The sequence below is a fragment of the Bos grunniens genome, chromosome 21, assembly GCF_055505025.1.
Source record: "Bos grunniens cultivar Pamir isolate PY7600 chromosome 21, Bosgru_T2T1.0, whole genome shotgun sequence".
Taxonomy (NCBI): Eukaryota; Metazoa; Chordata; class Mammalia; order Artiodactyla; family Bovidae; genus Bos; species Bos grunniens.
This window is the reverse complement of record NC_141185.1, coordinates 2,650,442-2,793,078: the sequence shown is the minus strand read 5'-3', so window position 1 is coordinate 2,793,078 and position 142,637 is coordinate 2,650,442. Positions and strand designations below refer to the sequence as shown.

General features: G+C 49.4%; 2 protein-coding genes, 2 long non-coding RNA genes, 1 other non-coding gene and 2 pseudogenes across 6 annotated transcripts; 3 read left to right on the top strand and 4 right to left on the bottom strand.

The window, feature by feature from the left end:
* The first annotated feature begins 38,510 nt into the window (after positions 1-38,510).
* On the top strand, positions 38,511-42,502 carry LOC147348902 (uncharacterized). Its single transcript, XR_015149380.1, has 2 exons — positions 38,511-39,340; positions 40,580-42,502. It is a non-coding gene; the product is annotated as an uncharacterized LOC147348902 (long non-coding RNA).
* A 3,804-nt stretch (positions 42,503-46,306) lies between these two features.
* LOC147348901 (ras-related protein Rap-2c-like) lies at positions 46,307-47,588 on the bottom strand. The gene has a single exon (XM_086362800.1). The coding sequence runs from the start codon at positions 47,551-47,553 to the stop codon at positions 46,951-46,953; it is 603 nt and encodes a 200-aa protein (XP_086218926.1). The 5' UTR covers positions 47,554-47,588; the 3' UTR covers positions 46,307-46,950.
* A 4,296-nt stretch (positions 47,589-51,884) lies between these two features.
* Positions 51,885-54,409, top strand: LOC147348900 (uncharacterized). The gene is made up of 3 exons (XR_015149381.1): positions 51,885-52,679; positions 52,806-52,911; positions 53,395-54,409. It is a non-coding gene; the product is annotated as an uncharacterized LOC147348900 (long non-coding RNA).
* An 11,562-nt stretch (positions 54,410-65,971) lies between these two features.
* On the bottom strand, positions 65,972-86,588 carry LOC147348899 (uncharacterized). Its single transcript, XM_086365449.1, has 17 exons — positions 86,531-86,588; positions 86,149-86,209; positions 78,483-78,565; positions 77,992-78,071; positions 75,977-76,734; positions 75,825-75,912; positions 75,460-75,699; positions 73,733-73,825; positions 72,477-72,577; positions 70,881-70,976; positions 70,326-70,449; positions 68,640-68,904; positions 68,236-68,459; positions 67,795-67,922; positions 67,425-67,586; positions 67,137-67,259; positions 65,972-66,768 (listed from the first exon to the last, which is right to left on the bottom strand). Exons 1-16 carry the CDS (start codon positions 86,586-86,588, stop codon positions 67,178-67,180), a joined length of 2,643 nt encoding a protein of 880 aa, XP_086221575.1. The 3' UTR covers positions 65,972-66,768; positions 67,137-67,177.
* Positions 86,589-87,290: 702 nt separating this feature from the next.
* Positions 87,291-107,939, bottom strand: LOC147348898 (uncharacterized; annotated as a pseudogene). The gene is made up of 8 exons (XR_015150645.1): positions 104,829-107,939; positions 102,796-103,039; positions 101,906-102,035; positions 93,968-94,103; positions 93,336-93,434; positions 93,078-93,168; positions 91,565-91,588; positions 87,291-87,412 (listed from the first exon to the last, which is right to left on the bottom strand). The product of XR_015150645.1 is annotated as an uncharacterized LOC147348898 (transcript).
* A 28,500-nt stretch (positions 107,940-136,439) lies between these two features.
* Positions 136,440-137,647, top strand: LOC147348897 (heterogeneous nuclear ribonucleoproteins A2/B1 pseudogene; annotated as a pseudogene).
* A 3,729-nt stretch (positions 137,648-141,376) lies between these two features.
* On the bottom strand, positions 141,377-141,447 carry TRNAF-GAA (transfer RNA phenylalanine (anticodon GAA)). Its single transcript has one exon. It is a non-coding gene; the product is annotated as a tRNA-Phe (tRNA).
* Between the last annotated feature and the right edge of the window lie 1,190 nt (positions 141,448-142,637).

Sequence of the window (142,637 nt, the reverse complement as noted above, 5' to 3'; positions counted from 1 at the left end):
CGGCGCTCAGCCTTCTTCACAGTCCAACTCTCACATCCATACGTGACCACTGGAAAAACCATAGCCTTGACTAGATGAACCTTTGTTGGCAAAGTAATGTCTCTGCTTTTGATTATGCTATCTAGGTTGGTCATAACTTTTCTTCCAAGGAGTAAGAGTCTTTTAATTTCAGGGCTGCAGTCACCATCTGCAGTGATTTTGGAACCCCAAAAATAAAGTCTGACACTGTTTTCCCATCTATTTGCCATGAAGTGATGGGACCAGATGCCATGATCTTGGTTTTCTGAATGTTGAGCTTTAAGCCAACTCTTTCACTCTCCTCTTTCACTTTCATCAAGAGGCTTTTTAGTTCCTCTTCACTTTCTGCCATAAGGGTGGTGTCATCTGCATATCTGAGGTTATTGATATTTCTCCTGGCAATCTTGATTCCAGCTTGTGCTTCATCCAGCCCAGCGTTGCTCATGATGTACTCTGCATATAACTTAAATAAGCAGGGTGACAATATACAGCCTTGATGTACTCCTTTTCCTATTTGGAACCAGTCTGTTGTTCCATGTCCAGTTCTAACTGTTGCTTCCTGACCTGCATATAGGTTTCTCAAGAGGCAGGTCAGGTGGTCTGGTATTCCCATCTCTTTCAGAATTTTCCACAGTTTATTGTGATCCACACAGTCAAAGGCTTTGGCATAGTCAATAAAGCAGAAATAGATGTTATGCATATATTACCACAATTTAAAAAAGAATTTCTTCTGCAAAAAGTAAGCTAAGCATAGATTAAAATAGAAAAATTTTGTGTTTTTGTGTGACTGTATTTTAAAAAGTCAGTGTGTTAAGACCTTGATACTCGTAGAGTGGCCAAAAGATTAGCAGCATGGCATTCCCCTGAACATTTTTAGAAATGCAGAATGCCTGCTTTAGACTTTCTGGATTAGAATTCATAAAGGAAGAATTCCTAGGTGACTCATATGCAAATTAAATATTTTCCTCAGCTTTTAAGAAAGCACCGGTTACAAATAATAAGGGAGGTAGTAGAGATCTCTGTGGGATATATTGTGGCAGAGAGCAGAAGAATTTCCATAGTTAAGAGGGAACATTGTTAAGGTATACTGTTGGCCCTGCCAGGTAAAAGCCAACTCTTTCTGATGGTCCTTGATGATTAGTACAAAGAAGACAATAACGAGTCTAATAGTCACATGCCTAGTGCCAGGGCCATTTTGATTTGCCCCAGTAAACCTACTACATCTGGGACAGCAGATACAAGTGCAGTCACCGCCTGATTCCATTTATCACAGTTCGGAGTCCTTCTCCAAGATCCATTCAACATCTGCACAGGCTAAGCTGGCTAGTTCGGAGTGCGGGAATGAAATATGCATTCCCATTCCTGCTTCTTTCAAGTCTCCAGTTGTGGCAGTAATCTTTGCAATTGCCCAGGGACACAATGAGGGGTAGGACTGGGATCAAACAGGGAAGCACCAGGGCACAAAATTTAAAGAGCTGCTCATCTCAGGATCATGCAAACACTAAGCCAGTACATAAAGCTGGTGTCCTGGGTGCCTCACTCCTAAGATCACACTCACTCCCAGGGCTATGTGAGAGAAGTGTTGGGAATGAAGACATGCACCCACCATTGGTGTGACTGTAACTTAGCACAAAATTTCTCAAGGACATTGAAATACTTATTTTTAAAAATGTAGTTCCAAGGTTTCAAAATTATCTTGTAACTTCCTCACCAAATTTGTTCTGTCCGGTGAAATTTTTAAGTTTCGATTTATATTTTTACCAGGTCAGCAATGCAACTATTGTTCAAAAAAACCAAATAACTGTTCTAAGCTTACAATTAAAATGTCAGTTCTCCACCCCCTGCCACCCCTACTGCCGCAGGCAGCCCCTTTCACTCTAGCGGTGAATTCTGGTCCTCCTCCTTGATTTTTAGTTTTAAGTGTTCTCTACTGAGTTGCTACCATATAGGTCTTAAACAATTCTTTTCAAACTTGTTACTAGGCTTTTCATGGTTTTAGCCAATACTGTGAAGCAGACCGTTTCGTATAAAAATTATTTTATAAGGTCCTGGGCAAAAAGTGTTAACCTAATGAGTTTTGTACAGACATTTGTTTTCTAATCAGTGAACTTAACAGATTGTATTACTTGTTCTAAAGGGCTTTTAGTTGCTTTGATTTTCTGAGTGAACAATACTGTCATTTGGGGACATTATACATGTATATGTGCATTGTGTAACCGCTATACAAAATACACCTTGGAGAAGATTCTGGGAAGATGATAGAATAAGAAGAACAAGAACTCTGTCTCCCCACCTAGACAACAATCACACGGACAGAGTCTTTCTGATGCAATTATTTTGGAACTCTGGAGTCTGTTGAAGGTATCCAAGTTCTCGGGGAATATTTGGATGATAAATTTTGGTTGGTGATTAGTTTGGGGCAATCTCAGCTCTTAGCACAGTAGCGGCTACCCATCCTCCTCTCCCAGCCATTCGGCAGCTAGCTATTTACATGTTCTTGGAGCAGCCTGCACATAGCATGTGGGAGCTTAGGTGGGCAAAAAGGACTCTGCCCTCCAAACACTGGGAACCTGCGCTCTCGTCGCTGATGCTGTCTGATCACAGAGGTGCACAAAGAGGCGGCTGCGTCGTTTTGCGCCTCCCTCTCCATTGCTGCAAGACCTGCCCCGCTAGCTGCGGTGCCTTGCAGAGGACTCAAAGAGCCCTTGCCCTTCCCACCTTCACTTTGTGCTTTTTCCCCTTTTAGGAGCCTGAACTGCATAGTTGGGGGAAATTCGGAAGTGACAGCACATACCCAGGAAAGACTCAGAAAGATGTCATATCCACACCTCGGGCTAATCCTCTGCACAGAGACAGCCTGCAAGAATAAAAATAAAAACAATAACAAAACCCAGCACACCCTGGGGAAGGAGGAAAATCTGATTTCCAGAGTTCCTACATTATGAAATGGAAATGCCCACTGTACAACCAAAGTATCACGAGACACAGAAAGAAACAGGAACAAATAGCCTGTTCACAGGAGGAAGGGAAACCAGCAGAAACCACCCTGGAGAAGACCCGATAGCAGATAGAGTACACCAAGACTTTAAAACAATTATCTTAAAGAAGCTCAAAGAAAGGAAGATGTGAAGAAAGTCAGGAAAACAATGTGGGAACAAAACGAAAACATCAGTAAAGAGAAAACCTAAAAAGAACTCCCTCCTCCCCAAAATTCTGGAGCCGAAAAGTACAGTTTATTGTTGTTCAGCGGCTGAGTCATGTCCACCTCTTTGCAACCCCATGAACGACAGCAGGCCAGGCTTCCCTTCCTTCACTATCTCCCAGAGTTTGCTCAGATTCATGTCCGATGAGTCAGTGATGTCATCCAGCCATCTCATCCTGCGTTCCCTTCTCCTCCTGCCTTCAATCTTTCCCAGCAGCAGGGTCTTTTCCAGCGAGTTGGCTCTTCACACCAGGTGGTCGAAGTGTTGGAGCTTCAGCTTCAGCATCAGTCCTGCCAATGAATATTCAGGGTTGATTTCCTTAGGAGTGACTGGTTTGATCTTGCTGTCCAAGGGACTCTCAAGAGTCTTCTCTAGCACCACAATTTAAAAACGTCAATTCTTTAGCACTCAACCTTCTTTATGGTCCACTTCTCACATCTGTGCATGACTATTGGAAAACCATAGCTTTAACTATACAGACCTTGTCTGCACACTGACGTCTCTGCTTTTTAATACACTGTCTAGGTTTGCACAGCTTTCCTTCCAAGGAGCAAGTGTCTTTTAATTTCATGGCTGCAGTCACTATCTGCAGGGATTTTGGAGCCCAATAAAAGAAAATCTGTCACTGCTTCCACTTTTTCCCCTTCTATTAGCCATGAAGTGATGGGACCAGATGCCATGATGTTTTGTTTTTCCATGTTGAGTTTCAAGCCAGCTTTTTCACTCTCCTGAAAAGAGCAAGAGAGAAGTGAATCATCACATCATCACATACAAGGGATTTTCAATAAGATCATCAGCAGATTTCTTATCAGAAGTTTCGGAGGCCATGGGACTTCCCTGGTGGCCCTGTGACTAAGACTGCGTTCCCAATGCAGGGGTCTCAGGTTCCATCCGTAGTCAGGGAACTAGATCCCACATGCCACAGCTAAAGGTCCTACATGTTGCAACTAAGGCCTGGCACAGCCAAACATATATATAAAGTTTTGTAAGCCAGAAGACAGTGGGCCAATATATGCAACTGCTAAAATTTAAACACTTGTCAACCAAGAATCGTATACCCAGCAAAACTGTCCTTCAAAAGAGAGAGAAATGAACATGTGGGTGTGTGCTAAGTTGCTTTAGTTGTGTCGGACTCTTTGTGACTCCATGGACTGTAGCTCAGCAGACTCCTCTGTCCACGGGATTATTCAGGCAAGAATACTGGAGTGGGTTGTCATGGCCTCCTCCAAGAGATCTTCTTGACCCAGCGATCAAACCTGCTTCTTTTACGTCTCCTGCATTGGCAGGCAGATTCTTTACCAGTAGCACCCCCTGGGAAGACCTGCAATGATCATATTCCCTAATAAACGAAATTGAAAGACTCCATGACCACGAGACCTGACCTGCATGAAATGCTCAAAGAAGTCATCCAAGATGAAGTGAGAGGGCTTTAGACATAACCTGAAGCCACATGGGAAAATTCAGATCTCAATAAAGGTAAATACATGAGCAATTATACAAGCCAGTATTATTGTAAGAATGGTTTGTGCCTGTACCTTTGCTTGTTTTCTACCTAATTAAGTGATGGATACACTAAAAACAAACAAACAGTTTCTAGCATAAAGCTAGTATTACTGTAACTTTGGTTTGGAACTCCAAATCTTGTTTTCCATGAAATTTAGGAGAATAATGCATTTAAAAGAATTAATGGTTTATATTACTGGAATGGGTGAATTTAACTCAGATGACCATTATATCCACTACTGTGGGCAGGAATCTTTCAGAAGAAATAGAGTAGCCATCATGGTCAACAAAAGAGTCCGAAATGCAATACTTGGATGCAATCTCAAAAACGACAGAATGATCTCTGTTCGTTTCCAAGGCAAACCATTCAATATCACGGTAATCCAAGTCTAAGCCCCAACCAGTAATGCTGAAGAAGCTGAAGTTGAACGGTTCTATGAAGACCTACAAGACCTTTTAGAACTAACACCAAAAAAAGATGTCCTTTTCATTATAGGGGACTAGAATGCAAAAGTAGGAAGTCAAGAAACACCTGAAGTAACAGGCAAATTTGGCCTTGGAATACAGAATGAAGCAGGGCAAAGACTAATAGTTTTGCCAAGAAAATGCACTGGTCATAGCAAACACCCTCTTTCAAAAACTCAAGAGAAGACTCTACACATGGACATCACCAGATGGTCAACACCGAAATCTGATTGACTATATTCTTTGCAGCCAGAGATGGAGAAGCCCTATACAGTCAGCAAAAACAAGACCAGGAGCTGACTGTGGCTCAGATCATGAACACCTTACTGCCAAATTCAGACTGAAATTGAAGAAAGTAGGGAAAACCACTAGACCATCAGGTATGACCTAAATCAAATCCCTTATGATTATACAGTGGAAGTGAGAAATAGATTTAAGGGACTAGATCTGATAGAGTGCCTGATGAACTATGGACTGAGGTTTGTGACATTGTACAGGAGACAGGGATCAAGACCATCCCCATGGAAAAGAAATGCAAAAAAGCAAAATGGCTGTCTGGGGAGGCCTTACAAATAGTTGTGAAAGGAAGAGAAGCGAAAAGCAAAGGAGAAAAGGAAAGATATACGCATCTGAATGCAGAGTTCCAAAGAATAACAAGAAGAGATAAGAAAGCCTTCCTCAGCGATCAATGCAAAGAAATAGAGGAAAACAACAGAATGGGAAAGACTAGAGATCTCTGCAAGAAAATTAGAGATACCAAGGGAACATTTCATGCAAAGATGGGCTCAATAAAGGACAGAAATGGTATGGACCTAACAGAAGCAGAAGATATTAAGAAGAGGTGGCAAGAATACACAGAAGAACTGTACAAAAAAGATCTTCAAGACACAGATAATCATGATGGTGTGATCACTCACCTAGAACCAGACATCCTGGAATGTGAAGTCAAGTGGGCCTTAGAAAGCATCACCATGAACAAAGCTAGTGGAGGGGATGGAATTCCAGTTGAGCTATTTCAAATCCTGGAAGATGATGCTGTGAAAGTGCTGCACTCAATATGCCAGCAAATGTGGAAAACTCAGCAGTGGCCACAGGACTGGAAAAGGTCAGTTTTCATTCCAATCCCAAAGAGAGGCAATGCCAAAGAATGCTCAAACTACCACACAATTGCACTCATCTCACACGCTAGTAAAGTAATGCTCAAAATTCTCCAAGCCAGGCTTCAGCAATACATGAACCGTGAACTTCCAGACGTTCAAGCTTGTTTTAGAAAAGGCAGAGGAGCCAGAGATCAAATTGCCAACATCTGCTGGATCATGGAAAAAGCAAGAGAGTTCCAGAAAAACATCTATTTCTGCTTTATTAACTATGCCAAAGCCTTTGACTGTGTGGATCACAATAAACTGTGGAAAATTCTGAAAGAGATGGGAATACCAGACCACCTGACCTGCCTTTTGAGAAACCTATATGCAGGTCAGGAAGCAACAGTTAGAACTGGACATGGAACAACGGACTGGTTCCAAATAGGAAAAGGAGTACGTCAAGGCTGTATATTGTCACCCTGCTTACTTAACTTACATGCAGAGTACATCATGAGCAACGCTGGGCTGGAAGAAGCACAAGCTGGAATCAAGATTGCCAGGAGAAATATCAATAACCTCAGATATGCAGATGACACCACCCTTATGGCAGAAAGTGAAGAGGAACTAAAAAGCCTCTTGATGAAAGCGAAAGAGGAGAGTGAAAAAGTTGGCTTAAAGCTCAACATTCAGAAAACCAAGATCATGGCATCTGGTCCCATCACTTCATGGCAAATAGATGGGGAAACAGTGGAAAAAGTGTCAGATTTTATTTTGGGGGGCTCCAAAATCACTGTAGATGGTGACTGCAGCCCTGAAATTAAAAGACTCTTACTCCTTGGAAGAAAAGTTATGACCAACCTAGATAGCATATTCAAAAGCAGAGACATTAACTTTGCCAACAAAGGTCCGTCTAGTCAAGGCTATGGTTTTTCCAGTGGTCATGTATGGATGTGAGAGTTGGACTGTGAAGAAAGCTGAGCGCCGAAGAATTGATGCTTTTGAAGTGTGGTGTTGGAGAAGACTCTTGAGAGTCCCTTGGACTGCAAGGAGATCCAACCAGTCCATTCTGAAGGAGATCAGCCCTGGGTGTTCTTTGGAAGGACTGATGTTAAAGCTGAAACTCCAAACTTTGGCCACCTCATGTGAAGAGTTGACTCATTGGAAAAGACTCTGATGCTGGGAGGGATTGGGGGCAGGAGGAGAAGGGGACGACAGAGGATGAGATGGCTGGATGGCATCACCGACTCAATCGATGGACGTGACTCTGGGTGAACTCCAGGAGTTGGTGATGGACAGGGAGGCCTGGTGTGCTGCAATTCATGGGGTCGCAAAGAGTCAGACACGACTGAGTGACTGAACTGAACTGAACTGAACTGATTTTGGGGAAGACAAGTGTAGTGTAAGTACGTAACATTAAGCTTTTGATTGCAATGTAAGTGCTGAGGCATCCGTTTCGGAAGACACCCATTTTAAGTGAACATATCACCAGCTGTGTGAGACAGCTACTATCAAAACAACGAGCTGAGGCCCTAGCCTCCCACACTCAGGAATTTCCCCTTTCGGAGCCCTGTGGGAAACCTAGGAAACCAACAACTTGGAAGAAAGCTAAACCCTAACTCCTGCTCTCCTGTTTCAGTGACGAGTGAGCCATACAACCCCAGACACCATCTCCGGACCACAACAAGGGCAGGGCCCCACGTTCGCTGTCTCTCTTTCGCTCCCACAACCTGTGTGGTCCTCGGTGTGCTATGCACCCTCCAGGACCTGTGAGTAATAAAGCTTGTTCCTCAAAGTTCCCTGGTGGGTTTTTGCTGAAGTGTGTCCTGCAATTGTAACAAGAAACACAAGGCCAGCCCAGTCACAACACTGGTCCTGGTGGCAGAAGGCCTGTGGTGTTCACTGTAACACAGCCCCCAGCCAGTGCCCCAGATACTCCTGGCCAAGAGGATTAACAGCCTGGGACAGAGACAACAACGTTTAATGATGTAGTTTTGTGATACTGACCATGAAAAAGAGCTATAAGGGAGCAGAGCTCCGTATGTTATTAAAGTTAAGCTGGTATAAATTTAAACTTGGGTGTTATAACTTTAGGATGTTAAATGTAACCGCCATGGTAACCACAAAGAAACCAGCTATATAATATATGCAAAAGGAAATGAGAAAAGAATGTAAACATTTCATTATTTAAAAAAAAAAAATCAACCAATCACAAAAGACAGTAGTGCAGGAAATGAGGGACAGACGAGCTATGAGACATCTAGAAAGTTCTTAAGCATTTACCTAACCTAGGAGGTGTACAGTGAAACAACAAAACACCGTCAAAAGAAATGAAAGAAGAAACAAATAAATGGCAACACATCCCGTGTTCATGGATTGGAAAACTTAACATTGTTAAGATACGAATACTATCCAAAGTGATCTACAGAGCCAATGCTATCCCTATCAAAATCTCAAATTCTTCAAACTAATGACACTTGTAGAATATGCAGAAATAGAAAACCCCGTTCTAAAAATCGCACGAACTCTCAAGGGACCCCAAATGGCCAAAATAATCTTGAAAAAGAACAAAACCGAGAACTCACACATCCTGATTTCAAACTTTCCTACAAAGCTATAGTAATAGCCGTGGCTCTGGCATAAAGACAGACATAGGTCAGTGGAATAAAATGGAGAGTGCGGATAGAAGCCCTTTGTGGGGAAATTAAGACGATGCTGCCAGTCATGCTCTCTCACCCACGCTCTCACACCCTCTGTAAACAGTGACTTTGCATGGTTATGTAACAGCCAAGCTCACTCGCAGCCCTATGCACGCGCGTCATGAGGTACTCACTTGCTCACAGGCTGCTTTGTGTGGTTCGCCTGTATGAGTTTCACCATGAAAGCCCGGGCTGCTGCTGCTGCACTGGGGCTACACCGGAGCGACCTGTGTCGTGGCTACCTTATTGCTACATTATGGTTAAGCTATGGCTGCTGCTACCGCTGCTGCATCAGCCAGGAGAGAGGCTGCATTACGGCCGCCGTGCCAGCCAGGGGAGAATACACATTCCTATGGTTCCTCCAGCCTCCTTCCAGTCTCTGAGTTTGAGCCTGGCCTACGCTGGGTTCGGCGAACAGTGCAGACAGTGTGAACAGCAAAACAACTGGCATCATGAAAAGGATCAGTGATACATCCTCATATATCAAATGATTTTTGCCGAGCGTGCCAAGACCATTCAGCAGGGAAAGGACGGTCTTTTCAACAAATGATGCTCAGAAAACTGGATACCCACATGCAACAGAATGAAATTATACCCTTCAGTTCAGTTCAGTCACTCACTTACCTAACACTATTTACAAAAATTAGCTAAAAATAGATCAAGACCTAAATGATGGACCTTAAACTGTACATCTGTTAGAAGGAAGCACAGGTCAAAAGCTTCATGGTACTGGATTTGGCGATGATTTCTTGGCATATTACCAAAGGCATAGGTAATGAAATTAGAAAGAGACAAGTTGGACTTCATTAAAATTTTAAAATTTGTCTTTCTTCAAAGGACACTATCTACAGAGTAAAAATACTACCATAGAATAGGAGAGACTATTTGGAAACCATATATCTGGTGAAAAAGTGAAAGTGTTAGCCACTCAGTCGTGTCCAACTCTTTGCCACCCCATGGACTATAGCCTGCCAGGCTCCTCTGTCCACAGAATTCTCCAGGCAAGAATACTGAAGTGGGTAGCCATTCCCTTCTCCAGGGGATCTTCCCCACCCAGGGACTGAACTTGGGTGTTCTGCATTGCAAGGGATTAATATCCAGGATACGTCAAGAACTTCTAAAACTCAACAATAACAGAAATAACCCCCCTACACACACTAGCTGGTTCAAAAGTGGGCAAACGACTTAAACAGACATCTCTCCAAAGAAGATACATAAATAGCCAATAAGCACATGAAAAGACGCTCAATATCACTAATCCTTAGTAATAATGCAAATCAGAGCTACAATGAGATATCAACCTCATACCCACCAGGATGGCTACTATCAAAAAATCAAAAAACAGCTGGTGAGGATGTAGAGAAATTGGATCCCTTGGGCACTGTGGGTGGGAATGTAAGCGTACTGGGGGAACATATGGTGGTCCTTAAATTTTTTTAAAGACTACCCTGTGCTCCGTTATTCTACTTCTGGGTACATGCTCTGAAGTGAGAGGAGGGGCTCAGAGAGACTTTCTCACACTCACGTTCACAGGAGCAGCATTCACAGTAGCTAAAGCATGGAAGCAACCCCAGCCCCACTGATGGACGGACGGATAAGCACAGCGCAGCACACCCACACAGCGGAATTAAAACTGAATTCAAAGGGGTTCCATTGAACTAAAGCAAAACTAATTATTCAGTCTTAAAAAAGAAGGAAATTCCGACACATGCTACAACATAGATGAACCTTGAGGATATCATGCTGAGTGAGAGAAGCCAGTCACAAAAAGACGAATATTGTGTGATTCCACTTAGATGAAGTACTTAGAGTATTTGAAAGAGTCAGGAAGAATAATGGTGGTTGCCATGGGCTAGGGGTTGAGGGAGAGAATGGGGAGTTATTGTTTAGTATAAAGTACCCGTTTTACAAGACGAGAAGAGTTACAGGAATGGATGGTGACGATGCTTGCGCAGCAATGTGAGTGTCTGTATGTAATACCACAGTAACCTTAAAATGGTTAAGATGGTAAGTTTGATGTTATGTGCATTTCCCACATACATGAAATACACACACGCCTTGTAGGATGCATGCATGGCATGTGTATACCCTGCTGGCACACAACCTCATTGTTGGGGGTGACCTGCCTGGGCTCAACCTGAGTCTGGCAGGCAGGTGAAGATCAGAACATCCTCATGACTACTGAAAAAGCTGGTGGGGAGGATGTGGCTTTCAGTTCAGGCTGTGGGCTGTACAACACTGACCACCACTTCTGGACACACAGAGCCCCTTGGACATGGACAGCGGTGCTTCCCCCCAGGCAGATTCCCCGCTTGGAGACAGAAGGAGACAGTGGAACAAAATTAATAAACAAGAGAGAGAAAGAGGCTTAATACCACTACCCAACTGCCAGCCAGGTAAGTGCTTCCTCTTTTTCCAGAGGCAAGGGACAGGGGAGGGTGAGAGGCGAGGTCAGGGACGTAGCTCTCATGATGGTCCACAAAGAATGAAGAGGCATGCAGGCCACCCACCGCTCTGCACACACACTTTCCCCTTTATGTCATATCTGGGGATAATTTCTGCACCAGAACTAATAAAGCTTCCTCATTCTCTTTCACGGCTGCATATTATTCCATTGTTTGAGTCACTGGATTATTTCCCTGGTGTCTACTGCTGGACATTTAGGGAGTTTCCAGTGTTTTGCTACTACAATTGAAGAGACTATCCTGGCACCTGTGTCGTTTTCGATGGATATTAGAGTGCTCATAAGATTGATTCCTAGAATGGCTCATTTAGTTGTGCATGTGTTACCTTGACTGATATTGTCAAAGGGCCCTCCACAGAGGGTGTGAAATTACACTGCCAGAGCAGGAGGGGAAGCTCCTGGTTGCTGTCAGCCTCACTGCTGGGAAATGGTAGCTGATCTTGCGAAGAAGGAATCTGTCCTCGCCCAGGGGTGGTGAGCAGGGTGGGCGAGGAGAGCGATTACAAAGGGCATGAAGAAGCTTTTAGTGGTGCTGGATGTGTTATCTTTATTGCCATGACAGTTTCATGAGGATACATACATATGAAAGGTTACTAAACTGTGAACTCCAAATATGTGCAGTTTGTTGCATGTCAGTTACATCTCAATAAAGCCCCCTTTTAAAAAGCACGGAAACATGCGCATTTGGTGTGTTTGTGTCCCATCAGATTGTCCAAAAATAAACTAGATAATTGCCTCCAGTTCCAGCAAAATTGTGAGGAAACTGGCTCCCTATTGGTGGAAGAATGAATTGGCCTTAGTCTTTTTGGAGTTAATTACTGCAGTATCCACTAAAAAGCTTTTCTATTCTTTGATGAAGAGAAATCGTGTGCGCTCCTTATTCAGCTATTATTAATTAAGATCTTATTCATTTATTTCTCTTTTTGGCTCAGTAAAATGGAGCTCCACACATCTGATTTTTGCTTCCCAAAGGCCGACTAGTTAATTTCCAGAGCCTGGCCTGAAAAACGAAAGCGTATATAGTCAACAAAAGGAAGCTGAGAAAGAGTTAAAGATGTCTTCTTTCCCCCGGAATCATGAAGGAAAAGATATAATTCTGAATTTTAAAACTTAATGGAAGACTTCCATTTGATAAAGTGTTGAATTCAGACCTCTTACACATGTGTAAGTCTTGATTTCTGGTATAAAATGGGACTTGTCTGAACATTTATACTGTTACCAGCTTCTCATATCTCAGTTACAATGAATCTGTTATTTAAACAGAAGGATCTTAGAATGTTTCTAAGACCTTAGAATTTGTTGCCATGACTCATGAGAACAACTTTCCGTAGAAAACTGAAGGCTGCTTGCTGATCTTAGCTGGTAACTGTGTGTAATCACATTTCTGGATTCCGAAACAGTGTTAAGTACTTAAGAGATTTCTCAGACAAACAGTAGACTGTTTGCCTCTGCTAGATTTCTTATCTTAATAAAGAGATTAAGACTCTTATCTTACCTTCAACAGGATCTTTGAGGTAAGGATTCTACTTCTGGAAAATCTATGTATCAGAAATAATATGCACAAGGATTCTTGCTGCAGGATAAACTGGAAAATCTCAAAATATCCAGCAAGAGAGAAAGAGGAAAATAATCACATGACAGTGTGGCCATTTCGTAGAAAATGAGCCGCGGCCTAGTGGGTAGGACTCCGCGCTTCCACCGCTCAGGGCCTGGGTTCGATCCCTGACCAGGAAACCAAGATCCTGCAAGCCGCAGAATGAGCCAGGTCCACTTCCACTCGTCGAAGAAAACATCCCTAACCTGACCTTAAGTGACAAATGTTTCTTTGCAGCACAGTATCTACGGCAGGAGTGCCGCCTGGGGAGGGGTTAGAGGAGCAGACGGGCTGAGCGGGGAGTGGGTGCTGTCCAGTGTGTCCTTCACATAATCCTTTATTTTTTTTATTATAGAGTCTTCATTGCCGCGTGGAAGCTTTTCTCTATTGTGGCGAGCTAGTTACTCTCTGCTTGCGGTGCATGGGCTGCTCATTGCACTGACTTCCCTTGCTGCAGAGCACAGGCTCTAGGCTGGCGGGCTTCAGGAGTTGTGGTGTACTGGCTTAGCTGCCCCACAGCACGTGAGATCCTCCCAGACCAGGAATCCAAACCATGTTTCCCATTGGCAAATTAAAAAAAAAAAAAGTATTTTGTACAAACATAGCTGGGATAGGAGTTTGTTTAGCACGTACCCAGGACTTCCCTGGTGGCTCAGATGATAAAGAATCTGCCTGCAATGTGGGAGACCTGGGTTCGAACCCTGGATTGGGAATACTCCAGTATTCTTACCTGGAGAATTCCATGGACAGGGGAGCCTGGTGGGCTACGGTCCGTGGGGTCGCAGAGAGTCGGACAAAACTGAGCGACTTTCATATATATGTGTCACGTCTGCAGTGCCTGATTCTGCTGGTATTATGTGTGATTTTAAATTCCTTATTTGCTATTTTAACTTGAACATTTTCTACAGTGAAATACTTTTGAAACTAGAAAATGGGTTTTTTTTTTCCTTCTGGAGTAGGAAATGGCAACCCATTCCCGTATTGCCTGGAAAACCCCAGGGACAGAGGAGACTGGCAGGCTACCGCCCACAGGGTCACAGAGTCAGACATGACTGAGAGACTAACACTTTCCCTTTCAAGTCTGCATAATAGAGGAAAGGATGCCTGAGGTTTTACTTAAAAACGAGACTGGTCCCACTGGCGTGTTGTGTGAGGGCCCAAGGCTGGGGCCGGAACTCCCCCCGCCGAGTGACTGGCCAATGCCTCCTCCAGTTATTCCATGAGAGTGGATCCAGGTGGAGGACTGAGGGGCTGGGAAGCCCAGGCGGGGGGACGGGGGGCCAGGGCCCCCCTAGAGCTTGGCCGGACCCCAGGGCTGCAGCTTCCCAAAGTGCAGCCAGGAGCAGTGGGAGGGGACCCGGTTTGGGCCCCCAGAACAGACAGGAATCTCACCCCTCTGCACCAGGCCTGGGCCCTGGGCTGGGGGTGGGGGGTTAAGAGCAGATCCCTGAAGGAGGAGCCAGGCGAGGGGCTGCCATGCTCCCCCGGGGTGTGGGGCAGGGGGAGTGTTTGCCAGGAAGCTGTCCTTGGGGTCACAGGGTGAAAGGACGGTGGGGTCAGGCTTGCTCAGCAGAGGGGCTCCTGGACCGGGAGGGCAGCTGCTTCTCATCCCCGGGGGAGGGTGTCTGTCACTGCTTCTGCCCCTCAAGCCTTTCCCCGAGGGCAGTGAGCACCCCCGTCCACACCACTCTACCAACAAACGGAATCAGGGAGGACGGGAACTCTGATTTTTTTCCAGAGTGATCCAAGGACTCCTCCCGAATGTTTAGCAAGGGCTGAGAGGGACTTACGGAGGACACAGGGCACTCCGAGCTGGGGGGAGGCGAGCCAGGTGGGCTGCGGGTGTCTGCAGAGGGCGGGGGCTGCCAGGCCCAGGCCAGGCCCTCCCCTTCACATTGTGAGGAGGGGGCATCAGCGGGCAGGGCCATCCCTGGGACACCGTGGACAGAGGACCGGGTGGGGGGCTCGCTGGGCCCCGCTTCGTTGTTCCCCCCACGTGCCTTCCCCACTGCCCAGCGCGCCCCCTACTGGCCAGTGGCAACAACACCCTGTCAGTCCCCGGCTGTCGTTACTCTGAGCCCCCTCCAGAAGCCAGCGCGGTGACATCTGGTGACACTGGTCCACCCTATGCCCACTCTGCTCCCATGACCCACCCCTCAGATCCCTGGCCCTGGGGACGAGGGCACACAGTTCATGCTGCCCAGCCTTTCCTGGGTGCTGTGTGCGGCCCAGGGGCGGCCGGCAGCCCTGGCTGCTCTGAAGTCCCATGACCCCAGTGATGTCCGGGAAAAGGTGGGCCAGCCTCGGGGCCAGAGAGCTGCAGGGAGGGGGACCAGCAGGCAGTGGCCCCTGGGACTACCCGGGACGGCGGGACTCTCAGCTTCACAGGCTGGGTGCCTCTGGAGGCCATATGTCAGTCAACAGGGACCAGGACTGGAGAGAAGGCCCTGGGGCATGGGTGGGGGACCCCTAGAGCAGAAGCGCCTTGGTGAGCAGGGCCCCCTGAGGGAGAGGACAGCAGCCCGCTTGGGCTTCACAGGAGGCTCCCTGGGATTGCGGACTCCAGCCGGGAGCCAGGATCTGGAAGCTCCTGTTCCAGCGAGCTGGCTGTGCCCCCTCCTGGTGGCAGCTAGGGATGGACTGCTCCTGGGCGCATGCCTGCTCAGGCCCTCCATGGCCACCTGAGTTACTTCTTTTCTCTCTTTTTTAATTTTTAATTGGAGGATAATTGCTTTACAAGGTTGTGTTGGTTTCTGCTCTACAACAATGTGAATCAGCTACAGGTATACACATATCCCTTGATATCTCTAATTTTCTTGAAGAGATCTCTAGTCTTTCCCATTCTGTTGTTTTCCTCTATGTCTTTGCACTGATCACTGAGGAAGGCTTTCTTATCTCTCCTTGCTATTCTTTGGAACTCTGCATTCAAATGGGTGTATCTTTCCTTTGCTCCTTTGCTCTTCACTTCCCTTCTTTTCACAGCTATTTGTAAGGCCTCCTCAGACAGCCATTTTGCTTTTTTGCACTTCTTTTTCTTGAGAATGGTCTTGATTCCTGTCTCCTGTACAATGTCAAGGACCTCCATCCATAGTTCATCAGGCACTCTATCAGATCTAGGCCCTTAAATCTATTTCTAACTTCCACTGTATAGTCATAAGGGATTCGATTTAGGTCATACCTGAATGGTCTAGTGGTTTTCTCCACTTTCTTCAGTTTCAGTCTGAATTTGGCAATAAGGAGTTCATGATCCGAGACACAGTCAGCTCCTGGTCTTGTTTTTGCTGACTGCAAAGAACATAATCAATCTGATTTTTATGTCAACCATCTGGTGATGTCCATGTGTAGAGTCTTCTCTTGTGTTGTTGGAAGAGGGTGTTTGCTATGACCAGTGCGTTCTCTTGGCAAAACTCTATGAGCCTTTGCCCTGCTTCATTCTGTATTCCAAGGCCAAATTTGCCTGTTACTCCAGGTGTTTCTTGACTTTCTACTTTTGCATTCCAGTCCCCTATAATGAAAAGGACATCTTTTTTGGGTGTTAGTTCTAAAAGGTCTTGTAGGTCTTCATAGAACCATTCAACTTCAGCTTCTTCAGTGTTACTGGTCAGGGCATAGACTTGGATTACCGTGATATTGAATGATTTGCCTTGGAAATGAACAGAGATCATTCTGTCGTTTTTGAGATTGCATTCAAGTACTGCATTTGGGACTCTTTTGTTGACCATGATGGCTACTCCATTTCTTCTAAGGGATTCCTGCCCACAGTAGTAGATATAATGGTCATCTGAGTTAAATTCACCCATTCCAGTCCGTTTTAGTTCGCTGATTCCTAGAATGTCGACATTCACTCTTGTCATCTCCTGTTTGACCACTTCCAGTTTGCCTTGATTCATGGACCTGACATTCCAGGTTCCTATGCAATATTGCTCTTTACAGCATTGAACCCTGCTTCCATCACCAGTCCCATTCACAGCTGGGTGTTGTTTTTGCTTTGGCTCCATCCCTTCATTCTTTCTGGAGTTATTTCTCCACTGATCTCCAGTAGTATATTCAGAAAACTAAGATCATGGCATCTGATCCCATCACTTCATGGGAAATAGATGGGGAAACAATGGAAACAGTGGCTGACTTTATTTTTCTGGGCTCCGAAATCACTGCAGATAGGTGACTGCAGCCATGAAATTAAAAGACACTTACTCCTTGGAATGAAAGTTGTGATCAACCTAGACAGCATATTAAAAAGCAGAGACATTACTTTGCCAACAAAGGTCCGTCTAGTCAAGGCTATGGTTTTTCCAGTGGTCATGTATGGATGTGAGAGTTGGACTATAAAGGAAGCTGAGCTCTGAAGATGCTTTTGAACTGTGGTGTTGGAGAAGACTCTTGAGAGTCCCTTGGATTGCAAGGAGATCCAACCAGTCCTAAAGGAGATCAGTCCTAGATGTTCATTGGAGGGACTGATGCTAAAGCTGAAACTCCAATACTTTGGCCACCTGATGCTAAGACTCATTGGAAAAGACCCTGATGCTGGGAAAGATGGGGGGCAGGAGGAGAAGGGGACGACAGAAGATGAGTTGGTTGGATGGCATCACCGACTCGATGGACATGGGTTTGGGTAGAAATCCCGGAGTTGATGATGGACAGGGAGGTCTGGCGTGCTGCAGTTCATGGGGTCTCAAAGAGCTGGCCACACTGAGCTTGACAATCCCCTTCCTGTCCCCATGTGTAGGAGCGTCTCGTGGTAAAGAGGCTCTGGTACTTTTTGAATTTGGTCCAATGGCATGGGGAGCTCAGTGATAATTTGCGGAAACTTAATCAGTGATAATTCATAGCCAAGTGGGAACTGGCAAAACCTGCCTGTGTCCCAGGTTTCAGTGTTCTCTCCTGGGAGAGATCCCGGGCAACTCTAACTTGACAGAGCTTTAGGGACAAGGTACATCCATTCTGCAAGAGGGTCATTGGCCCAAGGCCATCATTTTTTGCCATTTGGTCATCAAGAGTTCCCCAGAGGCCTTGGGTGGAGAGAGAAGAGGTGGTGGATCTGTGGTGGAATTTACTCCTGTCCTCTGCACTGGCTTGCTAAGTCACTTCAGTCGTGTCCAACTCTGTGTGACCTTATGGACTAAAGCCCACCAGGCTCCTCTGTCCATGGGATTCTCCAGGCAAGAATACTGGAGTGAGTTGCCATGCCCTCCTAAGGGCATCTTCCCAACCCAGGGATTGAACCCGTGTCTTTTATGTCTCTTGGATTGGCAGGCAGGTTCTTTACCACCAGCACCATCTGGGAAGCCCCTGGCTTGAAGCTGATTCAAAAGTAGCACTTTCATTACATGACAGATGGCTCTTGGGCCTGCCTCCCGTGACTCTCTTATGACTCAGTGGGTCAGATAACAGTTCATGACAGGGAGCTCTTCTGCCCAGTCCTTGTGGACATATCCCTCCACTGTCAGCGCTGACAGTTTCCAGAAGCTGTTGTGTAAGTGCTGGGAAGGCGTGGACCCCCCAACCCCCATGCTCTGAGGGGGCTTTGCCGCGACTCTTACCAGAGAATCCAAGTAGCATTCAAGTCCAATCCTGATGCTTTTATTTCCACTGGATGTCCTGGGTCTTGTGGCTCAAAAAGCATCCTGAATGTGCCGCAAAGCCTGCTTTGGCTCTGGGTCCTAGTCAAAGCCGGAAGTCTATGGCCATAGCACCCTGAATGCGCCGATCTCCTCTAGTCAAAGCTGGAAGTCTCTGGACCACTCAGTGAGTGGCTGCAGTATCTGTAGCCTCCGAAATACAAAGAGCCCCTGACCCAGCTGTACTTCTTCCTCCGCGGTGGAGACACAAGAGGCAGCAGGCTTTCCTCCCCTTCTCTTCCCTGAGAGGGTGTTTCAGTATGCTCAGCCTGGACCTGACCAACTTGGCTCATGTGCTGAGTAGTAGTCTTTATGTCCCCTTATCTGGCTCACAGATGACCCACTGGAACACTCACAGTACCTGCCTCTTCCTGTGTAAGAGATCCAATTAGCATGGTGTTGTCAACACACTAGTGAATTAGCTTATGCGTACATGTTCAGTCGCTAAGTTGTGTCCGACTCTTTGTGACCGCATGGACTGTAGCCTGCCAGGCTCCTCTGTCCATGGGATTTTCCAGGCAAGAATACTGGAATGGGTTGCCATTTCCTTCTCCAGGAACCACTGTGACATCATGCAAAATATCAAGAGGATTAGAGCTCTCCTGACCGTGGAACAGAGGGCAGCAGAGTTATTAATAACATGGAGCTGAGGCGAGATGAGGAGGGGTATTGATTTCCTTGGCGCATAGAGTTGAACTGCTTTTGCTTTTCTGTCTTCATAAGTATTGAGACTAAACCACTCACTGAATCAATAGCTGTGTGTCACGTTCCAGAGGGTTGGTCAGTCTGCTTCAGCTGAGAACTACCCACGCCCAGCACGTCAGCTGTTACAGGAACTGCACCTGTCTGAGCTCACGTCAGCCCATCAGCATCTGCCGAGATTCATCTAGGCTACGTGTGCTGTAGATGCCAGAAACGTGAATCGAATGAATGTTCTGAAGAGACCACCATCCATGCATCTTTTAGGTGTTTGGTGGTGGTGATTTTACTTGACTCTTCCGACCATATTGGCCTATAAACCATCAGTTCAGTCGCTCAGTCGTGTCCGACTCTTTGCAACCCCATGGACTACAGCACGCCAGGCTTCCCTGTCCATCACCAACTCCCGGAGGTCACTCAAACTCACGTCTGTGGAGTCGGTGATGCCATCCAGCCATCTCATCCTCTTGTCCCCTTCTCCTCCTGCCTTCAATCTTTCCCAGCATCAGGGTCTTTTCCAGTGAGTCAGTTCTTCACATCAGGGGCCAAATTACTGGAGTTTCAGTTTCAGCAACCTATACACCATAGGTACAAAATTATTAAAAAGTTAAATCACAACAAGCAAGGAGTGTTCAAGCCTCGATTGGTGTTGGCTAATATCAACTTGGCCAAAGCAAGCCACATGCCCAGGCTGAAATCAAGGAGCAGAGAGATGTGCTTTTTGAAAAGAGGAGCATGAAAGACTTTGTGGTCATTAAAAAAAAAAAAAAAAAAAACCTCAACAGCAGCTACTCCAGGACCTCCCTGGTGCTCCAGGTGGCTGGGACTCTGTACTTCCTGTGCAGGGGGCACAGATTTGATCCCTGGTTGGGGAACTAAGACCACACATGCCGCAGAGCATGGCCAAAAATAAAATAAAGTACTTTTTAAAAAGTCTTCCCCACTAGCTCAGTAGTAAAGAATCCACCTGCAAGGCAGGAGCCACAGGAGATGTAGGTTCTCTCCCTGGGTCGGGAAGATCCCCTGGAGAAGGGCATGGAAGCCCACTCCATATTCTTACCTGGAGAATTCCATGGACATAGGAGCCTGGAGGGCTACAGTTCAGGGGATTGCAGAGAGTCAGATACAACTGAAGCGACTTAGCACCCACAGCCTTGCTATAAGAAGTGGATAAGTTGCATGGTACCTGGGATGCTATCAACCTGAGCTTGCATGGAACTGCCTGTTACACTTCCAGCTGAGACAGAGGGGGCTGATGGTGTGGGACACAGGGCATCAGAGGTGTCAGCTACGTACAGTCAGCCTCTTGCACCACTCAGACCCTCTCATGCCACATTTGAAGTCTGATTTTTCAGTTTCTTTCAATCTTCACAAAGGCTAACTGCATAAAAATTAGGGGATGAAGGCCGAGTCACTGGTGCAACTGGACTAGAGATGCAATTGAAAGTCATCTTCCTCCTCCACCACTCACACATGATTTTCCTCACCTTCAACAATCATTTATATTGGCTCAGGTCGCTCTCTTCGTAGGGTGACCAAGACTTTCAGACTTGAGGAGTCGTAGTCACCTTTCTCTTGTCAAAATATGGTTGCTACAGTTAGCCATTCTCCATTTTCCCTTAGGATATAAGCACCCAGAGATACCCCAGAGAATGCCCTGAGTTCAGATATGCTCCTCTCTGTCTTCATTGAATAGCAGCACTGTAACTTCTCAGGATAACCAGGGTCAACTACCCCCACCAAGAAAGTATCTCCTTTCTTTGCTGGTCCATCAGAATACAGAGCTCAAAGTGACCAGACGATGTTCACAGGTTTAGTTCAGAGGAACACTGTTCCTGGGGGAAGACTTCATCCCCTGGATAACAGTGTAGTGGGACCTAAACGTTCGGGGACCAGAAGTAAAATTGCTTCCCTTGGGTTTCCAGGAGTGATGAGAGCGGCTGTTCCCACCTCCGCACAGTGCCTCTAGCTGCTTGGCTGTAGTATCATGTATGGGTCATCGGTTCAGGGCTTACCCCACACACTGGGGACAGAGCCTCAACCCTGCCCCACGTCCTAGCTGAAGGTAATCCTGATCTCTCTGACCGGCTGCTTCAGCGATATGATCTGTATCAGAACAGAAGAGCCTGCAGTCACTCGCCAATGTCACAGCTCTTCTGACTCTGAGGTGATGTTACGAAAGGTCAATCAGACGTCAGGTAACCTGGCAGAGCAACTGTGGGCACAGAAAAAATCTATATCCAGAGTAGGCATTGCTTCTGTTGAGGAAGCATTTCTCCATCTCCTGCTTGGAAGAGGTCTGATGTAATAAACTGGCCAAGTGAGTGACTTGTCTTCTCAAGGGACAGTGTCACACTGAGGGCCAGCAGCTCTTATGATGACATGTTGGCCTTTGGAGGGGTCATCGGTGAGCTAAGTCTCAGGGAGAAGAAGCCCCCACCCAGCCTCCAGCCTGGCCGCCATTGTCCCTGGTCATGGCCCCCTGTGTAAACCCTGGTGTGGCTGAGGAAGGAGGCCCCTGACATCTACTGGACAAGCCATCTTGTCTACCACGTGGTCAAGTACTTCCTTAAAAGAGGGGAAGGGGTCTCCGGCAGGCTCCGGCGGCACAGAGATCTGCCTGCTTTCCACCCAGCCCCCTCACACTCGTATGCCTCTTCCCCAGACCTCCTCATTACTAGTCTTCCAGTCTTGCCCCTTTCTTATATCAAACCAACAGCCAGCCCAGGAATCAGTATATCCTTACCGCAGACCTCGCCCTCTCCCCTCCAGCCCTGCTGGGAGAACTTCACCTCACCACTAACTGTCCCCTGGGGACAGTCCTGAGTACAATGATCTACCAAAGATGTGACGAACGCTAAAACCAGTAGGTGAAACTGCTGAGGAACAGAATCTTGGCCAGTGCGATGTTTGCGGGCTTCCCTGGTGGCAGCTCGTCCCCGCACGGATGGCTCCCTGGTCCCCGGGAGCCGAGCCTGGATGGCTGCCCACTCCCTGCCCTGGCAGGTGGCCGAGATAACCTGAGCGTCTTCCTCAACTTGAATAACCTTCAGACATTTCAAGGGGGCAGAGAAAGGGTGTACAATGACAAGACTTCCAGAGCAAATACTCTAAGGAAAGGGAGGTCACAGGTCTCTCTACAGGCCTGACCCTGTCATGCCTCGTTACCTCCAAGCGGATCAACCGGACTAACCTAGGGTACGCGTGCGCATGCGCAGACGTGTCCGACTCTGTTCGACCTCGTGGACTGTAGCTCGCCAGGCCCCTCTGCCCATGGAATCCTCCAGGCAAGAACACTGGAGCGGGTCACCATGCTCCACTGGAGCGGGTCTCCGGGGGATCTTCCCGACCCAGGGATCGAACCTGCGTCTCCTGCCCTGGAGGCAGGTTCTTTACCATCTGAGCCACCAGGGAAGCCCAGACAAACAGGATCGGCTTTGAAAGCAGCCCAGCAGGGAAGCATCATCTCTGAGAGCAAACTGCTTCCTGACCAAAGGGGCCGAGGCACCCTAACTGCAGAAAGAGGACTCTGGGAGCGCAGCTTGAGAGTAGTGAGACTCTCAGGGGGAGGGGCAGGGGACATTTACAGATGGATAGACATGAGTGACCCACACGGAGTCACTCACCCGGGACTCAGTTCAGTGCCCGGCAAGGACACAGTCAACATTCACTGCTGGGAGGGCGGCTTGAAGCCTGTGACAGCAGCCTTCAGTAAGGAGGTGGAGACGCCGGGGCCTCCTTGGCAGAGGACTAAGTGAGGGGTGCTGAAGGCCCTGCGGGATGGGCTACAAGGTGAGGCTGGAGAGCTTCCACCAGACCCGGCGTCCTGGAGAAGGCTCCGCATCAGGCATTGAACTGGACGGGCTTCGGCACCCATTAGACGGCTGTCGTCTGCAGACCGCGCTTGGCAAGAGAGGCTGCCCTGGGTTCACCATCGGAGACAGGATGGACACGATTACTGAGATGAAGAGCAGGCCATGGCGGCGGTCAGGGCGCGGCGGGGCCCCTAGTGATGTCCAGGAGAGTGTCGTGCCCTCGATGAGGTAGCATTTTGGACAGTAACAGCTTTTGGAGCCGGCAAGCAGAAGGCTGATGGTAACTGGCTTGTCCGTGGAAAAATCATGGTTCCTCGCAAGCTCTGGATGTAGGACAGTTCTCAGGTCCGAAGGCAGCAGGTAGACGCATATCTGGGGCCCTTGACCAGGGGCCCTAGGGCTCCCTGCCCAGCGTCCTCCAAAGGGCTGGGGGAGGGGGCAGGTCCAGACTTTGAGGACGGGGCATCCAGAGCTTGTCCTGATGCTCAGTTCTGGAGGAAATGCCACCACAACTCCAGCTCCAGGGGGCTCTGGAGCACGGGCCGCACAGGCTCCTGAGAGGGTGCGGGCCATTTCCCCGGTGCCGGACGCACACTTGCCCTGGGCCCGTCGTGACCAGAGCAGTAGGAGCCCCTAGGGCTTGTCAACTAAGAAACACACAGCTTGAAAGTTGCGAGTGAAGTTTTACCTGGGGCACAATGAGGACTGCAGCCTGGGAGCCAGCACCTCAGAGAGCTCTGAGAGACTGCTCCAAGGAGAAAGGGGGAAGGTCAGGATGCATGTGATTCTGCTGAAGGGGGATATGCACCACGGCGCACGTATGTTCCCAGAAAGTCTCTACAGGTCTCGTGAAGCCTTGCGCGTCACACGGAACAGTGGTCACCATGGAGGACTTCAGTGCTTTTCCACATACGGGGAGATATAAGAACTGGGCTTGTAAAATCGGCTCCGGAAAATATCTAACTATGTGAAGACCTGTCCTGGCAGTTTCCCCCACCGCAGCAGAGGGTGCCACATTTCCGCTCTGCATCCTAAACTCCTTCAGTGGGTGTTGAAGGTCAGCAGGTTCAGCAGGGCATGACTTAATCCTTGGAGAGGCAGACAGTGGTGGTTTAGTTGCCAAGTTGCGTCCAACTCTTTGTGACCCCACGGACTGTAGCCCGCCAGGATCCTCTGTCCGTGGGGTTCTCCAGGCAAGAATACTGGAGTCGGTTCTTTACTTCCCCGGGGCATCTTCCTGACCCAGGGATCGAACCCGGCTCTGCTGCACTGCAGGTGGATTCTCTGCCCTCTGAACCACCTTGGCAAATGCCAGTTTGTAGTTGACAGGCTGGAGCTGTCAAGAGGGAGGTTTGAACGTGCCCCTTTCCCTGCTCAAGGCAGAAAATGGACACCTTCCCAGATATCAAAGGGAATAGGTGTCATTTTAAAAGCTTCTTTAGAGGTGCCAACAGCACCCAGTGCTGGAGCTCTGTGTCACCCAGGCTGACTACTGCCTCAAGATCATGGGTCAGTCCTTGTGCCTTATTTATGCTGGGAAAACTGTATCTTGTTTACACACAGAATTCTGGTCACCGTGGTGCTGAGGGTAGCATCATAGTGTGTGTTTACTAGTTACTCAGAATTCCCTGGACCGCCAGGGAAGTCCCAGAAGCATGACTTTCATTACCAAATATTTGAGGATTGTTTTTGTCCAGAGATCTTCCTGTTATTGCTTATTAATTTAATTCCACTGTGGTTAGAAAACATACTTTGTGTGACTTAAGTATTTGTAGTACTTTAAAATTTTTTGACACTTGTTTTACGGCCCAGAATATGGTCTCTCTTGGCAAATGTTCTGTGTGCCTTTGCCAATAAGGTGTATTTTGCTGTTGTTGGTTATAATGTTCTATAAATGTCAAATTTGTTGATCGTGTTAGTCATGTCTTCTATTTCCTTCCTGAATTTCGGTGTCCTTGTATTGAAAGAGGGGTGCTGGGATGTCCTGCTGTAAGTGTGAATTCATCTCTTTCTCTCAGTAGCTCCATCAGTTTTGGCTTCATTATGCCATATTTTGCAGCTTGCTGGCAGGTATGTTCAGAATTGTCATGTTCTCTAATAGACTCCTTTGTCCTCTGTCTCTGATAATATTCTTTCCTCTGAAATCTATCCTGTCCGATGTCGTAGGAGTCACAGCGGTTTTCTTTTGATTTGATGTGGCTTATCTTTCTCCCTCCTATTATCTTTAAGCTGCTGTGCCTTTACATTTAAAGTGGGTTTCTTATAGGTAGCATACTATTGGGTCTTGTGTTTTGAAACCAATTCCACAATTTCTACCTTTTATACAGGCGTGTAGACCATTGGGGGGTTTTTCAAAGAGTGTGTAGCTGCTTGACACTGCTGTCTCAATGTCTCCTGTACGGCAAAGTGAATCAGCCACAGACACACAACAATTCCCTCTGTTTTGGATTCCCTCCCCTTCTCGGTCATCAGTGAGCACTGAATAGAGTTCCCTGTGCTTTACAGTAGGCTCTCATTGTTATCAACTTTTGGGGTTTTTTAATGTTTAAATTTTTTCATTAGTTATTTAATTTTGTTGGTGTTCGGTCACTAAGTCGTGTTCAACTCTTTGGGACCCCATGGACCGCAGCACGCCAGGCTTCCCTGTTCTTCAGTATCTCCCAGAGCTTTCTCAAACTCATGTCCATGGAGTCAGTGCTGCCATCCAACCATGTCATCCTCTGGCGTCCCCTTCTGCTCCTGCTCCCACTTCCTGAGTGTTGTAAATAGTGCTGCAGTGAACACTGGGTGTGTGTATGGGGGGGCATATACCTTTGACAATTGAGTTTTATGTGACAACATCCTTATCCACTAATTCCTTCAGCTGTATTATTTATGGGTCTAGATGGCTGTTTTTTCTCCTCCTTATGGTTCTATTTTCCTATTTCTTGCATGCCTGATACTTTCTGATGGGAAATCAGACCATATGAAGTTTATCTTTTGGTGCTGGATATTTCTGCATCCTGCAAACATTCTTGGTATTTGTTCTGTTTGCAGTTGAGTTACTTGGAAACAGTCTGATCCTTTTGGGATTTGCATTTAAGCTCTGTTAGGTGGGGTCCAGGGCTTCCCTGGTGGCTCAGATGATAAAGAATCCACCTGCAATGCAGGAGACACCGATTCGATCCTTGGGTCAGGAAGATCCCCTGGAGAAGGGAATGGCAACCTACTCCAGTATTCTTGCCTGGGAAATCCCATGGACAGAGGAGCCTGGCAGGCTACAGGCCAGGGGCCGCAAAGACTCGGACCCGACTGAATGACTAACATTTTCACTTTTCACAGGTGGGGTCCAAGAAGCATTTGGTCTGGGGTGATTTCCCTGCTCCTGAGCTGAGACATGCCTACTCTGGCTGACGGTACAAACGATTACTCCCCACCTTGTGTGAGCGCCAGCTGCTGCTGTTTCCAACCCTCTGGTGGTTCTTTCCCAGCCTCGGGTGCCTCACCGGCCCCCCACCCCCTGTCCTGACCCGGCCTGTGCTCACTGGTGCTCAGCCGACACTGCAGGGCGGCCCTGCAGGCCTCCAGAACTCTCTGTGTGTCTCTCTCCTCTTCAGCACTCGGCCCTGTGGGCTCCGCTCAGGAGACGCCCGGTCCCGTCCTTGCCTCTTGTCCTGGAAATACTCCAGCTGGCGCTGGTTCACACAGCAGAGGGCGCACCTCCCTCGTTTTCTGTTGTCCTTCACGGCGTGGTGCCCAGTGTCTTAAAAGCTGTTGTCTGCTAGCTTTGCTGAGGTTTTCGGTTGTTTAGGTCACAGCATAAACCTGGTCCTTGCTCTTCCATCTTAAATAAGATCAGATGTCCTCTTGCCTGTTTTTTTCTGAAAGAGTTCTTTACTGGTTTTACTGATTTTTACTTTTTGGCAGCTCTGGATCTTCGTTGCTGGGCGTGCTTTCTCTAGTTGGAGCGCGCGGCGGCTCCTCTCCAGTTGCAGTGCTCAGGCTTCTCGTCGCAGTGACTTCTCTTGTTGCAGAGCAGGGACTCTAGGCACTCGGGCTTCAGTGGCTGTGGGATCAGTAGTGATGCTTGTGGATTCTAGAGAGTGGGCTCAGGAGTTGTGGTGCACGGGCTTAGTTGCTCCGAGGCGTGGATGATCTTCCCAGAACAAGGATGGAATCCGTGTGGCCCACATGGGCAGGTGAATTCTTAACTACTGCATCACCAGAGAAGCCAGCCTGTTTTTAAACAGAGTCTGGGAGCCTATCTTCTTCTTTTTTAAAAAAAATTCTAGTTCACTTACAACGTTGTGTTAATTTCTGCTGTACAGCAAAGTGATTCAGATACACACACACACACACACACACACACACGTGTGTGTGTGTAGGAGAAAACTCTTGAGAGTCCCTTGGACAGTAAGGAGATCAATCCAGTCAATCCTAAAGGAAATCAGCCCTGAATATTCACTGGAAGGACTGATGCTAAAGCTGAGGCTCCAATATTTTGGCCACCCAGTTTCAGTCTGTCTGCCCTCTGATGCCCTCTCTCAGTGCCTACCGTCTTAAAACTGACCTTTTCCAGTCCTGTGGCCACTGCTGAGTTTTTGTACAAGGATTCCCTTTTCTCCACCCTTTTTTCTCTACCATCTGTTATTCGTAGACTTTTTAATGGTGGCCAATTTAACTGGCATGAGAAGCTATTTCACTGTAGTTTTGATTTGCTTTTCTCTAATAACTAGCAATGTTGAACATCTGTATGTCTTCTTTAGGGAAATGTTTATTTCATTCTGCCCATTTTTCAATTGAGTTGTCTGGCTTCTGTCATTGTTGAGTTGTATGAGCTGTTTATGTATTTTGGAAACTAAGCCCTTGCTGGTTGTGTCATTTTCAAAAATTTTCTCCCAGTCTGTAGATTGCCTTTTTGTTTTGTTTATGGTTTCCTTTGCTGTGCAAAAGCTTGCAATTTCTTAGGTTCCATTTGTTTATTTTTGCTTTTCTTTCTATTGGCTTCAAGACTGACCTAAGAAAACATTTTACAATTTATGTCAGAGAATGTTTTGCCTATGTTGTTTTCTAGGACTGTTATGGTGTCTTGTCTCATGTTTAAGTCTTTAAGCCATTTTGAGTTTATTTTTTTGTATAATATGAGGGAGTATTCTAACTTCATTGGTTTATATGCAACTGTCCAACTTTCCCAGAACCACTTGCTAAAGGGACAGTCTTTCTCCATCGTATATTTTTGCCTCCTTAGCTGAAGATCAATTGATCAGAGGTGTCTGGATTTATTTCTGGCCTCTATATTCTCTTCCATTTATCCTCATGTCTGTTTTTGTACCAATACCATGCCATTTTGATTACTGTAGCTTTGCAGTATCGTCTGAAGTCTGGAAGAGTTATGCCTCCTACTTTGTTCTTTCTCATCAGGATTGCTTTGGCAATTCTGGGTCTTTTATGATTCCATATAAATTGTAGGATTATTTGTTCTAGTTCTGTAAAAAATGTCATGGGTAACTTCATAAGAATCACAATAAATCTATAGATTGTTTTGGGTAGCATGGCCATTTTAACTATATTAATTCTTCCAATCCAAGAGCATGGGATATCTTTCCATTCTTTGAATCATCTTCAGTTTCCTTTATTAATATTTTAGAGTTCTCAGCATATAAGTCTTTCACCTCCTTGGTCAGGTTTATTCCTAAGCTTTTTGTCTTTGGTGCAATTTTTAAAGGTGTTGGGAACCTATCTTTTAAAATTTGAATGGATTCTGTTCAACTCTTAACTGGCAGAAATTACTGATGACTTCTGCTTCAAAAGGAAGATGAGACAGTGAAAAGTTTTCTTTCTAACTAACCAGTTGTTCAAGTTTTGAGAGCTAAACAAACAAACAAACAAACAAAAAAAAAAAACAGACACTAAGAGGTGGAACTCTGCAGTTCACCAGCAACTGAATTCCTCCACTTGGCAACGGCACAGGTGTGTGGCCACTGCCTGGAGATTTGCGAAGACAGCTTTACCTAAAGTCAGGCCCTCTCCTTTCCCCCTCGGTGCCAGGAGTATGGGGGACCTGAAGAAATGACTCAGTGCTTTTGTGTTCACCCTCAGTCCCTGGAAACACCCCGGGGCTGCTCGTTGCTGCGGGGGCCCAGTGCTGGGCTGTGCTCCAGAACCCCAGGGGCTCCTCCAGGACCCAGAACTAGGCCCAGGCAGCCACTGAATCAGAACAGCCTGCAGGTGAGGCTGGGCCGATTTGCACCCTGGCCCTGCCCACGGGGATTCTGATGACTCACGTGGCCTAGGAGGATAAGTCCCTGATGCCAGGTCACAAAACAGGCCTCCTCACAGGCTGCTCCCTTGGACCTGCCTCCTGCACTGCTGTGAGCTTCTCCAGCTACAGCTTTGTCCAAAGACCTTGTTGACTCATGAGTTCCCAAGGCCTGAAACCTGGGCTCCTGGCTTGCTGGGGAATTGTTGGGGAGGGTCCCCAGGTCTCATCCAGCTGGGGTTGTGCTAGTGCAACCAGCGGACAAGTCTTTAAGTGCATTTGTGCAACTCTGCAGACGCACAAGCAGTGGAGCGTGGACAGTGGAGCTGCTGGCGTTTGCAGAGAGAAAGGGCACGTTTGGGGCTGGGGGGCTCGGTTACCATGCATAGGGGGACTCCCCCCACCCCCAGGCTCCTCTGCCAAAGGGCCCCCATCCAGACACAGCATACAGGCACCACTGCAAGACCTGTGCCACATGCCATCCCAGAAGCCAGGGATGTTGGGGTCCCTAAGAAGTTTCCTGAGGGAAACATTAAGAACTTTTGGATGAACTATAACAAAAGTCCTTTAATCCTTAATCGGGATCCTAGCGAAGAGAAAAGTCCATTGGCCAAAAATGAAAGACTCTGACAACCAGCGTGCTGGGTAGCACTGATGCCACGGCCCTGGGGCTGCTCGTTTGTCCGGGGCACCAAGAGCTTTCCATTGCAACAGCCACGAGAGATGGGAGAGCAGGCCGGGACCTGGGCAAGGTTAGCACTGAGACTCCAAGACCAGGAAGGACTGGACTCTCGGTGGGAGGGTGGGCTGAGGCGGGGAACTCCATCTAAGAGTGACATGGAAGACATTTGTCCTGGCCCGAGCTCTGAATACTTAGAAAGTCTCTGTAACTTGGACCCGGGGCCAGCCTTCAAGTCAGCTCGCAATTCAAGGTGAAGCCACGTGCCTTGTCACAGAAGCTCAAGCTGAGGATCCAGCAGAGTTGTGAGCAGTCCCGACATGGATTTCTGGGGTCCTGATTACAGGAGGAGCTGACTTTATAAAAACGTTTCCAGCTGGACATTTAAGATTTCGATATATCTTACATATGTATCGTGCTTCCGCTTACTAATAAAATCTTACTTTAACATCTGTAGGGTCTAGCTTTCCTTACAAACTGTCCCATCCTTGGATGCTATTAAGGACTGAAGCACAGGTTGTTCAGCTGAAGACCCTGTTTCCTCTGGGATAGCCTCCAGCACGTGAGACCCGGCAGCAGGAATTGCTAAGTCAGCTTGGGGCTGACAACAGGGAGAAAAACGCCAGCCACCACCAACAGCTGGGGCGTCTCCTCTTTTAAAAGCTCCCATCACCCCCACCTTGCTTCGTGGGAACATCTGGTCCAGATCCTAAAAGTCAACTCAGAACTGTTATTAATCAAATCACTGGAAAACAAGCGTTCAGTCAGCCTTGGTCTACCTGTTGAGTTCTTTTTTTTTAATTAACAAAATCGTTTTTAATTGAAGTATGGTTCATTTACAAAGTTGTGTTAGTTTCCGGTATACAGCAGTGATTCAGATATGTAGATATTTAGATGTGTATATTTAGTATATATTTAGATTCGTTTCCATTATAGGTTATTGCAAAATGTTGAATATAGTTCCCTGAGCTATATGGTAGGACCTTGTTGTTGATCTATTTTATACATACAATAGTGTGTATCTGCTAATCTTAAGCTCCTAATTTATCCCTGCCTTCCACCTTTCCCCTTTGGTAACCATAAGTTTGTTTTCTATGTGTGTGGGTCTATTTATGTTTTGTAAATAAGTTCATTTGTATCACTTTTTTTTTTTAGATTCCAAAGAAGATATGAGATATATATATATATATATCACACATATCACATCTTCTTTGAGGAATTAGTCCTTGGAATGCTCATGGACTCCGGGTAAAAACACAACGGTTATTTTAAACTGCTAAAAAGGCAAAATATTGGAAACCACTTAGATGCGGAATTCATAAAATGACTAAACAACTATTACATTCTCAAGTAGAGTGAAATAAGTTTAAAATGATGCTATAGAAAATATTTCTCCAACTCTGGGGAGGACCAGGTAACCTAAGAGAACACAGCCATGGGCTACAGCTCCATGTTACCAGCGATCCAGGCAATTCCGAGGCACCGGACCTTTGAGACCACTCCCGAAGCCGGCCAGGGGTCTGGGAGAGAGCGTGGAAGCTCATGTCTTTCCCCCATATCTTTGTTGCTATTGTTCAGTCGCTAAGTCGTGCCCAACTCTTTGTGACCTCATGGTCTGCAGCACGCCAGGCTTCCCTGTCCTTCACCATCTCCCAGAGTTTGCTCAAACTCATGTCCATTGACTCCATGATGCCATCCAACCATCTCATCCTCTGTGGTCCCCTTCTCCTCCTGCCTTCATCTTTCCCAACATCAGGGTCTTTTCCAATGAGTCAGCTCCTCACATCAGGTAGCCATAGTATTGGGGCTTCAGCTTCATCATCAGTCCTTCCAATGTATATTCAGGACTGATTTCCTTTAGGATCTCCTTGCAGTCCAACAGACGCTCAAGAGTCTTCTCCAACATCACAGATCAAAAGCATCAATTCTTCAGTGCTCAGCCTTCTTTATGGTCCAACTCTTACATGCATACATGACCACTGGAAAAACCATAGCTTTGACTAGACAGACCTTTGTAAGGTCTCTGCTTTTTAAAATGCTGTCTACGTTTGTCATAGCTTTTCTTCTAAGGAGCAAGTGTCTTTTAATTTCATGACTGCAGTCACCATCTGCAGTGATTCAGCCCTTGGAGAGCCTTTCATTTTCCTGTTCCACTTGAGGCTGTGTCTTCTCTAGGCCCGCTGCTTCGCTGCCATCTTGGGGTTTCTCTTCATTCTTTATGGGAATTCTTTCTGTGCCTCTCCTCTGTTGAATGGGAATTCCGGGACCCCATGTCTTATGTTAGGAGGAAAAGGGGACGACAGAGGATGAGATGGCTGGATGGCATCACTGACTCGATGGACGTGGGTTTGGGTGAATTCTGGGAGTTGGTGATGGACAGGGAGGCCTGGCGTGCTGCAATTCATGGGGTCGCAAAGAGTCGGACACGACTGAGCAACTGAACTGAACTGAACTGAACTGAATGTCTTATGTTCTGGTGGCTTCCCTGGAAAGAGTCCATCAGAGAGAAATTTTCTGGAGAACTAAACTATCTGAAGATGCCTTTTCTTCCTTTGTATTTGAATGGCAGTTTACCTGCCTATTGAATTCTAGGTTAAAAGTCATTTTCCCGCAGAACTTTGAAGGCCTGACTCAGATGTCTGCTGGCTCTTGTTACAAGGGGAGGCCTGAGACCGTTGTGATCCCCACGCCTTGGTGAGATTTGTTCATCCCTAGTGTTCCTTGGGGGTCTTTCTGAGGGGGTGGGCCACTTAGGTCCTTCAGCTCTCCAAAACTTTCCTGTATTATTTCTTTATGAGCTCTGATTTCTTCATTCTAGCCTTTTTGATTGCCTGTTATTCACATGTTGAGATCCAACATGTTTTCTGGAGTTTTCTGTTAATTTCCTTTCTCCTACTTTTTTCTAGCTGTTGACCTTTTATCCTTCTTTTTCTGGGAGAGAGCTTCGACTTTATCTTCTAGTCCTTACATTGCAGTTTTATTTCTGCCATCATCATATCTTTCATTTCTAAGTGTTTTTGTCCCTAGTATTCCTTTTTTATAACATCTTGTTTTTGTTTCATGAAGGCAATCATTTTAAAAACCATTTCTCTTTGTTGTTGTTCAGTCACTAAGTGGTGTCCAACTCTTTGCAACCCCATGGACTGCAGCATGCCAGCTTCCCTGTCCTTCACTGTCTCCCAGAGTTTGCTCAGACTCATGTCCACTGAGTCAGTGATGCCATCCAAACTTCTCATCTTCTATTGCCCCCTTATCCTCTTCTCAATCTTTCCTAGCATCAGGGTATTTTCCAAAGAGTCAACTGGAAAAGGTGGCCAAAGTATTGGAGCTTGCATCAGGTGGCCAAAGTATTTGGAGCTTCAGCTTCAGCATCAGTCCTTCCAGAGAATATTCAGGGTTGATTTCCTGTAGGATCGATTGACTGGTTTGATCTCCTTGCTGTCGAAGGGACTCTCAAGAGTCTTCTCCAGCACCACAGTTCAGAAGCAGCAATTCTTCAGCACTCAGCTTTCTTTATTGTCCAACTCTCACATCCATACGTGACTACTGGAAAAACATAGCTGTGACTAGATGGACCTTTGTCGGGAAAGTGATGTCTCTGCTTTTTAATGTACTGTCTAGGTTTGTCATAGCTTTTCTTACAAGGAGCAAGCGTCTTCATTTCATGGCTGTAGTTACAGTCTGCAGTGATTTTGGAGCCCAAGAAAACAAAGTCTGCCACTGTTTCCATTATCTATTTGCTATGAAGTGATAGGACCGGATGCTGTGATCTTAGTTTTTTGAATGTTGAGTTTTAAGCCAGCTTTTTCACTCTCCTCTTTCACCCGAATCAAGAGGCTCTTCAGTTCCTTTTCACTTTCTGCAGTTGGGGTGGTGTCATCTGCACATGCTGTTGTCTATTAGGTTGAAATAATGAGGTCATCCAGACTCATTCCTTCACCAACTTCTCTGAGTCTCGCCTCATCTGTTTTGTTCATCATTCTTTTTAAATCTTCATTCCGGGTCCAGTTTCTTTTTCCTGAAGTGCATGCTTCAATCACAGTCTGTTACTAACACTTTCAATTTTTGTTTCTCTGAAAATATTTTCATTTTATTCTCATTTTTGAATGGTAGTTTAACAGAGTATAGAATTCCATGAGCCCTTCATGCCTTGGAAGGCCAGTGGACCTTGGCAAGCACAGTGGGCGATAGCGGAGGCCTCAGCAGGGGAGTTGAGGGGCTGACTGCAGGGCACACACTGGTCTGCCAGGGGCACTGCTGAGGCCTGGAGGTCACAGCAGAGAGCGAGGCCCAGGTGGACCAGTTGTGTGCTCAGATCCTGCCAGAGGCGGAGACTAGCCTGTACTGGAAGCTGCGGTGAGATCCTGTGTCACCACTTGAATGACCCCAGATGGAGGCCTTGGTACTGGCTGGGTACAGTACTGGCCTGTGCCAATGCCCTGGGCTCCAAGGTCATGGGCAGAGAACAGGGTGCTCATTTGTTCCCACCAGTGTGAAATCTGGTCCCTATCAATCGGCCCGTTAGCTTTCTAAGATTTTCACAATGGCCCAAACTCAAGGGATAGTGTTTAAAAATATAAATGATTTTCTTAATCACATTCTATATTTGTAATGAGTAAATTTTTGAGCTCAGAATCACCAGATTAATGCCTTTAACCTAGTGGCTCAGATGGTAAAGACTCTACCTGCAATACCGGAGACCCGGGTTTGATCCCTGGGTTGGGAAGATCCCCTGGAGAAGAGAATGACAACCTGCTCCAGTATTCTTGCCTGGAGAATCCCATGGACAGAGAAGCCTGGCGGGCTACTGTCCATGGTGTTGCAGAGAGCTGGACACGACTGAGTGACTAACACAGAAAGTAAAAAGGGACACTGATTGAGCCTCCAACTAGTGGTTGCTTCTCTGAAATTTCCTCCCTGTCCGGCATACTCATGCTTTCACACTTTGCTTCCTGGTGGGGGAGGCACAGTAGGACACGGCTGCAGAGATGAGATAATATGCAGATCATGCTCTGAGAGTTGTTTTCACTGAAGTTCCACATATTTGAAAGCTTGTTTGCAGCCCTGAACTGCAGCTGTGGCCCTTTCTGTATCTCTCCAAATATAGTTAGGATCTCCGTAGGAATGTCTGGAGAAGGCTCCTGCGTTGCTTGGGTATTAATTGTGTACCCAGACCCAAGAACTGAGCTCTGTCTGCCAGTTTTGTAATTTTTAGTCTCAGGAGACACCTGCATCAGTAAACTGAGCACAAATAAAGTATTTTACATTTGTCTGAATGAATTTTATTTTAAGGCTGTGTTAACAAATTGTTAGCACGTTTACTTTTTAACTTCTCTCCCAAGAATTCTGCGCAGAGGAAGGGCAAAATCTATGTACTGAGAAACTGCTAGGGAAATTTAAATGGAGGTGAGTCTCGTTTAGGCTTCAGAAGCAGGACAGGAACTCCCCTCGTGGTCCGGTGGCTAAGACTCTGCGCTCCCAATGCCTGGGAGGTTGCCAGATTGCCTGGGTTCAATCCCTGGTCAGGGAACCAGACCCCACATGCTGCAACTAAGACTCGGTAAAGCAAAATAAATTAAAAAATAAGAATAAACAAATAAATATATTAAAAAAAAAGATGTAGGGAAGCAGGCCTCTGACCCACTTCAGACCTTGCCTGGACCCTGCCCGGACTACATGTCTGCCTGCAAGCACACCACTTGTTACCAGCAAGTCAAGCGGCACTTTAGATAAGAAAGGAAGTGGGTCTTGGAGTCTCTTAAGTTCCTGAGGGCCTGGCCAGCCCCCAGGGTCTAAGAGGTCCTATGACTCACTAGGGAAAACAAACAGCATGGTACAAGTTAAAGAAAAAAACCAGAGCTGCATTTTTGTCCTGCAAACTGATGATGATATCCATCTGTGGCCTGAGAATATAAGCAGGAGCCCCCAAAATGGCGACTGGAAGTTGCTCCTGTGGGGTGGACATGCCACTCAGGATCCTTTTCCAGTTGGGACTACAGATTGCTGTTCAGGAGGGACTTCCCAGTGCTGTGAAGTCTGGATGTAGGTTGTCGGCCCAGTTTGGCAACGTAGATGCTGTTACTTCTACTGTTTCTATTTCTTTTCCTTTAATGGCTGTATATTGAGATTCAATCAAATATCTTCCGTAAAAAATGTGGTTTCTTTTGTTATCGAACCCTTCAAACCCAAAATGAAGTAATAACTTTTGGCAAAACATAAACAAAACCAAAATTTTCAAAGATATTTTAAAAGGTATTAGCTGATCCCTCTATTCAATCTGAGCTCTTGAATATCTTAAAAGTAGCATCAGCTCTGGAACAGAAAACCTATCAAACTTCAGTCCTTTTTTAGATCCTGGTTTTTCATAGTGGTATATGGGGAACTCTTTTCTCAAAGTTTTTACCTTTTGCAGTTTTAGGGAGGATTTCTTTTTAGCTTGTTTTAAAAAGTTGCCTTTTGTGCTAATTTGTGGCTTCTCTACTTCATCAGCTGTAGGGACCACAGGCTTCCAAATAAAATAGATCAGATCAGATCAGTTGCTCAGTCATGTCCGACTCTTTGCAACCCCATGAATCACAGCACGCCAGGCCTCCCTGTCCATCACCAACTCCTGGAGTTCACTCAGACTCACGTCCATCGAGTCAATGATGCCATCCAGCCATCTCATCCTCTGTCGTCCCCTTCTCCTCCTGCCCCCAATCCCTCCCAGCATCAGTCTTTTCCAATGAGTCAACTCTTCGCATGAGGTGGCCAAAGTACTGGAGCTTCAGCTTTAGCATCATTCCTTCCAAAGAAATCCCAGGGCTGATCTCCTTCAGAATGGACTGGTTGGATCTCCTTGCAGTCCAAGGGACTCTCAAGAGTCTTCTCCAACACCACAGTTCAAAAGCATCGATTCTTCGGTGCTCAGCCTTCTTCACAGTCCAACTGTCACATCCATACATGACCACTGGAAAAACCATAGCCTTGACTAGACAAACCTTTGTTGGCAAAGTAATGTCTCTGCTTTTGAATATGCTATCTAGGTTGGTCATAAATTTTCTTCCAAGGAGTAAGCGTCTTTTAATTTCATGGCTGCAGTCACCATCTGCAGTGATTTTGGAGCCCAGAAAAATAAAGTCTGACACTGTTTCCACTGTTTCCCCATCTATTTGCCATGAAGTGATGGGATCGGATGCCATGATCTTCGTTTTCTGAATGTTGAGCTTTAAGCCAACTTTTTCACTCTCCTCTTTCACTTTCATCAACAGGCTTTTTAGTTCCTCTTCACTTTCTGCCATAAGGGTGGTGTCATCTGCATATCTGAGGTTATTGATATTTCTCCCGGCAATCTTGATTCCAGCTTGTGTTTCTTCCAGCCCAGAGTTTCTCATGATGTACTCTGCATATAAGTTAAATAAGCAGGGTGACAATATACAGCCTTGACGTACTCCTTTTCCTATTTGGAACCAGTCTGTTGTTCCCCACACAAATCTCACAACAGTAGTTTGATCTGTAACAATTATATAACTTTGTTAAGAACATTTCTATTTAAAGTGATCATGGCTTTATTCTTTTTAAATATATTTATTTACTTATTTGGCTGCACCCCTCTTAGGTTCAGGGGCTCTTTAGTTGCAGCATGTGGGATCTAGTACCCCGCCCAGGAGCGGAATCCAGGTTTCCAGCATTGGGAGCAGCTGAGTCTTAGCCACTGGACCACCAGGGAAGTCCCTCACGTAAGTAAGATGATGGTTTTTATCTCACTGCCTGCCTCAAAAACAGGACAGAAGAACTCCGTTCTCAACCCCAAGCAGGGAGGGCTCTGAGGTTCCTTGGTGTCCTCTGCCTCGCTGAGGTTGGACTCTGTTTTGAAGCCTTGGAAACCAAAAGGCTCACTGCCCTCCTCCCACGTGAGTGTGTGGGCCTCCGTCCCCACTTCCCGGCGGCGTCACCTTACACCTAGAGTAAGCACGTCCTCCAGCGGACACACCCCTCCGTCCAAGTCAACCGAGACGCACCGAAGTCGCTGCCCTTAGATGCTGCCACCCACGTGCATCTTCGTCCCAGAGCTGTCCCCTCCGCCGCCGCAGCACAAACGCCCGGCGGGGATCAGTGTCCAGGGGCCCCTAGTGACCCGCGGGCCCTCTGCCTCCCGGCCCACGGCCGCCGGGTCTTCCTGCGTCCCGGCCTCCCAGCACAGCAGACCACGATCCAGGAACAGGCACCAAGTTTCCAAATAAGTGGATTTTGCTCAGCCCCTCCCGGTCCGGCGTAGGCGGGTCAGCGGAAGGGCGGAAGGCGTGGCCACCCGGGCGGGGCGGGGTTACCAACGGGAAGTGGTCACCCCGAAAGGAGGCGTGGTTATTGATGGGGCGTGGTCAAACCGGAGGGAGCCGTGGCTGCTGATAGGGCGTGGTCACCCAGCGGGAGGCGTGGTTGTTGGTGGGCGTGGTCGTCCAGGAGGGAGGCGTGGTCAGCCCTCAGCGCCGCGGGGCCCGCCTCCGCCCGCAGGAATGCGCCGCCCCGCCCGCCCCGCCCCCGGCCGCCAACCCTTGCTCCAGGTCTCGCAGTCCGGCTCCGTGGCGTCCTCCCCCGCGGTCTGCGGCAGTCCCTGGAATGCAGGCGGGCCTCACTAACCAGCCGAGTGTGACTTCACAACGCGCACGTGTAACAGGACCTCGGGGAGGCCGCGCTCTGGTGTCCGCGCCCCAGGAAGCCCGACCTCCTGGGTTGAAGTTCCAGGAAGGCGCCAGAAGCCCGTCCGGGAGGCCGGGAGTTCACTCACCCAGGCCGGGGATGGGATCTGAAGGGATCGCCCCCCACCCCCCGCCATGGGCTTCCTCAGCGCGCCAGTGCCGTCCCTCCCCGAGATGCCCTCCGACGACTCGGGGGCCTTTATGCCTTTGGGGCTGAGCATCTGCTCGCATCTCACCAGAGGCCATCTGACAAGGAGCCCCCACACTGCCCGCCCGGCCCCCCACCCCCGATAGATCAGGGCGGGCCCCCCTTTCCCAGGGAGCCCCAGGAACCCTCTGAACCCTAGAGACCCAGACCACAGGGTGGTTCCGGATCCTCCCCGCGCCAGTCAGTAGTGGGGACCCTGTGGAGCTGAACACAAAAGTATGGTTTTCTTTGAGAGAGGGAAAAAAGAGAAATCTGGAAGTGGGCCGCACACAGCTGCTTGAGGCCACGTTGGGGGAGTCGCTGCGGCTGCCTGTCTCCACTTCCTCCCTCCCAGGTCTGCTTGGAAATTGGAGTCAGCCAACTGCCTGATCATCCAGGAGGTTTGGAGGGGGAAAGGGGGCGGAGGCCATGTCCTTGCTGCTCTCTGCTCTTTTCTGCTGACAAGCAAGATGGAGAAGGGGTGAACAGGTTCTGATGCCTCCTCCCAGCTGCCTGAGTGCTGGCAGGCAGGGACGGCAGTGACAGCAGCTGCAGGAGCATCTATTTTGGCTGCCACAGCCTAGGATGGCGGCTCTGGATGTTTGGCAGACTCCTGACTCTGGAGGCAGAGCCAGAGGGTGGAACCTCACCCCCACCTCTGGAAGTCGTTCTCAGAGGCCCAGTCCAGAGCCTTGTGTCTAGTGTCAGCCTTGCTTAGATTATCTGCAGTGGTTCTGCTCCCTGCACCCTGATGGCCACATGTTTGGCTGCCACAAATGATGTGGCCTTATCGGCACTGGTGCGGGTGGTGTGGTGATGGGTGGTGTGGCTGCCCTCCAGCTAAAGACCACAGGAGCACACCTATCACCGAACAAGTTGGCCTTACTCTGGGCACTCCCCTGGCAGACCAGAGGTTAGAACTCCTCACTTCCCCTTCAGGGTCAATCCCTGGTCTGGGAACTAATAATAAGATCCGACATGCTGTGAGGCACAACCAAAAAAGAAAAGTTGACTTTTCTCTGCAGTTACAATAAGGGGAACACACACCCAGGAGCCATGAAGTTTCTCAGTTGGTTATGGCCTTGCACGAGGCGATTCTGTTGTTGTTGTTCAGTCGCTCAGTCATGTCAGGCTCTTTGCAACCCCATGGACTGCAGCACACCAGGCTTCCCTGTCCTTCTCTATCTCCCGGAGTTTGCTCAAACTCATGTCCATTGAGTCAATGTGAATGAGTGTGAATCCACTGAGTGATGTCATCCAACCATCTCATCCTCTGTCATCCCCTTATCCTGTCTTCAATCTTTCCCAGCATCAGGGTGTTTTCCAATGAGTCCATTCTTCACATCAGGTGGCCAAAGTGTTGGAGCTTCAGCTTCAGCACAGAGCTGGTTATGGGCTTGTATGAGGTGGTTTTGGTGAAGGTTGAATCGGAAGCAGGGCTTTGCTCTGGATTAGATGCTGTGGGGAAGTGGGGGAAATTACATGCTTGAATATCGTAACAACTCATCTCTGAGGAGGGAAGCCTGCACTTGGTAAAGAAGCATTCATCACTCATAGTAGCTAAGAGTGGAGAGTGTTTGATCATTTTTTGTGGATTTGAAAGCATTCACACTTTTGTCTGTGTTTGGACCTGATTACAGAGCGCTCTTGTTTTTGTCTTGATCCACACCGATCACGTCCTGTGAACTTGTTTCTGCTCAGCGGGAGGCCACCGCGGTGTCACTGCGAGGGCAGGCCGGCACGCAGGCAGGCAGTGTGCATCTCTGTGGGCTGGGAGGCTGGTGACCCTGTGCTACGACCGCCGGACGTTTGGTGAACTCGTGTTCCTCGGTGCCTTTGAAGGTAGACCACGTGCCTCAGGAGTCTGTCAACATCTGCTCGTAGGCTGTCTCTCTTACCTCCTCCGCCTGCCCGGTCTCCCACCCACAGTCCAGACCTGTGGCCTCACGGGGAGGGCCTTATGACTAGTTGATTGAGGAGGAAAAACCTCGCTCCTGCTTTACGGATGGTCCAGAAGTGGATGGCTGCAGCCCTACAGTCCCACCTAGAGGTGGCCCTAAAGGAGAGCGATGAAAGAGAAGTCTCCCTGTGGTCTTCACTTCAAGCATTCAAGTGCTGGGTTGCTGACCACTTTGCCTGGACTGCAAGGTGGTGAGAAGTATGGCTCTACATTTGATTAATGGGCAGTTGCTACTGGGTTGGGCTGGGCCATCAGAGAGTTGGAAAAAGCAAGACTGGAAGACTGGTAATGGGGTGACCTGGGGAAGAGACAGGAGGCTGGACCTCCTTCAGCTGTGAAGGGACTTTACCACATGTGAATACCCACCCTCAGGCACCTCTGCAGAGGAGGATCTCAAGAATCAGCTGGGCAAGACAGTCCGTCCTGTGCCATTCAGCCACTTTAGCCATGCCCCCAGGTGCTTGTCCAGTGGGCCCATGCTCGAAACAACCAAGGCTGCAGGGATGGAGGCTACGAATGGGCCCCGCATCACGGACTTTGCCTCAAAACATCTGACCCGGCTTCATCACCATCGAGGATCTAACCTGCCCGCAGCAGAGACCAACACTGAGCCCCTATTATGGTGTCATCTTCCAAGGGAACACTAGTCACTTGGTGAAAAGTCAGTGACATTAGATTTCTTCCCCTGGGGAAGGAGCAGCTGCTTGCCGTCCCTGGGGCGGACGTTTATTCTGGATATGGCTTTGCCTTCCTGCCTCTGATGCTTCTGCCAGCACCACCATCGCAGATTTGCAGGATGCCTTGTAGACCTTCCTGGTACCCAGCAGACTATTTCTGTGACCAAAAGATTGATTTTACAGCAGAAGAAACGAAGTAATAGGCGATGCCCATGGAAGGCAATGGCCCTGTTTCTATGTGCTCACCGGAAGTAGCTGCCTGATGGGAAGGCGAGGTGGCCTCTGAAGACAAGGCAGCGCCAGCTGGGAGGCTGCACTCGGAGAGGACGGGGCTCCATCTTATGGCTTCTGACATGATCTTTAATCAGGGGCTAATATTTGGTGCTGTATTCCCCACAGTCAGAATACAGGAGTTTGGGAGCTGAGGGGTGGTGGAGGAACTCTAACCGTTGTACCCAGAGACCGAGTGGGTTCTTTGAGATGCCTCTTGGTATTTCCATTCCAATAGTAAAAGGTTATCACAAAGCGGTATCAACCAAAAAGTGGCAGAAACCTACCCAGGACTCGTATCCTTTGGGAATGTATGCCTGGGTCTTTCTACTGGGTCAAGAACTCTAATCAGCCGAGGTCCGGGCTGAGAGGAAAGAAAACATGGAGTGGATAGGGAACAGAGGATAAAACTCATACTCAAAGTTGCTGGGAGAGTAGATCTTTAATGTTCTTATCACAACAACAACACAAATGATAATCATGGGAGGTGAAGGATGTGTATTCTAACCGAACTGTGTTAATCATTTTGTACTGATAACATACATGTGTATCAAACCGTCACTCTGTGCACCGTTAATGTGTACACAGCGTGACAGTGTACATTACACAGTGTTCTGTGTCAGATATATCTCAGTAAAACTGGGGGAGAAAATCAACTATGTTGTCAATGAAATACTAGCAAAGAGAATTTAACAACACATAAAAAGGAGGAATTTATTCCTGGAATGCATGAGGGGTTCAACACACAAAAATTAATCCATGTGGGACTTCCCTGGTGGTCTAGTGGTTAAGACTCTGCCCTTCTAACATAGGGGGTGTGGGTTCATTCCTGGTTGGGGAACTAAGATCCCATATGCCCAGGGGAACAAAGACCCAGTGTAGACAAAATTTAAAAACAAAAAAATCAATGTATATACCATATTTAATTGATGCCCAAAAAATAATTTGACAAAATTCAAACCCTTTCACGAAAAAAACACTCAACAAACTAGAAATAGAAGGAAATTACCTAAATGTAATAGAAACTGAATACATAAAAGCCTGCAGTGAACATTATACTCAGAGATGAAAGGCTGAAAACTCTTCCTCTAAGATCAGGAGCAGGAACAGGGCAGAGATGTCTGCTTGCACCACTTCTATTCAACATTGTACCGGAATCTTAGCCAGAGTAATTAGGGCAAGTAAAACAAATAAAAGGCACCCAAATTGGAAAGGAAGAGGTTGAAGTATCTCTGCTCACATGATCTTATGTGGAGAAACCAGTAAAGATTCCACGAAAGAGAAACAACTCAAAACTGTTCAGTTCAGTTCAGTTCAATTGCTCAGTTGTGTCCGACTCTTTGCGGTGGTAAATTCAACAAAGCAGCAAGATACAAAGTCAACAGACAGAAATCAGTTGCATTTCTATACACTAACAATGAACAATCCAAAAAGGAAATTAAGTAAACAATTCCGTTTACAATACCATCAGAAAGAGTAAAGTACTAGAAATAAACTTAACCAAAGAGGTGGAGAGACTTGTACAATGAAGATGACAATCCATTGCTAAAAAATTAAAAGACACAAATAAATGGATTCCATGTTTATGACTGGAAGACCTCATCTCATTAACATATCAATACTACACAAAGCAACCCATAGATTCAATGCAATCCCTATAAAAATTCCAATGAGATCTTTTCAGAAATAGAAAAACTTATTGTAAAATTCATATGGCGTGCCAAGGGATCCCAAACAGCCAAAGCAACCTGGAAAAAGAATAAAGCTGGAAGACATACTTCCTGGTTTCAAAACTGCTACAATACTTTAGTAACCAGAACAGTACAGTACCCGCATAGAAGACAAAATATAGGCCAAAGGTATAGAATAGTCCTAAACCTATGTTTTCATATGTCCAAACTTGGAAACTTTGAATTTGGCAGTGATTTATTTGAAACGATGCCAAAGGCACAGACAACAAAAGAAAAGCTGGACAATTGGATTTCATGAAAAAATTTGAATTTTGTGCACCAAAATACATTATCAACAGAGCAAAAGGGCAACCCACAGAATGGGAAATAATATTTGCAAATCACATACCTGATACAAAATTAACTTCCAGAATATATAGAGACCTCCTAAAATTTAACAATGGAAAAATAACCTGATTCAAAAATGGGCAAAGAGGGACTTCCCTGGTAGTCTAGTGGCTAAGACTCCAGACTCCCAATGCAGGGGGCAAGGGTTTGATCCCTGGTTGGGAACTCAGATCCCGAATGCTACATGGCATGGCTGAAATATATATTAAAAAAAAAATCTCCGAAAGAATTCTCAGCATCACCAGTTCCCTGGTGGTCCAGTGGTTAGGACTTGGCGCTTTCACTGCTGAGGGCCCAAGTTTGATCCCTGGTTAGGGAAGTGAGATCCTGCAAAAAAACAAAAAACAAAAAAACTTACATCACCCACAATCTGAATAACACAAACTGAAACCATAACACATTGCCAAGAAAAAGATCTGTCCATGCCGAGTGGTGGGGCACTTGGAGACTCGGAAGCACTCACCCTGCTTGTGGGTGACTGTTCCATCCTCTTTGGAAACCAGCTTCGCATTCCCCAGTTATACCAGGCGCCGGGCACACAGTCTACAACCCTGTCTTATGTGAAGGGCTGGAGATCTGAGCACCCCTTCCCAGCTGGCAAGTCAGGCTGCCACAGTTTCACTGCCCCTCACCCGGGCACAGTGCTTCCAGTACCACGGCACCCTGACGAGGGGTCCTGTCAGCCACTTGCTAACTCACCAAGGCCAGAGGGATGCAGGCAACTTGTAAGGAACGTAAATAAATTAGAAACTAGAAATGCGGGAAGAGAAAGAAAATCAGGGTGTGGGTCTTTAATTGTGTGTGCGCGCGTGCATATATACCCAGAAAGCTGCTTCATGCATAGTCCTGTGGTCACAGGAGCTCATCACATGGGCCCAGTCATTCGTGTTGACTGGTCATGACCGGTCAGTTAGGAACGCCCCTGGCCTCCAAGCCGGACACCTGGATCTGAGTGGTAGTCTGAGACGAGTCTAGTAATTTAAAGAAAGAAATGGCTGTATGTGAATTTTTTCCCTGAATCAGGCCTGATATCCAGAGGGCCTGAGATCCAGGGACACAAAACCTCCCCAGAGCCACAGCATAAGCAAGTGGAGTAAGGCAGGGCGAAGGGGTCACCCACTTCCAGTCCTGGGGACCCAGCTCTCAGGGCTGGGAGGGGACTGCTGTTCACCTTCCCACTCCCACGGCTCCCCCAGCCACCCCGGGCTTTCTCTGTGCAGCCCACATCTGGTCAGGGAAGGGTCTTGGGTTTTTACCTCCGCTTCAGCAGGAGGAGGGGGCAGTGTGGGAACAAGATGAGGCCAGGAGAGGCTTCCTGACTGCCCACCCCTCCCCCCTCCCTGTGTCTGAACCATCCCCTTGGAGGAATGATGATTCCGGAAGGGGGTGTGAGGTAACACTGCCAGGAGCAGTGACCCCAGGAGAGAGGGTCAGAGGAGAGCCGTAGGCTAGCTGGGTTTCAAGGCTCGAAAGGAAGCAGCCAGCCACCCCATCCCCAACGTCCAGGGGAAAGAGAAAGCAGTAAGAGACAGGGGAGGTCCCAGCCTAGCCCCCTCCTTGGGGTAAACTAGTTCTCAGGCACTGTGAGGTTCTAAAATATTTTTGTGTGTGTTAAAATCCATTCTTCTAGTCAAACATGATATGTAAATATAACACCCAGAGCCTAGTATAACCGCCACTCTATAACTTTCCTTTAATGGAATTATTTTAGATCTCAGGCAGAGCTTTGTTGTTATATTTTTTTCTTAGAAAGATGTTCAAATGGCTATGGGCTTCCCTGGTGGCTCAACTGGTAAAGAATCCGCCTGCAATGTGGGAGACCTGGGCTCAATCCCTAAGTTGGGAAGATCCCCTGGAGAAGGGAACAGTTAGCCACTCCAGTATCCTGGCCAGGAGAACTCCATGGACTATATAGCCCATGGGATCGCAAAGAGTCGGACTCAACTGAGAGACTTTCACTTCAAATGGCTAAGCTAGTTCCTAAATTTTAAAAATTGGTTGCAGTGGGGGAGGTAAAATTGCTAACTTGTGCAAATAAACACAAGCAACTCATATCAAAGACTAATTTTTTAAATTAAGCCAGTGCAAGAAAGATGTCTACTATCATTACGTGAAAACTATACAAAAAGATTCATGTTTTGTTTCTATTTCAGTACTGGTGTTAAACTAGGCAGGTATTCAGACAACATATCTGACTCTGGCAAGAGACAAGTAAAAAAAAAACGTGCAATCGAAAGCACTTCTGCAGAAACAAAGATGCGGGGCCATTTTCACTCTAGTAACTAACTTGTCCTGGAAAATAACTGAAAAGCAAAGATATGGTGTACAGAAACCTTAGGAACTGGAGCTTAAGTTTTAGAAAGACAAATATCAAAAACTATGGACTTCTAAAGTCATTTTATTTTCACTTAATCGACAGATCGACAGAGGCAGAAATCGACTAGATGTCAATTACAAAACTGAAGGCAGATCTGAGCTGTCTCTGCCCGAGTACACAGTTGATCTCTCCCCTCCCAGAGTATACAGTATCCCTTTCAAACCATGGCTATGTATGTCATAACTATATTTAGAAGTACGCAGAGAGGAAAATACTACTGCAATTCAAGGCTGTAAATGAAAGGGAAACACATCAGAGCCTCATGGAATGGAAAGCTGAAACGTCAGTTCGTGTTCCTCAATCAATATCAAACGTCAGATGACACTGGAAGGTGTTAATTATGACCAAAAAAAAAAAAAAAATCCTGTAACAAATTCCACTGAAGAAAAGGGTAGGCTTTCTTCATACAGGAGGTAAAAAATTGATTTTTGGTTTCTCCTCCCAGCACTGTCAGAAGTAAACACAGTTGCAAAGTTCTCAACAAATATTTAAGAAGCTCTGTGGACAGTCTGAGGCACGGATTTGAGTCAATATATAGAAGTAACCACTTGTTTACAGCGGAATAACTTTCTTTAAAAACGCAGAGGAGCAAAGGGAGCTTCAGAAATCACGAAAAGCGACGAATACAGGCAAGAGGAACCGCCGCGCGTCAGCCGATGAATCTTTCGGACGGCCACGTCTCCTGCGCGTTGGTGGGGACCGCCGGAACCACTTCCTCGGGCGGGGCCAGGGCCTCCATCTCGCGCACCACCTGCGTGAACACCTGGTCCACCATCAGTTTGCTCTTGGCCGTGACCTCCAGGAACGGGCACCGCCACTCGCGGGCCAGCGCGCGGCCCTGCGCCGTCAGCACCTGGCGCTGGGCGTCCAGGTCGGCCTTGGTGCCCACGAGCACCAGCGGCACGGCCTTGGGCCCCCGCAGCCGGCCCATGCGCTCGCGCAGCGGCCGCACCGCCTCGAACGAGGCCTCGCTGCACACGCTGTAGAGCACCACGAAGCCGTCGCTGTTCTTGATGTACAGGTCCTTGAGAGTGACCAGGTGCTCGGCGCCCACCGTGTCCACGATCTCCAGAAGGGCGGGCGCCGCGTTCACCTCGATCACCTTGCTGAAGAGCTCCTCCACCGACGGCTCGCACTGCTCGGGGAAGCTGCCGCAGGCGAACTGCGTGGCGAGCGCCGTCTTACCCACCGCCACGCTGCCCAGCAGCACCACCCGGTAGCCCTTGGCCGGTCGCAGTCCCAGGCCCGCCATGGCCGAAGAGCGCGGCTGGCGGGACGCGCGGCGGCAGGAATGGCGCGCGGAGGCGGGGGCCTGGCGGGGGCCGCGCGGGGCGGGGGGCGGGGAGGGAGGGGCGAGGGGAGGGGCGGGACCCGGGGGCCGGGGCGCGGGCTCCGGGCCGGGGCGCAGGCTCCAACCCGGGCACGGGTAAGCTAACCCCTCTGCGCCCAAGCCCGCCCTGCCCGGCCCGGCTCTGCCCCCTGCGGCTCAGAGGCCACCCTCCCCAGACCCTGGGCCCCGCGCGCGCCTCCGCCGGCCCCAGTTCCCTCGCCCCGCGCAGCGTCTGCCCCGCCCCCGGCCCGAGCGGCCCGGCGCCGGCCTCGCCCACCGGCCGCGCCGCCCTGGCCTCTGCCTCGGCTCGGTCCGAGCTGCCCGGCCCCGCTCCGCCTTCCCCAGGACCCCGCGGGCGGGCCGGCGGGGACCCCGCCCTCAGCCCCGGCTCCCTGCCCTCCCTCCGAGGAGAACCCCTTCCGTCCCGGAGCAGATGGTAACCGGATACCTTCCACGTCAACCGGGAAATAGCCGCATTTCTTCACATTTCAGATCCAGTCTCGTGGCCCGAAGCCAGACTGGCCTCACTCAAGGTCAGGCCTGGGGAGCCGTGCCGCCGCGGCCCCTCTCCAGGCCTGGGGACCCCAGGGAAGAGGTAGCGTGTGAAGGAGCTTCAGGCCGAGGGTCCCTCGTCACTCCCTCCTGGCACCTATTCCATGGCCTGGGCCCCTCATGCCCCTCCCTGCCTTCCCTCGGGCCCTGCCAGCCCCCTCATGTCACTGAGCGGAGTCCAGAGTCCAACTTTTATAAAGTCCAGAACTCTATAAAACGTTGATCACATTTCACTCCCCTACTTAAACCCTCCTGGCTTTCTGTTGCGCCCTCCTAACCTTAGAGTAGAGATCACGTAACTCCATCCCAACCCAGACAATGGAAGCGTGTACCCATTCATCCAGCAGCAGGCAGCCAGGGAAAGCCCTGGGCATCCGCGCTTTGGGGTCATCTAAAGGGGCTCCCCAAGTCTGACTCCCCTGCCCCAGTCATTTTCGAGCTTCTACATCGGCCACACAACCGTCTTGCTGTTCCTTGATGTCAGAGGAGAAAGGCTGTGCGGGGATAGAGGGGAAGGGCACGCAGTCCTGGGATTGCACACCTGAGTAAGCCCCGCCCACTGTCCGCTGCAGGCACTCACAGATGCCCGAGGGCTTCAGGAGACCTGCAGGCCTGGGCTGGAAGTGGAGATGAGATAGCCCTCCCCTAGGCTTGGGGTACCGATGAATCTCCCTCGTTCCAGTGCAGCCTGAGGGGCAGCACCCCAAGACCGACGGAGCTGAGGTTTTCTGCCTCCCTGGCAGCACAGACTCAACGTTTAAGTGACAGTAAGACATCCTGCACTTAACTGTCTGTGGTCAGTGACAGAATGTGCTTTTCTATAAATAGCACAGAACATCTTCAGTGTATAATATGAAACATATACTTATTACAACAGACAACTTGGTTTCTAAACAGATATTGCAAGACTTATTCTCTGACTGCAGGATAACAAAACTAAAAAAATGTTTAAAAGATAAGCTGTAAATATTCTCTGGAGAAATGCAAGTTCCACACAGGTTTCAACAACTCCCCTTGGATAACTTTTGAGGGAACTTAGGCAACTCAGGGTCAAAACAAGTCACAAAACACAGGAGGAAAACTTCACTCTGAGTGCCAGCCGATGGAAACACCAGACAATAAAATCACATCCAGAAACCTGCGGATATTAGTATTATTAGACATACAAAATAATTATGTTATATGTGTTTAAAGATTTAAAAGAAAAGCTTAAAAATATGAGCAAGGAATAAGAGACTATAAACTATGGTCAAATAATTTGAAAGAAATTCTACCCTTACCCCGCCCCCCCCCCCAAAAAAAAAGTACCTTTGGCCACCTGATGCAAAGACCTGACTCATTAGAAAAGGCCCTGATGCTGGGAAAGATTGAAGGCAAAAGGAGAAAAGGGCGGCAGAGGATGAGATGGCTAGATAGCATCGCCAGTTCAATGGACTTGAATCTGAGCAAACTCCAGGAGATGGTGAAGGACAGAGAAGCCTGCTGTGCTGCAGTCCATGGGGTCCCGAAGAGTTGGATGTAAGTTAACGACCAAACAACAACAAACCTTCTAGAAATGGAAAATATAATAATTTATTATTTTACTTAACACAAAACACCCATTGATAGGTTACATAGAAGTTTAAACATGGTTGAAGAGAGAAATAGAACCAACATTATTCAGCGATGTGAATAGCCCTGGACCGGTTTCCACGGTACAGTGCCCTGCGCCTGCAGCAGGCAAGGGTTTCTTCAGGCTGCCGTGAGACTAACGGACATTCGCAGAGTGCCTTAAGTTGACAGTTGGCTGGTTTGAGCCTGTCATTATTATCTGAGGCTTTTAAAACCCTTAACAAAGTCAGCCAGCCCCGTAGTCTATCTTATTACCGTTGCCTCAATGCAGTTAAAGTTCCGCTGCTAGCATGGAGGCCCATGCTTCCCCTGCCGCCCGAATCACATCCTAATCCAGCCCTAGCAAGTCATCAGAACTGTGCCACAGGCCAGAGCTCATCACCGGCTCACTCAGCACCAGCAGTAAGGGCCCTACCATGGGTCTGAAGCGTGTGTGATGCATCTTAGAATTCTACCCCTAAGTTTTGCTTTCTACAGCCTCTTCTGGTACTAACTCTCTTAATTCAGATTCCCTCCCAAAGCAGAATCTATGACATGGGACTTGGTCTAGTGGGCGAATAGTTTATTTTTGGAAGTGATCACTGGGATCCAGAATGGAGGCGCTGGAAGAGAGAAACAGGGAAGGTGCGGGGAATCCCACACCACGTGTATTCTTGAGTTATCGCTGTGCAGTACTTGAGAAAACGTGTAGGATGTCAGAATTGTCCACTGATGCACAGAAGCCCAGGAGGCATGTATCCACTGGCACCCATTCCTCACGGCTCCAGGGTTGCCCTGCGAACTCCCTCTTCCAAGGTGCACATGTGCCCAGGAGGTTGAGTGAACTCCAGAAGCATCCAAGCAGCAGCAGTGGAGACCCAGGGGTGTGCAGTGCAGCTGAGGCAAGTGGCAGCCAGGCTCCACCCGCACAGCCAGATGGCTGCTGCAGCCATGACTAGGGCAAGAAAGTGGACCCAGGGGACATGAGACTCAAGCATAAGAGACGACCGACTCAGCTCTATTTACTTCTAAATTGAAGTACAGTTGCTTTACGATGTTGTGCCAATGTCTGCTGTATAGCAAAGGACTCAGTTATACACATATATGTTCTTTTAAAAATTATTTCCCATTATGATTCAGCCCAGGAGATTGGATATAGTTTCCTGTGGTATATAATAGGACCTTGCTGTTTTATGGTTGTTGTTTATCCATCCTAAATGTAATAATTTGCATCTACCAACCCCAAACTCCCGGTTTATCCCTCTCCCTCCTCCCCTCCCCCTTCACAGCTGTAAGTCTGATCTCTGTATATGTGTGGTTCAGTTCTAATTGCTGAAAATACCTCATTGTGGGGGTGTGTGTATAGGAACATATTATCTGCAAAGGAGGAGAATATTACTTATTTCCTCTTCTTTTATTGCTTTAGCAAATATAACAATATTGAACCAAAATAACAATATTGAACCAAAGAGGTAATTGCTGGCATCCCTCCACATTTCTGAACAACAGAAGTGTCTTTACATTGTGTGAGTAATATGCTGTATGCTTGTGTACTCCGATACTTTTTATCATAAGAGAAGGTTATTGTCTACTTATACCTTAGCATTTTTACTGGGAACAACAGCAGTTTTTTGTTTGTTTTGGTTTTGGTTTTTTGGACTCTGAAAGATTCATAAGGTTTTTCTTCTTTAATTTTGAGAATTCAATAATTGTAAGTTGATGGATTTCCTGTTGATGAATCATTCTGTTTCTCACCTCCTCTCTTACCACCCTTCTCACTGCCTTCTAGACACAACGCCCTGTTCCTCTGGCAGGACAATCTCTTTTCCCATCACAGAATTCTCATATTCGCTCTTCTCTCCCCCTAGAATTCTCCTCAGATGTCTGCATGGCTCACTCCCTCATTTTTAAAAACATTTATTTGGATGCACCAGGTCTTAGCTGCGGCGTGCAGGCTCTTCTTTGTGGCATGCGGGATCTAGCTCCTTGTTGTTGGTCAGTCACTCAGCCATGTCCAGCGCTTTGCAACCCCATAGACTGCAGCATGCCAGGCTTCACTGTCCTTCACCGTCTCCCAGAGTTTGATCAAACCCATGTCCACTGAGTTCAGTGATGCCGTCCACCATCTCATCCTCTGCAACCCTCTTCTCCTCCTGCCCTCAATCTTTCCCGGCATCAGGGTCTTTTCCAATGAGTTGGCTCTTCACATTAAGTGGCCAAAATAGTGGAGCTTCGGATTCAGCATCAGTTCTTCCGTGAATATTCAGGACTTATTTCCTTTAGGATTGACTGGTTTGATCTCCTTGCAGTCCAGGGGACTCTCAAGAGTCTTCTCTAGCTCCACAGCTCAAAAGCATCAATTCTTCGTCCCTGACCAGGGATTGAACCTGAGCCCCCTGCATTGGCCGCATGTAGTCTGAACCACTAGACCACCAGGGAGGTCCTTTACTCCATCCATTTTATTTAAGTCTCTTGCTCAAATATCACTTACTGAAAGGGGTCTTCCCTTATCCCTTTAGTAAGTTACAGGTGGAATTGTATCCCCCCAAATCCATGCATTGAAGTTTTAGCCTTCAATACTTCCGAATGTGACTTTATTTGGAAATAGGGTTTTTTCAGATATACTCAGTTAAGATGAGGTGCTACTGGAGCAGGGTGAGCCCCACTCTAGGATGACTGGTGCCTCATGAAAGGGGACATGTGGGCACAGACACAGACAGGAAGAGCAGCACGTGGAGAGGAGGGCAGACTGGGGTGGCGTTTCTGCAGCCGAGGACGCCAAAGGTTGCTAGAAAATCACTAAAGATTGAGGGAAAGGCATGGCACGAGCTCTTCCTCACAGCCCACGGAAGGAATGAAGCCGCCAACACCTGATCTGAGGGTTCTGGCCTCCGGACTGTGAGACGGTAAGTTTCTGTGTGAGTCACCCAGTTAACAGCAGCCCAAGGAACTAACACCTCAACCTGTAAGAGGGCTAGGGCTTCAGCCCAGGAATCTGGGGGGATACAACTCCACCTGCCATGAACCCACAGCTCACTGCCCTGCTGAGCTCCTTTGGGCTGCTGTGACAGAACCCCGGAGACTGGTTTCTGGAGACTGGGAAATCTAAGGCCGAGGCACCAGCAGACTCGGCATCTGGTGAGAGACGCTTCCTGGCTCATTCGTAACTGTCTTCTTGCGGAGTCCTCCTGTGGTGGAAGGGCAAGGGAGCTTGGGCAGGGGTGGGAGGGGTCCATTTTATAGAAACACTAATTCCGTCCAGGAGGCTCCTCTCTCAGGACCTAATCACCCCCAAAGGCCCCACCTCCAAACACCATCACCGTGGGGGTTAGGTGTCAACGTGTGAACTTGGGGGGAAGGTGGTATGCAAATTATATGAAATGAAATTGATTATTTGTTTATTGTTTCCCTCATTACAATATCTCCCATGAGGGCAGAAACACTATACTGCTGAACCTACTGTGCGTCGGGCAGTGCCTCCCACACAGTAGGTGCTCCACAACTACAGTCCTGCTCTGATGCTTGCTTTGAAAACGTGAATCTGTTCCAACACCATTTAACAATTAGGAAACAGTTCGAGCATAATGTGAATTTTGCGTTTTGTGTGATTTTGTTTACAAGAAACCCTACGTGAACACCGAAAACTCCACCAGCTGAACTGAGGTGTGTAGGAGAACACACTCAACACTTCAGATGTCTCCCAGTTTCCTTCTAACCCTCGTCCACACTGGAGTTATGACTTTCCAACCACCTCACCAATACCTCAGAAGCTGCAATTCTTCTGACGCCTACTTCCAGCTTCAAGCTTCAGATAAAGAATCAAGCTTCAGATGAAGAATCATATCTTTTGCAGTGAAAAAAAAAAAGTGAAAGTGTTAGTTGCTCACTCGTGTCCCATTCTTTTCAACTCCATGGACTGTAGCCCACCCGGCTCCTCTGTCCATGGGACTCTCCAGGCCAGAATACTGGAGTGGTTGCCATTTCCTTCTTCAGGAGATTGAACCCAGGTCTCCTGCATGCAAGAGGATTCTTTATCATCTGAGCCACTAGGGAAGCCCCCTAGTATTTATGTCTTTTTTAAAAACAATTTAACTTGTGCAACTGTGTTAACCTTTTTTTTACTAGGTTCCCATCTTTATTCATTTTTGGCTGTGCTGGGTCTCCACTGCTGAATGCAGGCTTTCTCTGGTTGCAGCGCGTGGGCTTCTCGTTGCAGTGGCGTCTCTTGTTGCGGAGTATGGGCTCAGTAGGGGTTGGGTGTGGGCTTAGTTGCCTCACAGCAGGTGGAATCTCCCCCGACCAGGGATTGAGCCTGTGTCCCCTACACTGGCAGACAATTTCTTAACCACTGGGCCGCCAGGGAAGTCCCATGCTCCCATCTTTTTAAAACTGTATCATTGATGAAGTATTTTGAGTATCCTGCCCTAACCTCATTTCCCCCATAAGTCCTGTATTTTTTATTATGCAATTTTGTATGACACCCTGAATTTTAAGAATGCTTCTGATACATCTTAGCTAAACTGACCATATTTGTTGAATAGCTGGATAAATGCTTGCCTTTCTGAATGAAACCCCAATTTATCCTGGTATTTCTTTTCAGTATACTAATGAAATAAATTTGCTAATTGCTTGTTGAGGCTGTTTGCATGCAAAAGACTGTGTAGAACCATACAGGATAAAAGAAAGAAAAGAAAGTCGCTCAGTCGTGTCCGACTCTTTGCGACCCCATGGACAGGGTAGCCTACCGGGCTCCTCTGTCCATGGGGTTTTCCAGGCAAAAATACTGGAGTGGGTTGCCATTCCCTTCTCCAGGAGATCTTCCTGACCCAGGGATTGAACCCGGGTCTCCCACATTGTAGGCAGATGCTTTACCATCTGAGCCACCAGGGAAGTCTAAGGATAAGGCAGTGGTTAATGCAGAGGTGTGAAAGAACCCAGAAAGTGACACCTCATTACTCTTGCCCAAGACCCAAACGCTCAATAGACAGGACAACAGAGACTCAAGAACATGTATATAAAACTGTACCTTATTACAGATGATGTCTGGGTCGGAACAGATGGCTGGCTTTAGCAGACTGAATTAAATCACCTTCCTAACCCTAAACTGGGGCTTCCCAGGTAGCTCAGTGGTAAAGACTCCACCTGCAATGCAGGAGGCGTGGGTTCCATCCTTGGGTTGGGAAGACTCCCGGAAGAAGAAAGGGCAACCCACTCCAGTATTCTTGCTTAGGAAATCCCATGGACAGAGGAGCCTGGCAGGACATGGGGTTGCCCAGAGTTGGACACGACTTAGCGACTAAACAACAACCCTAAATTTGAGTGCCACGTTTGGACTCACCCGCCCAAGATTGGGCAGTCCCGCAAACCTACCGGTCACCCCAGTGGAAGCGGCCCCTTGAAATTCATGGCGGGAGATGGCCGTATTCCATGTGCCGGCTCCCCAAACTCCTGGCCTGATTTTATTATCTAGGCGTTATTGCTCCTGGGGGCCTTTTAACGTCTCTGAGCCTTTGGTCCTAGGCCTGAGAGAATCCCTCTGACCCCCAAGTCTGGACCCAACCGGAGGAGCCGTGGTCTCAGCACCTCTAGGCACAGAGAAGGACAGCGTCCCCGGAGCGAAGCAGCCGCAGCCGTCGACGGCCTCTGCGGAGAACAACTGCACGCCCCTCCCGGGAGCAGGAAACAAAGGCGCCCTCTGGCGCCCGCTGGAACCAGGGCAGCCGTGCTGGGCCGCCTCTGCTGGTGGGTCTGTTGGTGGGTCTGCTGGTGGGTCGGCTAGCGAAGACAAACGCGGACGCAGCCGCTGCAAAGCAGAAGTGGTTACTCCCTTTTGGGCAATTAAGTAGTTTAGGTGACTGGAAAAAAATCTGCTGAGACTAGGGATTCTGAATGAGCTATTACAAAATCCTTCCTTGCACAGCTGCAGTGGTGGGGAAGAGAAAATGACCCAAACAAAGAAGCTCTGAAGCTGCGGGTGGGGGAAGCCATATTTTCAATCTTGGTAACCAAGAGCTTCGGGTGTCATGGAGAAGAGAGACAAGACTGTGAGCTTTTTGAAAGCTGCCACTTAGAACCGAGACTCCCACACAAAGTCTTCGTCCTAGAAGGTCCAGATCCTCAGTGAATGAATGAATTCAAATATTTTCAAACTATCAGCAAAAGGAGATGAGAAAGAAAATTTCTTATCCTGGGCCCTTCCTAGGACAAAAAATAAAAGATCTTCCCTAAAATTTGTAGGGAGAAGGCGATGGCACCCCACTCCAGTACTCTTGCCTGGAAACTCCCATGGACGGAGGAGCCTGGTGGGCTGCAGTCCATGGGGTTGCGAAGAGTCGGACATGACTGAGCAACTTCACTTTCACTTTTCCCTTTTCCCTTTCATGCATTGGAGAAGGAAACGGCAACCCACTCCAGTGTTCTTGCCTGGAGAATCCCAGGGACGGGGGTGCCTCATGGGCTGCCTTCGATGGGGTCGCACAGAGTCGGATACAACTGAGGCGACTTAGCAGCAGCAGTAGCAGCAAAATTTGTAATGAGAGCTCAGGCCTGGGGACGGGGGTATGGGTGGGATTTAAACAGAGCATCCCTTTGAGGTCCTGGAAACAGCCAGCTGAGAAATGAACACAAAGGAGCCCAGGCTGGCAGTTCTTTCAAAAGCTCAGAAGCAATATAAGCCTGCCTGTCTGGAGAGACACACCTTCAGTGAAGATCTCTCCTGATCTTCTCAGATAAAGCTCATGGTCCCAAGTTCCAGAACAGACGAGGAAACAAGTCACCACAGGCAAGAGCCAGTAAAAACGGTCTAATGTTCAGGCAGTAGGATTACCAGGTCAAAGGCATATGATAAATATGTTTTAAAAACAAAAACAGATCAGAGATACGAGAAAAATTGATACTGAGGCAGGAGGTTGATCCCTCCCACCACCAGAATAAAGCGATAGGAGAGTCACTCCCTGTGGACAAAAACTCCAAGCAGGACAGTTAAGAAAGGAGGCTGGGCCCTGCACAGACCATGCATTTCTCTTTCTTGGTCAGGAGACCTCCCCAACTAGACATGTGCAGAAAGGCTCTGTGGAGTTCAAAGGGGTGTGATGCTAAGTGTTGCTGACTACCCACAGGCGTCTTCCGTGAACTCCATCTTGGCTGAGAGCTGTACGTGCTCGTGTGGGAGGATCCTACGGCATACCAAATGTGGACTCTGAACCAGGCAAATTCAGAGATTGGCCAGGGCTTCCCCGGGGGCTCAGTTTTAAAGAATCCGCCTGCCAATGCAGGAGACTTGGGTTAGATCCCTGATCCGGGAAGATCTCACATGCTGCGGAGCAACTAAGCCTGAGCGTGTGTGTAAGTCGCTTCTGTCATGCCCAGCTCTGCAACCCTTCAGTCATGTTCGACTCTGCAGCCCACCAGTCTCCTCTATCCATGGGATTCTCCAGGCAAGGATACTGGAGTGGCTTGCACTGCCCTTCTCCAGGGGCTCTTCCCAACTAAGGATCGAACCCACGTCTCTTACCTCTCCTGCATTGGTAGGCAAGTTCTTTACCATTAGAGCCACCTGGGAAGCCCTAACTAAGCCTGTGGGCCACAACTACTGAGCCTGTGCTCTAGAGCCCGGGCTCCAATACAGAAGAAGCCACAGCAACGAGAAGCCACCGCTCGCTGCAGCTAGAGAAAGCCCGTACACAGCAACAAAGACCCAGTGCAGCCAAAATAATAAATAATTTAAAAAATGATTGGCCCAAGGAAAACGGGAAGAAATGCCCCATAAAAGTGATTCAATCTGCCACAGGGGCTTGACTCAAGGGCTCTCTTGAGTCTATCCACATATACTCTACTCTTTTTCCTCCTAATAAATGCTGGTTTCACTAATTCCCATCTTTGTGCAAGTTTTTTTTCTGCCAAGTCAAAGAGTCAGGCCCTTGTCACTGACCACTGGTCTAGTGGCTAGGATTCGGTGCCCTTACCGCCTAGACCTGACCTCAGTCTCCGGCCAGGAGCCGAAGCCCCGCTTCAAGCCACTGCAGGCTGAGACCGTTCCAGATCAACACTAAGTAAAAACACTGGCTTTCGCAGAATACAGTTACCCAGGTAAGCGGCATCAAGAACTGACCTCACTGTCTCAGCCTGCGTTCATGGGACTCCAGCTCCCACTCAGAAGGCTGCAGGCCACTCCTGTCCTTCCGTTCCTGCCCTGTGGACTCGAAGCACCAGCATCAGTCCCGGAGACCCCCACAAGAGCCCCCACTACGGCTATCTTGCCTGAGTTCTCCTCTTCAGACAAGACCTGGACACGCAGCTGCCTGGCCCTGACAGGGGCCCTGGCTGGAATAAGGAGCAGGTCTCTTCCTGGTGCTCTGTCCTTCCCTCCAAGGTTGCTGCCCGGCAGTCTGGCCCCTCTCGACAGTCAGGTTAGGAAATCATCATCGCAGCCACTGAACACTATATATGTATTCAGAACATGTCAACTAGAGCCAAGACATCCAGTTTCTAACCAAGTTTGCTCTTAAATAAACGTGCCTGAGAGAAAACAGACAGAAGTGCTACTTGGGTTTGCAGTGATTTGCTTAAAGGAAGCTTTGTCTATTCTAAAGCAAACTGTGAATTGCCTTTCCTTTGTCTCCCTGGAAACTGTGACCAAGGAGCACTGGACCTGGGCCAACTGCCAGGGGAGCCCTTCTCTGAAAGGAGGGCGTGCCTGGCGAGAGGACAGGAGGGCAGGGGACCCCGGTGTCCCCAGCGCTTTCTCGGGGAGGTAGGTTTCAGGAAAGAGCTCATATGGGAGCCCAGAAACTGGCAGTGGGTTCCTTTAGAGCTGCAGGTCCCTGCCAGTCCTTGAAAAGTTCTGGTGCTCCTCAGAATGCTGGAGAAGACGTGTGCTAGCGTGGGGCGTGGGAGGACAGACATTCCTGAGTCGAAATCCAGGTTCCCAGTGGAAGAGACGGAAATGATTCCAAAGGCTTCCTCGATTCAACCTAATCGGGGCCTCTGGCGGTGCAGTTTCAGAGCCAGAGGCCAGGACACCCACGGCCGCCTTTTGCTCTTTCGGGCTGTTCTGGGACATCCAGGCTGGAGGGGGACTCGCCAGGGGTCGCCAGCCCGCCTCCAGCTCCTCCAGCAACCCCTCGTGGAGTCCGCCGGGGGTGAGGGAGAGGGGTCTCCCTGAGGCCCTCTCCCGCCACTCCCTACAGCGTCTCCTTTCTCTCCGCTCCAGGATCACCCTTCTCGGCAGCCTTCTCCCACCCCACTACCCGCCTGGCGGTCCACGGCCCGCGGTCTGAGGCTCGGGAGGACGGACTTGGCATTTCGAGGCCGGGGGACGGGCCGGGGAGCGCGCGGCCGCGGGCGGAGCTGGGCCCGCGTTGGGGGCGGGGCGGGCTCCTGGGGCCCCTGAGACCCCCGGGCCCCCCAACCCCGGCCCCCTCTCTTCCTGCCCGAGCAGAACCGCGCTTCCTCCTCGCCCCCGGAAGGGAGGTGCCCCGCCACGTCCCCGCGAGCCCCTCCCCGCGTGGCCCGCGCGCCCCCCCGCGGCTCTGATGGGCCGCTTGGGGGCGCCGGTGAGGAGCGCGCGCGCGCGCGTAGTCCCGCAGGACGCGTGGGCGCCACTCGCTGGGGCTCGTCCTCCGGGGAGTCCAGCTCTGGACGAGGGGCCGCCGGAGGCGGCGGGCCGGCCTGTCCCTGCGCCCGCCCACCGCCTCGGCTGCCCCTTCGAGGCCCCCGATGCTCCAGCAGGGTTCCTAGGAGCCCCGGTGCCCACTCTCCCCAGCGGGCGGGGGGCACGAGGTGATCAGGGAGGAGGACCGGGATGCGGAGAGGGGGAAGGGGACAAGCCGCTTCTTTCCTCAGCAGGAGGTACGGGTCTGGGCTCCCGGTGTCTGCCCACGGCCTCCCACAGCCACACACGCTTCTTCTAGAGCAGGGCTCAGAAGGCAAAAGGAAGCGGCAGGGGTTCCCTTCGCACCTTGTGAGGAGGACCGGCCGCCACACAGGCCGGATGGCCCGGCCCTCCCCAGCCTCTGAGCCGGACTCCCCAGGCTAGACCAGCTGTCTGGACGGGTGTGTGTGTGTGTGTGCGCGCGCGCGCATGTGTGCTCAATCTGACGTGTGTCTGTGTGTCCAGCTGTTTGTGTGTGCGTGTGTCCAGCTGTCTGGACGGGATGTGTGTGTGTGTGCTCAGTCCGAGGTGTGTGTGTGTGTCCAGTTGTGTTTGTGTGTGTGTCTACGCGTGCTCAGTCCGATTCTTTGCGACCCCACGGACTGCAGCTCGCCAGGCTCTTCTGTCCAAGAATTCTGGAGTGGGTTGCCATTTCGTCCTCCAGGGGGTCTTCCCCACCTGGGGATCGAATCCACCTCTCTTGCATCTCCTGCGTTGCCCGGCGGGGTTTTTTTTTTTTTTTTTTTACCACTCGCTTCAACGGGGAAGCGGTCCCAGAGAACTCCTGGGACGCTCAGGGATGGGCCAGGGCGCCCTCTGCTGGCCAGTGAGGCCAAGGTTGGAAAAAAGCTGGGTGATAGAGGAGACTGGGTTCCTGTGTATTGGGCCCCCACAGTGATGCCCTCCCCACCCTGCTGAGGGTCTTTCTGGGGGAAGGACACAGACTGACCCTGAGCATAGTCCCAGGGAGGGACCAGGCCGTTGTCTATAGGCAAAGCCTGCTGGGAAGGGGGCACTAGGGTTACAGGCTGATGGGGGAAGGGGGTGGTGGTGATCTGGCACATTCCACCAGTCTCAGGGCTCCCAGAGATCTTCCGTGTCAGTGCAGCTGGGGCCCCAGGCCCAGGACGGTTCCATGGGGACAGGGGGATGATGTGAAGGCCAGGCTTGTCCTTCCAGCCCGAGATGGAGGAGGGCCAGGGCTGGCACAGAGCTGCCGGGGCCATACTCTCACAACCCTTCCTAGGGAACCTCTGTGAGCATCTTGACATACTTCCCTCCCCCAAACTATTATACGTTCCAAGAAATAAAACCATATAGACAACATTCTGTGATAACGCATAGTAAAACCAAAAGATAAAAACAAATCAGAAAACAAAAAGAACCTCCCCCCTGGAAATTTAAATTTAAAAACTCTTTGAGGACTTCCCTGGTGGTCCATGGTTAAGAGTCCATTTGTTAATGCAGGAGACACAGGTTTGATCCTTGGTCTGGGATGATCCCTCATGCCGCGGGGCAACTAAGCCCGTATGCCCCTACTGAAGCCTGAGCTCTCTGGAGCCTGTGCTCCTAAACCAGAGAAGCCACCGCAACGAAACGCCCGCGTGCCTTAACACGACAGTAGACCCTGATCATCAAAATAGAGAAAGTCCATGTCCAGCAATGAAGACCCGGCCCAACCGAAAACAAAAACAAAAAGTAAAGTAAAAACACTTGGACATCTCTAGGGTCAAAAAGGAATCATAGTCCTGAACCGTAAATTTCTTTTAAAATATACGAAAATACTATATAGCTGAGCCTATGGGACCAGCTAAAACAGTGTTTAAATTCTTAAACCAATTCTAGGTCTCAGCCCAAAACATGGCTGTATGAGAGTTACTCTTTTATTTCCTAGAAGGAGAAGGAAAAGGAGATAAAAAAAAAAATGACTTGACTGCAGGCAGCTTCTGCTCATGCTTTTTTAAAATTAACTGGAAGGGGATTTCCCTGGTGATCCAGGGGTTAAGACTCTGTGCTTTCCCTTCAGGGGGCAAGGGTTCGACCCCTGATCAGGGAACTAAGATTCCACATGCTGCAATGTGTAGCCAAAATAAGAAATAGGTTAAAAAATTTTTTTTTGAATTAACTGAATCGTTATTCCCAATAGCCAAGAGCTCAGTTCAGTTCGGTCACTCAGTCACGTCTCTTTGCGACCCCATGGAGTACAGCACGCCAGGCTTCCCTGTCCATCACCAACACATATGACACTATGACCAGCCTAAACAGCATATTAAAAATCAGAGACATCACTGCCAGCAAAGGTCCTTCTAGTCAAAGCCATGGTTTTTCCAGTAGTCATGTATGGATGTGAGAGTTGGACCATAAAGAAAGCTGAGCACCGAAGAATTGATGCTTTTGAACTGTGGTGTTGGAGAAGACTCTTGAGAGTCCCTTGGGTTACAAGGAGATCAAACCAATTGATCCTAAAGGAAATATTCATTGGAATATTCATTGGAAAGACTGATGCTGAAGCTGAAACTCCAATACTTTGGCCACCTGATACAAAGAGTGGACTCATTAGAAAAGACCCTGATGCTGGAAAAGATTGAGGGCAGGAAGAGAAGGGGACTACAGAGGATGAGATGGTTGGATGGCATCACCGACTCGATGGACATGAGTTTGAGCAAGCTCTGTGAGATGATGAAGGACAGGGAAGCCTGGCATGCTGCAGTCCCTGGGGTTGCAGAGTCGGACGCAACTGATTGACTGAACAATGACAGCATGGTGTCCACTGAGAAAAAGTCTGAGTTCTGATGTAGTCAAATTTGTTGCTTTTTATCATACTGATTATGCTTTTGTCCAGATGTTAGAAAGATTCTTCTGCATTTCCTTCTAACTTCATATTTTTACCTTTCTTCTCTCTCAAGTCCCTCTGTGTATGTGGGGTTAAGTAAGGACCATTTGTATTTTCTGCTGATGGTGGGGACCCCGGTTATGCGGCAAAGGCCTCCCCCTACTGCTCCCCCGCTCCTCTCTGACTGTGACTTTGCCTTTGTCTTCCCATCAGATATCCTCGAGTTTTACACCGATTTGGCCATTTGGTGATGTAGTCCATCCCTTTTTAAAAATTATGTATTTATTTTATGTTATCGGTCACTCTGTGCCGCTTGTGGGATCTTAGCTCCCTGTCCTGGGACTGGACTCGTGCCTGGCAGTGGAAGCGCTGAGTCTGTGCCCCTGGCCCGCCAGGGGAGTCCCTGCCTCCTCACTTTTCCACTCAGTAAACCTCGGTGTGTTTCCTGAGCTCCCGAGGATCTCCATGGCGTTTGATGGGGTGACTTTGGGTTTGTAGCTTACATGGGTGATATTGTCATGATTCTGTCAAACCATCCGAGGCGGGTGACACCCCTGTCACCCAGATCCCCTCAGTGGGGTGAGCCGCCAGGACGGCAAGTTGGTGTGTGTGTGCGGGGTGCTCTCTCTGGGTGAGGACCTGCGTCCTCCGGTGCTCTGGGGTACAGCTGACTAGCTGGGGGTCCTGGGGTTGGTTGATGGCGGGACCAGTGGAGCCAGGCTCCGGGTCTTCCCTCCACGCATCTCTCACCTTTGCCCTCATGGTGAAAGGATGTTGACCAACCCCTCCGTGGTCCTGCAACTGCATCCAGGGCAGGAAGCACACGTGCCTTCTGGGGACCCTGTCAAGTAGCGCCCAGAGGTCCCCACCTCCCCTTCGGGGACATCCTTCTGTCTCTTTCTCTGGCCTGAGTCTGTCACCTCCTGGCCGCCCATCTGGGCCCGGGGAGGCCCCAAGGAAGGGGGAGGCTGCCCAGGCTGGCCGTCCTGTCCCGCCCTCGTCTTCTCCCCACAAGCCCGGCTCACTGTGAGGTGCGTGCGGCAGTGGGCTGCGGCCGGCTCTGCACCATTTCCCCGGCTGGAGGGAGGGAGGAACTTGGGGGGGCTAGTCCCAGGCCTAGCGTTGGAGCTGAGTGTTCTTGTCACAATCCACCCAGGGGATGGGCGTGGGGACAGGCGGAAATTCCTCCGGAGAGGTCTCTGTCGGGGGGAACCCTGGTTCAGACCACAGTGGTCCGTGCAGGGGCTCCCTGAAGACCCAGGGCCCTCCAGGAGCTTGAAGAGTTTGCCAAATGTTTAAGGACAGTGAAGGACCCCCAGAGCTCCTTCATTGTCACCTCGGGTTCTCACACTGCCCCCTCCTGTGACCAAGCTCTCGTCCCCGCTATTGTCTGAGGCTGACAGGGTACCCCTCATGCCCACCTCCCGGGACCTGAGCACTGCAGCTCTCTCCAAGCCTGGAGCCTGAGGAAGGCCTGGGAGTAGGGGCTGCCTCTAGGACCCTTGGTCACCAGGGGATGGGTTGCCCACAAAGGCTGGGCTTTGGCGCCCTCTGGTGGGCACTGGTACCATCTGCGGGGACTGGTACCATCCGAGGACCACTCTCAAGGACTGAGGGGTGGGCAGTCCTGGGTTTGTCCCCACACCCACAATGAGGAGCAGGCTGGCCCTGAACAAGTTGCACTCCACTCTGAGCTTCGATCTTCTCATCTGTAAAATCAGTAGCAGTCGGGTCTATGTCAAAATGTTGTCAGAGATGAGGCAGTGCAGACAAGACGGTGCAAGTGACCCACAAGATGACCCACAGCAGAATATACGGTATATTCAAGATGGTGAAAGTGACCCACAGCGCCCAGTCCTCCTCCCCTCCTGGGGGGACAGAGGCACTGAGCCCCGCGAACAGAGGGTCACGGCATCTTGCCCAGCCCCCCATCCTCTGCCAGCAGCTGCAGGGCCAATAGGCCACACGGGGTCACCCCTTGATGGAAGCCCTTCAGCTACTGCTGCCCGCAGTCCTGAGCATGCTGGCCTGGCACAAGGGCTCCCGGGTCGCCTGCCTGCCCCCATTTCCGGCTGCCCCTGCACCTGCCTCAGCTGTGCACCCACCCAGCTCCCGCCCGTCTGTCTCTCCTCGCCCACCTTCCCCGTGTGCACTCATAAACTCCTACCTGCCTTCTAACCCTGGTGGGGGGGCGGCATCCCAGCTTGCTCCCTGCAGTCCAGCCCACCCAGTGCCCTGCTGCAAACCAGCGCCCCCTGCGGGCTCAGCCCTCCTCCCTTGAGGCGCGGGTCCTGTGCCGTCTCACTCCCGCACTCTCTCCATTTGTGTGTCTCCCCTACAGTCAGGCCTCCTGATCAAGATCCTCCAGGTCTCGGTTTTCGCGGGGCCGAGGGAGCCTGCACACAGGTGCTGCAACCTCCGCCCACCTGGGGCAGCGCATCGGCAGTGGAGCAGGGTCACCTGCAGGCAGTCCCCTCAGCAGCCCCCACCCTGCCCCCACCAAGAGCGGGCCTATTTCTGGGTGGCCAGTGTCCATCCCATTGAAGCCATGGGTTGGGGTGGGGGGAGTCTCATAAGGGACTTGAATCTAGAATATATATATTTTTAAAAAACTCTTATAGCTCAATAACAAAAGCCCGAATAACCTAACTTATAATCAGTAGTTTCTGAATAGATATTTATCAAAGAAAATATACATATGGCCCATAAGCACACGAAAAGATGCTCAACATTGTTATTCATCAGAGAAGATGCAAATCAAAACCACAGTGAGGAGCTTCCCTGGTGACTCGGTGGTAAAGAATCCATCTGCCAACGCAGGGGATACAGGTTCCAACCCTGATCTGGGAAGACCCCACGCGCCGTGGAGCAACTAAGCCCCAGGGCCACAGCTCTTGAGCCCCAACTACTGAGCCCACACACTGCAACTACGGAGTGAACCCACGGGCCCGGAGCCAGGGCTCCTCAAGAGAGGCCACGGCGAGGAGAGGCCGGAGCAGCGCCACCAGAGAGGGGCCCTGCTCTCCGCAACTGCAGCCAAGGCTGCTCAGCAAAAAAGACCCAGGGCAGACAAAAATTAAACTGAAGAAGTAAATAAGTAAATAAAACCACTTCACACCCGCGAGGGTGGGTATCATCACAAAGTCTGACATAAGGAATGTTGATGAGGGTATGGAGACGCTGGGCCCCTCATACCTCGCTGGTATGCTTCGGAGAAATACTCCACAGTTTCTCAAAAAGTTAAACGCGGAGTCACCATTTGACCCAGGAATTGCACTCCTCGGTGGAACACAGGAGGACTAAAAACACATGTCCACACAAAATGTTGTGCACATGTGTTCATAGCAGCATTATTCACAGCAGCCCCAAACTGGAAACAACTCGAATGCCCATCAACGAATGTCTGACTAAACCGAGTATAAAACCGAGTATCACTCAGCTATAAAAATGAACGGGGAAGTAACTTCCTTGGTGGGCCAACGGCTACGACTCCACGCTCCCAGTGCAGGGGGCCTGGGTTCGATGCCTGGTCAGGGAACTAGATCCTACATTTTGCAACTGAGAGTTCGAGTGGCAAACGGAAAAGATGCCACAACTAAGACCCAGCACAGCCACACAGGGAAGGGAAAAACGTAAAAAACGGGCGGAGATGGATGCGAGTCACACCGATGAACCCTGAAGCATAACGACGAGCGAAAGAAGCTGGTCACAAAAGGTGACGCCTCATGTAATTCACTTCATGAGACGCGCCCGGAACAGACACATATACGTGGCCAGAAAGCAGAGCAGGGCCTGCCCAGGGCGGGGGGCACGGCGGGAAGAGGGGCTTGGGGTCATGCCGACAAGGTTACAGGTCCTTTCTAGGGATGAAGATGTCCCAACATGGCCTGCGGTGATGGCTGTACAGCTGTGAACATGCTAAAAACCACTGAATGGTACGTGCAACTTCAGTGGGTGAACCGCACGGCATGTGAATTGCATGTCAGTGAAGCTGTGGTCCGCACAGGAGAGGGCCCGCGGCCAGGCTGGTGGGACGCTCCCGTGCCTGCCCTCTGCCCGCCCCGCCCCCGGCCTCCGCCGCTTCTGGTGGACTGTGGAGGAGGCTGGCCTTTCATAGCCTGGTGTCTGACTCAGGATCCTCTGGTGGAGGAGTCCGGGCTCGAGAAGGACGGCTTCCTTCTGGATTTCAGACTGCCGCCTGTGAAGGGGTCAGGGGCACTCACATCCTTCGCCTTAACCGGGTCCCAGAGCCACACCACGTCCAGAGCCCCAGGGGGAGAGGCTCCTTGAAACGAGAGCTCACTTCCATTTCCTCTTGGGGCAGCCAGTGGGCGCCGAGGAGATGAGGACAAACGTCTGTCTGGTCCCCCAGACATGAGGCTGGTCCTCCGCCGTGAAGACTTTTGCCAGGCAACAGACAGGACAGATCTCAGCCAAGACAATGGTGACAGCCATCTCCGGACAGGAAGTGAATAAAACAGACTGGTGGGGGGTTGTCTGGGAGCCAGACCTAGAGGGAGGAGAATTTCAGCAGGTGGGAAGGGCATTCCAGTGAATTTCTATTATTTTTTTCCAAACACCTTATATAAATGAATTAATATTTCTCAGTTTTAATTTCAAATAATGGAACTATCAATCGATATAACCACATAAGCTACAGTTCTTCAGTTCAATAATTGTTCACAGTAAAGGAGTCTTGCAGCCAAAATATTCAAGAACCACTGGCTCAGGGCCTGGGGAGCTGCCTGCAGGCGGGCGGTGCAGTGTCCGCTTCAAGCCACTGGGCCCTCCCTCCAGCCCAGCCCCTCAGCCTGGTTTCCCCCGAGACCCCCAAGCCCATGCCCCAGCCACTCTGCCCAAGGCTGGATCCTGACCTACCAGCGTCCCTGGAGACGGCCCTGGAGCCCTCACACCCTCGGTCACCTTGTGAAAGTCGTGAGGAAGCCCCAGTAGCAAGGGCAGCAGCTCCTGAGCGCAGGCTCCTCGGGCTGGCCCTGTGTGCTGAGCAACAGGAAGAGGGCTCTCTGTACCCGTGGGCACGCAAACGAAGACGACAGTGGAGTCTAGAGCAACGTCTTCCGGGGCAGCTGGGACCGCAGGCGGTTCCCCAAGTCCCCAAACCCCGGCCACCACCAACCACGACCCCAGGACGCTTAGACAGCCTACCGGGGAGCCCTGGACACCAGGAAGGGATCTGGACCGGGCCACTCCGAGGGTCCAGCTGGGTGGATCTCAGCGTCAGGAGGCGGAGAGACCAGGGAGGGGCCTGCACCGGCCTGCGGGGGACCCTGGGCAAGTCCTTGCCCTTCTCTGGCCTTGGATTCCCTCCTGAGGACAGGAGGCGCTGAGATGTGCGCTTTGGCACAAGGCTCCAGTCTCTGCCAGCAACTCACCCTTCACACCCTTCATGCCCTTCATGCCCTTCCTACTCACCCTTCACATGCCGGCACCCTTAGCTCAGTCCCGCCTCCGCCCAGGCCCGGGCTGAGCCCCCTGCAGGCTCCCCCCCTCTACTTGCCCCCCTTCTGTCTCTCACCTCACATAGTCTGGGAACCTGTCCCTGAAGGAGGCCAGCCATTCATCCAGAAACGCGCTGCCCTGCTCCCCGCTGAGCTGGAAGACCTCCACGAAGGCCTCCAGGCCAGGGGCTCCATCACCGAGGCCCTGCGGAGAGGAGCTCCCAGCCTCACCCAGGGCAGGCCTAACCCGGGGTCACCGCACAGGCCCCGGGCCGGCCCTGCTGGGGAGAGCAGGGTCCTACATGCCCGTGTCACCTCCTAGGCCCCCCAGGCTTCCCCCCCAGGTCCTGCCTCCCCTCTGTCCAGGGCTCCCAGGGCCGCCCTGAGAGACCGGCCTGGCACAGACAGGCCCGGCGGGGCAGGAGGGACGGCCGGCTCCAGGCCGGTCAGGGGAGAAGAGAGACTCACCGGGAAGGGGAAGGCGGCCCCTCGGAAGCCCCCGAGGGTCCCGGGCTCACCTCCTGCCTCCCGAAAGCCTCACGCAGCTCCCGGACGTCCGTTTCCACCTGACCCCGGTGGTCTTCCCACTTCCGGGGCTTCAGCCTCTTGAGATGGGTGACCAAGGCCTGGAGGTACTCAGTGAATACCGCTTTGTACAGACTTTGCACAAGGCTCTGCCCCCACAAAAGAAAGAGAATGCAGAAGGCCGGAGAGAAGCTGTCCCAGGACAAGGTCTCGTGGCCTCAGGGGCTCAGCCTAGGGGTGGGGGCAGCAGAGTGGTCCACAAAGCCCCTCTAGCTGGGTCTGTGGGGCCTGGCCCCCAACTCTGCAGGCCTAACCCCTGACCACTGGGCTTCCACAACAAAGCCACTCCTTCCCGGGGTGACCGCCAGCTGGCCCCTCACCTCCCCGGGAGATCAAGAGCTGGACTGACGACCAGGGCCATGCAGCCCTGCCTGCCTCTGGCCCTGGGCCGCCCTGTTGGCAGGACGGTGCCCACAGCCCGGGGGAGGGGGGACGCCAGCAGCCACACAGAGCTGACCCCCTGGGAGCCCCCTTCTGCTCCTTCCTACCTTGTTCGTGGGAGGAGGAAGCAGACCGGCATAGCGCTCCAGGCCCCGCCGGAGGGATCGCAGAGCGTGAGCCAGCTCCTTGTCTTCCCTCCCGAAGTGATGCCGCAGTAGGCTCTGAGCACAGGAGTGTCACGGTCACTGAGGCCTGAGCCCAGCCTGTCTCCTGTCCTTGCCCTTTCTCTCTTCCAGCCCTGCAGGCCCCACCTCCCCAGCCCTGCTCCCCGCTAGGGGCACAGCCCTGGACCAGAAGGGCCCGCATCCCAGGAGCCAGAGGCTCGCCCACTGTCTGCCCCCAAGCTCGGTCCACCTTCTCCTGCTGACTCCTGGAAGCCTCCCAGAGTCCATCTGCAACCCTTGATGCCGCATCCTCCCCAGAGCCCTCCCGAGTCTTCCTGGAGCCCCTCACTCTCTTCTGGGTCCCCAGCAAACCACAGCATGGCACGAGGTCTCAGGGAGGCCTCCCCCCCTAGTCTCAGCTCCAGAGACCTGTGGCAGGGGTCACAGCTAGACCCACCCTGCGGGCAGCCCTGGCCACTCATGTCTCAGGGGAACACCAGACCAGATGTGCAGCCGGGGTACCTCCAACACCCCATCTGCACAATGCAGCCTCTTCAGCATCGTCTGTAAAACTCAGAGCCAAGTCCCGCCAATTGGCTGGGACTGCCAGGAGCTCTGACCAGACAGTGGGGCTCCATCTGCCCCCAGAGCAGCAGAACGTGGGGCTTGATTAGCAAGGTCTGCCACAGCTCGGGGCGAGGCCCTGGCAGTGTTCTCGTCAGCCTTGGCACCCTGGGAGGTGACCTGTCGGGGTCACTCCAGCTCTGGATCTTTCTGTGTCTCGCTGAGCCAGGTGCTCATATCTCTGGAAAATCCAATGGCAACCGCCTCAGAAGGCCCTGGACCCCGTGGTTTCCACATCTGGGAGGCCGCCATGCCCTCTCAAGGCTTCAGCTCCTGGGCCCGGCCCTTGGCATCTCCTGGGACCCCTGGGCTCTGGGCAAGGCCCTACCCTGGAGGCAGCCAGTGCTTAGGGGGAGGCACGGAGACCCTGGGAACACCGTAGAGGGGGCTTCACCTGCCTGGGAGGCACGTGGGGCAGAGTGGGATGGGGCAGGGGGCAGGGCGTCAGGCCTCCACTGGCCTGGCAGGACAGGTGGCTCCACAGGTAGACAGAGCCAAGAGCGGGTCTGCCCGTGGACAGGAGACTGCAAACGTGGACACTGCCCAGGCAGGTGCCCTCTGTGAGGGTGGAGCCGAGCCTCCTGAGTGGAGGCAAGGCCAGCCCCAGCCCCATCAGCTGGGTGGGGCCCCTCTCTGGCCGACAGGAAGCTGAGCCGTCCTTCTCCCACTTCAGACCAAGGCCCGGGCAGGGCGGAGGCTGGACGCAGGCAACTCAAAGCTAGCTGTGCCTGGGCTTTGCTGTATCCCCGTCATTGCCCTGGGCTGGAGAGAGCCCGGGAGACAGAGGCACCCTCTGGCCACACCACTGGGAGCAGCAGAGGCCCCTGCAAGGGCTGGAGTTGGGGGTACGTCACCTGGCACAGGCTTCTGACCCCGGACACAAGGTCGTCCTGGCTCTGGTCCTCGATGGCGCTGATGGTGCTCAGCACCAAGTCCGCCAGGGGAGTGTGGGCCTGGCCCAGATCCTGCCACACTTTCCTGTTAGAGGAAACCCAAAGGGCCTGTGGGGCCTGGCCGGGAGCCCTGCGGGCCCAGCTGCAGCCCTGAGCCGTGCGCACCCCCTCGCCGCTGACCCTCTATGTGCCCTCGGGCAGACAGACTCACTTCTGCGCCTGGTTGTCTACTTCATCCCCACTCTTTTTTATTTACGGAATAAGTGTTACATTTCCGTAGCATGAAATGCAAAAGGTACAAGAGAAAAACTCCTTCCAGCGCAGCCAGTGTTCCTGGCATCTGGCGTTTCCTGTATGAAATCCCGCAACTGTGTATCCAGGTTGGGGCGGGGCGGGGCGGGGGGCGGTGTCATCCCCCGCTTCTCACACAGGCACTCAGTCTACCGTCCATACAGAGCGGCCCACCGGGTCGGAGGCTGCCCACCCCGCCCGCGCCCGGGTCACACCGGGACCCACCTGAGGACGCAGCAGTTCTGCAGCGCGTGCAGCTGGGGGGAGGGTCCGGCCCCGGCCTGCTGCTGGAGGAAGTGGGCGGCACCCTCAGCCCGGTACCTGCGTGTGAAGGCGGAGATGCAGGCGCCGCCCGGTGAGTCAGCCCCACCCAGCAGTGCGGGCTGTCCCTCTTCTCAGCCTAACTGCTGCTTCTTCCATGAAACAGCAGGTGTGGGTGGTCGTGGTCAACATGTGGACCACTGGGGCTGGCTCTGTGCCAGGCGCTGGAGCGGACGCTTCCCAAGAATCTGTTCCTGTAATGCTGTCCCCGGCCCTGTGCGGTAAACGCTTCTAGAACCGGACGGCACTGGGTTTCTCCTGTGGTCTGGAATCACAGCTAACGCGCACTCAGGTCAAGGAAGAGGGAGGAAACAAGGCCTCTGGGAGTGTCTGGAGTGCCCACAGGGAGGGGAGGGGGCACCCCACACCCTGCCTGGGCCATTGCAACCCCCCCCAGCAGAGTGGGGAGAGAGGAGTCAGGAGAGGCAGGTATACCCCTGCTCCTCAAAGGCAGGAAAGAAGGGGCGCCTTTAAATTCCTAGAACACAAATCAATCACGATCTCAAACTAGTCACCCTGTGGTGGTTGGTTAAACATTTAAAACCTGGCTGATTTCATCTAAAAATTCACATCTCTGGCCTCTCATGAGTAACCTGCCTGGCGCCAGGCCCTTCAGAGACCCTTTGAAGGTGAACACAGCCACACTGGAAATCCCGGAAAAGGGGGCCCGGTGATGCTCTGGTACACAGCGCTGTGCCCCAAACTTCCTTCTGACTAAGTCTGGGCAACCCTGGCTACAGCTGCCCTCCCCTGAGCCCCCTGGGAGAGAGGGAGACCCCCCCAAATCCAGGGCCAGGGCAGAGCTGGGTGTGGACCGAGGAGACTGATAGCAAGTCCTGCTGGGAAAACCAGAGCAGGGAGTGAGGCTCTCAGCTCAGCCGCAAGGTTTAAAGGAGCGCCCTGAAATCCAGTAACCGAGAGATATGGTACTTCATCGCAGTTTTTAAAGCTCGATGGCAATTCCCTGGCGGTCTGGTGGTTGGGATTCTGCGATTCTACTGTTCTAATTATAATCCCTGGTTGGGGAACAACATCCCACAAGCCGTATTTGGCCAAAAAAGAAGATGAAACAAACAAAAATACCCTCAAAAGCAGTGTAACAAAATCCAGGATGCACAAATTTTAAAGGAAACTGGGTTCCTCCTAAGCTCGCCCTGCTGTGCAACAGAGCCACGAGCCCCATGCCCCCCATGCTGTTCAAACATCAGTTAATTAAAATGAAATACAATTTAAACCTCATGCCCCCTTAGAACTAGCTGGACAGCTGCCGGGCCAGGGCCTCCAGGCTGGACGTTTCCGCGGTCACACAGGACTGCCTCCAGAGCCAGGGCGAGATGTGGAGCGGGCAGGACGGGGGGCACCTGGAGCCAACCAGCCCTCCCCCTGCATTTTGTGAACTGGCCCGGGCCTGGCGGCTGGTGGCAAGGTGAGCGCTCTGACATGGATTAGCTGAACCCAGGCCAGGCCTCCCTACCTGGGCAGGGCTGCCTTTTCACTTACCTTTTCAGAAACTCTGAGAACGTATTCAGAACCATGGCTTGAACCCGGCTGGTAATGGGAGGCCCGATGTCTTGCACCGAATCTATGGTTCCTTTCAACAGCTGTCGGTCAAAGCAAATGGACTCTCGGGGGACAGGGACAGACCGCTGGGAGGATGCGACTCCCCGACTCTGCGCCTTTCCCAGCTGCCCCCACACCTTGCCCCCTTCCAAGCCTGCAGATGGCAAGGGGCAGACCCCTCCCACCAGGCTCCCCCTGTGTCCTCAGGCCTCCCCACTCGCATCCAGACTGGGTCCTGCCCTCAGCCTCACACACCCGGAGTTTCTCCCATTTGACACACACCCTGAGGCTGCACCAGCCTCCTCAGCAGGAGCTGCCAGCTCTCCCCCAGCCCATGCCCCAGCCCAACTCCCTCCCGATGCTCTCAGCAGGGCGTCTCTGCGTAAAGGCATTGAGGATGCTGTGTCTCATTGTGGTCTCTCTTTCTAGCCCCAGCAGTCAAAAGAATCAACAGAAACACCAACTCACCCCTGAGAAGGCGGCCAAACACATGCACACGCACACATACAAACATGTGCTTACGTATATACACACAGGCACACATACAGAGGCACACACATATGCTTACAGACACGCGTATGCACACACACATGCTCACACACGCATATACATGTGCACACATGTATACACACGTGCTTATACATCCACGCTCCTATACAGGCACACACGCATATACATACGTACACACGTGTGCACACATTCATATACATGCACGCACATGTTCACACTCATGCTCACAGACCAAACATTTTACACCAGGTAGACTGCACAATGTCTCCTGGAGCCTCAGGGCCCTCCCCACTGAAGCCCCACCCTCCCCAGACACCCATCTCCCAGGTCCTAAGTGAGACCCAGGAGTGGGTCCTCATGAGATGAGAGGTTCCCCGCAGAGGCTCCTCCCCAAAAGATACACCCTGCACCCCAGCACCGGGACCCCACCATCCAAGAGACAGGCCTCGGCTGAGTGCTGCCTTCTCCGCTCCTCGCCTAGCCTCAGGCACCACGCACCCCCCAGCACCTCCCCGCCCAGCCCTGCTCCAGTGCCCAGCAGCGCAGCCTCCCCCTCTCCCTCCTCCACTCAGCCCCTCCTGTCCGCACCACACCCCCGCCCCTCCCAGCACCCCAGTCCTTCCAGGCCCCTCCTCCTCCAGGCCGGCCACCCAGGAAGGTGCCAGGGGCCCTCATGGTGGGCATACCTGGAAGATTTTGAGGAACGCCTGGCAGGGAGAGGTGGCCCACTCTTTCTGATCACATGTCAGGACATTTTCTAGTTGCTTTTCCAACTCTTTCTGCTCAGAACACAATAAAAGCAACTTCCATCCCTGTGTTCTCGCTGGGGCACAGCCAGGTCCAGCCCCCCCTACAGCTGAGCCTGGGGACAGGAGTGAGGGGCAAGTCTTCAACCAGCCCAGGGATCCCCACCAACCAGCAGCCTGAAATGCCCCCACCTGGGGGACCCAGTTTCCCAGGTAAAGCCCTTCTTCCACAGCCCACATCCATCAACCCGTCACGGGAGGCCTGACACCTTCCGGATCCGCCCCACCCCTAAGTCCAGAGAAGACAACCGCTCTGTCATCACCACTCAGTCGGGGGCGGGGGGATGAACAGCTACCCTCGTTGGGGACCAGGGTCCCTGCAGTGACCAGGTCAGACGGGGTGCCCAGATACCAACAGACTGGGGGTCAAGAGGACATGGGACGCCAGGCCTGACAAGGCCTGGGCCACAGCTCGGAGGCTACCACAGCCTGTGGAGACCTGTCTGGGCTGGGGATCCCCAGGCCACTGGTGCCCTGCTGAAAATCTTGGGGTGACCCCTCAGGCAGGCTCAAGGCGAGGACAAAGGCTCAGGAGGAAGCCCCTTCCCACACCGCCAGCCAGAGCACCGCCAGGGAGCTGCAGTCGGAGGGGCCGTGTGCTTCCTCACGACCTACCACGTGCCTGCGGGCGCCCAGGTGGGGGCCGGCTTACCGGGGGCCCCGGGCCGAGGACACTTTCCTCCACGCCTGCTCAGCACTCAGTTCTCCACTCTTAGCCCTGCCCCCTCTCACGCCCCCACGCCCCCATGTCCCTAAAGCAGCAGGAACCTTATAGGGCTGGTGGTGTAGGGCAGGGAGAGGGCGCCCCACCCCTTGGCACTCGTCTCCGGGGGAGGGTGGCTGGAGTGGGGGGCAGCGTGGGGACCCAGCAGCGGGACCCTTTACTCCTGCCTGGGGGTCTGAACTGACACCTGGCAGCTCTGCTCAGCTCAGCTCAGTGGACGAGTGTGGAAGGCAGAGAACGACAAGGCCCGGATTCTCAGGCAGAGACTCCAAGAGCAGGAGGCTCTGACCCGGGTGCTTCAAGGGGACAGAGCCTTGAGTTAGGCCAGCACGGCTGTGCGCGCCGAGGAGAAGGCCGGGCATGTGTATCAGTGACAGGAAAACCGCAGTTTCAATGTACACATGTCCTGTGCTCGCTTGTGACAGCGAATCACGTTTTTAAAAAATGGTAGCGGTAGAAAAATTGTGATGACACTTTAAGTGCTCACCGTGTTGAATGAGAGGAGGAGGAAATGGCAACCTACTCCAGTATCCTTGTCCGGAAAACTCCATGGACAGAGGAGCCCGCTGGGCTACAGCCTCACGGTGTCTGCCATGGATTAACTGCCTGCGCCCTCCAGGGACAATCGACTCCCCATCTAAGCCTCCCAGTCTCTGGGGTCGCTCACTGGGGCCTGGAGAGCCAGACTGCACTGCTGGTCAAGGCTGCGACGGGGCCCGGCGTGGAGTCCCCACGGGCCGTTTTGTAACATGTCCTGTGACGCAGACCTACGGGGCAGTGGTCGAGGGCCCGGATCCGTCCTAGGGGTGAACTTGGGGTCCTGCTCAACCCCCAGATGCAGGACAAGGAGGCTGGGCGGCGGACGCTCCTGGAAGCCAGTTACCTGGGTCAGCTCCACCAGCCGGCTCTGCACCTGGGACATCCAGGTGGCAAACATCAGCGGGTCCAGGAGTTTCCTGGCGGCGGCGGGCCTTGACGTCGTCCTGCTGGATTGGAAGCAGCCGTGAGGGGCACAGGCCCGGCTGCGGAGCGGGGAGGGCTGGCTCAGAGCTGAGGGTGGTGCACTCCGGGCCGGTCCCCACCCCTGCTCAGGGAGAGGACAGCTGGGGGCCACGCACGGGAACTAAAGTCTCCGCGGTCATATCTGAGTGTGAGCTCGTGACGTGAGCTCCCCATACACTCACCGACAGGCTCACACACCCGTACCCATGGCACACCAGGAACACACCGACACACATACCCACAGACATGCACGTGTGAGCTCAGGCTGTCCCCTGAGTTTGCTCCCGCCCCAGGAGGCCCTTCTGAAGGTCCCTGCACTGACCGCAGCCCTGGCCTGAGGATCCTCACGCCAGGGCAGTGTCCTGGCCCAAGACCCCAAGGCCCCGAGGCGGACTCACGGCAGCTGCCCAAACAAGGTCTTCCCGGCCCAGGTGTAGAGCTCCCTGCAGCTGTCCCGGTCTCCACTGCGGGTCAGGAGCATGGAGAGGCGGCCCAGGAGCACCTCCTGGAAGCACTCTCTGTCGGTCGCTGAGAGGTGGGCTCCCAACCGGCCTGCCCTCTGGGGGCCCAGGCCACGATCCACGGCCTTGGCCAGCTCCGCCAGGTACCCGCCCAGCTGGTCCGCCGGGCTCAGGGGCACTTGGTCTCCAGGGCTCGGGGGCACCCGGTTCTCAGCATCATTCCTCAGCCGTGTCCGCAGCTGGCAGTCCCAGGAGGCCAGGTCTCCACCCAGCTCCCGGGAGGCGCCCCGGGCCCACTCCACTGTGGCTGCCACCGACCTGAGCTTCGTCTGCAGCTTCCGGCCACCCCCGCCGCCCTCCAGCGCCTCCTGGACGACCTGCCACATGCCCTGGGCCACCACCTGGTACTGGGAGCCACGGTCCTTCCCTTCCTCTGCTGAGGATGAGATGCTCTGACAGGCTTCCAGGAAGCGGCCCTCCAAGACCAGCTGTGAGAATCCTAGAAGGAGGGAACCCGAGGCCAGTGGCTCAGGGGGTGCTGCAGGAGGGGGCAGCAGGTGAGGGGGCGGGGGCTGCCACGGGGCTCCTCGGGGTGACCTCGTTTGCCTGGGGGTGCCTGTGCTGAACTCGCCATCTGTCGGAGGAACCAGCAAGAAGATGAGGCGGCCTGTTTGAAGAGCCTTTGGGGACCAGGTCTAGGGCCCAGACAGGAGCAGAAGGGCACAGGGTTCTCCAGATAAACTTCACATGTGGTCCCCTTCAGAGCCCGGCATGACACCTGTAAGCCTCTATGCTCCAGGGTGGATCGAGATCTGAGTCTCCGTCAGGTGACTGAATGGTTATCAGCATCCTGCCAGCACAGGTGGTTAACCCGGCATCCAGGAGGGAGCCCCCAGAGCTGGGAGCAGATATTCCAGCACAGGGGTTCTCTGCATTAATGCACAGCAGGACCCCCCAGGGCCATTCACGCCCATGTAGGGAGCCTGCTTTGCTGCCAGGTTTCAAGGTGGTACAGGTGGTGCTGGGTCCCGAATCGCACTGGAGACCTGCTTCTCGACAGTATCCAAGGGGCGACCAACCCCCGCCTCTTTCCACACACGGGACAGGCAGTGAGAGAGACGATCGACAGATACACAGGTAAGAAACAGATGATACATAAAGACGGAAGACAGATAGTAGACAGAAACATAGACAATAGGGAGACGATAGATGAGGGATCGATAATGGATAGATGACAGACAAACGACAGAAGATGGAGACAGACAGAGACGCAGCTGCCACAGATCATCCCGGACAGACAAAGGACAAGACAGAGACAGACAGACAGAGACGCAGCTGCCACAGACCATCCCGGACAGACAAACAACAGAAGATAGAGACAGACAGAGACGCAGCTGTCACAGAAGCATCCCGGGAGGGCAGGGTGGGACAGCTTGCACCTTCCATTTCCCTCCCTGGGTGCCGGGGGCTCCCCAAGTTCAGCCCCTTCTCCAGACAAAGAAGCAACCCAGGCCTGAGCAGCAGCTGGAGGCAAAGCCTCTGAGATGAGGTGCTTGGTCTTCTCCCCGAAAGTTCAGAGAAAAAGTGACCTTGGCCACATCAGGCCAGCCCAGCGATGGACAGGTGGATGGACAGGAGAGGCCCCCCGCTGGGGCTGGTGCCCGCTCAAGCCCTTGGACACGGGGTGGGCTCCTCGTGGTCCCCTCATCTCCATTCTCACCTCTGCCCACTGCCCTGCCTGCCCCTCCCCGTATAGCACCCCATTCTCGGGAGCCCCAGTACCACCTGTGACCCGGCCACCCTGGGCTGTTCACAGAGACCACTTCACCCAAGCAGGCACCCAGACCGGTTATGTGGCCCAGGTGGTGGCTCTTTCCAGGACTAAGGGGTGTGTAATGGGGGCACAGGCTGGGAAGCCCTCAGACCACAGGGAGAGGGGCAGGACCGCCCACCGGCATGGGGCCAGCCTGGGCGGTACGGACAAGAAGGGTCACCCCTGTCCTGCTGGGGCGCATGGGTGCCACACCCTGGACTGGGGACCCGGAGGGCCAGAGAGGCTTTGACACAGCACAGGGGAAGCATCCCCCGGCAGATAGCCACCCAGGGCCCAGGAGCATCTGGACGGTCCAGCAGCTGACGGCCTCAAAGGCCTCAGTGGCTCAATACGCAGGCTCGGGGGCAGCAGCTCATGATGAAGCTGGCGGGCACACTGCCTCTCAGCTCACCCTCAGTGAGCACAAAGACACCAAGAATCGGCTTGGAGAAAAAAATGAAGAGGTTTGGGAAATGCTGGAAGGGAAAAGGATGACACCTCGAAGTTCCAGGACAAAGCGCTTAGGGGCGATGGATGACCTGACTTCCTAAACGCTGTGGGTGTCAGGCAGGGAAGGAATGGTCTGAGGACCCCTCCAGGCAGGGAGAGACCAGAAGGGCAGAAATCTGCCTTGGATCCCAAAGGTCCTCAGCAACACAGCCCAGCCCGCAGCCACAGGAGGCAGCTTCTGGTGAGACTCGGGGCCGAAAGGACTAAGGGTGGGAGGAGGGCGATTCAAAGGCACCTGAACACTTCAGCATCTGTTCTCAGGGACTTTAACCTGAAAGGGCATTCACTTTAACTTCTAAATTTCCAAGTGGGAAAGGAGTTGTATTTCAAGTTGGGTCTTGGGCCTTTCCATTGTCAAGGGCAAAGGCATGTTCTTCCCTTCCCCAGTCCTCCTTCCTGACTTCTGGATGCACATGTGAAAACAGGAGCAGGGCAGCCATCCTGAGCTACGAGGCAGGAGCCCCACCTAGTAGCAGTTGGCAGCAGAATACAGGGTAAAAGTCTGGGTCCCTGAGCTCTAGGGTCCCTGAGCTGTGACCAACCTAGACAGCATATTAAAAACTAAAGACATTGCTTTGCCGACAAAGGTCTGTCTAGTCAAAGCTATGGTTTTTCCAGTAGTCATGTATGGATGTGAGAGTTGGACTTTAAAGAAAGCTGAGCACTGAAGAATTGATGCTTTTGAACTGTGGTGTTGGGGATGACTCTGGAGACTCCCTTGGACTGCAAGGAGATCAAACCAGTCAATCCTAAAGGAAATCAGTCCTAAATATTCATTGGAAGGACTGATGCTGAAGCTGAAACGCCAATACTTTGGCTACCTGATATGAAAAACTGACTCTTTGGAAAAGCCCCTGATGCTGGCAAAGATTGAAGGCAGGAGGAGAAGGGGATGACAGAGGATGAGATGGTTGGATGGCATCACTGACTCGATGGACATGAGTTTGAACAAGTTACAGGAGCTGGTGATGGACAGGGAAGCCTAGTGTGCTAAAGTCCATGGGGTTGAAAAGAGCTGGACAAGACTGAGCGACTGAACTGAACTGAACTGAGCTCTATGGAGCACTGGTGTGTATGTGCTAAGTCTCTTTAGTTGTGTCTGACTCTTTGTGACCCTATGGACTGTAGCCCGCCATACTCCTCTATCCACGGGATTCTCCAGGCAAGAATACTGGAGTGGATTGCCAGTCCTCCAAGGGATCTTCCTGACCCAGTGATCAAACCAGCATCTGAGTCTCTTGCATTGACAGGCAGATCCTTTATCATTGAGCCACCTTGGAAAGCCCTAAAAAATATGTAAATTTTATCTTGCTTAAACCACTGTTTTGTTGGGTCTCTCAGTGAAAGCAGGTGAATGTACATTGTAATAAAGAAAAACTTAGAACCAGGGCCTATTGGATCAGGACAGCCTCCAATTATATTTGACTACGTTGGCAGGGGTGAAGAGTCCGTATGTACCCCTAGTAAATAGCTCCGTTCTTTTTTTTAATTAATTAACTTTTTATTGGAGGACAATTGCTTTACACTGTTGTGTTAGGTTTTGCCCTAAAACAACGTGAATCGGTCATAACTACATATACATCCTCTGCTTCTTGAGCCTCCTGCCCACGCCCCCATCGCACCCATCTAGGCTGGGCTCCCGGCCCTACAGCAGCTTCCCACCAGCTGTCTATTTTACACGCAAGGTAGTATAGTTATGCTAATGCTACTCTCTCAATTCATCCCACTCCTTCCCCCACTTAGCTCCTTTATCATAATGAATTAGCTTAGATTCGAAAACAGGAAATCTAGCCCCTGGAGTCTCTGTGATGTTAGCCACCCCGGCATCACCGCCCTTCTTTCCAGAGAGGCGTTGTGCAGGGAGCAGCCACGAGCCACACGTGGCCACTGGGCACTTGTACGGTTCAAACTGGACTGTGCTCTCCGTGCGAAGCCCACATCAGTTTTCCCAGACTGAGTAGGAAAAAAGGAATGTAAAATATCTCACGAGGTTTTGTTTGTTTGTTTGAATGGCTGTGCTTCGCAGTACATGGGATCTTAGTTCCCCAGCCCTGGACGGAACCCAAGCGCGCTGCATGGGAAGGGGCGGAGTCTTAACCACTGGACCACCGGGGAAATCTCTAAGACATCTTAACAGTGATAATGCCGATTGGATGTTGAAGCATGCTGAAATACTACTTTAGCCTAATGAAACAAATCAGTGAAATAATTTCACCTATTTCTGTTTTTACTTGCTCCCGTGACTATTAAAGCTTCCCGTGTGTGGTTCACGCTGTGTCTCCACGGGACAGCCCTCTCCTGGAGCTCGCACACCGCCCCCTTCCGAACCTGAGAGGAAACCCCTGTTGATCCCGCCCCACCCTGGCTCCCCTCTGGGTGGGAGCACCGATCCCCCTCCCCAAAAAGACCAGCCACCCTTACAAAATCCTGAGGTCCCTCAGGGTTCTGACGAACACGACTGTATTGATGCTGTCAGCAGGAATACTGGCGGGGACGGGGTGAGGCCAACGAAGGTCAGACATGGGGTGGTGGCCCCTGCTGTCTCCACACACGCCCAAGCGATTGGGTGAAGGCAGACAGGCCCGGCCAGTGCCCACCATGCCCTCCGCCGGCCGGGGACCTGAGGGCAGCTCAGCTGCCCTGGACCACCTGACCATCTCCCGGTTTCCCCACCAGCCACACATGGGCCACCACAGTTGGGAAAGGAAGGGAAATGACCCTGGCACAGTGACCATCCTGGCAAAAGTGCCCCAATGTCACCAGGCTAGTGAGGACCCGGGAGACCCCCTCCGAGATCCCATCTCCTGTGAGTCGACTGAAAAATGCTTGTCCCTTAGGGGATGATGCTGGTCACTGTCCAGATATCAGACATAACGCCGGTGGGGCGCCCTATCCCCCACGACCCTGGGCTCCCACCGCAATTCTGCAACTTCCCACTGCCCACACAGAAAACCTGGAAGACCATGGAAGCCTTTCTCTTCAGGAGAATTCTCTCTAGCTTATAAAAGCACCAGCCCCTCCAAAATAACCCCAGCCTCCCCAAGCGCCCCCCAGGACCAGGGCCTTAATTAACAGGGCAGTTCAGCCCCACTCCCCACTCAAGGCCATCCAGCGAGCTTCCCCGGACGCAGACCCAAGCTGTGGGGACACAGGTGTGGGTCCCCCACAAAGACACACCCAGCCCCACACCCCCCCACTCCTCTTCTCTCACTCCCGCTCCCCAGAGCCGGGGGCACAACCCTGTACCCAGTTCTGGTTGTCTGGATGGGAACACTGACCCCCTCACTTGCTGGGCAAGTGACTCAGCCTCTCAGAACCTCTGTTGCCCCAGCTTTGAAATGAGCTTCACGTGAAATCCACGGTGAGGCGTGTCTCACGAGAGGGAGGCCTCTTGGCTGACAGACTCTGTGTGGGCACCATTCCTGCCCCCCGTGTGAGCTCGAGTCCCCCCCGCCCTGCCCCTGGCCCGGGGCTCGGCTCCATCCCACCCCCGTGGCAGCCGAATGTCAACAAGCCTGCACCCCCACCCCAGGTGCGGTCCTCCAGGCTTGGCAAGGAGGGGTCTCATCACTCTGCTGGGTCCCCCCAAACCCTCAGCGTGACAGCCTAGAGCAAAAAACACTGAAAGAAGGGATGGATGAGGAACAAAGGAATGAACGCCCCGAGAAGGAAGAGACAGACACGCCTTTCTGCCAGATGGAAAAGGCAAGGGTGACCCGGGTACCTCCAGAGCTTTCTGCCGGAGGAGCAGCAGCACTCCGGGGGTCTCGATGCCTGCGGAACCAGGCCAGGATCGTCCATCGTCTATTTTTGGGCTGGCTTTTGAGTCTTCTCTCTGCTTCTTCCCTTTCCTCTCTTGATTTCTTTTTCCACCGACCCATCTCCCTCCCTTGACCGTCCAGCTCGGCAGACAGCCGCTCAAGGCTTCTGAGTCACTAGCTTTCTTAGTCATTCTCTATCAAACAACAGAAATTAAAGGCGGGAAGTTGGATGACAGCCTGAGAAACTTCCTCTGCAACTTTGTAGGCTTTCCTGAGTCTCCCTGACCAGGGCTCCCTTCTAATGGCAGGTCCATTAATTAGCCCATGGATGCTTCCCTGGTGTCTTGGGTCAACTCTCGGATGGAGCAAAGGCCAGGCAACTGGGCAGGCCACGCGAATCCTGTGCTCACAGCGGACCACACCACCAGCACACTCCCACCCCATCACTGCCATCAGCGGGAAGAGTGCACTTTTGTTTAGGTTGTTTTTTTTTAATCTGTCATTAAAGAGAAATTATTTATAGCTGTGATTTCTTTCTTTTTAAAACAAATTGTGGTAAAATATATACAACACAAAATTTCCATTTCAATCATTTTTAAGTGTTCAGTTGAGCAACATTAACTAATACACATTTTTGGGCAACCACCACCATCATTCCCTCCAAAACTCCTCTCTTGCAAAACTGAAACTCTGTCTCCATACTGACTCCCCACGCTCCCCGAGCCCCTGCCAACCTCTCTTCTCTTTTCTGTCTCCATGAATCGAGTATTGTAGGAACTTCGAGTGGGAGAAGGCAATGGCACCCCACTCCAGTACTCTTGCCTGGAAAATCCCATGGACGGAGGAGCCTGATGGGCTGCAGTCCATGGAGTCGCTAAGAGTCAGACACGACTGAGCAACTTCACTTTCACTTTTCACTTTTATGCATTGGAGAAGGAAATGGCAACCCACTCCAGTGTTCTTGCCTGGAGAATCCCAGGGACGGCGAGCCTGGTGGGCTGCCGTCTATGGGGTCACACAGAGTCGGACACGACTGAAGCGACTTAGCAGCAGCAGCAGCAGCGGCAGCAGGAACTTCATGTAAGTGGAACAAACAGTATTTGTTCTTTAGTGGTAATTTATTTCAACTCAGTTTAAAGTCCTCCAGGTTCATCCATGCTATAGTATGTGTTAGCCTTGCCTTCCTTGTAAAAAAAAAAAAAAAAAAAAACGAAGGGCTATGACCATCGCCTGTGGACCACCCGCTAAGATCCTGCAGTCCCAAGGGAGGGGCCTGGGTTCTATCCCTGCTCAGGGAACTAGACGCACGCCGCAACAGAGATTGCTCCCGTGTACCACAGCTAAGACCCGGCTCAGCCAAACAAATAAATATTTTCTAAAATATATGAAACTTTATTATCAATTCACTCTTTACAATTATTTTATTGTGTCAAAACACACATATCTTTTACCATCTTCTCGAATAAGGAGCTGACTTTTTACATTTTTATGTATTTATTTTTGGCTGTGCTGTTTCGCTGTCACTGCTCCAGGGCTTTCTCTGTTGCCGCGAGCGGGGCTCCTCTCTGGTTGAGGTGCGGGGCCTCTCATTGCCGCGGTTTCTCTGTGGGCGGAGCACAGGCTCGCGGTGCGCTGGCTCCAGGAGCTGCGGCTCGCGAGCGCTAGAGCACAGGCTCGGTGGTGGTGGCGCACGGGCTTCGTCGCTCGGGAGCACGTGGGATCCTCCCAGACCAGGGAGCTAACACGTGTCCCCTGCATTGGCAGGCGGGTTCTCTATTGCAATTACTCTTTTAAGTAGATAAATTAAGCTTTTAGTTGGAGTTTCAATATCAAACTCAAAAATAAATAGAATGAGTAGATAGAAAAGTAGAAAGATAGAGTAGATCTGAAAAGCACTATGAACCAGTTCAATGTAATTAGAGGGTTTCCCTAGTGGTTCAGATGGTAAAGAATCCACCTGCAGTGCAGGAGACCCAGCTTCGATCTCTGGGTCAGGAAGATCCCCTGGAGAAGAGAATAGCTATCCGCTCCAGTATTCTTGCCAGGAGAATTCCATGGACAGAGGAGCCTGGTGGGCTACAGTCAACAGGGTCATAAAGAGTTGGACACAACTGAGCGACTAATACTTTCAATATCAAACTGTCAAAAATAAACAATGAATAGACAGAAAGCAGAAGGCTAGAGTAGACCTGAGAAGCACTATGAACCAAATCAACACAAGTAAGGTTTATACAATTTTCACACAACAGTAGGACAAATCTATTCAAGTTCCCATAAACTATAAACCAGGAGACTTGGGAACATATCCAGGTCCCTAAAAAACAAAGGTGCAAAAATTTCATCGCCCAAAGGCGTTGAAATCATACAGTCTGTTCTCTTATCACTGTAGCATTATGTTAGAAATTAACATAAAAAGATATTAAAAAATAACACTTATTTTCAAGTGCAATGTGAAGTTTACCAAGAGAGAACTTTAACTTAGCCATTGAAAGCCTCAATGAAGTCATAAGACTGAAAAAACAGAGAGGATGATTGCAGAGGAGAAAGCATTTAAATGAGAAATTAACATCAAAATGAGAAGTTACTACCAAAGATATTTTAAAAACCCCATGTATTTGGAATTTAAATGTTCACTTTTAAATGATAGGTCTATCTAAGAAGCCATAGCAAGGAAAATTTGAAAATATTTGTAACAATAAAAATGAAAACAGAATTTATCAGAATTTGTTGCCTGTAGCTGAAGCTGCTCAATGTGACTGGCAGGTAGATTCTTAACCAGGGGACCAGAAATCCTCACTCACCATTTTAACTGTTAGGTGAACCAATGTGGGTTGTGAAAGAATTCATAGAAGTGTTAACAAGAGAAGAAAAGAAAGTTTTTATTCACTTTTCCAGGGAGGAAAGGGGCAGATGCATAGAGTGGCTCTGGCCTTGGAGGCAGAGGGTTGAGTCTTTTATGGAGTTTAAGGGGCAAAATGCAGGAAAGAGGGGGAGCGCTCACGTCTATTCTGGACTCCAGCAGCATCTGGGCAGGCTGCTGTCTATAAGATGTGGTTTTTCTGGGAATCTGTAACGTCTTGTCTTCAGTAATTTTCCAGCCCTTGGGTGTCTGCATGAGACTTGATAGTGGCCCTTGACAGATGTTACTCTATTCTGAACAGTGTTAGATGAGTTTACATTTCCCCCTCGGAATGGTAACTTATTCTTCAGTGTTACATGCGCTTCCCTGATGGCTCTGTGGTAAAGAATCCACCTACAGCTTTAGAGATTCTGGAGACCTGGTTTCGATCCCTGGTCAGGAAGATCCCCCTGGAGGAGGAAATGGCAACCCACTTCAGTATTCTTGCTGGGAAAACCCCACAGGCAGAGGAACCTGGTGGGCTGCCGTCCGTGGGGCCAGAGTTGGACACGACTGAGGCAACTGGGCATGCCTGTGCCCGAGTTGGGACTACATGGGACTCAACTGACCCATTTTGGGGAACTGAGGCTGAGGTTTCCTTTTCTATAACTTCTCCCCACTGAGCTGGGAATGGAGCTATTTTCCTTGGGAGGCCAGGTGGGTTGTCTTGGAGGTGAATGAAGACCCTTGACAGGGAAGAAAGGTTCGGTAAGGGCAGTGAGATGGATTTTTTAAGAAAAGAGGAGAAACCTGATAAGACAGGAGCCGGGGCACTTGGCTGGTGGTCCAGTGGTTAAGACTCCTCCTTGCAATGCAGGGAATGCGCGTTCAATCCCTGGTTGGGGAACTAAGATCCCACATGCCGAGGGGCAGCTAAGCCCATGCTCCACAACTACTGAGTTTGTACTCGAGAGTCTATGCTCGGCAGCTAGAGGTCTGTGCCCCACCAGGAAAGATGCCGAATGGCAATGAAGGTCCCTATGCTGCAATTAAGATCTGACACAGCCAAATAAATGAATAAAGAAAAAGACAGGAGCCCGAATGAAGGAGCAGAGTCTGGCAGTTATGGCTGAGTGCTTGATGGCTGTAGTGCTGCCCCTGAAGCCAGAGCTGTGGCCTCAGTTACCGGGACCGACAGAGGTTCTCGTTTAGTCCGGTATCTGCAAAGGTGGGCGAGAGGCCCCCACCTGGTGCGGGGGTGCATCGGGGTCACAGGGGCACGACGGTGTGGGTTTGGATCCAGGTAGGAGGTGTATGGAGATATGCCAAGGTCCGGAAGGAGGGTGTGCAGGCTGTAAGAGTCATGTTCAGGAGGAAGCTTGTACCTGAGCCTTCTAGCAGGGGGCAGATGGCAGTCGGACAAGTCCCGCCAAGGGGTTAAGCAGGCAGAAGCTTTGGGAAGGCTGGAGCTGTTATTTTCCCAGGTGAGACGCTATTATCAAAAAGCAAAGCCCCAAGCTTTGGGGGAAAGAAAGAGCCGATGTGTCTGGGGCAGGTCCCACACTCGCCTGCGTAGGGAAGGCGCTGCGGGTCGTCTACAGGCGAGGCCAGGCGGCAGTGGTGCATTTGACAGGATGACAGACACAAGTCCCTCGAGACGGCCGTTGGTTCAGGAGGATGTTGGTGTTGCGTCGTGCTCAGTCGCTCAGTCCTGTCTGACTCTGCGACTCCACAGACTGTAGCCCGCCAGCTCCTCTGTCCGTGGGATTCTCCAGGCAAGAATACTGGAGTGGGTTGCCTCCTCCAGGAGATCTTGCCGACCCAGGGACCGAACCCTTGTCTCTTATGTCTCCTGCATGGGCGGTGGGTTCTTTACCACTAGTGCCCCCTGGGAAGCCCTCTTAATGTCTAGAGCTTGAGACACCTGTTGGGTAACTTAAGAGGTGAAACCTGGGTGATATTTTTGTCCTGAGACTCCCAGGGCGATCCCTCTTCTCACAGTTGTATCATAAGAAGGGCTTCTCCGAGTCTGGGAGGGCCAGGGCCGGAGCGGAGGTGAGGGCTGTCTGGAGGGAGGAAAAGGCTGACGGGAGAGAAGAGTTCCCCTCCAGGGGTTCATTTCCAAGTCCCTGGAGGGCCTCAGAAAGCGGTCCCTTTATCAGGCCACAATGCGGTATCCAGATTCGAAAGGAACCAGTGAGGCCCAGAACCGCCCTTAATTCCTTTTCGTTATGACGCAGGAGAGAGGCTATAAGCTCTTTGTGTTGAATAGTGACTGCTTGCTGTCCTGGGGACAAGAGAAATTCTAGATGTTTGACTGGGGCTTGGTTAGTTTGTGCTCCGGAAGGAGAAACTCAGTAGCCCCGCAGAGCTGAGTGGACGAGGAGGGCAGTGGTGTTGGTAAGGGTGGTCCAGGTGATAGAGGAGGAAGGAGGCCGTCAGCGCAGTACCTGAGATGTGAGAATGAAGTTAGAGCACTCCCAACATTGTACGCAAAAACAAACTCAAAATGGATTAAGACCTAAACATAAGCCAGAAACTATAAAACTCTTAAAGGGAAACAGAGGCAGAACACTCTCTGACATAAATCCCAGCAAGATCTTTGACCCACCTCCCGGAGTAACAGAAATGAAAACTAAGATGAGCAAGTGGGACCTAATTAAACTTAGAAGCTTTTGCACAGCAAAGAAAACTAAAAACAAGGTGAAAAGACAACCCTCTGAATGGGAGAAAATAATTGCAAAGGAAGAAACCAACAAAGGATTAACATCTAAAATATACAAGCAGCTCAATGTCAGAAAAACAAACAACCCAATCGAAAAATGGGCAGAAGACCTACATAGACATTTCTCCAAAGGAGACATACGATCGGCCGACAAACACAGGAAAAGATGCGTAACAGCGCTCATTATTAGAGAAATGCAAATCAAAACTGAAATGAGATACCACCCCGGGTGGGTCAGAGTGGCCATCATCAAAAGAATCTACCAACAATGAGTGCTGGAGAGGATGCAGAGACGAGGGAGCCCTCCTGCACTGTTGGTGGGAATGTAAATCGATACAGCCACTCTGGAGAAGAGTATTCCTTAAGAAACTGGGAATTAAACTACCACATGACCCAGCAATCCCGCTACTGGGCATATACCCTGAGAAAAATGATCATTCAAAAAAGACAGATGTGCCCCAACGTGCACTGCAGCACTATTTACGATAGTCAGGAGATGGAAGCAACATAGCTGTTCATTGACAGATAAATGGATAATGAAGATATCAGATAAATGGTACATATATACACTGGAATATTACTCAGCCACAAAAAAGAACAAATTCGAGTCAGTTGTAGTGAGGCAGATGAACTTAGTCTGTCATATAGGGTGAAGTAAGTCAGAAAGAGAAAAACAAATGTTGTTCATTAGTGTATATATTTGGAATCTAGAAAAATGGTTCTGATGAACTACTGGCAGGGCAGGAAGAGAGATGCGGACACGGAGAAGGGGCCTGTGTGTTGAGGCAGTCTGCATGCGGGTCGGAGAAGAATTTCTAGACAGAGAGCATTTTAGAACGGAGTGAGTTTATAAGAACAAAGGGCAGAGATCATGTGAGCACTGTGGGCCAACCTCCTGACAGACCAGGGAGAGTCTACAGTTACTGTGAGTTAATAGCCAATTTTTACAGCCTCAAGACAAAGAAAATGTTTGCTGGAAGGTTGGCGTTAGATGATTGGTTAGGGTGCTACAGGGCGTTAGCTGGAGCGGGCATCTTTGCCTAATTTGCAGTCAGGAAGCCTGCTAGTGATGATCAGGAGGTTTTTGGCAATGGTTACAGAGGGGCTCAGTCAGCTGTGGAGGTGACCTTGGTTCTGGGCTCCACTTCTGTGGCCTTGGTACAAGACTTGCACCTGTGGCCTTGGGGCAGGACTTGACACTGTGGACAGCGGGGGAAGGAGAGGATGGGACAATTGAGAGAGACGCATGGACGTATGTACACAGCCATTCGTAAAAGAGCCAGCTAGTGGGGAGCTGCTGCATAGCACAGGAAGCTCAACTCAGGGCTCTGTGAGGACCTAGAGGGGCGGGATGGGGGTGGGAGGGAGGCTCAAGAGGGAGGGGATACATGTATGGCTGTACAGCAGAAACTAACATGGCACTCTAAAGCAATTATCCTTCAATTAAAACTTTTTTTTAAAGAAATAAATTACTTACCCACAACAAGGAATAGAGGAATCTTAAATGCATATTGCTATGTGAAAGAATCCAGTCTAAAAAGGCTATATACTGTAGGATTCCAACTATACAACATTCTGGGAAAGGCAAAGCTAGAGAGAGAGCAGCAAAAAGATCGGTTTCCAGGGGTTTGGGGAGGGAGTGGACTAGACAGGGGATTTTTAGAACAATGAGGCTATTCTCATGGTGCTGCAATGGTGCCTATGTGACATCGGCTATTTGTCAACAGACAGAAGCTTACAAAACAAAGAGTGAATTGTAATGTATGCAATTTTTTTTTTAATTGGAGAGATCTGGATATATCACAAAAAAATGCAGACTCCAATGCAGAATCAAGAGACTCTAACTGTATTCCCAATACATGAAACAACCTCACTGAAGGAATCAGGGCAGGGGGAATTTGCTGACTTAACTTTTGAAGGGAAGAGGCTGTAAGGTGAAGGGCGAAAGAAACTGCACGTGCAGTGTTCTATGGTTGACGAAACCGCTTCCCGTGGGAGAACGGGGATTGTGACCCGGCTCTACACACGCGGCGGTAGTCCACTCGCTCAGTCGTCTCCGACTTCTGTGGCCCCGTGAACTGTAGCCCGCCAGGCTCCTCTGTCCATGGCATTTCCCAGGCCAGAATACTGGAGTGGGTTGCCAATTCCTCCTCCAGGGGATCTTCCCAACCCATGGATTGAACCCAGGTATCCTGCATTGCAGGCGGATTCTTTACTGACTGAGCCACCAGGGAAGATTTACTCTACATGCATAGAGGATTTGAACAGTTTAATGAATTGATGACAATGCAGGAGCCAGGTTTCTCTCTGGGAAGTGGGAATTTAGAAATCAGCAAGGGTAGGAGGCGAGAATGACCGGTGTAACGGATTGGCGTTGGAGATATCAGTGAGAACTCATGTTTAACTTAATGTAGACACAAATGACAGGAATACGCACCTATGTGTACGCACAGGTGATCGGGATTGCTGTGGCTGTGTAACCATCACCACAATGGGTTGCTAAAAGCAAGCAAAACGCCAGGAGCCGCAAGGCCAAGGTCAGCGCGTCAGCAGGACTGCCTCTTCGGAGGCCCCGGGGAGAGTCTATTCCTGCTTCTTCAGGTTCTGGCTTCAGGCCTTCCTTGGCTTGTGGCCGCCTCACCCCAGTCTCACCTCCAGGACCACATCACCTCCTGTTTGTGCGTCTCCCTTCTCTGTGTGTCTCTCCTCTTTGTGTTTCTTTTATAAGGACATAGGCTGTGGCATTTAGGGCCCACCCAGATAATCCAGGGTTATCTCCATATTTGCAAGACCCTTAACTTAATCACAATTGCAAAGATCATTTTCCCAAATAATGTACATTCCAGAGGATCCAGGGACTTAAGGTAGATATCTTTGTTTTGGAGGTGGGGGAGCATCTTCAGCCCACCACATGCAGGCTAGTACACACCCATATTTCTCGTCCCTGTCGGCTGAGGAGGCCTAAGCAAGCATGACCTGGTGGCAGCAAGTAGGCCCATTGCCCAGACTTCGGTTTCTAAGTCTGTGATCTGGTGGAGGCAACTGGGGCCCTTTGGATCAAGGGCTGATCCTACGACCCAGGTAGGATACATACAAGCCTTCTAGTGCCTTCTCAAATGACAACAATAATAACACATTTATAGGAGTATTTCAAAGTGGCAAAGGAGCCAGCTGAGAGTGTTCTCAATGGCCAGAGCTGGGGAAATTTGAACAAGAACAGCAAATAATACTCAATTACGACCCAAAGTATAAAATCACTATCCATGAGTCTGTTTTGGCATAAATAAATGACTGAGCAAACCAATAAGCTGGACAAATCTCCCATGAAGAATTCTGAATAACTTGTGTAGACACTTTACCTAAAGGAGGAGAATGTGATGACGCATCCTTGAGTGTGGGCTGTAAATAGTGGCTGCCTTCCAAGCAGAACATTATGGAAAAGGGAGGTAAGAAGGTCACTTCCCGCTGGAGAAACCTGACAAATACTGCTTCAGCTGGGTGATGAAGGCCAGCGTCAGTGGTCACAATGCACGGTGATGGTTTGTACTGTTGATACAGCATAAGGAAAATGACACTTCACCTCTGAGCTCTTCCTCCCAGAACCCAAAACCCTAGTTATCATGATAAAAAACATGAGGCATGTGTGAAATAGATCGCTAGTGGGAAGCTGCTGTATAACAGGGAGCTCAGCCCAGCGCTCTGGGACGACCCAGCGGGATAGGATGGCGGGTGGCTGGGGGAGGCTCAGGGGAGGGTATGTACGTATACCCATATGGCTGGTTCACATTGTTGTATGGCAGAAACCAACACAACATTGTAAAGCAATTGTCCCCCGACTAAAAAAGAAAACTGAGGGACATTCTACAAAATACCTCACCTGTACTCCTCAAAACGTTGAGGTCTTTGAAGACAAGGAAAGTCTAAGAAGCCGTCACAGCCAGGAGGAGCCTAAGGAGGCATCACAATTAGCCGTGGTGTCTTAGACGATGTCCTGGAATGGAAAATGAACATTAGGGAAAAATGAAAGAAATCTGAATAGAGTGTGGGCTTAATTTAATAATATGTATATGTACTAATTCGCTCAGTTGTGTCCGACTCTTTGCAACCCCAGGACTGTAACCCACCAGGCTCCTCTGTCCATGGAATTTCCCAGTCAAGAATACTGGAGTGGGTAGCCATTCCCTTTTCCAGGGGATCTTCCTGACCCAGGGAGTGAATGTGTGTCTCCTGCATTGCAGGCAGATTCTTTACCATCTGAGCCACCAGGGAAGCCCCAAGTTAATAATAATGCATTAACATTGGCTCATTGTCACAAATATGCCACACTACTATTTTCTATCAGTAAAATGTGACTAATAGAAGCAGGGTGTGCAGAGGTGGGGGTAATATATTGGTACTACCTGTATGATGTGCTCAATTTTTCCTGTAAATATTGTATCCAAGAACAAAGTCTGTTGATAAAAAAAAAAATACTGAATAAGCGTGCTGCCTGGAAGCACTAGGGTGGATGAATCAGAGGCTCAGGCTTGACCAAAGAGGCGGGGGCTCTTTAAATCCCCGAGGGAGGGAGGGCCAGATGAGTTGTTGAGAGTGTCAGAGTCCATCCATGTAAAAGCACATATATCCTGAGACTCTCAGGAGAGAGGGATAGTGAAGAAAGCATCTTTTAGAGGGAGGACAGTAAAGGCCTGAGTGTTAGGAGGCGTTGAACCAAGGATGGTATTGGGATTTGGGAGTGCAGAGTGGAGAAGGACCACCTCCTCGTTAACGATGTGAAGATCCTGGGCTGGACCATAGAGGCCACCTGCCTTTTGATGGGCAGAATAGGGAGCTCTAAGGGGGGCTGGTGGATCCAAGGAGTCCAGCATGTAGAAATTTGTTACTGAGGGGTCTTTGAGTTCTAAGACCCCTCAGATCTTCCACTTCCACAGGATGTTAAGAGCGACGGGGACAGTGAGAGAGGTGCCCCATGGTCATAGTGACAGGAGGTTAGGTGACAGGCCCTCCCGGGGGTCCGTGTCCCACACAAATGAGGGAATCTATTTATTTCTAGTGGGAGGGGGGAGTGCTGAGCATCAGAGGACGAGCCTCCTAAGATTCCAGGGAAGGAGGCTTGTGGCTGGAGAATCAGCTGAGTCCTTCATTTGGTCATAAGGCCCCTGCCTACGAGTGGGGTGGGAGAATTGGGAAAGACAGGAGAGGATGCAAGATCTGATCTCCAGTGAGCATACTGAGTCAAAGGTTTGGAACATAGGTTGAGTTTTGCTTTCTCCTCCTATAACGGTGATGGGCAAGGGAATCAAGGAACCCGAAAGCTCGAGAAGAACAGAGTGGGGGTCTTCTGTATCAACTAAGAAATTGGTTTCCTTACCTGCTATCGAGAGAGGTACCTGAGGCTCGGCCAAGTCTATCTGACATTGTGGAGCCAGGGAGGGCAGCGTCGGGCCAGATAGTCAGAAGGTTGTGGAAGTCCTCAAAGAGCTGCGGGGGAAGAGGAGTTCACCTCAGGGGCATCGCTGCTTCCAGAAGGGGATTTTGTCCCCTCGAATCGAGGAGAGGCAATCTCACTTCCGGTGCCCTGTTAGTTTACAAAGTGGGCACAGTCCCGGGGGTACCTTTCCCAGGTAAGCTCAACTCCAGTGCCCCACTTGTTTGCAGCTGAAGTAGGAGCCAGCGCTGGGGCTCAGCGGCTGTTTTCCTTTTCGCTGATTAGGGGACCTCGGATAAGTCTTATCCTGAAGGCCTCTCTGATTGACAGCAGTGGCAATCATTTGGAAAGATTATTTCAGCTCTCAAGACCCTTTTGGGTCTCCTTCCCTCTTTTCCTTTCGTACATCCTCATCTCAGCTGTTAAAGACCTTAAAGGCTAGTCAGTGAGTTTGGACTGGAGAGTCTGAGGGCCCTTTTTCAATTTCTGGAGTTTGCAATGGCTATCAGGGCTGACTGAGAGATGAAATACAAACCCTAGCCCTAACCCAGGAGAGTTTTGTTTGTCTGAGAGGTTAAATCTAAATCGATGAAAAGGCGGAGAGCCTCTGAAAGGTCAAACCGATTCACACTGTTGTATACCAGAAAGTAACATAACATTGTAAAGCAATTATACTCCAATTAAAAAATTGTCTAGGGCTTCTCTGGTGATCCAGTGGTTAAGAATCTGCCTTGCAATGCAGGGGACACCAGTTTGATCCCCGGTCCGGGAAGATGCCACATGCCATGGGGTACCTAAGCCTGTGTACCGCGACTACTGAGCCTGTGCCCTGGAGCCCATGAGCCACACTACTGAGCACACGCGCAGCCACCACCGAAGCCCGCGTGCCCAGAGCCCGTGCCTAGAGGTGCCCAGAGCCCGTGCCCTGCCACCGGAGGCCGTTGCAACGAGGAGCCCGCGCAGCGCAACGAGAGAGGAGCCCCGCTCGCTGCAACCAGATAGAGAGCCCTCGAGCAGCAACCAAGACAAAGACCCAGCGCAGCCAAAATAAATAATAAGTACGTGTTTTTAATTGTTTAAAACACAACAAGGCTAAAGATTGGATTCCATTGTTTTTGACAAAGAAGCTTAACCAAGGTGCTGTGACATACAATATTTTAAGATAACAACTTGAAGTATGCCTGGTAACACTATACCAGGACATATCCGAGTTTCAGAAATGCACACAGTTTCTAGAATGTCTATCTCAATACATTTGCCAATACAGTATAATCTGAGGAGGCTTGTCACTCCTTTACAAAGCTTCCTACTTAACTTAACATACCAACCAATCCTAGTTAGTTTAATATTTCTCTCTGACATGTCTTAGGGGCCCTCTGAAGCATTCCAAAGTTAGCTGGAGGTCAAAAGAAACTTTAATTAGAATTTAGGGGCTGGTGCACTGGGATGACCCAGAGGGATGGTACGGGGAGGGAGGCAGGCGGGGGGTTCAGGATGGTACACCTGTGGCGGATTCATGTTGATGTATGGCAAAACCAATACAATGTTGTAAAGTAATTAGCCTCCAATTAAAATAAATAAATTTATATTAAAAAAAGAATTTAATAGGAAGTTTGTCAAACAATATCAAAGTTTCAAAACACTTGGTCAAATAGAATCATGGGTCACTGTGAATATTTATTTACTTAATCAACGTGACAAAAGATTTGAAAAGCAAATACAGATCACTTAAAGACAAGTCCACACAATCTGTTATCAAAGGCAGCATTCCAAGAAAACTTTGAACCAAGTCTAGTCCTGCACAGGCCTACTGCTAATAACAAAATCAATTTGCCTACTTAAATTCCATCTAGTCCCAGCCTGTCCATACATGAAGCTCCTTTTGCAGGGCTCCTCCTTCTGCAAGCCTTTCACAACTTTCTGTGTCCATATTAATTGGCCCTTATTCTTCCTTCCAGAAGCAACTAGCTCTAGGATAAAATTACCCGCTTTTCCTTTGAGAAAAATGTATTTTGGGGCTTCCTTGGTGGTTCAGTGGTTAAGAATTCACCTTGCAATGCCAGGGACACCGGCTCCCCTGGTCCGGGAAGATCGCATACGCTGCAGGGCAACTACACCTGTGTGCCACGCCTACTGGGCTCTGGAGCCCGCGCGTCACAGCTGCTGAGCCCGCGCGCAGCGACCTCTGAGGCCTGCGCGCCCTGGGGCCTGTGCTCTACAACAGGAGATGCTACCAGATTGAGAAGCCCGTGCAGCGCAGCTTGAGGGCAGCCCCGCTCTCCACAGCTAGAGAAAGCCCGCGCGCAGTGACAAAGACCCAGTGCGCCCACAATAAATAAAGATGTATTTTTTGAGTGTATGTTTCATTCTTCATGCTTTCTTACACATCCTACTTTCCTGGCATACTGAAATGTTTCTCTTATTATTTTAGTAGCTGTATTTACACAGACTATAATTTTAGCCCTTAAAAACCTTAATCTCCAGGAAAAAACAAGAAGCAAGCAACTGTGGACTGTCTGTCATACTAGCGTTTCCTGATCGGAACTTATGAACACATCCCCTAACTTCCTGAAAGATCTGTTTACTCATAGTAGGATTTCTTTCCTCGATGTGATGTAAGACATGTGTCTAACAAACCCAAACATCCTTAGTTTTCCTTCCATCAGAAGGCAGAGGTAAGTGGACTTAGAACCACCCAGCAATTAACGTTCCAATGTTTTGTCCTCTTTGAAGTGATCCATATAGTCAATGAAATTTTGTTATTTGACTTTATTTAGCAAGTTGCCAAAATCTGGGGAGACTATTCTTGAGTAGACATTCCTAAAACATGATTATTCCAAAAGAGTTAACCCAAAAAAACTATCTCACTTACATATAATTTTCTTGAGTTTTATCACATCAAATTACTTTTCTTGCTGACAAATTTGCAACAGATATAAGGTCTTATTTGACCTTTAGTAATCAGGTACAAATAGGAAAAGGAGTACGTCAAGGCTGTATATTGTCACCCTGCTTATTTAACTTATATGCAGAGTACATCATGAGAAACGCTGGACTGGAAGAAACACAAGCTGGAATCAAGATTGCCGGGAGAAATATCAATGACCTCAGATATGCAGATGACACCACCCTTATGGCAGAAAGTGAAGAGGAACTAAAAAGCCTCTTGATGAAAGTGAAAGAGGAGAGTGAAAAAGTTGGCTTAAAACTCAACATTCAGAAAACGAAGATCATGGCATCTGGTCCCATCACTTCATGGGAATTAGATGGGGAAACAGTGGAAACAGTGTCAGACTTTATTTTGGGGGGCTCCAAAATCACTGCAGATGGTGACTGCAGCCATGAAATTAAAAGATGCTTACTCCTTGGAAGGAAAGTTATGACCAACCTAGATAGCATATTGAAAAGCAGAGACATTACTTTGCCAACAAAGGTCCATCTAGTCAAGGCTATGGTTTTTCCAGTAGTCATGTATGGATGTGAGAGTTGGACTGTGAAGAAAGCTGAGCACCGAAGAATTGATGCTTTTGAACTGTGGTGTTGGAGAAGACTCTTGAGAGTCCCTTGGACTGCAAGGAGATCCAACCAGTCCATTCTGAAGGAGATCAGCCCTGGGATTTCTTTGGAAGGAATGATGCTAAAGCTGAAACTCCAGTCCTTTGGCCACCTCATGCGAAGAGTTGACTCATTGAAAAAGACTGATGCTGGGAGGGATTGGGGACAGGAGGAGAAGGGGATGACAGAGGATGAGATGGCTGGATGGCATCACTGACTCGATGGACGTGAGTCTGAGTGAACTCCGGGAGTTGGTGATGGACAGGGAGGCCTGGCGTGCTGTGATTCATGGGGTTGCAAAGAGTCGGACATGACTGAGCGACTGAACTGAACTGAACTGAACTGAATCAGGTACAGGGCTTCCCTGGTAGCTCATCTGGCAAAGAATCTGCCTCCAATGCAGGAGACCCTGGTTCGCTTCCTGGGTTGAGAAGATACCGCTGGAGAAGGGATAGGCTACCCATTCCAGTATTCTTGGGCTTCCCTGGTGGCTCAGATGGTAAAGAATCTGCCTGCAGTATGGGAGACCTGGGTTCCACCCCTGGGTTGGGAAGATCCCCTGGAGGAGGGCCTGGCAACCCACTCCAGTATTATTGCCTGGAGAATCCCCATGGACAGAGGAGCCTGGTGGGCTACAGTCCATAGGGTCACAAAGAGTCAGACGCAATTAAGAATAGCACAGCACAAACTTAGGTACAGCAGAAGTACTATATTTAACATTAATGAGTCTAAAGACAGGTTCATATTAATCAAACCAATGAGCTTAAGCTAGGTTTAATACAAGATATTAATTTAATGAATTCATTCTGGCCAGTTTCTTTTGCATTTCTGAGAATGTATATGTGCTCAATTTCCTTTAAGGCAATGGAATAGAGCTCATCTGCGAGTTAATTTTGACATCCATCCATATATACAAAGAACTCAAAATATTCCTGCTTACATTTTAAAAATCCTTTATTTTTCTGTGCAGTCTCAGGGATCACAGATAATTAAACAGAAGTTCCTGAGAGCCAGGTAGACCATTTATATCCCCAAAGCAGGTTCATCCTAGAAAACTGGCTTCTTCTAACAGCCTAAGCAAAACTCAGCCCCCTTGGCCATTTCAGGGATTTTTTTTTTTACTTTCCAAATATGTCTATTACTGCCTGATAGTAATAAGCAATAATACATGGCATTCACTCACATTCATATCCCTCACTTTCAGAGGAACATGAATCAGCATTCAAGTCACCAGGACACTTAACAAAAGAAACCAGGAAGAGAGCACAGGATATGGAGTCAGGTGCAGAGACACTCACACACACCCCCAAGAGAAAGCCAGAGCAGTTCCAAAGGACTCACTTTGCTGTAAGGGCAGAGCTGCTGGGGGTCTTTGTTCTTCGGGTACCAGGGAGCACTAAACCCGAACAGTATTACAATCAAAGCCTCGTCTGCTTTCATTTGTGGGAGTGTAACTGAAGACCTCCCAGGTTTGCAAAACACACCCTAAGGGGACCACAAGACGGAACAGAGCTCTGACCACGCACACTTCATTATCCACGGCGGGTGTTGGCAGACAGCAAACCAACCAACCATCACAATGCAAATCGGTCTCTCAGGGGCGCAGCTTCCCAGCCACAGAAAAGATTCCCAGCAAAGTCACACGACCAAGTCTTAGTTCAAAGGGGAAATCCCAGCCAGGGCTCCACTGGAGGTGAAGCCCACGCACTAGGGAAGGCTAGCTTGGTGTCATCACCTGTGAGCGCCCCATAGACATCTCAGTTGGGCAGTGCGAGAGCCTTGTTTCCTCTACTACAAAAACCGAAGGTGTTAAAGACAGAAATATAGATCAGTGGGACAAAACAGAAAGTCCAGAGATAAAGCCACGGACCTATGGACACCTTATCTTTGACAAAGGAGGCAAAAATACACAATGGAGAAAAGACAATCTCTTTAATAAGTGGTGCCGGGAAAACTGGCCAACCACATGTAAAAGAATGAAACTAGAACACTTTCTAACACTGTACACAAAAATAAACTCAAAATGGATTAAAGGTCTTAATACAAGGCCAGAAACTGTAAAACTCCTGGAGGAGAACATAGGCTAACACTCTCTCATATAAATCATAGCAAGATCCTCTATGACCCACCTCCCAGAGCAACGGAAGTAAAACAAGAATATACAAATGGGACCTAATTAAACTTAAAGGCTTTTGCACAATGAAAGAAACTGTAAGCAAGGTGAAAAGGCAGCCTTCAGAATGGGAGAGAAACAACACCAAAGGAATCAACTGACAAAGAATTAATCTCCAAAACACACAAGCAGCTCATGCAGCTCAATATCAGAGAGACAAACGACCCAACCAAAAAGTGGGCAAAGAGCTGAACAGACATTTCTCCAAAGAAGACCTACAGACGGCTGGTGAACACATGAGAAGATGCTCAACATCACTCACTGTCAGAGAAATGCAAATCCAAACCACATGAGGTCCATCTCACTCCAGTCAGAATGGCCACCACCAAAAAGTCTACAAACAATAAATCCTGGAGAGGGTGTAGAGAAAACGAAACCCTCTTACACTATTGGTGGGATTGCAAACTGGTACAGCCACCATGGAGAACAGTGTGGAGATTCCTTAAAAAACTGGAAATAGAACTGCCATACCAACCAGCAATCCCACTGCTGGGCATACACACAAAGGAAACCAGAATTGAAAGAGACACATGTACCCCAAGGTTCATCGCAGCACTGTTTACAATAGCCAGGACATGGAAGCAACCTAGATGTCCATCAACAGATGAAGGTTAAGGAAGTTGTGGTACATATAAACAGTGGAATATTACTCAGCTATAAAAAGGAACACATTTGAGTCAGGTATAATGAGGCAGATGAAACTGCAGCCTATTATACAGAGTGAAGTAAGTCAGAAAGAGAAACAATAATACTGTATATTAACACACATATATGGAATTTAGAAATACGGTAATGATGATCCTATATGCAAGGCAGCAAAAGAGAACAGACTTCTGGACTCCGTGGTAGAAGGTGAGGGTGGGATGATTTGAGAGAATAGCACTGAAACATGTATATTACCATATGCAAAATAGATGACCAGTCCAAGTTAGGTGCACGAAACAGGGCACTCAAAGCCAGTGCTCTGGGACCACCCAGAGGGATGTGATGGGAAGGGAGGTGGGAGAGCAGTTCAGGATGGGGGAACACATGTGCACCCATGGCTGATTCATATCGCTGTATGGCAAAAAAAATCACAATATTGTAAAGCCATTATTGTCCAATTAAAATTAATTACTTTAAAAAATCAAAGGTGCTGAGGGTCAGCTACACCTGATTGGCAGCCAGCCCTTGAGGCTGTCCCTGAGACAAATGCACTCATGCAGCTGCCCTTTCAGGAGCTGCCAGCGCCCAGGGGCCAATGTGCCACCAGGGGGATGTCCACTTGGGACTCAGGCTCCACGCTGGACACCAGAATTGTTTTTGAACCAGTGTTGGTCTGCTTGCCCACATGCAGTAAAGCATCTACTGACACCAGGTGGTGGCGAAGGAAGGCACAGCGTTTATTGTAGGTCTCCAGACAAGGAGTTGGGAACAGATAATGCTGCTGCTGCTAAGTCGCTTCAGTCGTGTCCGACTCTGTGAGACCGCATAAACGGCAGCCCACCAGGCTCCCCCGTCCCCGGGATTCTCCAGGCAAGAACACTGGAGTGGGTTGCCATTGCCTTCTCCAATGCATGAAAGTGAAAAGTGAAAGTGAAGTCGCTTAGTTATATCTGACTCTTCACAACCCCATGGACTGCAGCCCACCAGGCTCCACCGTCCATGGGATTTTCCAGGCAAGAGTACTGGAGTGGGGTACAGATAATGCTAAAAAGCCCAAATTCCCCAGTGAGTTCAAGGCAGCCTTTTTTTAGTCATTTTTTAAAATAATTTATGTATGTATTTCTTTTCCGTTGCGCTGGGTCTTCGTTGCTGTGTGCGGGCTTTCTCTAGTTGCGGCATGCAGGGGCTTGCTCTCCATTGTAGCATGCAGGCTTCTCACTGCAGTGGCTTTTCTTGTCGCAGAGCACAGGCTCCAGGCATGCAGGCTTTAGTACTTGCGGTTCGTGGACTCTAGAGTTTGGGCTCAGTAGTTGTGGCCCACGGGTTTTAGTTCCTCCATGGCATGTGGAATCTCCCTGGACCAGGGATTAAACCCATATCCCCTGCATTGGCAGGCGGACTCCCATCCACGGTACCACCCGGGAAGTCCTAGAGTGGCCTCTTAAAAGGCAAGAGCGGAGAGGGAAATTGCAGGGTATGTGAATGGCTCGTGCACAATTCTCTGACTGGTAGATGGTGAGGGAACAGGGTGATGTCACAGGGGTTAACATTATCAATCCTCAGGCTCCAGGAGGTCTAGGGGCTATGTGCTCATGGTCATCAAGTATTAATAGTTAATTTTGCCCATTGGGGGTGATTTTAGCACCTGTAAAACAACTTAGGAAATGTGCATCAGATACTATTATCTGGGTACTTCAGAGAGGAGCTAAAGCAGAGGGCCTGGGGGAGGGGTCTGTCCAGGGAAGGCCTGTGGGGTCCACTCAGTTACAACAGCCAGCAGGACACAGAGATGGGCCTCTTCAGGAAAGGGAAAGATGGAACCATGTTGGGATCATCTTTCCCACATCCTAAATTCTCATGAAACATAAAACTGTACAACAGGCCTGCCAAAGAACTGTCAGATCTCAAGGTTCATCTTGACACCCACTTTTGTTTCCAAAACCTGACTGTCCGGCCCCAACCCCGCCTGGGCCTGCTGCCTGAGGCAGGTGGGCATCTTGTGAGCAGGGCAGCACCCAGCCAGGTGAGTAGGGCCCAGTGGAGGCAAGGCCGTGGATAGTGGAGGGTGGGCACAGGTGGGAAACACAGGGTAAGCCCAGGTTACCTCGGGTGCCCGGGGTCAGTCTGCTCAGCCCAGGTAAGAACGGACTCTGAGGAATGCGGCTCGGCTCGCATGGCCGGAGGCTGAGGCTACAGGAAACACCTCTGTCCGTCCTCAGACCCTAAAGAACATGCACCCAGAGGGTGGGGGTGGACGCTCCAGCCTTCATCCACCCTCATGTCTGCAGAGGAGCCCACCTGAGGGCCCGCATGGGCCCAGGCTGTGGCCCCCAGGGTGGCACCACTGGGTGGGCAGTCACTCCAGCACCCGCTCCCCACCCCTGTCAGAGTGTGAATGCACCCTGACTGACCCCCACCTCCCCCCACCCCCCGAAGCCCATCGCCTCTCCTCCAGGCCCAGACTTTCACCCAGCCTCGGCTCCCAGAAGCCCGGCAGCAGAGCAGATGCGGGCGCAGGGCTGGGGTGTGGAGGCTGGGAGCCCAGATCTGGAATGAGGAAAAGGCCTCCTCCCAGAACAAAACACCCGAATATCTCAAGGAGGTGCCCCTTCCAGCAGTGTTGAGTAGCTGGGCCACTAGTTATCTCAACAGGATTAAACAAATCAAACACAATATTGATGTTCTGTTGGTTATTTGGTCACCTGAATCAAATCTGGAAACTATTTTAGCAGAAAATTAGAAAAGATTCAACTCACCAGATTTCAAAATTAAGACCAAACAAAAAACAAAAACCACTATATGCAAAGGTTGCAATGAGTGACACGAGCATGTGCGTGTGCGCACGCGCGCGCGCGCACACACACGGAGGATTTATTCAAGCCAATTAACTGAGAAAAGGAGAAATGACAAAGTGAAGCAAGTGGTAAGTGTAAACATGAGACTTGCTACCAGATGACTCAATAATCCACGTTCATGGTTACACGTCTGAGTAACAGCAAACGAGGGTAAAGTAAATTCAGCAAGCTTCTCTTTAACTCGGCGAAGACTGCAGTGCATTCTGAAGGTTTTCCGTCTAGACTGGAGCTCCGGTTTCCTCGTGGGCTCTTTCCTCTTCCCTCTGCTCCGCGCGGCGAGGCGATCCGTTGAGGGGAGAACAGCGCCAGCAGCAGCGGGAAGCAGGTGCGCCAGGAGAAGGGGGCGCGGCTGCAGGGGCGGCGGCGCGGGGCTGCCCCGGGCGCCTCCTCTCGGCTACGCGGCCTTTCGCTCGCTTCTAACCCGGTCCCAGCCGCCCTGCCCTGGGGCGGACCGTCCCGCAGCGGCACCTGGAGTGCCCGCAGGTCTGGCACCCTCGGCCCACGCTCACCGGGCGGGTCCCGACGCCAGAGGGCTTCTTTCCCCCGGGCCGTAGCTTCCGGGTGAGCAGAGGGCACGCCCCGGGGCGCTGGCGGGACCGACCGGAAGCGCGTCACCGCGGTGCCGGCGCCTGACGGGCTGAGTCGCTCCTCGTGGTGCTGCGTGCAGGTGTTCCACGGGAAGGGCGCATTGCCCACCTGGGGGCGTCTGCTCCCGGGTGAGCCCAGAGCGTGGAACTGGTCTCTTTCCTTCCAAGGAGAGCTGAGAGTCTGATCAACAGGGGCTACTTTCGGAGTACTATTGCAGTAAACATTTGAAAGCTTAGAGTTCTTTCAAGAAAAATCCTCTCCATGGGGCTTCTTTGGTAGTCCAGTGGCTAAGACTCCGAGCTTTCAGTGCTGGGGGGCCAGGGTTCCCATCCCTGATCAGGGAACTGGATCCTGCATGCTGCGACTAAATTCGCATGCCACAACTTTAAAAAAAAAAAAAGGTCCCACATGCCAAAACTAAGACCTGGTGCAGCCGAGTTAAAAAAAAATTTTTTTAAGAGAGAAATGTTCTCCAAAACAAAAATGTGGAGTAGGGCAGAGAATGGGGCAACACTGATTATTACAGCAGCAGCAGTGCCCTTATTATCACCAGGCGCTGTTACCTCTCTGGTTCTCTGACACCAACACGGCCACCGGAGACAATAGCTTTCACACCCCAGTCCACAGTAAGAGACGCATCTCAGGTGTGACCCTGTGCACACCCACACAGACACCTGAAGTAACATCTACTCCCACACTGTGAGGCCCTTTCTGAGGCTTTCATTTCTACACCACTTAGGGTTGCCAGATTTAGCCATAAAAATAAGGGACTCCCAGTTAAATATGACCTTAAGATAACAAAGACTTTTGATTAGTATGTGTAAGCCCTGTATAACACTGGGGGTATATTTATACTGAAAACAATGCCTTCATTGTCTGAAATTCAGATTTAACGGAGGTCCTGTATTTCCTGACAACCCTTTAAAATGCTGGTCACAATCCCCTAACCTGATGTCACTAGTGAGTCTCAGGCCCCTTAGGTGACAGGACCACAGCACTTCTTTCTTTATGGGAAACCAAATTAAGTGCAGGAACTAGATCCGAAGCCCGCGGGCACCACCCCTCCCGGCTGTCACACTCTCCTCCCCTCCGCCCACCCCACCCCAGCAAAGGCCTGCACTTGCTGCAGTAAAAGGTTTGTGGTTTTTTTTTAATCAAGCAAGAATCTGTTAACAGTTTTATTATTTTTGTGTTAAATACCACAGGGCCGGATTGGAAAAATGAAAAACTCAGTCAACAACTGTTTTACAAGGGATAAAAAAAAATCCTGCCTTGATATCAGCAAAGGTGAAGGAGAAAACTTACACTGTACAAGGCACCATTCCCCCACAGAACACCTCCTGGCATTTCCTGAATGAGTGGGATTAGCAATCTAAATAGATCATATTTCAAGAGTTAACAGCAACAGATAAAATTCAAAGGGATCATTAAAATAACATTTGCAAGACTCTGGACAATTCTTGAACTCTTATTAAAACCACAAAGAAAGAACAATTCTTTGTGAATTTCATAAAGGACTGAATGTGCAACCACACCCCGTAGGGATTGTCTGGTGACAATGACGCTTCTGGGAGCCAGAGCTCTGCTCTTCCGTGTCTCTCTCTAACCATGAGGCTGCGGCTGGCGAGGCCTGCAGGACGCTGTACACACAAAGCGTGGTCACTGTGGACCACATTACCAGTAACACAGTTGTTCAGTTGCTCAGTTGCATCCGATTCTTGGCAGCCACATGGACTGCAGCATACCAGCCTCCCCAGTCCTCCACGATCTACCAGAATTTGCTCAAACTCATGTCCACCGAGTCGGTGATGCCATCCAACCATCTCATCCTCTGTTGTCCCCTTCTCCTCCTGCCTTCAATCTTTCCCAGCATCAGGGTCTCTTCCAATGAGTCAGCTCTTCGCATCGGGTGGCCAAAGGATTGGAGTTTCAGCTTCAGTCTTTGCGATGAATCTTTTCTGGTCAAAAGGAAACAAAGAGATAGCACTCTGTGTGCTTCGCTCTTCAAGCTGAATGTCCCTATAAAGAATCCAGTGACGATGGCTGCAGTGACAGCAAGAAGTAAAGGCGGGGTACTGGTGACATTCTCTCTGGAGGCCCCAGGTGGATCCAGGTTTCTCCGGATGTGCTACCTTCCAGAGCCTGAGTCTCCTCCCTCGGGGGCTGGTTTTCCTCTTCCAGCTCTCCCTTGGAGCCTCCTGCACTGTTCCTTGAGCTTCCTCGTCTCCGTCTTGTTGAGGGAAACACAGTGGGGCTTTGGCAGGGGTCGTCCAGCTTCACAGCGCTCAGAGGAGCGGCTTTGCTGGGTTCTATGTCCTTCTATTTATCATTTGCGCTGGGCATCTCAAATACACATCTCAACTGAGAACCCATTCCTTCATGGGGTTTTGCCTCTTTCCACACGGCTTCCATGTCTGAAACGCTTGGTGGAGCAAAGATCGCCTGTACCGTAAACTTGTGTTTACTCGTCTCACTGGGGTCACTATCCACCCTGGGTCAGCGATTCCCCTGTTGGGCCTCACACAGTACCCACGAGGTGCTGTCGTCTTCACTTTGAAACACACCTCTCGATCTGATGGATTTTTCGATGTGAGGTTTGTAGTGACTCCATCTGTGAAGGGGCCTTTGAATTTGACAGGATCTGCTTGTGCTTTGCCACGGCCGCAGAGGCGGATGCCATCGGAAACAGCGCAGAGCCAGGGCATGCCCACAGCGTGTGGCTGGCTGCGGGTGGGGGTGGCAGCGGCATGCCCAGGCCTCCTGAACCCCGCACCCGCCACTCTGTCGCCGGCTTGCCGGGCCACCCGCGGGTCCACAGCTCCAGGTCTCATGACTGACTCAACCCCACACCGGCCACTGTGGCCATGCGCACTCTGGAGTTTATTTAAAGATGACTTTTGTGTGCAGAAACAACTAGTAGCAGTCACTTTGTTTTTTAAATAAAGTTTTTCAATAAATTAATTAAATTCCATTTATTGAAATACTACATTTAAAAACATAGTTTTTCCTTAAGCATTGACGTCCAACTTAAAAATCTTTTATGTTTATAAACCCTATGTTCTGTGCTTAGTCACTCAGTCGTGTCCAACTCTTTGGGACCCCACGGGCTGTAGCCTGCCAGGCTCCTCCGTCCATAGGGATTCTCTAGAAGAATACTAGAGTGGGTTGCCATGCCCTCCTCCAGGGTGTTTTCCCAAGCCAGGGATCGAACCCAGGTCTCCTGCATTGCAGGCAGATTCTTTACTGTCTGAACCACCAGGGAAGCCCCTTTATAAATCCAGTCAATTTTAACAGTCATTTACCAGGGGCCTTCTTTGATGTTCAGTCTTCCTGACAAACCAGTTTAAGTAAAAACTCTTAAACTTTTAAAACTACATATTTAAATGCTTCAAACACTTCAATTCAGTAGTGAACAAAGCATTACCTAGCAATACGGTGGGTCTTCGGTCCTGGCACAGAAGTATCTTCTTTGCATCACTCGCTGTGCTGATGCAGGTGCTGGAGAGAGAAAGAGACAGATGGACACACATATACACACCCACAAACCAAGCCATGTCCTAGAGGGGGCAAGTGTTACCCTCTTTACAAACCCGTCGGTAACAACCTCTTATCAGTGACCACTTGTCCGCCTCCTGAATCTCAGCAGAAAATAATTCATTCCATATAAAGCATTGCCGGCTCCCTTCTGAAGAAGATGAGCACCTTGGGGAGCAGTGGCGCTGAGTGGGAAGGACAGGGAGGCACGCTCACAGCTGGAGAGGCGGAGGACTGGTCTGCTTCAGGCACAGCCCAGCCATCTTTATGGTTAGAGAAAACCAGCCTTCCAAACACCTCGGGATATCACCTTTGGGGTGACAGAGCTGGTCAAGAGCGTGGTTTCAAAGTGCAGATGTAAGGTTCTGTTTCGTGATCCGGGCACTGGTTCCCACAGGGGTCAGTGTGTGAACAGTCAGTGGGCCATACATTCTGCATGTAGATCATGCTATGGTTTTGTTGTTGGTCAGTCGCCCAGTCATGTCTGACTCTTTGCGACCCCGTGGATTGCAGCACGCCAGGCCTCCCTGCCCCCACAGTCTCCCGGAGTTTGCCCAAGTTCATTCCATTGCATCAGTGATGCCATCCAGCCATCTCATCCTCTGACACCCTCTTCTCCTTCTGCCCTCAGCCTTTCCCGGCATCAGAGACTTTCCAGTGAGTCGGCTGTTCTCATCAGATGACCAAAATACTGCAGCTTCAGCTTCAGCATCAGTCCTTCCAATGACTTACTCAGAGTTGATTCTCCTTAAGATTGACTGGCTTGATCTCCTTGCTCTCCAAGGGACTTTCAGGAGTCTTCTCCAGCACTGTAGTCCAAAGGCATCAATCCTCTGGTGTTCTGCCTTCTTTACAGTCCAACTCTCACAATCGTACATGACCACTTGGAAAAGCATAGTCTTGACTGTACAAACTGTTGTTCGCAGAGTAATGTCTCTGTTTCTCAACACACTGTCTAGGATCGTCATCGCTTTCCTGCCAAGAAGCAATCGTCTTATGAATTCATGGCTGCAGTCACCATCCACAGTGATTTTAGAGCCCAAGAAGAGGAAATCTGTCACTGCTTCCACGTTTTGCCCTTCTGTTTGCCATGAAGTAATGGGGCTGGATGCAATGGTCTTAGTTTTTTAAATATTTAAGCTGACTCTTTCACCTCCTTCACCCTCATCAAGAGACTTTTTAATTCCTTTTCACTTTCAGCCATTAGAGTGGTATCATTCGCATATCTGAGGTTGTTGATGTTTCTCCCACCTGTCTTGATTCCAGCTTGTAACTCATCCAGCCCGGCATTTCTCATGATGTGCTCAGTGTATAGGTTAAATAAACGGGGTGACAGCAAACAGCCCTGTTGTACTCCTTTCTCAATCTTGAACCAGTTCCATACAGGGTTCTAACTGTTGTTTCTTGACCCGCATACAGGTTTCTCAGGAGACAGGTAAGATGGGCTGGTATTCCCATTTCTTTAAGAGCTTTCTACAGTTTATTATGATCCACACAGTCAAAGGCTTTGGTGTAGTCGATGAAACAGAAGTAGATGTTTTTCTGGAATTCCTCTGCTTTCTCTATGATCTAGAGAATGTTAGAAATTTCATCTCTGTTTCCTCTTTCTTTTCTAAACCCAGCTTGGACATCCGAAAGTTCTTGGTTCGCATAATGCTGAAGCCTAGCATGCAGGATTTTAAGCACGGCCTTATTAGCATGGGAGGTGATTGCAGTTGTCCGATGGTTAGCACATTCTTTGGCACTATCCTTCCTAGGAACTGGGATGAGGATTGACCTTTTCCAGTCCTGTGGCTACTGCTGCATCTTCCAGATTTGCTGACATATTGAACACAGCACCCTGATGGCATCATCCTTTAGGGTTTTGAATAGTTCTACTGGAATTCCATTGCATCCACTAGCTTTATTAAAAGAAGTATTTCCTAAAGCCCACTTGACTTTGCTCTCCAGGATGTCTGGCTCTGGATGACTGACCACACCATCATAGTTATCCAGTTCATTAAGATCTTTTTTGTACAATTCTTCCATGTATTCTTTCCATCTCTTCTTGATCTCTTCAGCATCTACTAAGTCTCTACCATTTCTGTTCTTTATTGTGCCCATCTTTGGGTGAAATGTTCCCTTGAGATCTCCAATTTTTCTGAAGAGATCTCTAGCTTTTCCCCTTCTGTTGTTTTCTTCAATACTTCAGTAAAAAGCTCCAAAGTTTACTTTGAAAGTCAGTTAAGCTTCTCTCCCTCTGGATACACATTCGTAAGCCAAAAGTTCACTTTCTGCAGGCCCAGGTAGAGGAGCCTTTTTACAGTAGGGTTCGAAGAGTTTTACCCCAAAGCATGCATCTAGCAGCAAGTACCCCGGTGTTAGCTCATTGTTTTGGTACTTCAGGTCAACCAGCCCTCTCCCACCAGGCATCAGCCCAGGCCCTGGACCCTCTGCTGGGCCCCAGGACAGCCTGGGGTGGCGGGAGGGGCAAGGCTGAGCTCAGCCGTGGACAGGAGCCCAGGCACAGAGTGCCCAGGACAGGCAGATCAGGCTGGTATAAGGGGAGGGGGAAGTAGGGGAAGATGCAGGGTTGAGCCGTCTAGGGAGGGGTGGAGGAATGGGGGTCCTGACATCCAGACAGCAGGGGGAGAATCACTGACACCCTAAATGCCACCTTGAAAGTGAAAATCAAAGTCAAAGTTGCTCAGTCGTGTCTGACTCTTGGCGACTCCATGGACTTAGTCCATGGAATTCTCCAGGCCAGAATACTGGAGTGGGTAGCCTTCCCTTTCTCAAGGGGATCTTCCCAACCCACGGATCAAACCCACATTCCAAGCAGATTCTTTACCAGCTGAGCCACAAGGGAAGCCCAAGAATACTGGGGTGGGTAGCCATTCTCTCCTCCAGGGGTTCTTCTCAACCCAGGATTTGAACCAGGGTCTCCTGCATTGCAGGCAGATTCTTTACCAACTGAGCTATCAGGGAAGCCCAAATGCCACGTTAGAGCTCCCAAATTCAAGCCAATCTTCTCACTGCATCTCTAGAACTCTTAGTACATTGTCCCAGGTTGTACACAAGGCCAGCAGGGCCAACACTAACCAGGAAGCAGTCACGCCAGCACCAGGATGAAAAGCTCCTAACTCCGACTACAGACCTGACCCCGCAGCTGTCACTCCCAGCCAGAAAAAACCCCGTGCTCAAACCAACTGAGGCCCAGCGGACCAGGGCCTCGCCCGGGCTCCCGCCTCTGTGTCCAGCACCACCAAAGGCAGAGACTGAGCCTGGGTCCAAGCCGGTCACTAGGAACACCAGGGCAAGTCCATGGCCCCCAAGCAAGTGATCCGTCAAGTTCAAAGTGTGGGCCACACTGCTGGACACCTTCTTAAATGTCAACAGCCTTACACTGCGGGGAGGGCGGGGGGTGGCGGAGCGGTGATGAGAGTTTGAGACACAGAGACCTTACAGACATGTGAGTGAGTCTTCCCAGTGCTCTTCTGACTTTTCCCTCATCATCCTAGAGAACTGCTGGCAAGTTCTCTGCCTTAAGGAGAAGGGGGAGCACACAGAGATGGAGCCCAAGGCCGAGCCCCTCGGCAAGTTCATCACTTTCAACAGACACCCACGGAAAGAAACCCACCTCCATTATCACCCAGAGCACTCGGGGCTCAGCACTGGGCCCTTGGGGCTGACAACAGGAGACACGGCTCTGAGCTCAAGTGATCAGGCCCAGGACTTCTTCCCAGACAGCGCAGTGGTAAAGAACCCGCCTGCCATTGCAAGAGACATAAGAGATGAGGGCCGAATCGCTAGGTAGGGAAGATTCCCTGGAGAGGAAATGGCAACCCACTCCAGTATTCTTGCCTAGAGAATCCCACGAACAGAGGGGCCTGGTGGGTTACAGTCCACGAAGTCGCAAAGAGTCGGACATGACTGAGTGACTAAGCACACACACCATCAGGCCCAGGTGTGACCCACACCCCTGACCCCACTGCCTGGGGCAGCCCCCCTCCCCCCAAGCTCAGTGGGAAGTGCGGAGGGCAAGGACCGTGGCCCCTCCTTTCCTCACTCAGAAAGAAAGAACTCTTGGGGGGACATAGCCTGGGACTTGAGCCCTGGGACTTGAGCTCCAGCCAGAACATCCGGTTCAGCTGTGGATGGGCCGTTCCTCCCCAGGGCCTCACCTGCCTCTGCTGCAGAGTAACACCAGGATTTGGTGATGGCTCAGTTGCCAAGAGTCGGACATGATTGAGTGACTTCACTTTCACTTTTCACTTTCATGCATTGAAGAAGGAAATGGCAACCCACTCCAGTGTTCTTGCCTGGAGAATCCTAGAATCCTAGGGGGAGCCTGGTGGGCTGACGTCTATGGGGTTGCACAGAGTTGGACACGACTGAAGCAACTTAGCAGGAGCAGCAGCAGTTGGTAAAGAATCCGCCTGCAATGCAGGAGACCCGGGTTCGAATCCTAGGTTGGGAAGAACCCCTGGAGGAGGGAACAGCTACCCACTCCAGTACTCCGACCTGGAGAATTCCATGGACTGTATAGTCCATGGGGTCCCAAAGAGTTGGACACAACTGAGTAACTTTCCCTTCATTTGGTGATTTTACTAAAGATGGCTCCCACCTTATGAAAACAGACTCATAGACCCAGAAAACAAGCAGCTGGCTGCTGGAGGGTGGAGGAAGGCAATTTGGAGAAGAGCATCGAGAGGCAGAACCCTCCAGTTAGGAAGTAAATAAGTCACGGGATGTAACACACAGGATAAAGAATATGGTCAACGATATTGTAATAACTCTGTGTGGGGACAGATGGTTACCAGACTGACCGTGATGATCACAGCGTGTGCAATGTGAAGTCATTCAGTATACCTGAAACACAACACTGCATTAGCTACATGTCAATCGTTTCAGACTTCCCTCGTGGCCCGGTGGATGGGAATCCACCTGCCAGTGCCTGGGACACAGATCCCTGGTCCGGGAAGATTCCGTATGCCATGGAGCAATTAAGCTACTGAGCCCGAGCTCTAGAGCCCACGTGCCTCAACCACTGAGCCCGCATGCCTAGAGCCTGTGCTCCGCAACGAGAGATGACACCATGATGAGACATCGACACGCTACACGTACAGAGCAGCTCCTGCTCGCCGAAGCTAGAGAAGAGCCCCCACAGCAGCGAAGTCCCAGCACAGCCAAAAATAAATAAATAAAAGATTTTTTTAAAGTTTGCTCCCACCTATACTTATTCCACAAATGTTTATTAAGTTACCCAAATACACCAGACGGTGTTTTCTAGGTCCGACATAAAGCACCCCAGACTGGGGGTCTTAAACAAGAGAATTTTCTCCCAGTCTCAGAGGCTGGAAAGTTCAAGACCAAGGTGTCAGCAAGGCTGGTTTCTCCCGAGGCCTCTCTCCTCGGCTTGGGGACACCCGTCTTCTCTCTGCCACCTCCACGGTCCCCGCTCTGTGCAGCTGAGTCCTCGTCCCCTCTTCCTGTAAGGACACCAGTCGTAGCCCATCGGGACCCCCTAGTGACCTCTTCCTGACCTGACATCATCTGTCAAGACTCGTCTCCAAATACAGCCCCATTCTGGGAGACTGGGGGTTCGGACTTCAACTGGCCAATTTTGGATGGACACAACTCAGTCCATAAGATGGATATTGAATTTTAAAAAAGACAAAGAAAACAGAGTCCTGGGACCCCTCAGAGTCTGGGAGATGTGACTACGGCCCCACCCAGAGAAGAGCTCAAACCCGCACGGGACCATCAAGGCAGGAGCCCAGAAAAGGAAGGCATGGGGGCTTGCCTCACCCAAAACCATCGTGAAGAAACCCTACCCGGCCCAGCAAACCGTGTGCGTGCCTGTGTGTGTGTGTGCGTGCGCGTGTGCGTGCGTGTGTGCGTGTGTGTGTGTGTGTGTGTGTCCAGGCCACAGATGCTACGTCACCTGTGCTGCAGGTACCAGTGGCTCCCACCACATCCCTGTCCCCAGGGAAGTCTTTCAGGGAGCCATGCCACATCACCTTTCCAGGCGGCACTCAGCAGCCTCGGCGCTCAGGTCAAGGCCCGGAGAGGAGAAACAAGAGCACAGCACAGAGCAGAGGTCACAGAGCAGAGGTCACAGAGCAGAGGTCAAAGAGCGAATCCCTCCTCCGTCCAGCCCCTCCTTCTCCCCAAGAAGTCCCCCGCCGTCCCAGCTGCTAGCTCCATCCAGCAAACACTGCTCTTACAAACAGCTGACCCAGATTCTCGGCTTGAATTAGGATGTTTCCCAGGCAGGCCAGGACGTACAGGGATGAATTTAAATGTTTCTTAAAAGCAAACTCGGGCTGCCCTCCGCAGCGGGGACAGCGGTGTGGGCACCAGCCAGCGGCCGGGACCCCCAGGCGGGACCTCATCACGGTTGCCGCATCTTGGGCCTCCTTCCCCATGCTCCACACTGACTCACGGAACCACTGCAGAGACATCTGTGTTTTAAATTTTAATTAACCCACATTCTTTCCTAGATCTCCTGACCTGATTTTCCATTCTCTCTCTGCTGGGACCTCTGTGTAGCAATAGAATCACGTTCCATTTTAACCCCAATACCCATCAAACAGGGACTTGACCCTCCAAGCAAAGGACACACACATCAGGCAGCAAGCAGGAACTGGTGACAAATGAATGCGTTGGTTAGGGCCACTGTTCCCCTGGACCACTGCAGCTGGGATCACAGAGGTGGAGGGGAGGGGCCCAGTCCAGGCCAGTCATGGGCAAGGGAGTGTGGACCCTGCAGATCCAAGAATGGTAATCAACCCAGGGTCCCAGCTGCTGAGTCTGAAATTCATGCTCCCCGCAGCCCCTCCCAGCCAGGGACCTAGAGCAGCAAGGTGGAGAAAGCAGGCCTGCTCCTAGGAGCCAGCTCCTCTGATGGCCTGGCAGGACCTCTCATAGGCTGCAGGGCTCCCAGGATGCCATCAGTCTCCCCTCCTTCCCTGGGGTGCGACCTGCATGCCTGCCCACCCCCTCATGTTCCCTCCCACAGACATTCTCATGTTAAAACGTTTAATCCCCTTGCTTCTCAGAAAGTGAAAGTCGCTCAGTCTCTTTAAGACCCCAGGGACTATATACAGTCCATGGAATTCTCCAGGCCAGAATATTGGTGTGGGTACCCTTTCCCTTCTCCAGGGGATCGTCCCAACCCAGGGATTGAACCTAAGTCTACCCACATTGCAGGTGGATTCTTTACCAGCTGAGCCACCAGGGAAGCCCAAGAATACTGGAGTGGGTAGCCTAGCCCTTCTCCAGGGGATCTTCCTGACCCAAGAATTGAACCGGGGTCTTCTGCATTGGAGGCAGATTCTTTACCAACTGAGCTATCAGGGAAGCAAAACAAAGAGACCAGCTGCCAGGCCTCATGCCTCCTGAGCTGACCCCATCCTCCACCAGACAGTGGCCAAGCCCTTCCTCCCGGTCCCCCACCCCCAGAGTCTGTCCTTCAATGCAGCAACCAGACTGACCCCACCTGTGGCCTGACCCTGCTCCTGTCTGACCAGACATCTTCTGCAGCCCCTTTTCTCCCTCTGCTCTGGCCCCCGCCCCCATCTCTCTGCACAGCTGTTCCCTCCACCAGCAGCTCTTCCCAGACGCCTCCTCCTCCACTCGTTAGACGGGCCCTGACCACCAGCTCCTGGGGCAGCCTCCCCTCCCCCTCCCTCTGCTCCAGTTTCCTCCACGGCAAGGATACCTGCTTACAGAAGAAACAGTTCACAGCGTCACTCACTCTGCCTCAGCACTCCACAAGAACAAGGCAGGCCGCGTATCCATTTGCTTACCAGCGAAGCCCCAGGAACCAGGAAGGGCCCCTGCATTAAACAAGGGGACGATGGAGCAGAGGAGAGAAAAGCCAAGCGTCTTTACACCGTCATCTCCTAGGACTTTTCAGAAGAGGAAAATAAAGGGGAGACAAAGAAATGGTAAAACTTTTCAGAGCAGAAAAGAGACTCAAGTTTTCACTGTGAAAGAATAAGCTGAGTCCGGAGAGGGACAAAAGTAAAATAAAAATGAACTCTATTCACAATATATAAAGAACTCTTGAAACTTAGAAAACAAACACCACAATTTTTTAAAAGGCCAACAAATTTGAACTGACACTTCACCAAAGAAGTCACACAGATGGCAAAAAGCATATAAAAGATGCACAACGTCATTAGTCATTAAGGAGATGCAAATTAAGGCCACGATGAGGTGCTGCTATGCACTTATTAGAAAGACTGAAATGAAAAAGGTGGACAAGGCGCTTCCCTGGTGGTCCTGTGGCTCCACACTCACAATGCAGGGGGCCCAGGTTCAATCCCTGGTCAAGGAACTAGATCTCACATGCCACAGCTGAAAAAAAGAAAAGAGGAGACTGTCCAGCACGTCACAGTGAAGACGGAAGGTCCCGCGTGCGGCAGCAAAGACCCAGTACACCCAAATAAATAAGTGAAATATTTTAAAAATTAATTAATTAATTAAATGGTGTTCTGTTTAAAGGAAAAAAATTTTTTAAATATGGCCAATTTTGTTGCCCAAGCTGTTCCAGGCCCTTGCTCAAAACCTACCATCCCCCACCTTTACCACGAGTTAATAAATCCTTAAGCCACAGGTTCTAGAGGTAAGAAAGGAAGCTCTAGAGAGAGCCAGACAAAAACCAGATGGCACAGACTGGAATCAATATGGCCTTGAATCTGACCTCCAGTAGACCCTGAGTCCATTATACCCTGATTTTAATATACTAATGTATTGAATGACACACCTATTGGCTGCGTGACTGGAAATTACAAACCAAAAAAGGACCTTTGTCAGCAAAGTGATGTCTCTGCCTTTTAATACGTTATCTAGGTTTGTCATAGCTTTTCTTACAAGGAGCAAGCATCTTTTAATTTCATGACTGCAGTCACCATTCTCAGCGATTTTGAAACCCCCAAAAATAAAGTCTGTCACTGTTTCCATCATTTCCCTATCTATTTGCCATGAGCTAGTGGAGGTGATGGAATTCCAGCTGAGCTATTTCAAATTCTAAAAGATGATACTGTGAAAGTGCTGCACTCAATATGCCAGCAAATTTGGAAAACTCAGCAGTGGCCACAGGACTAGAAAAGGTCAGTTTTCATTTCAATCTCAAAGAAGGGCAATGCCAAAGAATGTTCAAACTACTGCACAATTGAATTCTCTCACACACTAGCACAGTAATGCTCAAAATTCTCCAAGCCAGGCTTCAACAGTACGTGAACTGTGAACTTCCAGATGTTCAAGCTGGATTTAGAAAAGGCAGAGGAACCAGAGATCAAATTGCCAACATCTGTTGGATCATCAAAAAAGCAAGAGAATTTCAGAAAAACATCTGTTTCTGCTTAATTGATTACACTAAAGTCTTTGTGTGGATCACAACAAACTGGAAAATTCTTCAAGAGATAGGAATACCAGATAAACTTACCTGCCTCCTGAGAAATCTGTATGCAGGTCAAGAAGCAACAGTTAGAATCAGACGTGGAACAACAGACTGGTTCCAAATTGGGAAAGGAGTACGTCAAGGCTGTATACGGAGAAGGCAATGGCAACCCACTCCAGTACTCTTGCCTGGAAAATCCCATGGACGGAGGGGCCTGGTAGGCTGCAGTCCATGGGGTCGCTAGGAGTTGGACACGACTGAGCGACTTCACTTTCACTTTTCACTTTCATGCATTGGAGAAGGAAATGGCAACCCACTCCAGTGTTCTTGCCTGGAGAATCCCAGGGACGGGGAGCCTGGTGGGCTGTCATCTATGGGGTTGCACAGAGTCGGATACGACTGAAGTGACTTAGCAAAGGCTGCATATTGTGACCCTGCTTATTTAACTTATACGCAGAGTACATCATGAAAAACGCTGGGCTGGAGGAAGCACAAGGTGGAATCAAGATTGGGGGAGAAATACCAATAACCTCAGATATGCTCCATCCTAAAGGAGATCAGTCCTGGGTGTTCATTGGAAGAACTGATGTTGAAGCTGAAATTCCAATACTTTGGCCACCTGATGTGAAGAGCTGACTCATTTGAAAAGACCCTGATGCTGGGAAAGATTGAGGGCAGGAGGAGAAGGGGATGACAGTGGATGAGATGGTTGGATGGCATCACCGACTCAATGGACATGGGTTTGGGTTGATTCTGGGAGTTGGTGATGGACAGGGAGACCTGGCGTGCTGTGGTTCATGGGGTCGAAAAGAATCGGACACGACTGAGTGACTAAACTGAACTGAACTGATGCAGATGACACAATCCTAATGGCAGAAAGCAAAGAGGAACCAAAGAGTCTCTTGATGAAAGTGAAAAAGGAGAATGAAAAATCTGCCTTAAAACTCAATATTCAAAAAACTAAGATCATGGCATCAAGTCCCAATAGATAGATAAGGGAACAATGGAAACAGTGACAGTCTTTATTTCCTTGGGCTCCAAAATCCCTGAAGATGGTGACTGCAGCTGAAATTAAAAGACACTTGCTCCTTAGAAGAAAAGCTATGACCAACCTCGACAGCATATTAAAAATCAGAGACATTACTTTGGCAACAAAGGTCCGTCTAGTCAAAGCTCTGGTTTTCCCAGTAGTCATGTATGGATGTGAGAGTTGGACCATAAGAAAGCTGAGCACTGAAGAATTGATGCTTCTGAACTGTGGTGTTGGAGAAGACTCTTGGGAGTCCCTTGGACAGCAAGGAGATCCAACCAGTCAATCCTGAAGGAAATCAGTCCTGAATGTTCACTGGAAGGACTGATGATGAAACTGAAGCTCTAGTACTTGGACACCTGATGTGAAGAGCTGACTCACTGGAAAAGACCCTGATGCTGGGAAAGACTGAACACAGGAGAAGGGGACGACAGAGGATGAGATGGTTGGATGACATCACTGACTCGATGGACATGAGTTTGAGCAAGCTCCAGGAGTTGGTGATGGACAGGGAGGCCTGGGGTGCTGCAGTCCATGGCGTCACAAAGAGTCAGACAAGACTGAGCGACTGAACTGAACTGATTTTCCATGAAGTGATGGGATCCAATGCCATGATCTTAGTTCTCTGAAAGTTGAATTTTATGCCAGCTTTTTCACTCTCCTCTTTCACCTTCATTAAGAGGCTCTTTAGTTCCTCTTTGCTTTCTGCCATTAGGGTGGTATCATCGGCATATCTGAAGTATGTGTTAGTCACTCAGCCCTGTCTGACTCTTTGCAACCCCATGGACTGGAGCCTTCCAGGCTTCCTCTGTTCATGGAATTCTCCAGGAAAGAATACTGGCATGGGTTACCATTTCCTTCTCCAGGGAATCTTCCCAACCAAGGGATAGAACGCAGGTCTCCTGCATTACAGGCAGATTCTTTACCATTTGAACCACCAAGGAACCTCTGTATCTGAGGTTGTTGATATTTCTCCTGGTAATCTTGATTTCAGCTTGTGATTCATCCAGCCCAGCATGTCTCATGACGTACTGTATGTATAAGATAAATAAGAAGGGTGTCAATATACAGCCTTGACGTACTCCTTTCCCAATTTGGAACCAGTTCATTATTTCACATCTGGTTCTAACTGTTGCTTCTTGGCCTGCCTACAGGTTTCTCAGGAGACAGGTAAGGTGGTCTGGTATTCTCATCTCTTTAAGAAATTTTCCAGTTTGTTATGATCCACACAGTCAAAGGCTTTAGCATAGTCAATGAAGCAGAAATAGATGTTTTTCTGGAATTTTCTTGCTTTATCCATGATCTAACAGATGTTGGCAATTTGATCTTAGTTCCTTCTGCCTTTTCCAGATCCAGCTTGTACATCTGGAAGTTCTCGGTTCACATACTATTGAAGACCAATTTGAAGGATTTTGAGCATTACCTTGCTAGCATTCGAGATAAGCGCAATAGTCCGATAGTTTGAACAGTCTTCAGCACTGCTCTTCTTTGGGATTGGAGTGAAAACTGACCTTTTTCAGTCCTGTGGCCACTGCTCAGTTTTCCAAATTTGCTGGCATATTGAGTGCAGCACTTTCACAGCATCATCTTTTAGGATTTGAAATAGCTCAACTGGAATTCCATCCCCTCCACTAGCTTTGTTCATTGCAATGCTTCTTAAGACTCAATTGACTTCACATTTCAGGATGTCTGGCTCTAGGTGGGTGACCACACCCTTGTGGTTATCTGAGTCATTAAGACCTGTTTTGCACAGTTCTGTGTATTCTTACCATCTCTTCTTAATGTCTTCTGCTTCTGTTAGGTCCATACCATTTCTGTCCTTTATCGAGCCCATCTTTGCATGAAATGTTCCCTTGGTATCTCTAACTTTCTTGAAAGAGCTCTAGTCTTTCCCATTCTACTGTTTCCTTTATTTCTTTGCATTGATCACTTAGGAAGGCTATCTTATCTCTCCTTGCTATTCTTTGGAACTCTGCATTCGGTTGGCTATATCTTTTCCTTTCCCCTCTGTTTTTCACTTCTCTTCTTTTCTTAGCTATTTGTAAGGCCTCCTCAAACAACTCTTTTGCCTTCCTGCATTTCTTTTTCTTGAGGATGGTTTTGGTCACCACCTCTGTACAATGTTACAAACCTCTATCCATCGTTCTTCAGGCACTCTGTCCATCAGATCTAATCCCTTGAATTTATTTGTCACTTCCACTGCATAATCATAAGGGAAAAGATCTAGGTCACAGCTGAAGGCCTAGTGGTTTTCCCTACTTTCTTCAACTTAAGTCTGAATTTTGCAATAAGGAGCTCATGATCTTAGCCACAGTCAGACCCAGGTCTTGTTTTTGCTGACTGTATAGAGTTTCTCCATCTTCAGCTGCAAAGAATATAGTCAATCTGATTTTGATATTGAGCATCTGGTGATGTCCATGTGTAGAGACATCTCTTGTGTTATTGGAAAAGGGTGTTTTCTCTTACCAGTGCATTCTTTTGGCAAAACTCTGTTAGACTTTGCCCTGCTTCATTTTGAACTCCAAGGCCTAACTTGCCTGTTACTCCAGGTATCTCTTGACTTCCTACTTTTGCATTCCAATCCCCTGTAATGAAAAGGACATCTTTCTTTGGTGTTAGTTCTAGAAGGTCTTATAGGTCTTCATGTAATTGTTCAACTTTGGCTACTTTGGCATTAGTGGTCAGGGCGTAGATCTGGATTACTATCATGTTAAATGGTGTGCCTTGGAAATGAATAAAGATCATTGTATCGTTTTTGAGACTGCACCCAAGTACTGCATTTCGGACTGTTTTGTTGACTATGAGGGCTATTCCATTCATTCTAAGGGATTCTTGCCCACAGTAGTAGATATAATAGCCATCTGAATTAAATCTGCCCGTTCCCATCCATTTTAGTTCACTGATTCCTCAAATGTCAATGTTCACTCTTGCCATCTCCTGTTTGACGACTTCCAATTTACCTAACACTCCAGGTTCCTATGCGATATTATTCTTTACAGCATCAGACTTTACTTTCACCACCAGACACATCCACAACTGGGCGTCGTTTCTGCTTTGACTCAGCCTCTTCATTCCTTCTGGAGCTATTTCTTTGCTCTTCCCCAGCAACATATTGGAAACCTACCAACTTGGAGGGCTCATCTTCCAGTTTCATATCTTCTTGACTTTTCATTCTGTTCATGGGGTTCTTAGGGCAAGAATACTAAAGTGGTTTGCTGTTCCCTTCTCCAGTTGACCACGTTTTGTCAGAACTCTCCACCGTGATCCTGTCTGTCCTGGATGGCCCTGCATACGTGGGTCATAGTTTCATTGAGTAACACAAGGCTGTGATCTGTGTAATCATTTTGGTTAGTTTTCTGTGGGTTCCATTCGGAAAGCCATGGGGTAGCAGTTCCTCCTTCTGTCTGCCCTTTGACGGATGAGAATAAGAGGCTTGTGCAAGTTTCCTGATGGGAGGGACTGACTATGGGGAAAACCAGGTCTTGCTCTGGTGAACGGGGCCATGCTCAGTAAATCTTTCCAATTTTCGGCTGATGGGCAGGGCTGTGCTCCCTCCCTGTAGATTGGCCTGAGGCGGCCCAGTCCTGGAGTCCACAGTCTCTATGGTAGCATTACAGCCTCTACAATAAGGCTAACAGCAACCTGCTGCACGAGAACTTATGCTAACATGCTGCGCCTCCCTGGACTGCTGCTGTCCGTGTTCCTGACCCTGCAGCAGGCCGCTGCTGACCCGTGCCTCGACAGGAGACCCTCAGACTCTCACAGGCAGGTCTGGCTCGGCCTCCTGTGGGTTAGTGCTCCTTTCCCCTGGGTCCTGTTTCACACAAGGTTTTGTTTGTGCCTTCCAAGAGTCTCTGGCGGGTATGGGGTTTGATGTTAATGTGATTGCGCCCCTCCTGCCATCTCGTTGCAGCATGTCCTTTGTCCTGAGACGTGGGGTATATTTTTTGGTGGGTCCCAACATGCTCCTGTCGATGGCTGTGCAGCCGCTAGTTGGGATTCTGGTGTTCTCGCAGGAGAGGACGAGCGCACGTCCTCCTACTCCGCCATCTTGGATGTGTTCACAGGCACAGACGTATATCCAAACTTAGCAGGTTATACATTTTAAACATGTGCAGTTTATTGTATTTAGTTACACCTTAATACTGGGCTTCCCTGGTGGCTCAGACGATAAAGCATCTGCCTGCAATGCAAGATACCTGGGTTCGACCCGTGGGTTGGGAAGATCCCCTGGAGGAGGGCATGGCAACCCACTCCAGTACTCTTGCCTGGAGACTCCCTATGGACGGAGGAGCCTGGCAGGCTACAGTCTATGGGGTCGCAAAGAGTCGGGCATGACTGAGCGACTAACACACACACATATAATATTATTCAGCTTTACCAGGAATACAGATGGTCAGTAAATTATGGAAAAACAACCAAATCACCAAGACAGTAATGTGACTTCAAACAAGTGTGTACCAGACAACAAGGTTTACCGTAGAGCACAGGGAACTGTATTCAGTATTCTGTGATAAACCATAATGGAAAAGAATACTTTAAAAAAGAATATATATGTGTGTGTGTGTGTATAACAGAGTCACTTTGCTGTACAGCAGAAACTAGCAACGTTGTAAACCAACCATACTTCAACGAAAATAAAATGTGTAACTGATAACACAACCTCAAGACCTCTAAAGTGAAGACTGGAGAACTTCAAAGAGAAAAGGCACAGAGCAACTGTCTTAGGAAGAGATTTCAACTCATCCTTCAGATATTGATCCTTCAGATACTGACAGAAAAAAAACCAGCATGGAGGTAAAAGATCCGGAGCCCAGTGGGTAACACACAGAGTTCTGTGGCCTGTAAGGGAAGAATGCACACAGGTGCCCTTGATGAGAACCTGTCATGGGCCTCCCTGTGGTCCAGTGGCTAAGACTCCACAGCCCCAGTGCAGGGGCCCAGGGAACTGGTGAGGGAACTGGATCCCCCTGAGTTCACACTAAGTGGTCCCGTAGTAACCCCACTAGAGTTCGCCACAACTGAATGATCGAGGGCAGCCAAATAAACAAATATTAAAAAAAAAGTCTGCCATGGGCCCAGCTGTCCTCCACCTGCCTTATACAAGGTCCAGGGAGGCCCCTGGGGGCTTCCGAGTCCCCCACGGGCCACAAGTCCCAAGAGTGGGGACAGCAGCCGGTTCGCTGGGATTTCCCAGAGCCTGACACCAGAGGACTGGTCACCCCGCACCCTCACCACATGCAGACCAAGGCCCATTTCCTCTTGCCCCTCAATGGGCCTCGGAAGGGCAGATGCTGCCCAGCATTGGCTCCCCTGTGGCCACCGCTCTGCTTGGCGCCTTGGAGAGCTCTCCTTCCACCGCTTTCAGGCATACACCTGCGGTCACACTTCACACTTCACTTCACTGCTTCTTCATCCTCCACGAGCCCATGTCCCTGTTTCATTCTGAGCCCTTACACCTGCTGTTCCCTGCCTGGAACGTCCCCCACTCTGCTCATCTGGCCATTTCCTGCTCAGAATGTACAGCTTTGTGGAACCTGTCACTTCCTGAGTCAGCGCCCTGGGTTCCCCTTTGCGCTCAGCTTGTCAGGTTCCTGCTGTCTCTGGTTTACATCTGTCCACACCCGAGAGCAAGGACCACAGCCATCCGGGTCATCGCCGTATCCTGGGGCCTCACACATGGCCTGTATTCAGGAGGTGGCTGATAAACATAATTACTTAGCTGATCAAAAGCGGAGGCTATGACATAGCACTCCCCACCCTCCTCCCCAGCTCAGCCCTGCCTGCCACCGCTGGGGGGCTACTTTGCTTTCCAAAGGCGGTCTCTGCTTCCACACCTCCACCTCTGCGGTTGGCTCCTGCTATTCACCACCCCAGGACAGATGCCAACCATCCCCTCCTTCTGCCTCTGAGGCTGGGTCTCCTTTCCTGCCCACCCCAGCCCACGGTGCTTCTCTGAACACGAGGCATTCTGGATTTAGCAGTTGTCACATTGCATCAGACATAGAAAGTCGGTGTTCTTGGAGGCATGGGGGAGGTACTCAAGGTGTGCTGCTGGATGAATGGAAAGTCAGGGCCGCTGGAGGAGATCCTGGAAGGTTAGCATCAGATGCTCTCTCAGGCCCATTGCCCCTCAACCGGGTGCTTTCCTGAGGGGAAAACAGCTGGGGATGACTCTTCCACAGCTGTGTGAGTAGTATCACTACACCCCGTCCCCTGAGGCGATGGGGTCTCATCACCAACCCTGATACTCAGCACCCAGTAGCTGATGCGGCAGGACACCTTCCGGGTGCCACAGCAGCCCAGATGCCAATTGTAGCATCCGGTCACCAGGAAACTGGCTGGAAAGCAATGGAGTGTCCCAAAGAGGGTCACAGAGACCCTTGGTCCCCTGGTGGCCCTTGGGAGGATGAAGCATGATAAATAGATCTTTTTGTTTCAAAGTCTAGATCTCTCAAAGCAGCAGATTCAGTTGTTCAGCCTGGGAAGTCATTGGCAATGGCATTTCCCAAAAAAGCAGTAGGAAGCTATTGCGTGGATGTGGGGCTCCCTAAACAGCCATAACAGTCCTGGATCCTGGAGTGGGCTGCCATTCCCTTCTCCAGTGGACCACATTTTGTCAGAACTCTTCACTATGACCCATCCATCTTGGGTGGCCCTGCCTGGCATGGTTCATAGCTTCCCTGAGTTACCCAAACTTCTTCACGATGACAAGTCTGTGATCCATGAAGGGGATAACAGTCCATAAACAGGTAGAAAAACTGGGGCTTGCCAAGGTGGAGGAGGGAACATGGGCATTCTCCAGGAGGGGACTGGCGAGAGCTAGAGGGGGTGCCAGGGCAGAGAGAAGGCCCACAGCATCATTTGGAAGAAGACGTGGCACCCATTCCAGTCCGGGGGCAGCAGGTACCCTGAATTCAGCACAGGCTCCATCCAAGGCGACCAAGCTGAACCGGCCAAGAAGCAACATCCCTGGTCACTTGGTTTAAAAGAGAAAGCGGCCAAGGGTGGCCCCTGACTGCTGAAGGCATCCTGACCTGTGTTGGGCCCACCCTGGGGAACTCCAGCTGCAGGAGGAAAGAGCCAGGCATGCCACAGTGGGAGGCCTGGGGTCCTGCAGGAGTCTCCTTGGAGCCCCCAAAATCCACATCCCTCCCTGGCCCCGAGGTCAAACCTCCACTCCACGAACAAGTCAATACAGCAAACACGGTGATCTCAGGGTGATCTCTGCCCCTTGAAGCAGAACATGAGAGAATGGCCAAAACAAATTTTCCCCCACCTCAGATCTTTCATTTGGGCCCTCGGCGTCCCCGCCTGCACCCCACACCTGCCGGCCACCTGGTCAAACGCCATCTCTGACCTCCCTCAGCTCTTCTAGGAGTGGCTGCCCCCAAACCTTCCGAAACAAAGCCTGACTGTAGCAGCAGGTAAATCACACCTTCTCCCCACACTCCAGGCAGGATACTAGCGCAACCTGCCCGGGAGGCACCGTGACCACCCCCATCTCATGGCTGACAAGCAGGGGTCCCCAGGGGTACAGTATGTGCTGGGGTCACACACCAGTGAGCCACAGAGCAGGTTTCAAACCCTGACCGCCCCCAGACTTCCAAGGCCTCAAGATTCTGGGTCCTCCAGCCCCGTCCTGCCTTCCTCCACGTTCCCAGCTGTCTCTTCAGTCCCTTCCCCGGGGCCTTCTCTGGGATTCCTCCCTACCCAAGGGAGCCTTCCAGGTTCTCCCCAGCCTGACGTGCCCCTGGCCCCTCAACTCTAAGCAGTGCATCTCGACCACCTGTCACCACGACCCCGTTAGAAAGTTTTACATGACTTCCCGGCACAGGTGTGCTTGATAAGGGACTAGTGATCCATTCTACATCCTTCCATTTTCTTTGAGATGCTCTTCCACATAAAATGTCCACCAAGAGTGAACCCCAAATCAATCTATGGACTTTAAGCGCTAATTATGTGTCGTTGGAGGTTCATCGACTGGAACAAAAGTCCCACCTGGTGGGGGTGTGCGTGGGGGGTGGGTTGTGGGGAGCCTGTGACAGGCGAGTAGTAGAGGGGAGCTCTGTACTTTCTGCTCAGTTTACCGTGAGCCCAAAGCTTCTCTAAAAAAATTAAAAATACACATTTAAACAAACACTCTTCTGGCCTCACTACACTGCTTTTACCCCTGGCCATCACCTGCAGAGTTGAATGTCCTAGAGAACTTGATCTTGATCATGCTTTTGGCCCACTTTTTTTTATTCCTCTTGGTGCTATACCAGGTTATTTAGATAAAATGAGTGCCCTCCCCAGGGTGGCTCACTGCTGGGGTTTGCTGGGACAGAGAGGAGTGGGAAGACCGGGAAAGTCCTGAGCAAACTGGAACAAGTTGTTCCCCGGAGTTCCCCTTGCAGCCAAAGCTCCGTTAGCGCCATGGAGTCTGACTTCTAACCCTTGAAAAGAACCTTGCTCAGAATCCACAGGAGGTGAACAGACATGGGCCACTGCTTTATGAAGATTATTCATATCGATGGCCCCTGTGCACCTGACCATGGGGATGCTTCCATAAATGCTGACTGGGCTGCATGGGACCGGAATGGTTTTAAATTCCATTCCTAAATGAGGGTCTCCTTTGTATCTCCTCGGCCCTCACCCCTTCCATGAGGATACGACTTCCAACACTCTGGCTAAAGAGCCACACAGCCAGAGGCAGAGCAATAAATGGATCTGTTCCCTGTCCAGGGGGCCAAGTCCAGTGACCGCACGTGGGGCTGTCCTGACATGGTCAGATGATACGCTTGACCTCGGAACTCTCCTTCTAGAGAACCTCAATTTCACAGCACGGCACTGTGATCTTGCTTTAGTGAGACAGATCATGACCTTGCCTGGTGGTCCAGTACTTAAGAATCATCTTCCAATGCAGGAGTTTCAAACTTGGGTTTGATCCTTGGTCGGGGAACTAAGATCCCACATACCAAGGGTCAATGAAGCCCAGGTGCCCCAGTGAAGATCCCGTGTGCTGCAACTAAGACCCAACACTGCCATAAATAAATAAACAAAAAGAGTCATTGGTAGGGGAGTGGAGGAGTGTGCTGGTCTTCCCAGAGCACATGATGACCTCAGGCATTTCATTCCCCTCCTCCCCTCCTCGCCAAGCACAACCACATCTGCAGGGGCCATATGCATTCCAGGTAGGCCAGCTCGTGCCGGTTCAGAGTTTTCTTAGAATAATCTGAATTCTCACAACTGATGTTAACAATCAAAGAGCCAGAGAAAAACCTGTCTTTTGCAAGACATGTTAAAATCTCTCAGAAGGCCAGCAGAAGCAGAGATGTGAAGATGTCCACCAATGAACTCCTTTTGGCATTTTAATCCAAACAACCAGATACAGATATAGCATATTGAAAAGCAGAGACATTACTTTGCCAACAAAGGTCCATCTAGTCAAGGCTATGGTTTTTCCAGTGGTCATGTATGGATGTGAGAGTTGGACTGTGAAGAAAGCTGAGCACCGAAGAATTGATGCTTTTGAACTGTGGTGTTGGAGAAGACTCTTGAGAGTCCCTTGGACTGCAAGGAGATCCAACCAGTCCGTTCTGAAGATCAGCCCTGGGATTTCTTTGGAAGGAATGATGCTAAAGCTGAAACTCCAGTACTTTGGCCACTTCATGTGAAGAGTTGACTCATTGGAAAAGACTCTGATGCTGGGAGGGATTGGGGGCAGGAGGAGAAGGGGACAACAGAGGATGAGATGCTGGATGGTATCACTGACTCGATGGACGTTGAGTCTGAGTGAACTCCGGGAGTTGGTGATGGACAGGGAGGCCTGGCGTGCTGCGACGGGGTCGCAAAGAGTCGGACACAACTGAGCGACTGAACTGAACTGAAGCTTTTTTAAAATATTTATTTATTTTTGGCTGAAGTGGGTTTTCATTGCAGCACACAGGCTTTCTCTGGTAGCTGAAAGCAGGGTTACCCTCTGGCTGCCGTGAGTGGGCTTCTCATTGAAGCGGCGTCTCTTGTTGCAGAGCATGGGCACGCAGGCTCAGCAGTTGTGGCGCACAGGCTTAGCTGCCCTGCAGCGTGTGGGATCTTCCCTGACCAGGGACCGAATCAGTGCCCCCTGCACTGCAAGGCGGATTTTAACCACTGAACCACCAGGAAAGCCCCAGATAAATGCAATTTTAAAAAGCTACTGGAATATAATAAGTATATCAAAATTTCTGCCTACCGTTGAGCATTGGATTTTGTTGGGAACTGGCAGCTACTATTAAAATAGAAAAATGTTGTACTATGGGCTGACTTGATCTGGGCAGTAAGATGAAATTAAATACATTTTTCTATATTGAAAAAAAATAAGGTTGCTCCCTGTGGCTCAGACGGTAAAGACTCCACCTGCAACCAGAAGACCAGGGTTTGATCCCTGGAGAAGGGAATGACAACTCACTCCAGTATTCTCACCTGGAAAATCCCAAGGACAGAAGAGCCTGGTGGGCTGCGGTCCATGGGGTCACAAAGAGCCAGCCACGACTGAGCGCACACAGCAGCAACAGCCTCTGTGGTCCCTGCCATTCCTTACTATTCACACCGTGCTGCCGCTCTTGCTCTAGGGGGCTAAGAAATTTCCAGAATTACACTGATTCCTTTACACTGTACACCCTACTAAGGGGTGATCTCAATTTACTTTGGTTCCCACTTGTGTTTCAGAGTCTATTTCATGTCTTTAACTCTCCCTCCCTCTTTGGTAGCCCTGTAGAGTTAGTGTCCCTATTTTACAGGATAATAATAGCTCAAAATGCTAAAAAGACTTGCACTAAGTCACACAGTAAGTCAGAGAGCTAAAATTATTTATATTTGCCAAGGAACTTTTTAACTTAAAAAATATAGACAAGCACAAAACAGTGAACAAATTCTATAAAACTATACATGTAATTGTTAACAATATTTATGATATATATCATATTTAATTGTGGGAATGTGAGGTTTTATATATTTTGTATGTATATAGATATGTTCAATATATGTTGATAAGGGTGAAAGAGGACAGTGAAAATCTGGCTTGAAACTCAACATTCAAAAAACTAAGATTATGGCACCTGGTCCCATTGCTTCATGGCAAATAGAAGGGGGAAAAGTGGAAGCAGTGACAGATTTTCTTTTCCTGGACTCCAAAATCACTGTGTACAGTGACTGCAGCCATGAAACTAAAAGATGCCTGCTCCTTGGAAGACAAGCTATGAGAAAGCTAGACAGCGTTTTAAAAAGCAGAGACATCACTTTGCCAACAAAGGTCAGTATAGTCAAAGCTATGGTTTTCCAGTAGTCATGTACAGATGTGAGAGTTGGACCATAAAGAAGGCTGAGCACCAATGAATTGAAGTTTTTGAACTGTGATTCTGGAGAAGACTCTTGAGAGTCCCTTGGGCAGCACAATGATCAAACCAGTCAATCCTAAAGGAAATCGACCCTGGATACTCATTGGAAGGACTGATGCTGAAGCCCGAAACTTTTGCTACCTGATGCGAAGAGCCGACTCATTAGAAAAGACCCCAATGCTGGGGAAGATTGAAGGCAAAAAAAGAGGAGCAGTAGCAAAGGATGAAGTGGTCAGATAGCATCCCTGAGTCAATGGACATGAATTTGAGCAAATTCTGGGAGTTAGGGGAGGACAGAGGAATCTGGTGTGCTGCAGTCCATGGGGTCTCAAAGAGTCAGAAATGACTTAGTGACTGAACAACAACATAAATACATATTATATGGATTTACAGTGACTTGGGTTATTGTAGGCATTTTCCCCTTACTGTGGTGAAATAGACAAAACATAAAATGTACTGTGTTACCCATTTTTAAGTGTATGTTCAGTGACATTATATAATATATGTTGTTGTGTAGCCATCACCTCTGTGCATAGCCAGGACTTTTTCATCTTCCCAACTGAAACTCTGTCCCTATTAAACACTAACTTTTAGGAATGGAAATAGTTCTTGCCATATCAGTAAACAAGGATGTAACAGTCGTCAGCAATTCCAGCCTTCCAGTGTGAGCCTAAGAGCATTCGGGAAGGAGAAGAATACCTGGGATCTAACGGCCAGATTGCAGCCACTCCCTATGGTGAGCCCCGGGGAGCTTGGGGCGTGAGAAACACAGGACACTGACCCAGGATTGCTGAGACGCCCACGGAATGATGCCTCCAGTGAGCTCAGACTCTCCCATTTTTCCCTTCGTGGAAAAGTACTAAGTTCCTTAACTTGGGATATCTGGTTTTCTTTAATTAACAATGATATTTTGATGCTCAGATTACCTGCCCTTCATTGTAAAGCTTCTGTATAACCTGGTTCCTCCCCTCGCCTCCTTGGAGCAGTTCTCTCAGGGTTACTTGAGATGCTATCTCCCAGGCTTGAAGTCCTAAAAATTCTCACCAATAAAGCATAACCCTCAACTTTTAGGTGATGAATATTTTTTAAGGTTACACTCTCTACTACTCCTCCCCCCTCTTCAGGCCCTGGCAATATCCTTCTACTTTCTGTCTCTCTGAATCTGCCTACTTTAGGAATCTCATATAAGTGGACTTACACAGTATTTGCCCTTTTGTGACTGGCTTGTTTCACTTAACTTTCACTTAGACATTATGCTAACTGAAAAAAATCAGTCATAGCTTTAAATTCTGACTGTGGTTTTAAGGTAGCTGAGGTGTGTGTTAAAAATAGCCATGAACTTTGTATATACCTAGCAAGAGAGTATGAAATGTGAGTGACCTAGCCCAGAAGACTTCTTTCTGCATGAAATACCCAAACATACAAGCAGCCTTTATGAACTAAACTAAAAAAGGAACTCTGAGCTCAGACTCCTTGCACATGAAGCTCAGAATAGCTGTGCTTAACTTACCAAGTATAACAGTACAAAATGTCATACTGGGAATATTGAATGTGGGAGTCGATCACCCAAGGAAAAAAATCTCTCATTTAATTTAAGGGAACTCAAAATGAATCCATTCTCTCGTTCAGAATTCTGCTCTGCAAAAGTCCCATCTGGTACTAACTATATTTACTTAGATAGATCAGTACCACAAAAGAAAGGTTATTTAGAGCATCTTGTTATGGTTTTCTGGATGATTCTTCCATCTACGAGAGAATGCAACAGAGACACAGGAAATTGACCCTAAATATGGACTATATTTTGCTCAAATGTAAATGTAGAGACATCACCCTTCCAGTCAAGAAAACAATCGGACCTTTCATACATGACACACACAGCCTCTGCAATCACCCTGGGAAGTCCCTGGAGCAGCAGGGAGTGTAAATGAGGGGACTGTAAATGAGATAAGCACAGGTTTCATGATGGGGGCCAAGATACAGGCTAGCTTCATGCTGTCTGACGTCCACATCGTGGGGAAAAGTCAGATGGGCAGGGGAAAGCAGTTTGCTGAGCTTCACCCACTCGCTGGAACTCACTGTTCTGTTTTCACACTGAGCTCTGCTTCCTTGGTGACCTTCACAGTGTAACCTTTCCCTGCCTCAGTTTCCTCATCTGCAAAGTAAAGTCACAACAGTCCGCCTCGGAGGACACAAAACCGAGTCAGCGTACGTGCCCCACACAGGTTGTCACTGGGGTGCTTTGCTGACGTTTCAGGAGTCTTGTCTCCCGAAGTGGATGCTGAGCAAGGGCCGTGGGTTGTTTGAGGTGGGTTTTTTCATGATTATTATTCACTTATTTTGGCTGTGCTGGGTTGTTTTTGTTGCGCTCGGGCTTTCCCTCCTTGCGGTGAGCAGGGGCTCCTCTCCAGCGCTGGTGCAGGGGCTGCTCATGGTGGTGGCTTCTCTTGTCTCAGAGCATAGACTCTAGAGCCCATGGGCTCAGTACTTGCAGCTCGCAGGCTCCAGAGCCTAGGTTCCATAGCTGTGGTGCACAGTTTGAGCTGCCCCACAGCCTGTAGGATCTTCCCAGACCAGAGATCAAACCAGAGTCCCCTGCATTGCAAGGCAAATTTTTAATCACTGGACCACCAGGGAAGCCCAAGTTGTTGGGTTTTTTTTTTAATGTCGGTTGTGAGTTGAATTGCATCCTCCCGAAAGACATTAAAGTCCTGACCCTGATGAAACTGAGTGAGGCCTTGTTTGTAGCTGCCGCTTGCTGCAGATGTAATCAAGGTGAGGTCAGGGCTTCTCCAATGGCCCAGAGGGAAAGAATCCGCCTGCCGATACAAGAGACATTGGTTTGGAAGATTTCACATGCTGCAGAGCAGCTAAACCCTTGGCCACAGCTATTGAACCTGTGCTCTAGAGCCCAGAAACCGTGCTCTAGAGCCTGTGTGTTTCGCAACAAGAGAAGCTACCACAATGAGAAGCCTGCTCACCACGACTAGAGAAAAGTTTGTGCAGCAAAAAAGACCCAGCACAGCCAAAACTAAATAAATATATGTATCTAAATAAATATAAAGATGAAGTCACACTGAACTGAGAAGGAGGGTGGTGTCCTTAATGCATCATGCCTGTTGTCCTTCTGAAAAGAGACACAGAGACAGGCACACAGAGAGGAAAAGGCCATGTGAAGACAGACACTCGGAGGGCAGGTCACACGACGGAAGCAGAGACTAGAGTGATGCAGCTGCCAGTCAAGGACTGCTGGCCACCCCCTGCGGGCCTTGCCAACACCTCTGGCCTCCAGAACTCTGAGAGACTAAACCTCTGTTATTTAAGCCAGGCAGTTTGTGATGCAGCAGCACTAAGAAACTAACACAATGCCGTAAGTGTTTAAATTCCTGAGAGCTGGCACACGGAGGGCATTTGATGTGTATCAGTTGAAGGAATGAACCCATGAATAGATGCGTGAAGAAAACAGGGAGGCAGGCGATGGGAGCAACAGGACAGATGTAGACACGGGTGTCCACGCACACCTGGATGGACAGGCGTGACACTGGCTCTCGTCCACGAACACTCACGCCCCATCTTAGGCTCTGAACGACAGACAGTTGGTTCCTGGCAAAGCTGGCATGTGGGAATAGGTCCCCGTGTGCCAAAGCTTCCAACTTTCCAAAGAACCAGAGATCTGGGGTTTTAGGAGAAATCTCCAAAGTTCTTAGATATTCGTTCACAGCAAAGTGAGTGTACAAGCACCTCCAGAGGCTCAGCTGCATCTCTCACGTCTGGCTCAGCCTCAGGCAGGAGACACAGCGTCTGCCTGATGAAAACCACTGGCATAAAATAGGCATCATTCGTAGTCTTGCAGATCTTTGGAGAACAGCACTAAGATAGGGACCTACAGATAAGTCTGTCCTTCCTTCCTTCCCCCTTTCTACTGTCAGGGAAAATAATCAATAAACAACTCATCATAGGTACAGAAAAGGGTTTTATTTGAGCCAAACTGAGGACTACAGCCCAGAAGCCAGTTTCCCAGATTACTCTGAGAAGCTGCTCCAGAGAAACATGGTTTCCAGCACAGTTTTAGGTCTGGCCAGAACAAAGAACATCACACAAGTCAAGAATATATTCCCTCAAGATTTCAAAAATCAAATCAGTACATACCCAGCGAGTCAGTATGGCCTCGGCACCTGGGAGGGGAGTCTTATCATTGAAAAGAATATAAGCATTGGTGCTCCAGAAAGGGAGGCATTTAACCTTTGTTTTTAACATGGACGTTCTTTCATTCTGGTCAATGCACCCTTTTCTTCAATAATTAAAGCAGACGTATAATGCATGCTTGGTAGACCGCAAACAGGCTATTCTAGTCAGCGTAAGACTCAAGCTAACTCAAGTTATAAGCCAGAATGACTCACCTGTACATCAATTTGTGAAATTTCCTGTTATCATTTCCCCTTTTTTGATTGTAAATCTTTCTATGGAAAGCCCTGATGATCAAAATATTTGTCCCTCGGGGCTTCCTTGGTGGCTCAGTGGTAGAGAATCCACCTGCAGATGCAGGACACAGGTTCGATCCCTGATCCAGGAAGGTCCCGCATGCCACGGAGCAACTAAGCCCACGAGCCACAACTGCTGGGCTTGTGCTCCAGAGCCCGGGAGCCGCAACCACTGAGCCCTGGCGTCCTGGAGCCTGCGCTCTGCAACAAGAGCAGCCACTGCAATGACAAGCCCGTGCATCACAACCGGAGAAAAATCCCGTGCAGCAGTGAAGACCCAGCACAGCCAAAGATAAAGAAATAATTTAAATTATCTAAAATATATTAGTCCTTCAATGCCAGGGTGATTTCTGCCTGCCTTGGGGCTATCATGTCCCTTGATCATAGATCAATCTCTTTCCTTTGTGCTTTTTTTTTTTTTTTTTTGTATTTTTATTTTTTATAGGAAAAGAGTTGCCTAGTTATCCTCATTTGGGGGTAACCAATTGAATGTAATGGATATATATCGATGGGGGAAACATAAGCTATATGTATTATCAACTGTTATCAAATTGTCACACAAACATAATACTTGTGATCTCAGCAGTAGATAATGCAAGCAGTGATACGTATTATGAGTAGCTTGATAGGAAAATAATGATAGCATATATTATAAATATAATAATCATCTGTAAAGCAGAGTGGGAAGAAACATCTTATTCCTGAAGGATGCTAACTAAACAGGTCACTTAAGGGTCAGTTTTCCTTACGTCTTGTAACTACCTTGCCTTTAGGGAAGTTATTTCTAGGCAAGTCTCAATTTCTCCAGAGGTACTGATATAAGTAGAACAAGAAGTATGCACAATAGCAGAAACGGCCCCTTGTTTAGCCAGTAGACCATCCAAGGCAACCCCATTATCTAACACTACTTTGGGTAAGGAATTTAGGATGTCTGTTATGCTTCAGTGTTTTTTGCAGTCTCTTCAGCTATTTGACCAATGGTAGCTGATAGATTTTTAATTATCTCTCTGTTTACATATATTCTTGTGTTCAGAACAAAAATATTTTGCTTCCAGGGATCTTGGCCTTCCCAGGTGGCACTAGTGGTAAAGAACCCACCTGCCTATGATGCAGGTTCAGTCCTGGGTGGGGAAGATGCCCTGGAGGAGGGCATGGCAGCCCACTCCAGTGTTCTTGCCTGCAGATCCCATGGACAGAGGAGCCCGGCGGGCTGCAGTCCACAGGGTCACACAGAGTCGGACACGACTGAAGTGACTTAGCACACATCTTGGTGTCTTGTTAACGTGGACCTCTTGACTCTGTAATGAGGACAGAAAGGAAGTTCATCTATTTCCTGATGTGTAGACAATGGGGCAACGTAATGTCCTAGTAAACATAAACCTTCTGTTTGTCAGCTGTTGAGACATTTATGTGCCCGTCCTTGGGAAGCTGGATCGGTTCCAATACCACATGTGAAGACAGAACCTGGGGAGCACAGGGGATCCCCGCCAGGGTTCTCCCACTGATAGCCTCATGAACTCAGAGTTCTGTCAACACAATTTTATTAAACTATAGATCACTTCTCTTGTAGGTTTTCCAAAAATCAACTAGACTCTTGATATAAAGAAGTTGCTAGCACAATTTCTAGCAACTTTTCTCTTTAAGACATTTTTCAGTTGAGTAAGGAACAGGGCAAGGGTGTCCTGGGGTAAATATGTCCAGTCTCTGAGAACAGAGGATGGTATCAGACAGGGGCGGGCATGTTAGTATGTTGGAGAATCTGAACCTGAAAGGTTAGGTCAGAGGGCAGGTGGCCTGGGTGAGTGGTCATGTTAGGAGAATCTGAACGGTCGTGGATAGGTATTACGAGGGGCTTATCCCAATAACTCTATTGATGACAACTTTACTAGAGCATTTTCTTCCCACCCTGACTATTGGAGCAAAAATATAGCTAGAAGTAAAACAATAACTTTCCTTTATGATAGGAAGACAAATGTTTGATAAACAGTTCAACTGAACTAGTAGGATCAGTCTCACAGGCCTGACCCAGATTCTTTGGCCAGCTGTTTGCCGTTGTCATCTTCGTATCCTGATGAGGGTGTCATTTGAGCTTAGTTACTTGAAGTCAGGTGTCAGAAATATGGAACAAAGTCCACTCAGGTGGAGAGGCCTTGTGTGTGTGTGTGTGTGTGTGTGTGTGTAGGTTCAAGATTCTTTTTTAAAAACTGAAGTACAGTTGATATGCAATGTTGTCTTAGTTTCTGGAGTACATCAGAGTGATTCAGTTTTACATGTATATATTTCCCTTTTTCATACTCTTTTCCATTATGGGTTGTTACAGGATACTGACTATAGTTCCTGTGCTCTACAGTAGGACCTTACTGCTTATCCATTCAATATACAGTCACTTGCATCTGCTAATCCCAAACTCCCAGTTCATCCCTCCCCAACTCCGCATCCTCCTTGGCAACCATGCGTGTTTCCTCTGCGTCTGTGAGTCTGTTTCCGTTTCTGTAAGTCAGTTCATTTGTACCATAGTTTAATTCCACGTATAAGTGATACCATATATTTGTCTTTCTCTTTCTGATTTGCTTCATTTAATTAATTATCTCTAGGTCCGTCCACATTGCTGCAAATGCCATTATTTCATTATTTTTTATGACTGAATAATATTATACATATGGATATATTATGTAATAGTATACATATGGATATATATATAATGTTAGGCTTCCCTAATGGCTCAGACAGTAAAGAATCTGCTTTTGATGCTGGAGACCTGGGGTCAATCCCTGAGTTGGAAGATCCCCTGAAGAAGGACTGGCTACCCACTCCAGTATTCTTGCCTGGAGAATCCCATAGACAGAGGAGCCTGGCAGGCTACAGTCCGTGCGGTCACAAAGAGTCAGATACAACTGACGGACTAACACACACATAATACTGTATATAATATATATATGAATAACATAGTATCTATAATATTATGCAGCCACAAAATAGAAGGAAGTCATGCCATTTGCAGCAATATGGATGGACCTAGAGATTATTATATATTAAGTGAAATACATCAGAAAGAGAAAGACAAATATCATTTAGTATTACTTATACGTGGAATCTAAACTATGATACAAATGAACTTATTTACAGAACAGAAACGTGTGTGTGTGTGTATATGCTAGTGGTAAAGAGCCTGCCTGCCAACAGGTAGACGTAAGACACGGGTTCAATCCCTGGGTCGGAAACAACTCCAGGAGGAGGGCAAGGCAACCCACTCCAGAATTCTTGCCTGGAGAATCCCATGGACAGAGGACCCTGGAGGGCCATGTTCCATAGGGTCCAAGCAGTCAGACATGACTGAAGTAACAGTATATATATGTATATATATATATATATATATATAGTATCTTCCTTATCCATTCATCTGTTGATAGATATTTAGGTTGCTTCCACGTCTTGGCTATTGTAAATAGGGGTGCATGTGTCTTTTTGAAATAGAGTTTTGTCCAGATATACACCCAGGAATGGAATTGCTGGATCATACAGCAACTCTGTTTTTAGGTTTTTAAGGAAAATTCATACTATTTTTGATAGCAGTTGCACCAACTTACAATCCCACCAACAGTTTAGGAGGGCTCTCTTTTAGAGGAGGTTTTTAAAATTAGATGTGGGCAGTAGCAGCGGCGCCGGGTCTGGAGTGGAGGTGCTCCAGCGGTGTTGTTTTGAGCGGCGGCAGTTCTCGCTACAGCGCCAGGGCAAGTCCGGTTCGTGTTCGTCCGCGGAGATCTCTCATCTCGCTCGGCTGCGGGAAATCGGGCTGAAGCGACTGAGTCCGCGATGGAGAGAGAAAAGCAACAGTTCTGTGAACTCTTTATTGGTGGCTTGAGCTTTGAAACTACAGAAGAAAGTTTGAGGAACTACTACGAGCAATGGGGAAAACTTACAGATTGTGTGGTAATGAGGGATCCTGCAAGCAAAAATCAAGAGGATTTGGTTTTGTGACTGAATCCACTTCAGCCATGGCCGCAAGAAGTCATTCAGTTGACGGGAGAGTGGTTGAGCTAAAACGTGCTGTTGCAAGACAGGAATCTGGAAAGCCAGGGGCTCATGTAAGTGTGAAGAAGCTGTTTGTTGGTGGAATTAAGGAAGATACTGAGGAACATCATCTTAGAGATTACTTTGAGGAATATGGAAAAATTGATACCATTGAGATAATTACTGACAGGCAGTCTGGAAAGAAAAGAGGCTTACTTTTGATGACCATGATCCTGTGGATAAGATTGTGTTGCAAAAATACTATCAATGGTTATAATGCAGAAAAGAAAGGCTTTGTCTAGACAAGAAATGCAGGAAGTCCAAAGTTCTAGAGGTGGAAGGAGGAGGCAACTTTGGTTTTGGAGATTCTCGCGGTGGCGGTGGAAATTTTGGACCAGGACCAGGAAGTAACTTTAGAGGGGGATCTGATGGATATGGAAGTGGCTGTGGATTTGGGGATGGCTATAACTGGTATGGAGGGGGACCTGGAGGTGGCAATTTTGGAGGCGGCCCTGGTTATGGAGGAGGATATGGTGGTGGAGGACTTGGATATGGCAACCAGGCTGGGGGCTACAGAGGTGGTTGTGACAACTATGGAGGAGGAAATTACGGGAGTGGAAATTACAATGATTTTGCAAATTATAACCAACAACCTTCTAACTATGGTCCAATGAAGAGTGGAAATTTTGGTGGTAGCAGGAACATTGGGGGACCATATGGTGGAGGAAGCCATGGTCCAGGAGGCAGTGGAGGAAGTGGGGGTTACGGAGGGAGAAGCAGATACTGAGCTGCTTCCTATTTGCCATGGGCTTCACTGTATAAATAGGAGAGGATGAGAGCCCAGAGGTAACAGAACAGCTTCAGGTTATCGAAATAACAACGTTAAGGAAAATCTTATCTCAGTCATGCATAAATATGCAGTGATATGGCAGAAGACACCAGAGCAGATGCAGAGAGCCATTTTGTGAATGGATTGGCTTATTTAATAACATTACCTTACTGTGGAGGAAGGATTGTAAAAAAAAAAAAAATGCCTTTGAGACAGTGTCTTAGCTGTTTAATTGTTGTTTCTTTCTAGTGGTCTTTGTAAGAGTGTAGAAGCATTCCTTCTTTGATAATGTTAAATTTGTAAGTTTCAGGTGACATGTGAAACCTTTTTTAAGATTTTTCTCAAAGTTTTGAAAAGCTATTAGCCAGGATCATGGTGTAATAAAACATAACGTTTTTCCTTTAAAAAAATGTAAGTGCATGTGTAGAGTTAAGAAGCTGTTGTACATTTATGATTTAATAAAATAATTCTAAAGGAAAAAAAAATAAGAGATGTGAATCCATGAGTCTATGCCTTCTATTAATAGTTTGGCAACACATGGATTAGTAAATAGTAACTGATAAGATCCTTTCTGATGTTGCTGCAACAAATATTTTATGTCTTTTCCAATAAATAAAACCTCCAGATTATAATCCATGATCTTTAAGGATTTCATCTTCCAAGAGCTCACAGTGAAAGGGGCTAGCTACTAATTTTTCATTTTCCTTATGTGTTTTAATAACGCCCTGACAATAATGTAATATATCCCCTTGGACTGAGGTTGGTCCATATATTCCCTCATCTAATCACAGGCCATCCTGTTAATTCTTTCAAAAGGACATGGCTCGTGCTCACCAAAAGGCATAGGTCTAAGGCCAAGAGGCTCTAGGAGAAGAGCTTTTGGCCGTGAAAGAACTGTTTCTGAAAGTTTTGCCAGTTGCAACTTGATGGTGCCACTAGTCCTTTCTACCGATGCTGAAGATGTGCACAGTGAAAAGGCCACGTAATTGGAAATGTCACATTAGATTTAATTATTTGTGCAGTAAAATGTGTTTCCCAATCACTGTGTAATTCAGAAGGACTTCCCCAGACAGGAATTATTATCTTTCCTATGACAGCATATTAAAAAGCAGAGACATTGCCAACAAAGGTCTGTCTAGTCAAGGCTGTGGTTTTTCCAGTAATCATGTATGGATGTGAGAGCTGGACTATAAAGAAAACTGAGCGCTGAAGAACTGATGCTTTTGAACTGTGGTGCTGGAGAAGACTCTTGAGAGTCCCTTGGACTGCAAGGTGATCCAACTAGTCCATCCTAAAGGAGATCAGTCCTGAGTGTTCATTGGAAGGACTGATGTTGAAGCTGAAACTCCAGTACTTTGGCCACCTGATGGGAAGAGCTGACTCATTTGAAAAGACCCTGATGCTGGGAAAGACTGAAGATGGGAGGAGAAGGAGATGACAGAGGATGAGATTGTTGGATAGCATCACCGACTCAATAGACATGAGTTTGGGTAAACTCCTCCAAGAGTTGGTGATGGACAGGGAGGCCTGGCGTGCTGCAGTCCATGGGGTCGCAGAGTCAGACACAACTGAGCGACTAAACTGAACTGAATTGAATAGCAATTTACCTACTGTTAAAGCCATTGCTCTCTTGCATGGAAAAGTGTCAAGCCAGTGTGAAAACATGAAGATCATTATGAACATATATTTATTTCTTTGAGATGGTGGCAGCTGGACAAAATCCAATTGCTATACGTCAAAGGGTCCCTTAGGAAGGGGAAAGTGGGCCTGTGACCCACAGAGTGACTTTCCTGGATTATACATAGGATGTACATTACAGCAAGCGTATACACTATGAACCAGTTGTGGGGAAAAAGCTCCTAAACATTCTTTTCCCCACAGAATCATTTTCTTAGGCACCCAGTGAGTAAAAGAATGTATATATTGGAGCCATGGCAATTGGGCTCCAGCAGGCACAACAGGTTTCCTTTCAGGTCCAAACCATATTTGTGTGACAGGGTTAAAAATTTCTCCTTTTTTATTACCACATCTGTTCTTCAGTGGCAGTTTCTTGAGCTTGCAGAAGGAAATCCTTCACTGAGTGAGCAGGGTTGACAGAGAGCGGTGGACATTCTCAACGCTGGACAGAACGATTATTTAGAGCTGCTTGCTGTCGGTGGCCGTACCAGCAAGCTGATTTCCTTTAGTTTCCATAGCCTTCAATTTCAAATGTCCTGGGGCTTTAATAGGTGGTAACTCTTTTGGTAATTGTATAGCATTTAATAACTTTGCAAGCCGTTTCCCATTATCATTGATTTATGGCTCTGTTGGGGCTTCCTTGCTGCGTAGGCTTTTCTCTAGTGGAGAGTGGGGGCTACTCTCTAGCAGCAGTGCAAGGGCTTCTCGTTGTGGTGGCTTTTCTTGTTGCCGAGCACGGGCTCTAGGGCGTGCAGGCTTCATGGCTGTGGCACGTGGGCTCAGCAGATGCGGCTCTCAGGCTCACAGTTGTGGTGCACAGGCTTAGCTGCCCCACGCCAAGTGGGATCTTCCCAGATCAGGGATCAAACAACGTCCCCTGCACTGGTGGGCAGACTCTTTACCACTGAGCCACCAAGGTAGCCCTCGTTTACCATTTTTTTTTTTTGGTAGGTTGTCCCGAAGAGGTAAAAAAACCTCATTGTTGCCATAATATCCCAAAGTCACGGGCCACTCCAAATGTATAAGAATTATCAGTATAAATAGTTGCTACCTGGTCTTTAGCTAGTTGACAAGCTTGAATTAAAGCAGTTAATTCAGCTGATTTTACTGACCTCATTTCCGGTAAACAAGAGTTTTCAATTATGTGCACGTTGGACGTTACTATATTTACAGCTTGGTAATATTCTCGTGGTGTTGGAGAAGACTCTTGAGAGTCCCTTGGACTGCAAGGAGATCCAACCAGTCCATTCTGAAGGAGATCAGCCCTGGGATTTCTTTGGAAGGAATGATGCTAAAGCTGAAACTCCAGTACTTTGGCCACCTCATTCGAAGAGTTGACTCATTGAAAAAGACTCTGATGCTGGGAGGGATTGGGGGCAGGAGGAGAAGGGGACGACAGAGGATGAGATGGCTGGATGGCATCACTGACTCGATGGACGTTGAGTCTGAGTGAACTCCGGGAGTTGGTGATGGACAGGGAGGCCTGGCGTGCTGGGATTCATGGGGTCGCAAAGAGTCGGACACGATTGAGCGACTGAACTGAACTGAATATTCTTGTTCATCTTTTAAGCAGGACCCATCAGTAAACCAAATCAGACCAGCATTGTCAATGGGAGTTTCTTGTAAGTCATTCCTAGCAAGAAGATAATCCATCAATAGAACATAGTCAGTCTTTCTAGATGGTGCTAATGGTAGAGAACCCACCCACCAATGCAGGAGACACAAGAGACTTGAGTTCGATCCCCGGGTCAGGAAGATCTGGTTGAGGACACGGCAACCCACTCCAGTATTCTTGCCTGAAGAATCCCATGGACAGAGGAGCCTGGCGGGCTAGAGTCCATAGAATCGCAAAGAGTCAGACACAACTGAGTGACTTAGCACACAGCAAACAGAATGCAGTCATGGTTGTTTAATCAGCAGTCCTTTCTACAGACCAAGTCTAGTGCATGACTTAGCAACGAAACAACAGGTAGAGAGAAAAGATAAATGCTTCCAGTCTGTGTGTTTGTTTAGTCACTAAATCATGTCTGATTCTTTTGCTACCCCATGGGCTGTAGACCACCAGTCTCCTCTGTCCATGGGATTTTCCAGGCAAGAATACTGGAGTGGGTTGCCATTTCCTTCTCCAGTGAATCTTCCCAACCCAGGGATTGAACCTGTGTCTCCTGCATTTCAGGCAGATTCTTTACCACTAAGCTACCTGGGAAACCCTCAAATCTGTTTACAAATGTGCAATTTACCAAATTGCTGTAAGTCATAATTAGCTTAAAGCAAAAGATCCCCTTATCTGGAAGATTAAAATTTAGTAATATTTCAGACAAAAAGTCACACAAATTTTATTTATATTTCATATTTATCAGTTCATTTAATCCAAGGTAATTAATTTTTGTTCTACTTGAGTCCAGTTTCTCCATTACTGTTTTGACTTTGCCTGATAACTGAGGAGCACAGTCACAGCGATAATTTTAAGAAGTTCGTGAGGTTTTTGTTAAGATTAGTATGATTTGCCCAATAAAGTGGGTGCCTTGATCACTGGAGATTGTGGAAAGCATAACCCTAAGTGGAAAACACAATTTCTATCAGCTTATTTGTCTCTGTGAGGGCATTAGCCTTGCAGCAAAGGAAGGCTTTAACCCCCCAAATGAAAAGCAGTGTTTGCCAGGGAGTCAGGAGGAGCCAAGCAGGCATCTTGGGTTTCCTGAAGCCCCAGCTGCTCAACTCACAGCTATCGTTACCATCTAATTTTTCTGATTTAGGAGCAGACTGTCCTAAGGACCTCAGGATGGCAGAAGTTTGACAATGAGGGGTTAATGTTCTGTAGAAGCAGGACGGACTTTATCTACATGTGCCATCATCTCTATGGTCAGTCGTCATTGCCTTGGCATGAAAGTCAGTGAGGGCATTTCCCAAATACTCAGGTTCAGTTCTTTAATGGAAGCCTCAATTTTGATGACAGATAGCATTTTATGTCAGAACATGTATGATTTCCAGGAATTTCATGTAATTTCTAAAATACATATAATACATATACTTACATAGACATAACATAAAGAAGGCTTAATGGTACGTCTTATTTGACAGTGCTTCCTACATAATTTAATCTACCAAATAAGCTTAGTTAGGTTAATATTTTTCTGAGATGACTCAGGGGCCCTATGAAGCACCTCAAAGTTAGCTGGAGGTCAAAAGAACTTTAATGAGAATTTGATATTCTAGACGTTTGTCAAAAATATCAGAAAGCTTCAAAACACTTGGTCAAATAGGATCATAGGCTACTGTGAAACAATACTTATTTACTTAACCAAAGTGACAAAAGATTTCAAAAGCAAGTACAGATCATATAAAGGCAAGGAAATTCACACCATCTGTTATCAAGAGTGGCACTGCAAGAGAATT

Bases quoted from the DNA above. Each gene is read 5' to 3' on its own strand.
- LOC147348901 (XM_086362800.1), bottom strand. From the start codon at position 47,553: ATGGCGGGCCTGGGACTGCGACCGGCCAAGGGCTACCGGGTGGTGCTG.
- LOC147348899 (XM_086365449.1), bottom strand. From the start codon at position 86,588: ATGCACCACTGCCGCCTGGCCTCGCCTGTAGACGACCCGCAGCGCCTT. The intron at 73,826-75,459 runs GTAACTGGCTTC...TGTTCTGAGCAG, and splicing joins GGCTGGTGGAGCTGACCCAG to AAAGAGTTGGAAAAGCAACT. The intron at 70,977-72,476 runs GTAAGTGAAAAG...CTTCACACGCAG, and splicing joins TTCTCAGAGTTTCTGAAAAG to GTACCGGGCTGAGGGTGCCG.